General features: G+C 43.5%; 5 protein-coding genes and 2 pseudogenes across 11 annotated transcripts in view; 1 reads left to right on the plus strand and 6 right to left on the minus strand.

Annotated features, from left to right (window-relative positions):
• Positions 1-21820: 21820 nt before the first annotated feature.
• Positions 21821-29077, plus strand: LOC311104539 (transmembrane protein 98-like). 3 transcript variants are annotated; one of them, XM_084146403.1, is made up of 8 exons: positions 21821-21926; positions 24692-24934; positions 25272-25343; positions 25601-25732; positions 25930-25963; positions 26054-26169; positions 26267-26326; positions 26585-29077. In XM_084146403.1, the coding sequence occupies exons 2-8, from the start codon at positions 24804-24806 to the stop codon at positions 26784-26786; spliced, it is 747 nt and encodes a 248-aa protein (XP_084002529.1). In that variant the 5' UTR covers positions 21821-21926; positions 24692-24803; the 3' UTR covers positions 26787-29077. The 3 variants fall into 3 exon arrangements, with proteins under 3 accessions (XP_084002529.1, XP_084002531.1, XP_084002530.1); XM_084146404.1 differs by lacking the exon at positions 21821-21926 and adding an exon at positions 23836-23924; XM_084146405.1 differs by lacking the exon at positions 25272-25343 and having other exon boundaries at positions 21834-21926.
• A 7-nt stretch (positions 29078-29084) lies between these two features.
• On the minus strand, positions 29085-64127 carry LOC311104540 (supervillin-like; annotated as a pseudogene). The gene is made up of 31 exons (XR_014615793.1): positions 64053-64127; positions 53199-53890; positions 51363-51397; positions 49578-49639; positions 47779-47927; positions 46411-46642; positions 45360-45907; positions 45079-45187; positions 42904-42954; positions 42589-42651; positions 42333-42407; positions 42086-42242; positions 41747-41842; positions 41573-41653; positions 41197-41397; positions 40793-40965; positions 35824-35979; positions 35561-35697; positions 35153-35300; positions 34508-34653; positions 34096-34271; positions 33859-33997; positions 33037-33489; positions 32706-32808; positions 32384-32591; positions 32140-32273; positions 31497-31652; positions 30423-30566; positions 29990-30102; positions 29601-29756; positions 29085-29171 (listed from the first exon to the last, which is right to left on the minus strand). The product of XR_014615793.1 is annotated as a supervillin-like (transcript).
• Positions 64128-66851: 2724 nt separating this feature from the next.
• Positions 66852-68711, minus strand: cdk21 (cyclin-dependent kinase 21; the record flags this gene model as incomplete). The annotated part of the gene is made up of 6 exons (XM_084146339.1): positions 66852-67127; positions 67218-67350; positions 67482-67642; positions 67736-67987; positions 68187-68319; positions 68479-68711. 6 exons carry the CDS (start codon positions 68709-68711, stop codon positions 66921-66923), a joined length of 1119 nt encoding a protein of 372 aa, XP_084002465.1. The 3' UTR covers positions 66852-66920.
• Positions 68712-72142: 3431 nt separating this feature from the next.
• LOC311103876 (all-trans-retinol 13,14-reductase-like) lies at positions 72143-106633 on the minus strand (annotated as a pseudogene). Its single transcript, XR_014615794.1, has 12 exons — positions 106532-106633; positions 102704-102800; positions 80531-80713; positions 79566-79688; positions 79166-79353; positions 78957-79076; positions 76277-76415; positions 76083-76086; positions 74900-74978; positions 72868-73037; positions 72475-72634; positions 72143-72288 (listed from the first exon to the last, which is right to left on the minus strand). The product of XR_014615794.1 is annotated as an all-trans-retinol 13,14-reductase-like (transcript).
• Positions 106634-106751: 118 nt separating this feature from the next.
• LOC311103682 (uncharacterized protein) lies at positions 106752-116194 on the minus strand. Its single transcript, XM_084145297.1, has 8 exons — positions 114941-116194; positions 114585-114781; positions 114254-114453; positions 114013-114112; positions 113567-113929; positions 110513-110669; positions 109467-109594; positions 106752-109253 (listed from the first exon to the last, which is right to left on the minus strand). Exons 1-8 carry the CDS (start codon positions 115497-115499, stop codon positions 108882-108884), a joined length of 2076 nt encoding a protein of 691 aa, XP_084001423.1. The 5' UTR covers positions 115500-116194; the 3' UTR covers positions 106752-108881.
• Positions 116195-123292: 7098 nt separating this feature from the next.
• On the minus strand, positions 123293-135276 carry LOC311104489 (glycylpeptide N-tetradecanoyltransferase 1-like). 2 transcript variants are annotated; one of them, XM_084146340.1, is made up of 12 exons: positions 135153-135276; positions 131997-132105; positions 131598-131742; positions 127673-127791; positions 127393-127484; positions 127096-127212; positions 126734-126904; positions 126504-126612; positions 126175-126345; positions 125746-125913; positions 124892-125029; positions 123293-124511 (listed from the first exon to the last, which is right to left on the minus strand). In XM_084146340.1, the coding sequence occupies exons 1-12, from the start codon at positions 135260-135262 to the stop codon at positions 124491-124493; spliced, it is 1470 nt and encodes a 489-aa protein (XP_084002466.1). In that variant the 5' UTR covers positions 135263-135276; the 3' UTR covers positions 123293-124490. The 2 variants fall into 2 exon arrangements, with proteins under 2 accessions (XP_084002466.1, XP_084002467.1); XM_084146341.1 differs by having other exon boundaries at positions 132003-132105; positions 135153-135271.
• Positions 135277-135784: 508 nt separating this feature from the next.
• LOC311103309 (1-phosphatidylinositol 4,5-bisphosphate phosphodiesterase delta-3-A-like) overlaps positions 135785-144179 on the minus strand; it is a 45912-nt gene continuing 37517 nt past the window's right edge. For both annotated transcript variants that reach the window (XM_084144848.1, XM_084144849.1), the window contains 11 exons: positions 142758-142983; positions 141909-142110; positions 141609-141753; positions 141001-141153; positions 140603-140743; positions 140348-140501; positions 139994-140110; positions 139464-139642; positions 139105-139240; positions 138497-138646; positions 135785-138404 (listed from right to left, as the gene is read on the minus strand). In XM_084144848.1, coding sequence (XP_084000974.1) covers positions 138256-138404; positions 138497-138646; positions 139105-139240; positions 139464-139642; positions 139994-140110; positions 140348-140501; positions 140603-140743; positions 141001-141153; positions 141609-141753; positions 141909-142110; positions 142758-142983 — 1752 coding nt within the window. In that variant the 3' untranslated portion in view covers positions 135785-138255. The remainder of the gene's footprint in view (positions 138405-138496; positions 138647-139104; positions 139241-139463; positions 139643-139993; positions 140111-140347; positions 140502-140602; positions 140744-141000; positions 141154-141608; positions 141754-141908; positions 142111-142757; positions 142984-144179) is intronic.

Genomic DNA, 144179 nt, shown 5'->3' on the forward strand with positions numbered 1-144179 from the left:
CTCTTTGAGTATCGGATATTTTCTGTGTGTGTGTGTGTGTGTGTGTGTGTGTGTGTGTGTGTGTGTGTGTGTGTGTGTGTGTGTGTGTCACCAGCGTCAGAGAGCCAGTCAACATCACACTGTAGCATGGGCCATGCCATGCACTGCTCTGCTGAGCATACAATAGCAAACAAAGCAAGCTGCGTGGTCACATACAAACTGCCACTCTGATACAGTCAAACAAAACACATCTTTCCATCAGTCATTCTGAATACAAACTGTTGAACCCTAACAATAACAGACACACACACAGAGACCCTGCATTGTACCCACTTCATGCTGCTTCTGAAAACTCAATGATAAGAGTCAGCGATAGGGCACTGTTTGTGTGTCAACACTATTAGGTTGTTGTGGCTGAGTGGTTAAGGGGATGGACTATAAATCTATTGGGAACTTCCCGTGCAGGTTTGAGTCCTGCTGACAATGAAAGCTTATGATATTGTATCATGGATGTTTATAGTGTCTCAAAACTATTCCTGGGTGCTCTTCAATGTTGATTTTTAATCTAAAATATATATTTTCAATTGGTGTTATATTGTGGAGTGCCACTTTAATAAACACTATATTTCTGTTTTTTTAATAAAGTCTCAACTGAGCAGTATCCAATGTCTTCTTTGTGTTTTACTGTGTATTTATTTTGTACATAGTCCCTGCCATGAAGCTGATTCTCAACAGTCCTGTATTTACAGAGTAGCGAGACAAAGCTCTGACTAAAAGCTGAATTGGTCTGATTTTCAAGGACGCTACTGTGTCCTCTACTCTACTCATCCCCATCAGCTCCGTCTCAGTGTCGGGGAAAGCTTGCCCTGCGATTCCCACTCAGCCGCTTATGGAACGTAAAGCCATGTAATCCGGGAGGAGATGTAGGGATTGAAAAAGCCTGAGGGCACAGCTAGGAAAGTTCACACTAAATTCTCTCTTTTTCTCTTTTATTCTAGCAGAACGGAGAAAGCGCAGTTCTGAGAGCCAAAGCCAAGTGACTTTGAGGGTCGTTTTTCACAGAAAATGGGTTTTCTATAGACTTGACAGGCCAGACACATAATGATGCAAACAGAACTGGAAGCACATACACAGACCAAAACATCAAAGGAAAAATGATGTTCTGTCGTTCTTTTTATTTTTCTGGGGGTAGCAGAGTAACAACGAGAGGAGAGTAGGCCTTGTTCTTCTCATCAGCTCAGTAATCATCATCATCATTTGTAATTCCTTCCTTTCATCATTCCTGCTCTTCACAAGTCCTTTCACCCACAGCCCCACATAGTCATAGTACCTTACATCAAGACAAGACTCCCTCTCCTGTCCATTGCCATGTCAACGGAACAACAGATTCCAATGGGCAGCATTCTCATGGACCATTAGGTGCTTGTTATGGGCAGAGGGCTCAGATGGCGTTGTCATAGTATCTCGGTTTTCTCAGACAAGAAAGTACTAATAATTTGATAATTTGATATACAGTGGGGAAAACAAGTATTTGATACACTGCCGATTTTGCAGGTTTTCCTACTTACAAAGCATGTAGAGGTCTGTAAAAATCCAGAAAATCAAATTGTATGATTTTTAAGTAATTAATTTGCATTTTATTGCATGACATAAGTATTTGATCACCTACCAACCAGTAAGAATTCCGGCTCTCACAGACCTGTTAGTTTTTCTTTAAGAAGCCCTCCTGTTCTCCACTCATTACCTGTATTAACTGCACCTGTTTGAACTCGTTACCTGTATAAAAGACACCTGTCCACACACTCAATCAAACAGACTCCAACCTCTCCACAATGGCCAAGACCAGAGAGCTGTGTAAGGACATCAGGGATAAAATTGTAGACGTGCACAAGGCTGGGATGGGCAGCTTGGTGAGAAGGCAACAACTGTTGGCGCAATTATTAGAAAATGGAAGAAGTTCAAGATGACGGTCAATCACCCTCGGTCTGGGGCTCCATGCAAGATCTCACCTCGTGGGGCATCAATGATCATGAGGAATGTGAGGGCCCAGAACTACACGGCAGGACCTGGTCAATGACCTGAAGAGAGCTGGGACCACAGTCTCAAAGAAAGCCATTAGTAACACACTACGCCGTCATGGATTAAAATCCTGCAGCACACGCAAGGTCCTCCTGCTCAAGCCAGCGCATGTCCAGGCCCGTCTGAAGTTTGCCAATGACCATCTGGATGATCCAGAGGAGGAATGGGAGAAGGTCATGTGGTCTGATGAGACAAAAATAGAGCTTTTTGGTCTAAACTCCACTCGCCGTGTTTGGAGGAAGAAGAAGGATGAGTACAACCCCAAGAACACCATCCCAACCGTGAAGCTTGGAGGTGGAAACATCATTCTTTGGGGATGCTTTTCTGCAAAGGGGACAGGACGACTGCACCGTATTGAGGGGAGGATGGATGGGGCCATGTATCGCGAGATCTTGGCCAACAACCTCCTTCCCTCAGTAAAAGCATTGAAGATGGGTCGTGGCTGGGTCTTCCAGCATGACAATGACCCGAAACACACAGCCAGGGCAACTAAGGAGTGGCTCCGTAAGAAGCATCTCAAGGTCCTGGAGTGGCCTAGCCAGTCTCCAGACCTGAACCCAATAGAAAATCTTTGGAGGGAGCTGAAAGTCCGTATTGCCCAGCGACAGCCCCGAAACCTGAAGGATCTGGAGAAGGTCTGTATGGAGGAGTGGGCCAAAATCCCTATTGCAGTGTGTGCAAACCTGGTCAAGACATTTTACATTTACATTTTAGTCATTTAGCAGACGCTCTTATCCAGAGCGACTTACAGTTAGTGAATACATATTTTTTTATACTGGCCCCCCGTGGGAATCGAACCCACAACCCTGGCGTTGCAAACGCCATGCTCTATCAACTGAGCTATATCCCGGCCGGCCATTCCCTCCCCTACCCTGGACGACGCTGGGCCAATTGTGCGCCGCCCATGAGTCTCCCGGTCGCGGCCGGCTGCGACAGAGCCTGGATTCGAACCAGGATCTCTAGTGACACAGTTAGCACTGCGATGCAGTGCCTTAGACCACTGCGCCACTCAGGAACCACAAGACCTACAGGACCTACAGGAAACGTATGATCTCTGTAATTGCAAACAAAGGTTTCTGTACCAAATATTAAGTTCTGCTTTTCTGATGTATCAAATACTTATGTCATGCAATAAAATGCAAATTAATTACTTAAAAATCATACAATGTGATTTTCTGGATTTCTGTTTTAGATTCCGTCTCTCACACAGTTGAAGTGTACCTATGATAAAAATGATAGACCTCTAAATGCTTTGTAAGTAGGAAAACCTGCAAAATCGGCAGTGTATCAAATACTTGTTCTCCCCACTGTACTCAGATGACCGTTATTAGCATGTTTTAACCACTCCTATGTAAATGGTAGATTATCAGACACTCAAGAAGAAGGTCTGATTTAATTTTTACTGAAACAGGATACAAGTGGAAAATATAAAGATCCAGTCCATTTAAAAAATTGGAGGCCCCTTACACTACAAAAATTCTAGCAAAATGTATAGCGTATAGAATTAAAAAGGTATTGTCGGACATTATTAATTCTAATTAGACAGGTTTTTTACATGGACGATACATTGGAGATAATATAAGACAAGTGCTGGAAACAATAGAACACTATGAAAAATCTAGGAAACCAGGCCTGCTATTCATAGCAGACTTCGAAAAGGCATTTGATAAAGTACGACTGGGGTTTAAATATAAATGCCTGGAGCATTTCAATTTTGGAGAATCTCTTATAAATTGGGTTAAAATCATGTATAGTAACCCTAGATGTAAAATAGTAAATAATGGCTATTTCTCAGAAAGTTTTAAACTGTCAAGAGGAGTGAAACAAGGTTGTCCACTCTTGGCATATCTATTTATTATGGCCATCGAGATGTTAGCTATTAAAATCAGATCCAACAATAATATTAAGGGATTAGAAATCCAGGGCTTAAAAACAAAGGTGTCATTGTACGCTGATGATTCATGTTTTCTTTTAAATCCACAACTTGAATCCCTCCACAGCCTCATAAAGGATCTAGATACATTTTCTAACCTCTCTGGATTACAACCAAATTATGATAAATGTACTATATTACATATTGTATCACTAAAACATTTTTTTTTTACATTATCATGTAGTTTACCAATAAAATGGTCTGATGGTGATGTGGATATACTCGGAATACATATCCCAAATGAAATAAATGATCTCACTCCAATACATTTTAATAGAATGTTAGCAAAAATAGATAAGATCCTGTTACCATGGAAAGGTACATACCTGTCAATTTGTGGAAAAATCACCCTGATTAACTCTTTTGTATTATCCCAGTTTACCTATTTGCTTATGGTCTTGCCTAGCGAACAGTTTTTTTTAATTATATGAGAAAAAAATATTCCATTTGATTTGGAACGGCAAGCCAGACAAAATTAAAGGGGCCTATTTATATAATGAATATGAATTAGAAGGACAGAAATTATTAAATATTAAAGCATTAGACCTATCACTAAAAGCTTCAGTCATACAAAAGTGGAAGGGGGAAAAAGTAAGGAACTTGTCTGTCGGCCTTGCATTAAAGAACATCAATGGTTAAAGAAAACTGTGATAAATAAAAAAGTATACCAGTTTCATTTAAGGACCAAAGGATTGACAGCCGTCCCATATAGATTGCAAAATAGATGGGAAGAGATTTTTGACGTACCGATTCCATGGCATAGTGTTTATGAACTGATACGCAAAACGATGCCGGATTCAAAACTTAGAATTTTTCAATTTAAATTACTATATAAAATTCTTGCTACCTATAGAATGTTATTTATATGGGGATACAATCTTCCCAGCTCTGCAGATTTTGCTGCAAAGAGACAGAATCATTAGATAATTTGTTTTGGTACTGTCCATTTGTAGCTTGTTTTTGGACACAGGTCCAGGAATGGCTAAAGGATTGCAATATTTACCTGGAGCTAACCCTTCAGATAGCATTACTGGGTGATCTGAAAAGTCATACTCAATCGATCAATAATATAATAATCCTTTTAGCAAAAATGTTTATTTTCAATTTACAATCTGTAGAAACAATGAGAATAGAAAGGTTCAGAACTTATGTAAAACATCACAGTACAGTTGAAATATATATGGCAAATAGAAATCCAATATGGATGGTGGTAAGAGATAGATGGGTGGTGTTGAATGGAGTTGAAGGATGGGACTAATAACAACTAACAACAACTAATAACAACAAGATAACTAATAATGTAAGCATACTGTGTCCATAATAAGTATATAGGTTATAGGTTTAGAGCTTTTGTGAAAGAGCAGTTAGAAAGATATGGCATATAGAAGCAAACCGGATGGACATCATGAAAATGATCGGAGAGGTTGAGGAAGTTCAGGAGTAAAAACAAACAAAATAGAATTATTGTAAAATTGACTGTGTCCATAAAATTTATATACTATGTATAAACTGGAAGTAGAGGCCTAAGCATTGTTGTTCACTAGTTTACTCCAATTAGGGAAGCGGTAGTGGGGTTGGAAAGTAATAAAGGTAAATATATTTTAAAAAAAGGATATGTACAGTGGGGGAAAAAAGTATTTAGTCAGCCACCAATTGTGCAAGTTCTCCCACTTAAAAAGATGAGAGAGGCCTGTAATTTTCATCATAGGTACACGTCAACTATGACAGAAAAAATGAAAAAAAAAATCTCCTGAAAATCACATTGTAGGATTTTTTATGAATTTATTTGCAAATTATGGTGGAAAATAAGTATTTGGTCAATAACAAAAGTTTCTCAATACTTTGTTATATACCCTTTGTTGGCAATGACACAGGTCAAACGTTTTCTGTAAGTCTTCACAAGGTTTTCACACACTGTTGCTGGTATTTTGGCCCATTCCTCCATGCAGATCTCCTCTAGAGCAGTGATGTTTTGGGGCTGTCGCTGGGCAACACGAAATGCTTCTTACAAAGCCACACCTTCGTTGCCCGGGCGGTGTGTTTGGGATCATTGTCATGCTGAAAGACCCAGCCACGTTTCATCTTCAATGCCCTTGCTGATGGAAGGAGGTTTTCACTCAAAATCTCACGATATATGGCCCCATTCATTCTTTCCTTTACACGGATCAGTCGTCCTGGTCCCTTTGCAGAAAAACAGCCCCAAAGCATGATGTTTCCACCCCCATGCTTCACAGTAGGTATGGTGTTCTTTGGATGCAACTCAGCATTCTTTGTCCTCCAAACACGACGAGTTGAGTTTTTACCAAAAAGTTCTATTTTGGTTTCATCTGACCATATGACATTCTCCCAATCCTCTTCTGGATCATCCAAATGCACTTTAGCAAACTTCAGACGGGCCTGGACATGTACTGGCTTAAGCAAGGGGACACGTCTGGCACTGCAGGATTTGAGTCCCTAGCGGCGTAGTGTGTTACTGATGGTAGGCTTTGTTACTTTGGTCCCAGCTCTCTGCAGGTCATTCACTAGGTCCCCCCGTGTGGTTTTGCTCACCGTTCTTGTGATCATTTTGACCCCACGGGGTGAGATCTTGCGTGGAGCCCCAGATCGAGGGAGATTATCAGTGGTCTTGTATGTCTTCCATTTCCTAATAATTGCTCCCACAGTTGATTTCTTCAAACCAAGCTGCTTACCTATTGCAGATTCAGTCTTCCCAGCCTGGTGCAGGTCTACAATTTTGTTTCTGGTGTCCTTTGACAGCTCTTTGGTCTTGGCCATAGTGGAGTTTGGAGTGTGACTGTTTGAGGTTGTGGACAGGTGTCTTTTATACTGATAACAAGTTCAAACAGGTGCCATTAATACAGGTAACGAGTGGAGGACAGAGGAGCCTCTTAAAGAAGAAGTTACAGGTCTGTGAGAGCCTGAAATCTTGCTTGTTTGTAGGTGACCAAATACTTATTTTCCACCATAATTTGCAAATAAATTCATTAAAAATCCTACAATGTGATTTTCTGGAGAAAAAAAATCTCAATTTGTCTGTCATAGTTGACGTGTACCTATGATGAAAATTACAGGCCTCTCTCATTTTTAAGTGGGAGAACTTGCACAATTGGTGGCTGACTAAATACTTTTTTCCCCCACTGTATATGTGTATGTATATGCATGTGTATGTATATATATATATATATATATATATATATATATATATATATATATATATATATATATATATATATATATATATATGTATGTATGTACAGTTGAAGTCGGAAGTTTACATACAGTTAGGTTGGAGTCATTAAAACTCGTTTTTCAACCACTCCACAAATTTCTTGTTAACAAACTATAGTTTTGGAAAGTCGGTTAGGACATCTACTTTGTGCATGACACAAGTAATTTTTCCAACAATTGTTTACAGACAGATTATTTCACTTATAATTCACTGTATCACAATTCCAGTGGGTCAGAAGTTTACAAACACTAAGTTGACTGTGCCTTTAAACAGCTTGGAAAATTCCAGAAAATTATGTCATGGCTTTAGAAGCTTCTGATAGGCTAATTGACATCATTTGAGTCAATTGGAGGTGTACCTTTGGATGTATTTCAAGGCCTACCTTCAAACTCAGCATCATGAGGAAGGAAAATTATGTGGATACAGTGAGGGAAAAAAGTATTTGATCCCCTGCTGATTTTGTACGTTTGCCCACTGACAAAGACATTATCAGTCTATAATTTTAATGGTAGGTTTATTTGAACAGTGAGAGACAGAATAGCAACAACAAATCCAGAAAAACGCATGTCAAAAATTTTATAAATTGATTTGCATTTTAATGAGGGAAATAAGTATTTGATCCCCTCTCAATCAGAAAGATTTCTGGCTCCCAGGTGTCTTTTATACAGGTAACGAGCTGAGATTAGGAGCACACTCTTGAAGGGAGTGCTCCTAATCTCAGCTTGTTACCTGTATAAAAGACACCTGTCCACAGAAGCAATCAATCAGATTCCAAACTCTCCACCATGGCCAAGACCAAAGAGCTCTCCAAGGATGTCAGGGACAAGATTGTAGACCTACACAAGGCTGGAATGGGCTACAAGACCATCGCCAAGCAGCTTGGTGAGAAGGTGACAACAGTTGGTGCGATTATTCGCAAATGGAATAAACACAAAATAACTGTCAATCTCCCTCGGCCTGGGGCTCCATGCAAGATCTCACCTCGTGGAATTGCAATGATCATGAGAACGGTGAGGAATCAGCCCAGAACTACACGGGAGGATCTTGTCAATGATCTCAAGGCAGCTGGGACCATAGTCACCAAGAAAACAATTGTTAACACACTACGCCATGAAGGACTGAAATCCTGCAGCGCCCGCAAGGTCCCCCTGCTCAAGAAAGCACATATACAGGGCCGTCTGAAGTTTGCCAATGAACATCTGAATGATTCAGAGGAGAACTGGGTGAAAGTGTTGTGGTCAGATGAGACCAAAATTGAGCTCTTTGGCATCAACTCAACTCGCCGTGTTTGGAGGAGGAGGAATGCTGCCTATGACCCCAAGAACACCATCCCCACCGTCAAACATGGAGGTGGAAACATTATGCTTTGGGGGTGTTTTTCTGCTTAGGGGACAGGACAGCTTCACCGCATCAAAAGGACGATGGACGGTGCCATGTATCGTCAAATCTTGGGTGAGAACCTCCTTCCCTCGGCAAGGGCATTGAAAATGGGTCGTGAGTGGGTATTCCAGCATGACAATGACCCCAAACACAAGGCCAAGGCAACAAAGGAGTGGCTCAAGAAGAAGCACATTAAGGTCCTGGAGTGGCCTAGCCAGTCTCCAGACCTTAATCCCATAGAAAATCTGAACCTCAAAACCTTAATGACTTGGAGAAGATCTGGAAAGAGAAGTGGGACAAAATCCCTCCTGAGATGTGTGCAAACCTGGTGGCCAACAACAAGAAACGTCTGACCTCTGTGAATGCCAACAAGGGTTTTGCCACCAAGTACTAAGTCATGTTTTGCAGAGGGGTCAAATACTTATTTCCCTCATTAAAATGCAAATCATTTTATAACATTTTTGACATGCGTTTTTCTGGATTTTTTTGTTGTTATTCTGTCTCTCACTGTTCAAATAAACCTACCATTAAAATGATAGACTGATCATGTCTTTGTCAGTGGGCAAACGTACAAAATCAGCAGGGGATCAAATACTTTTTTCCCTCACTGTATATATATATATATATATATATATATATATATATATATATATATTTGCGAGAAGAAGAAAAACATATGGGGGATTGGAAGTGATGCAGACAATTACATTGATGGAAGTTACATTCTATCTGCAATATTAAAGCTGATCTACCCTCTCAGAAAAAAAAGTACTAATAGAAAAGGCAGGGAAGACAAAACCACTCAGAGTTTAGTACGGGAAACCCTGTCAAGGCACAGGCATGGGTAGACATATTTTATAATTGTAAAAATACCTCATTTGATGGCAATATGCAGAACACACACACAAGATGAGCATATTTCACAGATACCATAACACTGATCCACCATGGAGGCAATGATATTGATCAATATTGATCCCAATATTGTTTTGATGGATCAATCCTTCAACAGTCTCTCATTTAACTGCTTGGCTTATTAAAACACATAACAGATCATCTCTGAAGGAAAGGGATGACACCATAAAACTTTCAAAATCTATAAATGGGATAAATGAGGCTCTTCTGTACATACACATTTAGTAACACTTCAATCACAACCCTAAATAATGAGGATCTACAGTATAGTAACTCAGCATCCTCATCAATCACATAACAGTGGTTGGAACCTAAATTATTTTCCAATCGTTTCATTCTGAACAGAATAATTTTAAAAAATGTTTAGTTCCACTGTTCCGACAAGCAAAATAAAGTTCTGAACCGGTTCGAACCCCAAAAAAGGTTTATAGTTATTTCTGTTCCTTTTTTCACCTGTGAAATCAACAGTTTTTTACATTTAGCTCATTCAATTAGTTCACCAATCAGTGCAGATAGAGTAGGCAAACTAGTTGTTTAAATGCGTCATGGACAGACAAGTGTCACCTATGGCGCAAGATGCGACTGAAATTTTGCCGGTGGGGAGAGAGCGAGAGAGGGTTGAGGAGGAGGCTTGAAGTGCTGGGAATCTTGTTATGACATGCATGATATGAATTAGGTCCGCAGAATTATACCTAGGAGGAGCGGCTTCTATGTAGGAACTTTGAATGTCCTTTGAGCTAGCTAGCTAACAAGCTTGTGTGTGCAGAGCGACACCAGAATTAAAAACACTTCTTACCTTTTTGTAGTTAAATCCAACATGAAATGTGATAACTAGGCCAATAGTATCCTTAACTATCATTGAAAAAGTTAATCCATTCTTATCTAGCTAATTCAAAATCTCTCTCCCTATCTTCTGAATCAAGCTTGTAACGTCAGTACAGTAGCCTATGCTTCGGAGGCGGGAGGGGCAGGTAGCTTAAACATGCACAGGCAAGGTTAAGATACCCAGCTTGCAGTCAGACACTGGAATACGTTTCTGAGTGACAGAGTGAGGGCTTTGCATATGTGTTTTGTTGTGCGACTAGAAAAACAATACCTGGAATGTTATTAACGGTTCTGTTTTAGAACAGTGTGGATCACTTTCATTCCTTGAAAAATGTATTCATTTTCTGGTTTTCTGTTCTGTTCCCTGAACTGGTTCCAATCCCTGTTCCATAACAATCCAGTTCAATAAAGCAACACATGGGATGATATCATTAGTCCCACAGCTCCTGGCCACACCATCATCCCGGTTGACAGACCAGAAGGTGTATCTCTACGATAATTGGTCACTAACAAACCAACACATGCAAGTTCCGGGAGAACAGCGCCGGGAAGATGGCTGCCGTTTTACAGCCCTCTAACCAATTGTACTATTATGTGTGTTTTTCCGCGTTATTTGTAATTTATTTTGTACATAATGTTTCTGCCATCGTCTCTTATAACCAAAAAGAGCTTCTGGATATCAGGACAGCGATTACTCACCTCGCATTGGACGAAGATTTTTTCTTCAACGAGGCGGTCGCGAAGGATATCCTACAGACACCCGACAAGGCCCAGATCCCCGTCATTCGCGTGAGGAAGAGACGGAGATATCGCGGACGCAGATCCGGGTGCCTTGTAAGGATCCGACGGCGAGCGAGTAAACTGCCTCTCCCATCAATCCTACTAGCCAACGTTCAATCTTTTGAGAATAAAATGGACGAGTTAAGATTAAGGTTATCCTACCAACGGGACATTAAAAACTGTAATATCTTATGTTTCACGGAGTCGTGGCTGAACGACAACAATGATAACATTCAGCTAGCAGGCTATACGCTACATCGGCAGGACAGAACGTCTGACTCTGGTAAGACAAGGGGCGGCGGTCTGTGTATATTTGTAAACAACAGCTGGTGCACAAAATCAAATACTAAGGAAGTCTCGAGGTTTTGCTCGCCTGAGGTAGAGTATCTTATGATAAGCTGTAGACCACACTATTTACCAAGAGAGTTTTCATCTATATTTTTCATAGCTGTCTATTTACCACCACAAACCAATGCTGGCATTAAGATTGCTCTGAATGAGTTGTACAAGGCCATTAATCAACAGGAAAACGCTCATCCAGATGCAGCGCTCCTAGTGGCCGGGGACTTTAATGCAGGGAAACTTAAATCCGTTCTACCTAATTTCTACCAGCATGTTAAATGTGCAACCAGAGGGAAAAAAACTCTAGACCACCTTTACTCCACACACAGAGACGCATACAAAGCTCTCCCTCGCCCTCCATTTGGCAAATCTGACCATAACTCTATCCTCCTGATTCCTGCTTATAAGCAAAAACTGAAGCAGGAAGCACCAGTGATTCGGTTAATAAAAAAGTGGTCAGATGACGCAGATGCTAAGCTACAGGACTGTTTTGCTAGCACAGACTGGAACATGTTCCGGGATTCTTCAGACAGCATTGAGGAGTACACCACATCAGTCACTGGCTTCATCAATAAGTGCATCGATGATGTCGTCCCCACAGTGACCGTACGTACATACCCCAACCAGAAGCCATGGATTACAGGAAACATCCGCACTGAGCTAAAGGGTAGAGCTGCCGCTTTCAAGGAACGGGACTCTAACCCGGACGCTTATAAGAAATCCCGCTATGACCTCCGACGAACCATCAAACAGGCAAAGAGTCAATACAGGTCTAAGATTGAATCATACTACACTGGCTCTGACGCTCGTCGGATGTGGCAGGGCTTGAAAACTATTACAGACTACAAAGGGAAGCACAGCCGCGAGCTGCCCAGTGACACAAGCCTACCAGACGAGCTAAACCACTTCTATGCTCGCTTCGAGGCAAGCAACACTGAAGCATGCATGAGAGCACCAGCTGTTCCGGATGACTATGTGATCACGCTCTCCGTAGCCGATGTGAGTAAGACTTTTAAGCAGGTCAACATTCACAAGGCCGCAGGGCCAGACGGATTACCAGGACGTGTACTCCGAGCATGTGCTGACCAACTGGCAAGTGTCTTCACTGACATTTTCAACATGTCCCTGACTGAGTCTGTAATACCAACATGTTTCAAGCAGACCACCATAGTCCCCGTGCCCAAGAACTCTAAGATAACCTGCCTAAATGACTACCGACCCGTAGCACTGACGTCTGTAGCCATGAAGTGCTTTGAAAGACTGGTCATGGCTCACATCAACAGCATAATCCCAGAAACCCTAGACCCACTCCAATTTGCATACCGCCCCAACAGATCCACAGATGATGCAATCTCTATCGCACTCCACACTGCCCTTTCCCACCTGGACAAGAGGAACACCTACGTGAGAATGCTATTCATTGACTACAGCTCAGCATTCAACATCATAGTGCCCTCTAAGCTCATCACTAAGCTAAGGATCCTGGGACTAAACACCTCCCTCTGCAACTGGATCCTGGACTTCCTGACGGGCCGCCCCCAGGTGGTAAGGGTAGGTAACAACACATCTGCCACACTGATCCTCAACACGGGGGCCCCTCAGGGGTGCGTGCTCAGTCCCCTCCTGTACTCTCTGTTCACCCATGACTGCATGGCCAGGCACGACTCCAACACCATCATTAAGTTTGCCGACGACACAACAGTGGTAGGCCTGATCACCGACAACGATGAGACAGCCTATAGGGAGGAGGTCAGAGATCTGGCCGTGTGGTGCCAGGACAACAACCTCTCCCTCAACGTGACCAAGACAAAGGAGATGATTGTGGACTACAGGAAAAAAAAAAAAAAAGAGGACTGAGCACGCCCCCATTCTCATCGACGGGGCTGTAGTGGAACAGGTTGAGAGCTTCAAGTTCCTTGGTGTCCACATCACCAACGAACTATCATGGTCCAAACACACCAAGACAGTCGTGAAGAGGGCACGACAAAGCCTATTCCCCCTCAGGAGACTAAAAAGATTTGGCATGGGTCCTCAGATCCTCAAAAAATTCTACAGCTGCACCATCGACAGCATCCTGACTGGTTGCATCACCGCCTGGTATGGCAACTGCTTGGCCTCTGACCGCAAGGCACTACAGAGGGTAGTGCGTACGGCCCAGTACATCACTGGGGCAAAGCTCCCTGCCATTCAGGACCTCTATACCAGGCGGTGTCAGAGGAAGGCCCTCAAAATTGTCAAAGACTCCAGCCACCCTAGTCATAGACTGTTCTCTCTGCTACCGCACGGCAAGCGGTACCGGAGTGCCAAGTCTAGGTCCAAAAGACTTCTCAACAGCTTCTACCCCCAAGCCATAAGACTCCTGAACAGCTAATCATGGCTACCCGGACTATTTGCACTGCCCCCCCACCCCATCCTTTTTACGCTGCTGCTACTCTGTTAAGTATTTATGCATAGTCACTTTAACTCTACCCACATGTACATATTACCTCAACTACCTCAACTAGCCGGTGCCCCCGCACATTGACTCTGCAACGGTACCCTCCTGTATATATAGCCTCCCTACTGTCACTTTATTTTACTGTATATATAGCCTCCCTACTGTCACTTTATTTTACTTCTGCTCTTTTTTTCTCAACACTTTTTTTGTTGTTGTTTTATTCTTACTTTTTTTGTTTAAAATAAAGGCACTGTTGGTTAAGGGCTGTAAGTAAGCATTTCACTGTAATGTCTGCACCTGTTGTATTCGGCGCATGTGACCAATAAAATTTGATTTGATTTGATTTGAAGTTGACACTATTGTGATGTATTGTCAGTGATGAATGTTGCCCACCATTTGTGATTATGTTTGAAAACTCCAATAGATTAATTATTAGAGTGCTTTTGTGGTACCACAGCTACCCTACTCTTCAACCGCCGCCATCTGTTGAACCCCCACCCATACACAGGCTTTGTGTCCCAATGCAGGCAGACGCCGAGGACTACAGATGCCGGGAAAAGGGCTATGGAGATATTCTCAGCAGCAATTAGAGCCAGACCGATATATCAGTTCACCAATATTATCGGCCGACGTTGGCCTTTTAACGCTATATCTGTATCGGCCGATATTCAATAAATAGGATGAAAAAAGGGAATCTCATGCTTATCTGAACACTTGCGGCCATTCCCATGATGTGTCATTATTGTTACAATGTATGTAATCAACATTTGAAGCATAGTTATTGGACAACTGCTCTTTTGGATGACAATTAGGAGAATTCAGTGTGGGAAAATGACGGGAAAATATACACTACCTGTCAAAAGTTTGGACACACCTACTCATTCAAGGGTTTTTCTTTATGTTTTACTATTTTTTACATTGTAGAATAATAGTGAAGACATCAAAACTATGAAATAGCACATATGGAATCATGAGGTAAACAAAAAAGTGTTAAACAAATCTAAATATATTTTATATTTGAGATTCTTCAAATAGCCACCCTTTGCCTTGATGACAGCTTTGCACACTCTTGGCATTCTCTCAACCAGCTTCATGAGGTAGTCACCTGGAATACATTTCAATTAACAGGTCTGCCTTGTTAAAAGTTAATTTGTGGAATTTCTTTCCTTCATAATGCGTTTGAGTCAATCAGTTGTGTTGTGACAAGGTAGGGGGGTATACAGAAGATAACCCTATTTGGTAAAAGACTCAAATAAGCAAAGAGAAACGACAGTCCATCGTTACTTTAAGACATGAAGGTCAGACAATACGGAAAATGTCAAGAACTTTGAAAGTTTCTTCAAGTGCAGTCGCAAAAACCATCAAGCGCTATGATGAAACTGGCTCTCATGAGGACCGCCACAGGAAGACCCAGTTACCTCTGCTGCAGAGGATAAGTGCATTAGAGTTACCAGCCTCAGAAATTGCAGCCCAAATAAATGCTTCACAGAGTTCAAGTCACAGACACATCTCAACATCAACTGTTCAGAGGGGACTGTGTGAATCAGGCCTTCATGGTCGAATTGCTGCAAAGAAACCACTACTAAAGGACACCAAGAAGAAGAAGAGACCTGCTTGGGCCAAGAAACACGAGCAATGGACATTAGACAGGTGGAAATTTGTCCTTTGGTCTGGAGTCCAAATTTGAGATTTTTGGTTCCAACCGCAGTGTCTTTGTGAGACGCGGTGTGGGTGAACGGATGATCTCTGCATGTGTAGTTCCCACTGAAAAACATGGAGGAGGAGGTGTTATGGTGTGGGGGTGCTTTGCTGGTGACACTGTCTGTGATTTATTTAGAATTCAAGGCACACTTAACCAGCATGGCTACCATAGCATTCTGCAGCGATACGCCATCCCATCTGGTTTGGGCTTAGTGGGAATATCATTTGTTTATCAACAGGACAATGACCCAACAAACCTCCAGGCTGTGTAAGGGCTATTTTACCAAGAAGCAGAGTGATGGAGTGCTGCATCAGATGACCTGGCCTCCACAATCTCCTGACCTCAACCCAATTGAGATGGTTTGGGATGAGTCGGACGGCAGAGTGAAGGAAAAGCAGCCAACAAGTGCTCAGAATATGTGGGAACTCCTTCAAGACTGTTGGAAAAGCATTCCAGGTGAAGCTGGTTGAGAGTATGCCAAGAGTGTGCAAAGCTGTCATCAAGGCAAAGGGTGGCTATTTGAAGAATCTCAAATATAACATATATTTTAATTTGTTTAACACTTTTTTGGTTACTACATGATTCCATATGTGTTATTTCATAGTTTGATGTCTTCACTATTATTCTACAATGTAGAAAATAGTAAAAAATTAAGAAAAACCCTTGAATGAGTAGGTGTGTCCAAACTTTTGACTGGTACTGTATTTATATTAATATTTCTTACATTGAATAAATTAATGTGAACATTTGTATTTCCGAATCTAGACGTACTCCATAAGTTAGAGCACACTAGTATAATGTATAATGACACCAAGATGTTGTGAGTATCATGTACGGTTCACAGATCATAGGGTCTTACAGGAGGCATGCATACAGAGCATTTGGAAAGTATTCAGACCCCTTGACTTTTTCCACATTTTGTTATGTTACAGCCTTATTCTAAACTGGATTAAATTGTTTTTTCCCTCATCAATCTACACACAATACCCTTTAATGATAAAGAAAATAACGGTTTTTATAAATGTTTGCAAATGTATTAACAATAAAGAACTGAAATATCACATTTACATACGTTTTCAGACCCTTTACTCAGTACTTTGTTGAAGCACCTTTGGCAGCAATTACAGCCTTGAGTCTTCTTGGGTATGACACTACAAGCTTGGCACATGTGTATTTGGGGAGTTTCTCCCATTCTTCTCTGCAGATCCTCTCAAGTTCTGTCAGGTTGGATGGGGAGCGTTGCTGCACAGCTATTTTCAGGTCTCTCCAGAGATGTTCGATTGGGTTCAAGTCCGGGCTCTGGCTGGGCCACTCAAGGACATTCAGAGACTTGTCCCTAAGCCACTCCTGCTTTGTCTTGGCTGTGTGCTTAGGGTCGTTGTCCTGTTGGAAGGTGAACCTTCGCCCCAATCCGAAGTCCTGAGTGCTCTGGAGCAGGTTTTCATCAAGGATCTCTCTGTACTTTGCTCCGGTCATCTTTCCCTCGATCCTGACTAGTCTCCTAGTCCCTGCCGCTGAAAAACATCCCCACAGCATGATGCTGCCGCCACCATGCTTCACCATAGGGATGGTGCCAGGTTTCCTCCAGACGTGACGCTTGGCATTCAGGCCAAGGAGTTCAATCTTGGTTTCATCAGACCAGAGAATCTTGTTTCTCATGGTCTGAGAGTCCTTTAGGTGCATTTTGGCAAACTCCAAGCGGCCTGCCATGTGCCTTTTACTGAGGAGTGGCATCCGTCTGGCCACTCTACCATAAAGGCCTGATTGGTGGAGTGCTGTAGAGATGGTTGTCCTTCTGGAATATCTCCAGGATGATCAATGGAAACAGGATGCACCTAAGCTAAATTTTGAGTCTCATAGAAAAGGGTCTGAATACTTATGTAAATAAGGTATTTCTGGTTTTTATTTTTAATGAATTTGCCAAATATTCTAAAAACCTGTTTTCGCATTGTCATTATGGGAAGGTGTCTGAATACTTTCCGAATGCACTGTAGGTCTAAAAAGGGCCTAAATTGGCCACTTTCATCATGATTTTCAAAACAATGGTGATGCAAATGTAAAAAAACATTTCAAACCTCCCAATTAAGTTTCTATGTGAGAATTGCCAGAACAATCTGAGATACCAAAAATATATTCCGCTCCAGCTGGCATGGAATCGCCCTGCTCCTGTTACAGATGTGAAGCCTAACACACAACTATGTTACACTCCCGCTGAAAACACAAGGTGCTTCTATTGAACTAGTGTACCAAAACATGTTTTCATTGATTATTGTTCCTTTTGTGCCAGGGTCATTCAAGCTCAAACTACATATAATATGCTGGAATTGTAGTGTTCGCTTAACTACACACTCCTGCACAAGCTGCACTCCACAATAACACATTATTCTGATAGGAACAGTGGAGTAAACACTCTAACCAACCATAGCGTCTCTGCAAAGAGCACCCTACTTTATTGCGGGACACAGACATAACAGTGTAGCCTATTTTTACCTCCATCACTGCCATCTGGTGCACTGGTTACTGTCATTACACACTCGAGCAGGAGTAGCGCAGCAGCATTAGCAGAGAGACAACAAACCAAAGCAACCCATAGAGATCTAACACAAGGGGCTGTGTGTCTCTAATCCTCAGAGCCTATTCTGCAAGATCAAGGGGCCAGACCCTTTCAGTGGGGTTGTTACAGGGTTATAATATATAAATATATGCCAGATGGTTTTATCCAAAGCAAGTTACAGTCATGCGTGCATAGATTTCACGTAAGGGTGGTCCCGGGAATCGATCCAACTATCCTGGCATTGCAAGACTCATGCTCTACCACAGGGTTCCCCAACTGGCGGCCCACAGGCCAGTGATTTTATTAGCCCCTCCACCAAAGTTTTCTGTCCAAAAAATAAGAAATGTTATTTTATTTTTATTTTATTTTTTGGGGGGGTAGACTGTAAAAACACCAACAAATCAGATCTAAGTTATTTTAATTTAGGAAATCTGTTCCAAAGTATTCCCATGCATTATGGAGGGATATACAGTGGGGGAAAAAAGTATTTAGTCAGCCACCAATTGTGCAAGTTCTCCCACTTAAAAAGATGAGAGAGACCTGTAATTTTCATCATAGGTACACGTCAACTATGACAGACAAAATGAGAGAAAAAAATCCAGAAAATCACATTGTAGGATTTTTAATGAATTTATTTGCAAATTATGGTGGAAAATAAGTATTTGGTCAATAACAAAAGTTTCTCAATACTTTGTTATATACCCTTTGTTGGCAATGACACAGGTCAAATGTTTTCTGTAAGTCTTCACAAGGTTTTCACACACTGTTGCTGGTATTTTGGCCCATTCCTCCATGCAAATCTCCTCTAGAGCAGTGATGTTTTGGGGCTGTCGCTGGGCAACACAGACTTTCAACTCCCTCCAAAGATTTTCTATGGGGTTGAGATCTGGAGACTGGCTAGGCCACTCCAGGACCTTGAAATGCTTCTTACGAAGCCACTCCTTCGTTGTCCGGGCGGTGTGTTTGGGATCATTGTCATGCTGAAAGACCCAGCCACGTTTCATCTTCAATGCCCTTGCTGATGGAAGGAGGTTTTCACTAAAAATCTCACGATACATGGCCCCATTCATTCTTTCCTTTACACGGATCAGTCGTCCTGGTCCCTTTGCAGAAAAACAGCCCCAAAGCATGATGTTTCCACCTCCATGCTTCACATTAGGTATGGTGTTCTTTGGATGCAACTCAGCATTCTTTGTCCTCCAAACACGACGAGTTGAGTTTTTACCAAAAAGTTATATTTTGGTTTCATCTGACCATATGACATTCTCCCAATCCTCTTCTGGATCATCAAAATGCACTCTAGCAAACTTCAGACAGGCCTGGACATGTACTGGCTTAAGCAGGGGGACACGTCTGGCACTGCAGGATTTGAGTCCCTGGCGGCGTAGTGTGTTACTGATGGTAGGCTTTGTTACTTTGGTCCCAGCTCTCTGCAGGTCATTCACTAGGTCCCCCCGTGTGGTTCTGGGATTTTTTGTTCTTGTGATAATTTTGACCCCACGGGGTGAGATCTTGCGTGGAGCCCCAAATCGAGGGAGATTATCAGTGGTCTTGTATGTCTTCCATTTCCTAATAATTGCTCCCACAGTTGATTTCTTCAAACCAAGCTGCTTACCTATTGCAGATTCAGTCTTCCCAGCCTGGTGCAGGTCTAGAATTTTGTTTCTGTTATCCTTTGACAGCTCTTTGGTCTTGGCCATAGTGGAGTTTGGAGTGTGACTGTTTGAGGTTGTGGACAGGTGTCTTTTATACTGATAACAAGTTCAAATAGGTGCCATCAATACAGGTAATGAGTGGAGGACAGAGGAGCCTCTTAAAGAAGAAGTTACAGGTCTGTGAGAGCCAGAAATCTTGCTTGTTTGTAGGTGACCAAATACTTATTTTCCACCATAATTTGCAAATAAATTCATTAAAAATCCTACAATGTGATTTTCTGGATTTTTTTCCTCAATTTGTCTGTCATAGTTGACGTGTACCTATGATGAAAATTACAGGCCTCGCTCATCTTTTTAAGTGGGAGAACTTGCACAATTGGTGGCTGACTAAATACTTTTTTCCCCACTGTATGTGATTGTATACAAACGTAAGCAAGGTTTGAAATGATTAGATTTTTGTCAAATATTATATCGGCTTCTTGCTGTCAATTTGCAGTCTACAAATTATTTGTAATTATGTTCCAGCCCCCTGACCATCCGCTCAAGAAAAAAACGGCCCGTGGCTGAATCTAGTTGATGATCCCTGCTCTACCAACTGAGCTACAGAGGGTTATCTGACTCTGTTCATTACACTATCTTTCTTGGACTTTAGATGGTGTGGTCAAAAACCTGAGACTGGGGGGAGGGGGTACCAACTTGCATCGCCGTGGGAAGTAATTTGGGTCTGGGGGTGCTGTACATCTTCTCTCCAACGGGGTGGGGACTAATCTTTTTGCCCCTGCTGGTGCTGCAGATGATATTTCGGTCCACTAATACAGGACTATTAAAGGCCCAGTGCACTACTTTTGTGAAAAAATATGTTAAAACAATTTAATTAAATAAAAAGTATTATATATTTTTTTATTACGATTTTTCAGAGGTGCTGCAGCACCCTCAGCACCCCTACTTCCCGCGGCTATGCCAACATGATACCTGAAGGCAAGTGTTTGAAGGAGTCTTCACCCATTGAACTTATGGCTTGCATGTATTTGATTTCATAATTGATTCAGGGAGTGTGTAACCCTAGCCATAATGTTACGACTAGATTTACTGACATGCTCCCCTCCACTTAGCTAATGATTTTTCTTTTTTTTTTTTACAAAAAGCTTACCTTTCAGTCCTCCAAAAGATGTAGGCCTCCGAGATCTGATGGACGGGCACGCCATCTAGCGGGTATTTGAAGATCTGCTAAATGTTGAATTTTTTTATCAATGGCCTATATCGGAAATGTTTTTTTTTTAAACGTATGCATTCTAGAGTTATCAAAATGTTACCAAACAAATGAATGTTGTGATAATAATAATAATAATAGACCTATCTGCTGCTAATAGGCTGTATAGCGTATTAATTTGTCTTAAAAGTGAGGCCTAGTCCTGAAGGCCTATTGGTCAGAGCTACGTCAATAAAGTCAAAAAGGTAGGCTAACCCTACATTATAAACCTAATTATCTATCACCTCTGAAGGGACGGTGGGTTCGATAAGAGTCTGGTTACAATGAAGTTCCTTTCTATAGTTTAATCCGAATCCAAGTGAAGTTAGCCTGGCTGACGCGACTCACGTGAGTCTCCACTAAATACATTTGGGAAGGGTAGCCTTTTGTCAGAATAAAAGTCCCTAATATAAAGTATCAAGTAGATGTCACATAATATAAAGTCTCAGATATAAACGACATAAATTTCTGATTATAAACTTTTTTTTCTTATTACAAAACCGTGGCTACAGGAAGATTTACAGGTGAAATCTTGTGTATGTCTATAAACCCTGTATAGATAAACTAGGCCTATTTCATAGCCGGTTAGAAACAAAGTATTTCAGCAAGCAGACCATACATTCTTGTGCGCGCGTACCCATAATCCTTTGCTCGTGCACGTCACTGTTAATTTGAGTTCACTCTTGCAAAGTTTAGGCGAACTTCCATCACTGCTCACTCACCCACCGCCTGCTCAGTGCTGAGCCGTTCACGTATGGCCTGTGCGCGTTCCCGGTTTGGAGAGGTCCGTGCCATCTCCACTCGCCTAGGGGAAAAGTTGCTTTGTTCCTCAAAGCTATAACTCAAGAAAACGGACAAAATGTATAGGTAAGTCTATTATTCTCTAACACATTTATGATAGGTGTGTTTAGTTTTCTTTCCATATTCAGAATAGGATGATGCAAGTGTGAATTATATTGGGTTGGGGGGAATTAATTGAATACATTGTATTGCTCTATGAAATTTGTACTGTTCCTTGAGGAACAATAATGATTTGGGGGGGTTATTTGGGGTTCGCTGACCTAACAATTCTGCAAATATTGCAAATGCAGTTCTGATATGTAGGAAGTTCATAAACCACAACACAACTGGGAAACTTTGACTAGTGAACAGAAATATCTATTTATGTATCATTATTTATGTATTCATTTCAAACGTATTATTTCAAAGATTGGAGATGGTACATGAGGCTCTGTTGCTTTTTTTGCATAAATTTGTTCCATGAATCGATCTGTAGTTGGAAATTCAACTTGATTCAGTTAAATCTTTGACCTTTTTGAAGAGCTTGGTCTCTCATTGCAGATATTCCTCAAATGACTGGATGCACATCTTTATCACTATTCCATTATCAACATTGTTGGTGTAGTGAATTAGGGGGTGTGGGAACTGCAATCTGGGACAGAATGTGGCCCTTTGTGAGGGGGCACAGAGATGTTTACATTAAGCCTACAAAATGTATCCAGCTCTAGTCTACTGTGTCTCACTACATAAGAATCAAAGACGTTGACCACAATATTGTTGGAGTTGCATTAGGATCAAGTTGAGAAATGCCAGAGCATGCCCCCTGTGACCTAACTAAAGGGGTAAATTGACTAAATCAGTTTGATGATCAGTTTGAGGTTCCAGTGCAGGGATCATCAACTAGATTCAGCCGCGGGCCGATTCTTTATTGAGGTGGATGGTCAGGGGGCCAGAACATAACTACAAATAATTTGTAGACTGCAAATTGACCGCAAGAAGCCCAAACAGATATATTATTTGACTAAAATATAATCATTTCAAACCTTGCTTACATCTGTATACAATCACATATATTCCTCTATTATGCGTGGGAATACTTTGGAACAGATTTCTCAAATTAAAATCACTTGGAGCTGATTTGCTGGTCTTTTATGTCCAACAATAAAAAATGCAAAATAAATATATATTTTTGGGGTCAGAAAACTTGGGGGGCCAAATAAAATCACTCGGCCGCTAGTTGGGGAACCCTGTTCCTGTTCTAGTGGTTGTGGTTCCTTTATTATTGTAATCTCAGGAGTGATTCCAGAATATTCTTTGGTCAGATGGGTGAAGGATATATTAAACCATTTAGAGATTGAAGTACTACAATGTTACACATTACACACTATAGGCTGGTAGGGCTGGCCAGGTTAATGAATAGTGTTTGGCCCAATGGATCTGCCCACAATTACAGAATAAAACAGTCATCTGTCTATCAAATCATCTTTTTGCAATGGAAAAGTGTGGAGAAACCAGTCAAAACTCCACCCTGAGTGAGTGCCTCTGAAACCAACAGGCTTTAAAGTGACCGTTTGCCTTTGAACAGAAAATGAGTCAAAAATGCTTGATTGAAAGAGAGGGGCGAAATAACTGTATGATACAGCCAGTGTGCTGCAAATTAATCTGCTTAAAGAATTACAACATTCCAAATCAGAATCTCATATAATCATCTGGATCAAAATGTTGGTTGGGAATGTTGTAATTCGGTAATTCCGTTGCCCATAGAGACTGCACAAAAGCTGTGTTTCAAATGGTGTCTCGCCACTGTATGAGTGCCAACTCATTACAAAGCTATTATGCTGTACCAGAAGGAATTGTTGTATTTCTGCTCATGGCCTCTTATAGTAGCAGTGATACTCATAGACACACATTGGGCTCCCAGGTAAGGCAAGGCTAGGTTAATGAGTGACTAGCCTGGGCAGAGGACAGGTACTGTATGTTATGTAGTTTTGTTTGACACATCCTGTGTGAAAACTACTCACTGTGGTAAGACCATCAGAAGTACATTACAGATTCGCACAACTAGGACCTGAGACCCCCAAAAGGGTAAGCGGGTAGTCAACAGATATTGTTTCTTTTGAAAGGATATTGTTTCATTTGCTGTGTGTATATTTGGATCCTGAACAGCTAGTCATAAAGTATGTCAGATACCAAAAACACAACACTCACAGTACACAGTAAACAGCTCACATAACTCGGATAAAAAGCTTTTGAGAAACTCTCATTTGGATCTGAAATAGGTTATAAAGCATTCATATCATTTATCATGGGTTTCTTGTAGGATGTGGTTGCACCGAGTCAAAAAAGTGTGAAACATGCAATAATATGTTAATATCTTCCTATAATGTATGATTATATTATTTTATGTTGAGATTCAGATGTTATGATCAACTAACTGTGTTATATTAATGGACAGTATGTCCTCTGATACAGTAAACTGCATTGTTGGTTAAGGGCTTGGAAGTAAGCATTTCACTGTAAGGTCTACACCTGTTGTATTTTGCGCATGCGACAAATACAATTTGATTTGATTTGATCCGCAAAAACAAACACAAAGTTCAGATAAACATCTGAGTTTTGTGTGCTTTGGAGGTGTTTCATATTTAGGAGCCAAGTCACAGGGCATTTTCCCTGTGGTTTGTGAAGTAGGCTATATCTAACTACGTAGTTGCACATGGTTGAAATGGAAGTTGAAGTAGGTCGTTTTCAGATAGATTCTCAGCTAAATCGTCTTTAAGATGTAACCATACGTCTATAAATCAACTGTCTGTAACTACTAAACTACCAACCTATAATGACCAACTCCTCCACAGATGAGCGACCAGCCATAACCAGCAGGCCCAGACAACCAGAACCCTGGTCTGATCAGAACCCCTTTCTCTCCCCCTGTTTCCGACTACTGACGCCCTGGGACCTGCCGTCACCATGGAGACGGTGGTGATCGTGGCCATTGGGGTGCTGGCCACCATCTTCCTGGCCTCCTTCGTTGCCCTGGTGGTGGTGTGTCGACACCGCTACTGCCACCCCCACCACCTGTTGCACCACTTCAACTCCAAGTCAGTGCCCAGTAAACCTACTAGCTACATACAATACATCTGGGAGGAGGAGGGAGGGGAGGGAGAGAACAGTGGCATCTTGGGTCGTCAGGGGTTGAGCCTTACTCCTAGGCAGTGCCTAGTTTACCTAGCTAGCTTCATACATCTGGGAGGGGGAGGGAGGGGAGGGAGGGGAGAGTGGCATTTTGGATGGTTATGGGTAGGCCCCTGAGTTTGTCCAGACCAGGAAAACTCTTGGCCCTAGTGATGGGGTATGTGGCCTAGGTCCTACAGTACATTAGGTGGTGGTAAGGGGTCCTGGATATAGCTGATTCAACTGTATCCCACTCTTACCCAGGCCCAATGGACTGACCTGCTGGTTTGAAGCTATAAGTCTATGGATTGAACAGAGCGACTTCACAGCACTAAGGTCAACATGATACACAGGATTAATACTAAGTCAACATACAGGGGCAAAGTTCTAGAGCCAGTAATATCTCTTTGTCTCACTCTCTTGCTCTCTCGCTCTCTCTTTTCCTCGTGTTCCCTCTCTCTCTCATACACAAACACGCTTCTATTCAGTATACATTCCCTCCCTCTCACACATCTATTCAATACCCATTCCCTCCCTTTCTCTCTCTCACGCTCTCTTCCCTTCATCAGAACTTCTCCTCTCCTTCCCCACAGACCCAATGTTGACCTGATCGGTGCCATGGAGACCCAGAGTGAGCCGTCAGAGCTGGAGCTGGACGACGTGGTCATCACCAACCCTCACATCGAGGCCATCCTGGAGAACGAGGACTGGATCGAGGACGCCTCGTACGTCGGCCATGTGACACTGACATATGCCAGGAGTAGATCAGGCTAGCTTTTATAGCTATTCGTATAGCCTTCCATGGTTACAAGAGTATAACTTCAACATGATCATAACATCAAGTTAAAATAGGTGATACATCTCTGACATGATCATACAAAAATGAACCCTTATTTACAGCTTTTCTCTCTTTCTCTAACAGTGGCTTGGTTTCGCATTGTATCTCCATCTTAAAGGTAATGTCTACGTGCTGTACACCCTCCATGAATACATTGTTTTCATTATGATCTAACTCAATGATATTTACACACTCTCTCCTTTGGCAGATCTGCCACACCCTGACTGAAAAGCTGGTTGCCATGACAATGGGCTCAGGCACTAAGGTGAAAGCCCCAGCCAGCCTCAGTGACATCATCAATGTGGCTAAACGCATCAGTCCGAGGTAACTATCAGGTTATACAGTACTATCACATAACCCTTAAATTGGCTGACCGTCTGATGTCCTTCATGACCTCCCATCATCCTGTGTGTGTCTGTAGGGTGGATGACGTTGTGCGGTCTATGTACCCTCCACTGGACCCCATACTCCTGGATGCCAGGTACCTAATGAAGTTTGCTTTTGTTAGATAATATCATTTATAATGGTTTGAGGGGACAAAGATAGCTGGGCAAATAGACAATATAGACCATAGCTCTGCTGATGGAACTCATATGATAAGAGGTCTGACCTGACCAACAAAGTGACTATAGGTGGGGATGGTACAATATAACCCATGATAATCAGACAGACTTGTGTGTCAATGTTTCCCTGTCCAGTCTTGATGGAGAAATTGTCCTTGTCTATTCTGTCCCCTCAGGGCCACCGCCCTCCTCCTGTCAGTCAGTCACCTGGTGCTGGTGACCCGCAACGCCTGTCACATGTCTGGCAGTATGGACTGGATCGACCAATCACTGCACGCCGCCGAGGATCACATGGTGGTGCTGCGGGAGGCGGCGCTAGCGTCTGAACCAGAACGGAGTCTACCTGGAATAGACATGCAGAGAGAGCAGGCCATCTAGAACACACAGACACATACATACACACATAAGTCACTCTGGATAAGAGCATCTGCTAAATGACTAAAATGTAAATGTAATACACTCACACATTCACATAGACACTGGCAAGCATGGCACATACACTCCTTCTCTATACATTATACAAATAGACACATTAATGCACATCTCGTGCACATTCTCACACATACACAATGCTTGATAAACACATAATTAAAAAAACTCAACACATTCCCAAAACACACATTCCCAATGCTCTTTCCCGCTGCTCTTCTGTGCTGATTTACATACAGATGGGTTGCCAGATTGTAGAAAATAGCTGGGTTTAGAAACAGACGGGTTGCCAGATTATTATGCTCTTTTGCTCTTGATCCTTTCACTTTTACCATGTTTCTGGTTTTGTATATAGTTACGTATAACCATAATACATGTTATGATTATGATTTATATAGATTTTATGTTCCACACTCAGATTCAGATTGTATTGTAAGTAAGCGGAGAGATCATTGAGACAGGCTTGTGTGACGACTGGCCCCTTGATATTCATTCCTGTGTGTCTTCCCTCTCCCAGCGGTGAGCTGTAATCCGCTCCGTTAGGAGTGCACAGTCACATGGAAGCTTAAATTTAGTCAGCTAATCCATATGGGGAAAACCCTGGACACCCAATAGGACCAAAGGCCTAGGAAATACATGCACACCTACTCAGAGAAATACACTCTTACTTAGAGCAATACACTCTTACTCAGAGCAATACACTCTTACTCAGAGCAATACACTCTTACTCAGAGCAGTACACTCTTCCTTAGAGAAATACACTCTTACTCAGAGCAGTACACTCTTCCTTAGAGCAATACTCTTACTCAGAGCAGTGCACTCTTACTCAGAGCAGTACCCTCTTACTTAGAGCAATACGCTCTTACTCACAGCAATACATGCTTACTCAGAGAAATACACGCTTACTCAGAGAAATACACTCTTACTCAGAGCAATACATTCTTACTCAGAGCAATACACTGCTACTTAGAACCATGAATCAAGACAAGCCTCCCTACCAGCTGAAGGTGTAGGACGGCTTTATGCACGTCCGTGTTGGGTTTGTTGCGCGGATGAATGGTTGAATTGGCTGTTATTGTAAGGAAGGGTCAAATGTGTGTGTATGGGGGAAGGTTTCTTTGTTAGCTGTGTCAAATGAGGCGGAGGTGAATTTGCGTGCCTTGAGCTGACCGGTGGTATGATGTTATTGGAGCATGGCTACCTGCCTAATACTGTAGGTAGAACTGAAACCCAAGCGCTGTAATCACAGTATAACCCAGCTTTACACACATACTGGCCAGCCCTATCACAGCTCACAGAGCTGCGAACACTGCACCACACACTAGAGCTTACAGAGCAACTGTAACAGAGTTCACCTACTGCTAACCTAAGGGGCAACTGTACACAGTGACGCACACACTTACGCAAAGAGACAGCGTGGAGACCGTAAATACACACATTAGAGTTTATAGGCAAAACTATACTGTTAAACACACGGTCAAGCTTAGAGACAAATCAGGAGTTTTTTTTTCACTTTGTCTTTCTGAGAAGATATGCCTTTTGTGCCTTTTTCCTTCTTAGAATTCAAGCTCTGAAATTCAGCCTAAGAGAAGACTGCCAGTATAACTGAAGCCTGCAGCAGACAAGCAGAGCTCTGTGATGGAATGATATTGATTGAGATGAAACATGAAGAAAGTGGCCACTCCTTTATTTTCCTGGTTTCCGTTGTTTATTACAATTGATTGCTTTTGTACTCCTGTGTTTTCTCCTCCCCACCCACCGTTCGTTAGTGATGTTTCCCTCCTCTTTTACACCTTGCTTGTTTATCCTCTATTGATTTGTACAGGTAAATGAAAGTTTCATAGGAACATGTGTAATGCTGTTTCTTCTTCTTTTTAGTTAACATTTCTGAGGGAATCCATAGTCAGTAAGAAAACCACACACTCATGTAAGCTCTAGGAATAAGAAAATGGATCCAGTTGATTGATTGGGGATAAGGATGGTTGTCCTTCTGTTTGAAGGTATAGGCAGTCCTGTCTCTCTGCAAGCGAGAGCGATTGGCTGAGAACGAATAAGGCGCTAAAGCACCATACTTAAAGAAGACACACAGATTCAACTTAAAAACAGCTACTAAGAAAACACTGTACACAATTGTCATAACCTGACAAGAAAATATAATTCTCTTAAAAATAGAAAATACAAAAACATTTTCTCCTCAGGATATGTTGACATAAATAAAATGGGATCTTTTTGTGTTTGTTTAGGTTTTCAATAGAGTCCTTTGCTTTTTTTCAGGCTGATTTGTTCCCAGTTTGGGAGGGAGTCATACTCATCTCTCTTCATCTCCAAAATAGTCTGAAACATATAAACAAACAGACATTATTTCAGATACTGCAGAATACTGGAGAAAAGCAAGCATCCACTGGTCTTAGGGATGGACGTTTTGTGAAATATTTACATAGAAACCTACATATGTCACATTTTCTCTTAAACAATCTGTTTTTATCATCTCGAGACTACCACAAGAAGATATTTCCATTGGCCATATCACACCACAGCCATCATTAGGAGGTTAGTGGGGCACCCTAGTGGCTGTCAGGTGTAGCTGCACTCTGTTTTATATAATGTATATAATACTGTATATAACATTCAGCAGACAAATGTATCCAAAGCGTGTATACATTTCATACATTCCCCAGTGGGAATCAAACCCATTATCCTGACAATGTAAGGGTCATGCTCTACCAACTGAGCCACACAGGACTAGCGTGTTTGTGTGTCAACCTGGAAGTCGTGGTCGGAGAGGTAGATCTCCAGGCGATGGGGGTCCACTCCCTCTGGCAGAGGGGTCTGCAGCAGCTCCTCCAGGGGGTACTGGGTTTTAGTGAGCTGGGCCAGGGCGTCCTGCACCAAGGTCAGCTTGACCCGCCCCGCCTCCCCCTGGACAACATCATTCACAAGTCAGCATATCTAAATCTAAAACATACCTGACTGAAAGACAAATACTGTGGTGTTGCTATGACACAGCAGTGTTTACCCAACCAGATAATACTAATCTGTGTTTACTGCTGTTGTGAAGTTATTACCAATGATGCTGCTGATGTCTACAGACGCTATTATTGAGAATGATAATGATTATCATGAGGAGGATGAGTAGTCCTCTCTTCCTGTACCTGTGTGGTGGATGTGGGTCTCTTCTCCCAGCGAGGGAACACGTTGGTGAAGGTGAGGGGTTCTGCCCCGTCCTGGATGAGGTAAGCCTGAAGGGGGCGCCTCGGGTTCCTCTCTAAAACACAGCCAACACACCCCAAACCATCAGAGAACCACAGAACAACTTAACTCCTAACTACAGCATATCCCCAACACACTCCTGATAATGACCAACAACCATCTAAACCCCTCAGATTCAAATCTGGACAACGAAGCCAGTTCCACTGCTTTTATTATTAATTATTCCCCTCTAATCAAGGACTGATTTGGACCTAGGACACCAGGTGTGTGCAATTACCAGCAGTACTCTGGACCTCATAGGGTAAGATTGAAATACCCCTGATCTAAACAATCAACTCTTCTTTTAGCTGGCTTGCTTTGTCTACTTGCTGTCACCTTTGCAGTACTGGAGCACTGTCTGCATGGCACACCTCCTCTCGTTAGCCCAGCGGATGCAGTCAGAGCCAGCGGTCTCACTGTCCTCAGGCTCACCTGCCTGCCACAGATACAGCTCCATATGGTTGTCCAGCAGGAACAGGGCTGGAGAGGGATGAGAGAGAGAGAGAGAGAGAGAGAGAGAGAGAGAGAGAGAGAGAGAGAGAGAGAGAGAGAGAGAGAGAGAGAGAGAGAGAGAGAGAGAGAGAGAGATAGAGAGAGAGATAGAGAGAGAGAGAGAGAGAGTGAGTGAGTGAGTGAGTGAGTGAGTGAGTGAGTGAGTGAGTGAGTGAGTGAGTGAGTGAGTGAGTGAGTGAGTGAGTGAGTGAGTGAATGAGAGCGAGAGAGAAAGAGAGTGAGACAAAGAGAGAGTGAGTGAGTGAGTGAGTGAGTGAGTGAGTGAGTGAGTGAGTGAGTGAGTGAGTGAGTGAATGAGAGCAAGAGAGAAAGAGAGTGAGACAAAGAGAGAGTGAGTGAGTGAGTGAGTGAGAGGGGAGAGAGAGAGAGTGAGTGAGTGAGTGAGTGAGTGAGTGAGTGAGTGAGTGAGTGAGTGAGTGAGTGAGTGAGTGAGTGAGTGAGTGAGTGAGTGAGTGAGTGAATGAGAGCAAGAGAGAAAGAGAGTGAGACAAAGAGAGAGTGAGTGAGTGAGTGAGTGAGAGGGGAGAGAGAGAGAGCGAGAGAGAGCGAGAGAGAGAGAGAGGGAGACAAAGAGAGAGAGCGAGAGAGGACAGAGAAACAGTGAGAAAGGGAAAGAAAGAGGGGGATATTAGGGGTGAGTGTAATTTTTTATTTTAATGTAGTTCTGTCCTTGAGCTCTTCTTGTCTATTAATGTTCTGTATTATGTCATGTTTCATGTTTTGTGTGGACCCCAGGAAGAGTAGCTGCTGCTTTTGCAACAGCTAATGGGGATCCTAATAAAATACCCAAATATCAAATACCTCAAGTCCCTGTGATAACAATGGAAGTTGTGTTTATGAGTGCATGCGTGCAGGTGTGCATACATGTGTGAGTTTGGGCATTGAGCGGACACTCACCTGGCTGTGGCACAAAGTACAGGCTCTCCTGGACAAAGGGCATCGCCATGACAACCCCTGGTAACCTGGCCGGGCTCTGCAGCTCCTCCCCCTGGAAGGTTCCGGAACAGGTGCTCAGATGGAAGAGACGTGGCGTGAAGTTATACTTCCCTGGATCTGAGCGATAACAACCCACAGCATCGCATCACATCAACCTCTCAACCTTTCAGCACTCAGTCAAGTTCAGTTGGTGTATACCTTCTTACATTAGTCATCTGTGTGTCATTTAAAAATAAGACATTTGGGTTGGGATATCTGTTCAGGTTATTCTGAACTTTCAGGCGTTCCGTTAAATACAGTGCCGTGAAAAGTATTTGTCCCCTTTCTAATTTTAAGGGGGCAATTACTTTTTCACACAGGGGCATTGGGTGTTGCATAACAGTTTATTAAATACATTAAATAAGTATGTAATTGTTGTGTTACTTGTTCACTCAGGTTCCCTTTATCTAATATTAGGTTTTGGTTGAAGATCTGATAACATTCAGTATCAAAAATATGCAAAAGTAGAGAAAATTAGAAAGGGGGCAAATACTTTTTCATGGCACTGTATGTCTAGGTGTGTTTTGTTCAGGTATGAACAGGAGTTGAGAGGTGTGTTCAGTACCTTGTAACATGCAGTCATAGGCCTTCCTGTCCTGCTGCCCAATAGCGTTCCAGAACTCCACAGGCTCCGCCCCTTCCTCTACTTCCTGCACCCTCGCAGGGCTATCACTGCTGAGGCCCAGTTCAGGAGGGCACCTAACACACAGACAGCAGAAAGAACACATACCCACGTATTAATACTGTTTGTATTCCAACAAATAAATACATACAGAAGCACAAGCACACATCCATGAAGGGAGACTTACATCTGAGTGAGTCGCTCCACAGCCCTCTTGCCCGCCTCCCGGGAGCTGGCGTGGACCTTACGGCCGTGCCACAGGTAGAGCGCCCCCTGTTGACTGTTGAGCAGTATGAGAGAGCCTCGGGAGCGCAGGCCGCCACAGCTGCAGTCCACCTCCAACAGACTGGCCTCCTCAGGCAGCTCCCCACGCACACAGAACAGACGCCAGACCCCTACAGGACACAGAGAGAGTGCAGTTAGGAACACATATATACACAACACATAGACACATAACCAGACACACACACACCTAAATTAGAGGAGGTAAAGCCAAGGTAATATCCCACCTGTATTGTTGGTGGTGTCCGCTCGGCAACCTTTGTGGATGACCAGACCTCCCTGGAAGAGCTGAAGGAAACATGGAGGCTCCTGCCCCTGAGGCACCATCACCTTCAACAGGACAACAACAACACAGGTAGAAACATCAGTCAGAGAGCCTACTGTACACAACAACCAAAGGCATCCTTCCCAACAATAACACTGGTTTAAACTCAGGCCTCTGAAATGCTAGGCAGGTTTAACCATAGACATCCTATAATTTGTATGTTCTATATGTGATTCTATGGATTTAACTGAGGCTATGGGTGGTTTAAGAGTGTAGATGGAAGAACCACCCACCTGTGTTCCCTCATGACTCCTGAGTGCAGGCATGCCTCGCCCATTGATACTGGAGTGCTGGCCCTGCCAGATGAAGACGGCAGAGCACTCCCTCCCAGGCTCCCCGCTTTCATCCACTGGGCTGAGAGTATAGGTCCAGCGGACCAGGTATGTGTCTCCTTCATGCAGCTGCCCTGGGCTCTCCAGCTGGGCCTCGCTATCCTCAAACTCCTGAATGTGCCAGGTATCCACGGCAACAGTGCTCAGCTCCACCTGCCGCCCATCCTCCAGGGGTACGACCCCATGTCCCCTCTGAACGTCCACCCCCTCCAGGACTGTAGGGACCACCCCGTCCCCTGGCACCGCCACCCCCTGCCCTGCCACCAGCGCCTTGGCATCACACGCACACAGAGACACACACTCTAAATGCTGCTGGGGCAGGGGACTCTGCTGGGGCAACACTGGCATGGCAGTCTGCACAGAGAGACACAGTAGAGAGAGAAAGGTAGGAAGGGAGAGGAGAAATACAGTCTAAGAAGACCAGACATCTTTCTCACAGTCACTCTGAATCTGTACAGGATGGGTCCTATTTGGCTTTGAGTCATGTGTTTCACACATTGACTAGGTAATGGTACCTCATTATTATTATTTATAGCCTCATTATTATTATTTTATTGTTACTTTTTAAATTATTTAGTAAATATTTTCTTAACTGTTATTTTTCTTAAAACTTCATGTGGTTAAGGGCTTGTAAGTAAGCATTTCACTGTAAGGTCTACAGCTGTTGTATTCAGCGCATGTGACAAATAAAAATGGATTTGATTAGATTTGTCTCTAACTAACCTGTGCCTCCTCCACAACCATTGCAGCGGTATCCTCCTTATCTACAGCCCAGTCCAGAAACTTCTCCCTGAAGAGGGCTGTCTCATTGTGCTCAGAGACACAGCCAAACAGGGCCCAGTCGGGCCGTCTTTCACCTTGCCTGTACACAAATCACATACATAATGTATCAACGAATACAACAGCATGTATTTAAATTACATATTTTATTATGTAAGCGCCTGTGTGGTGTTTACGTACGGCTGTATGTTGGGGTTGCAGTGTGTGGGGTCCAGTGGGTTGACCCTACAGTTGCTGTAGTCGTAGGGACCACCCCACACCTGCTGGGCCAGCTGTACAGCCACACTCCTGTCGCCAGGGGCAACATCCTTCCCATGCCACAGGTACACCTCGCTGCCAAAGTCAAACACCAGTGCCTGGTAGAGAGACAGGGGAACAGACAGAGACAGAGAGAGAGGCAGAGAGAGACAACCATTCAGAGATCAGCTACTATCTGTAGTGTTGAAAACTGACAGGAATCACACAAAAGTTGATAGATAGCATACCAGTTTATAATCTTTATATTGAGTTAAAACCCATTGATATGTAGCACCAAGGCAGCAATGGCTGAGAAGCAACAGAGACACATATGGGGATCCAGGGAGGGACTGACCTCAGTGGATCCCAGTAGGGAGACAGTGGGGATGGCTGCCCAGGCCTGCTCATGGGGCACCAGTCTGTTCTCCACCAGCCTGTACAAACAGTTAGACTCCACCACCCCACTCTCATACAGCTCATCCTCCTCTGGGGCTCCCGCTCCTACAGTAAACACACACATATACAATCCCACATACAGTACACAAAGACAGATGCAAATGGTTACTTACTGGTTGCTTGCATACTTACCTACTTGGTTTACTGACTGACTGACTTAGTTTACTGACTGACTTACTCAGTCAGTCAGTCAGTAAACTAAGTCAGTCAGTCAGTCAGTAAACTAAGTCAGTCAGTCAGTAAAGTAAGTAATGAACTAAGTCAGTCAGTCAGTCAGTAAACTAAGTCAGTCAGTCAGTCAGTAAACTTAGTCAGTCAGTCAGTCAGTAAACTAAGTCAGTCAGTAAAGTAAGTAATTTAAAAAAATGACTGACTGACTGACTTAGTTTACTGACTGACTGACTTAGTTTACTTACTTACTGACTTACTTACCTAAAAGGGCGTTCTGGTTGTTTTAATAGGATTAGTACATAGTTTGTACAGTTCTTATGGTTTTGTCTACTAAGTGAGAGACAGAGTGGTTGGTGACTAGTTGTAGTCTGACCTCTGTATTGTGTCTTTCCTCCCAGAAGGTTCCAGAAGTCAGAGGCCAGGCTGTTGTCAGTATTGACCCCCTCCTCTAGGTGGATGACCTCACAGGCCCGGCAGCCCAGGTCTCCCTGGGTCTGGATCAACGATGCCAGCTCTGACGCCTGGACAGAGACAGCAGAAGGCAGGAAAACATCATCACCAGTAATAACTGACATTTATCAGTGGCTTCACATTGTGTTTAAATGTAGCGTGTAAAATGTACTTCAATGGCATTATTCAAAAGTCATACATGGTTTGAATTACAGATGAATAAGATGCCCAACAGGAATCAACCATGAACAATACAGGCCAGGGATCTAGTTAGTGGCCAAGGAATAGAGTCAGTATGTGATACAAATTGTGTGTAGTGTCCCAGTCGAACCTTGGCTTTCTCTGTGGCGTTGGCGAACTCTCCGCTCCAGAGGATGCAGTGAGAGGGTGTCACCAGCAGGTAGCAGTCTCCACTGTTCAGAGACCTGGCTGTGGGCTCCACCAGACGTACTTGCACATAATGCCAACCTGGCACCGTAGGAGACACACACACACATGTTGAATGGAGAGTTTGTATTCACACACACACATGCACACGCACACTCATAAACGCAATCATATGCACGCACACACACTTGCACGATCTGTACTTACCTTTGATGTGAATGAGCAGGAGGTTGCTGATGGGCAGGTTGTTGTTGTTTGTCACTGAGTCTGTGGAAGTGACATCACGCAGGTTGACGTTACTGAAGTCATCTGTACCGGCCAGACCTGCTAGAGCTGAATCAGCCATGTTGGAATTCTTGGCCACTGAGGACAGACATGGGACAGAGAGATCAGAGATGAGAAAGTCACAGTATATAAACGGTATATAAGCAGATTGAAAAAAAAAAGAGAAAGAGAGATAGAGACATTTTTTAAAACTTTTGGTCTTTCTTTAATGGTACATTCTCATTTCATCCCCCCCCCCCCCCCCCCCCCCTATAAAAAAAAAACAACATCCCCTATACAGCATACTCACCTTTCCCTCTACCCCACGATACAAAAACAACACCACACATCACAATAACCCAAACCTCACCACTTCTACAACCGTATATCCAGACCATCTTCCCCAGCTATACAGACATCCCCCCCCCAAACACACCATATCTCTTGAAACATCTCCACACTTTTTATCATTTTATAGAAGTCAAATTCTACCCTAAGGCACGCAGAGACAATCCCATTAAATAATAGTAAAGGGTCTGTTATCCCCCCACCTTTGACCCTGTTCCTCCTTGTTAGCCAAATAGCCAACTTTGCCTGAGCAAACAGAAAATTCAACAACACACATTTGGCCTTTTCCTTATTTGAATACCTGTACCCCATTATAAACATCCCAACAGTAAACTCCACCCCCAACCTCTCACACAGACATTCCAACAGAGACATTAAAGGCATTAACCTGGCGCACATAGAAAACACATGAATCACAGTTTCACTCATGACACAAAAAGGACACCCCTGTCCTTTCCACTGGAGGTCCCCTGACCTCTTTGCTACTGGGAGTTTGTAGAGCCCCCTCCATCTAAAACCCACCATACTCTCCGCCCCACATACTCCCTGCCACTGATGTGCCTTCACTCCTGTTAGGCTCCTAATGTTCCTTACCTTAATACAGAGGTTGTATACCACTTTACCTCCCACCCCTTCAAAATCCCCCAGGCTCGGAGTGTTAAAATCAAACAAGTCCTCCAAACCCCCTTGCCAGTCCCCAGTCTCTGCCGTCACGTGCAGTGGCGGAAATATTGGCAGCCACTCCCCATTTGGCCGCTCAAACACCCCCTTTACCGGCTCAGACAGTGCCTCCTGGACTTCCCCCAGGAATCTCTCCAGCAGCCTAAGAGATGTTAGTCCTGTTTGTTGTGCTAGGACTTCTGGGGTTTTCCACCCCTCCTCTCCCAGCCTTAGTAATCCCGCTGCCATCAGTCGCCTCTTCAGGGTGGCCAACTGAACCGATCTCAAAAGGATGGCTGGGTTGTGGAAGATAGGCTCCTCCCACACCCACAGCCTAGGCTCCACACCGCCGTCTCGTGTGGGCCTTAGTAGCTGCCAGGCCCTCAGCACCGCAGAGTAAAAATCAGAGAGACCTGCTGTACTCAGCCCCTCCAGCCTCATGAGGAATAGCTGCCGGTCCAACCCTAATCCGCCAGCTCTCCTCAGCAGCGTGCATGCTGGCTCCCTCCAGCCGACATCAGTATGGTACAGCAGTCTCTGCGCCGCCTTTAGTCGGAATGCAGCCACCCTGCTCTCCAGTTCCACCAGGCCCTGTCCTCCTTCATTTACGGACATATACAACACTGCCGCCCTCAGCCAGTGATGGCCCGACCAGAAAAAATCCACCAGCTTGCGTTGCAGGTCTGCGAGCAGACGTGGGGATTGAGGACAGCCAGTTTATGCCACAGGGACGATGCCACCAGGTTGTTGATTATCAGCACCCTCCCTCTACAGTGGGGGAAAAAAGTATTTAGTCAGCCACCAATTGTGCAAGTTCTCCCACTTAAAAAGATGAGAGAGGCCTGTAATTTTCATCATAGGTACACGTCAACTATGACAGACAAAATGAGAATTTTTTTCTCCAGAAAATCACATTGTAGGATTTTTAATGAATTTATTTGCAAATTATGGTGGAAAATAAGTATTTGGTCAATAACTAAATGTTCTCAATACTTTGTTATATACCCTTTGTTGGCAATGACACAGGTCAAACGTTTTCTGTAAGTCTTCACAAGGTTTTCACACACTGTTGCTGGTATTTTGGCCCATTCCTCCATGCAGATCTCCTCTAGAGCAGTGATGTTTTGGGGCTGTCGCTGGGCAACACGGACTTTCAACTCCCTCCAAAGATTTTCTATGGGGTTGAGATCTGGACACTGGCTAGGCCACTCCAGGACCTTGAAATGCTTCTTACGAAGCCACTCCTTCGTTGCCCGGGCGGTGTGTTTGGGATCATTGTCATGCTGAAAGACCCAGCCACATTTCATCTTCAATGCCCTTGCTGATGGAAGGAGGTTTTCACTCAAAATCTCACGATACATGGCCCCATTCATTCTTTCCTTTACACGGATCAGTCGTCCTGGTCCCTTTGCAGAAAAACAGCCCCAAAGCATGATGTTTCCACCCCCATGCTTCACAGTAGGTATGGTGTTCTTTGGATGCAACTCAGCATTCTTTGTCCTCCAAACACGACGAGTTGAGTTTTTACCAAAAAGTTCTATTTTGGTTTCATCTGACCATATGACATTCTCCCAATCCTCTTCTGGATCATCCAAATGCACTCTAGCAAACTTCAGACGGGCCTGGACATGTACTGGCTTAAGCAGGGGGACACGTCTGGCACTGCAGGATTTGAGTCCCTGGCGGCGTAGTGTGTTACTGATGGTAGGCTTTGTTACTTTGGTCCCAGCTCTCTGCAGGTCATTCACTAGGTCCCCCCGTGTGGTTCTGGGATTTTTGCTCACCGTTCTTGTGATCATTTTGACCCCACGGGGTGAGATCTTGCGTGGAGCCCCAGATCGAGGGAGATTATCAGTGGTCTTGTATGTCTTCCATTTCCTGATAATTGCTCCCACAGTTGATTTCTTCAAACCAAGCTGCTTACCTATTGCAGATTCAGTCTTCCCAGCCTGGTGCAGGTCTACAATTTTGTTTCTGGTGTCCTTTGACAGCTCTTTGGTCTTGGCCATAGTGGAGTTTGGAGTGTGACTGTTTGAGGTTGTGGACAGGTGTCTTTTATACTGATAACAAGTTCAAACAGGTGCCATTAATACAGGTAACGAGTGGAGGACAGAGGAGCCTCTTAAAGAATAAGTTACAGGTCTGTGAGAGCCAGAAATCTTGCTTGTTTGTAGGTGACCAAATACTTATTTTCCACCATAATTTGCAAATAAATTCATTAAAAATCCTACAATGTGATTTTCTGGATATTTTTTTCTCATTTTGTCTGTCACAGTTGACGTGTACCTATGATGAAAATTACAGGCCTCTCTCATCTTTTTAAGTGGGAGAACTTGCACAATTGGTGGCTGACTAAATACTTTTTTCCCCCACTGTATATGACACTTGGGACAGGAGCCACCTCCACCTGGCCAGTCTTGACACCACTGCCTGTGACAGCCCCTCCCAGTTCTTCCTGACCCACCGCTCCGAGCCCAGGTACACCCCCATGGCTCAGCACACTTGCCCCTTTCCACCAGAGCCCCCAATCAACTTCATTCAACACATCGCTATGCGTCTCCTGCAGAAACAACACCTGTACTTTTTTTTGTTTTACATATTCACCCAACACACTCCTCTTTCCCGCATCTCTGGCGCCATTAATATTAAGCGAGCCTACCCAAAGAGTCTCCATAAGAAGTGGGAGAAAAGCCAGCAAAGAAATAGACCAATAGCAAAGCTAAAAAATCCCCAGTGCCAGAAAGAAAACGTTAATCTAAACAGTGTCTGAAGGTAGACCTTTAAGTACGGTTGTGACCCACTTCCTCAACCATTTCCTGGGTGAGAGGACACCATGCCCCTCATTTTTCATAGCATGTTGTACTGATCTTACAAACTTTCCCGGATCGCAAAAAAAAGCCTCAAGATTAACTTTTTTCCCCTTAGTCTCATTCAGGAACCTTGACAGTTTCCTCACCGTGTACTTTGACCCCTCTGACTGACTGGATGTCAGCTCTGGACCCATTGAGGAGGAGTCTGAAAAGAAATCCTCCTCATCGTCTTCTTCCTCAGACTCATCTTTCTCCTCCTCATCTCCATCTCCCAACCTGACCACCTGCCCTTCCACTCTAGTCGGGACCTCCCCCCCAGCATCAGGCAAAGGTTCCTTGGTGCCTTTCACCACACCAGCCTCTGCCCTCCCACCTCCTTTCTTCTCCCCCTTTTTCCTCTTCCGCTTGACACCCTCCTCCACCCTTCTCCACCCCCCCAGTCACTTACCCTATCCCACTATACTCTCCTCATCCACTAGCATAACCTGACTAAGCCCAGCCTCATCTACACCACCATCCATGACATGACTAGACCCAGTCTCATCTACACCACCATCCATAACATGACTAGACCCAACCTCATCTACACCACCATCTATAGCATGACTGGACCCAGCCTCATCTACCCCACCATCTGTCGCATGACTAGGCCCAGCCTCTGCTGCCTGCGTCTCATGGCCCCCTGTATGTTGACCTCGCCAACCGCGAGCAGAACCTCCTCCACCTTAATTCCATTCTCATGAACACACCTGACTCCATGCCGTAACGACAGCGTCTCCTCCGCGCTAGGCTGTGAAGCCATCGCTCACACCACACCGTTCAAAATCCCAGGAAACTAAACTTCTGTCCTCTTCCCCCCTAACTTTGAAAAAGAAAAACAGTGGGTACCACTAAAACAAACAGTGCATGAACCCTCCACCATAGAAAAGAACAATGGAAAGAAAAGACCAAGGCAAGAATCAAGAAATAAGTTAGGACAGAGCCCTCCACACCAAACATTCAAACTCCAAAAAACTCCCAGCATGCACTGAGAGAGAGAGAGAGGGAGCAAGAGAGAGAGATATATCTCTCTGGTATATGTTAACATGACTCACTCATCTCCACTTGTATCCTGTTAGTGTTAACGGTACCCATGGTGACTCTCTCTCCCATGTAGTCCTGTCTGATGTCATCGCGGGCCGCCAGAGCACGCAGAGGGTTCCGGGAGCCCTGAGTCCTGCGGGATGGACGCACCGACCGCCTATGCTGTGCTACCTCTGATGTCAGCCTGCACACACACACACACACACACACACACACACACACACACACACACACACACACACACACACACACACACACACACAACACACACACACACACACACCACGAAGAGGCATTAAGAGACAAACACACACAATGAACACACTCAATCAATTAGATAGATACAAGAATACACGTAAACACATACACACAACCATACACACCTCCCCCCAAACACACACACACACAGACTCACATGGGGGTATTTGTCTGGCAGAGGGCACTCAGGTCCTGCTCTGGGTCAGTTCCAGTGGCAGCTCCAGCCCCAGCAGGGCGGGCAGAGGGTGAGGGGGGTGACACCTCCCTGTAGAAACCACCACACGTCTCCTGGTCATCGGGGTCATGACCTCCTTCACCCCCCTTGAGGTCACCTCCAGGGGCGTGTCCTGGGGAGCGGCTGGGGGAGGAGAGGGGGAAAACATGAGAGAAGTTACAGGTATTCCACTTCATTGGGATACTCAAAGCATCACTGAGCAAAACACAGGAAGTTAGACAATAGACACCAGTGGATAGACTTCCTCTCTTAATCTGAGGTTTGGACAAATCATCCTAGAATCGATAATAAGACGTACCATTCAGCCTGTCCACAAAGGAATCCAGTTTGTCCAGCTTTGTGTCCTCTTCCACCTCCATCCCAGGGTGACTGGAGATCTCTGTTTAGAGGAGAACCAGAGGTCAGGGAAGAGGATCTAAATCACAAACCAGACACACACATATTTTCTCTTTTGTAGATGTGGTAGTTTTACCTTCGTATGGGCATGCTGTGGCTGTGGCTCCTGTGGAGGGTCTCTTGGTGTGAGATGGAGGGGTCTCGTCTATGTCTGACACAGGGAACACCAAACCTGCAATGGGACAATCACACACAGGTCTGAGTGAGGGAAAGAGAGGGAGAGAGAAGGGGGAGAGAGAGAGAGAGAGAGAGAGAGAGAGAGAGAGAGAGAGAGAGAGAGAGAGAGAGAGAGAGAGAGAGAGAGAGAGAGAGAGAGAGAGAGAGAGAGAGAGAGAGAGAGAGAGAGAGAGGGAAAGAAAAGGAGAAAGATGAAGAGAAAGAGGGAAACAGATTCATTTAGAGAGAGAAACCTCACCTCTTTTCGCCATGCGTCCAGCCACAGTGTACTGGGCCGAGTCGTTGGCGACCCCTCTCCCTCTGGTCTTCCACTGCTCCTCACTCTCCTGTAGAGTTTTCATGCGATCAGCCACCGACGCCTGTGGCAGCTCCTCCACTTCTACTGGTCTAGCCTGCTGCATGGTCAGAGACAGGGATCAGTACCAGACAGTAACACCTACCAGTATGTGTGTGATTCTGTGATTGTGGGTTTGTGTGTGTGTCACCTTCTGTCTCCATTGGGGCTGAGAGCGGGTCTGGGTGGGAGAGGAGACCTCCTGGGCCTCATAGGAAGAAATGGTCTGAGGAGGGAGATAAAATAGGATACATGAAGGGGAACTACGCTAACACGTTTCACTGCAGTATCAACAGAACTCAAATCACAGCACTCAAACAAGTACATCGAAATGGAATATTGAGGGCAATGGCATGCAATGGACACACTTCACTCACACCTGAACGTGTGCTTGCACACACACTCACCTGATTGTAACACATGACATATTGAGGTGTACTGTTAGAATAGACAGAGGAAAAGACAGGGTCCTGGGAGGAGGAGAGGAGAGGAGAGGAGGAGGAGAGGAGAGGAGAGGAGGAGGAGAGGAGAGGAGGGAGATAAAGGAATAAGCCCAGGATTGAGTAAAACAGAATAGAATAGATATGATATGACTTGAACTTGCAGCATAGTCAACAAACCAGGGTCAAACGTTAGGTTGAAATAACCAAACACAGAGGTTTGTAGGCAATATGGTGAACTATGTAGGGAATAGGGTGCCACAGAGTCAGCACTCCGCTTACCCAGCACTGAGGGTTGACAGCTGGTGCATCATGGGAGATCTCACTGTCTTCCTACAGGGGGCAGCATGGGAGCATAGAGGGGGTGTGGTCAGCAAAGCCAAGAGAAAAAGAGGGTGAGAGGAGCGAGCGTAGCATAAAATGATACGGCAAACAGGAGAAAGAGAGGGTGAAGGGTAATGAGATCCATCTACAAGGGTATGGAGGTCTCTCCTTCACACACACACAGCACGGAGAACTGTCAACACTGTCCAGCTAAGGGTGCCTAATGGGGTCAAGAGGGTTTTCATGGAAGCCTCTCAGTCTATCTGTTAACATACCATGTCATTCTGAGCCATTCAGCCCATTACTGGGCATTAGCACCATTAGGAGCTGCACCCATATCTAAGTAATGCAAGGTAGCTCTCAGAGATTGAACACATACCACAGTAAGTTATAGGGCTGGTGTAGAGGTGGTATGATATTAAACACATACCATAGTAAGTTATAGGGCTGGTGTAGAGGTGGTATGATATTAAACACATACCACAGTAAGTTATAGGGCTGGTGTAGAGGTGGTATGATATTAAACACATACCATAGTAAGATATAGGGCTGGTGTAGAGGTGGTATGATATTAAACGCATACCATAGTAAGATATAGGGCTGGTGTAGAGGTGGTATAATATTAAACACATACCACAGTAAGATATAGGGCTGGTGTAGAGGTGGTATGATATTAAACACATACCACAGGAAGGTATATGGCTGGTGTAGAGGTGGTATGATATTAAACACATACCACAGTAAGATATAGGGCTGGTGTAGAGGTGGTATGATATTAAACACATACCACAGTAAGGTATAGGGCTGGTGTAGAGGTGGTATGATATTAAACACATACCACAGTAAGGTGTAGGGCTGGTGTAGAGGTGGTATGATATTAAACACATACCACAGTAAGGTATAGGGCTGGTGTAGAGGTGGTATAATATTAAACACATACCACAGTAAGATATAGGGCTGGTGTAGAGGTGGTATGATATTAAACACATACCACAGTAAGATATAGGGCTGGTGTAGAGGTGGTATGATATTAAACACATACAGTACCATAGTAAGATATAGGGCTGGTGTAGAGGTGGTATGATATTAAACACATACCATAGTAAGATATAGGGCTGGTGTAGAAGTGCTATGATGTTAGGATGCTCCTTTGTTTTCAGTGGAATGGCAAAACTCAAACTCTGATATTAAGCACTCAGCTTTCTGAACTAGCCTACACAACATATCTGTTCTACCTTCAAGAACAAAAAGGACAGCTAACTAACTCCTCCTACCTGGCCACGTACTATCCACCTTTGTACTTTTCACCTTTTTCAAAATAGATATACTATTTCGATATAATTTTTGGGCAGTGTGCGGACAGCATCCCCTCTTTTGAAATGCCTCCCAAATCCAGGCCAATCTCCCCTGTGATTTGTCCCCCTGGTGACCCTCATCCTCCCCTCTTTCCCTGACTGACAGGTTAAACTAAACCCACTGGTTCCAGGCAGCCACCCAGAGATTACAAGGGGAAGCCAGGGCCTTTTCTCTGGGCTGGGCTGGTGTGGAGTGTTACAGTGGGGCCAAGCCATAGTATCACAGACCCTGGGGCGGCAGGTAGCTTAGTGGGTAAGAGCGTTGTGCCAGTAACCGAAAGGTCGCTGGTTCTAATCCCCGAGCCGACTAGGTGAAAAATCTGTCGATGTGCCCTTAAGCAAGGCACTTAACCCTAATTGCTCCTGTAAGTCGCTCTGGATAAGAGCGTCTGCTAAATGACTAAAATGTAATGTAAAATGAGTAGGGATTGGCTGGGAGCCTCCTGTTGTGGCTCTATCTATCTATCTGACTGAGAAGGATGTGTCCACAGCTGTCCGCTGCTCTGCTTTCCAGGCTAAAACTGGATTTGCCTCATTGTGATTCTGAGCCTACATATTCAAGATGCTAAACACAAGTGCAGACCCAAATCAACTATAAACAGCCAATCAATTTGCTCCAAAACAAATGAGCTCAGTCAGTCTGAGATTTCCAGTGCAAATCAGTGATGTCAGCATCTATCCACTGCCCACCATTCCCAGTAGCTGACTGCTATGACTAAGGTGTGTATGTGTGTGTTTCAACTAAGGAGAGGTCCAGTAAGATGGCCGCTGGTCTTACCTTCCTCTGGTCCGCCAAGGTCACCTGGACGTGTTGTCTGGGAGGGGTGTCTCTCCTCATTAAGCTACCCCTCTCCTCCTCTTCCTCCTCCCTGGAAGCATCTGACAGCCTGCACAGAGACAGAGGGGAGGTCTAAGAAATAGTCATGCAAATTTCTATCTCGTGCGTATGCTCGCTCGCGCACACACACACACACACAGGGTCACAACGTTCCCTCAACGTTCACACACAAACACATAATTTAAAAGGCCTGTGTGTTGGCTCTTGTGTTAGTTGTGTACCTGTCTCTCCCAGAGGTGTTCACAGGGGGGTCCATCTGCCCTCTCTGTTCAGCCAGGGAAGGCCTCTCCTCCTGGGGGTGACCCTGCTCTGAGGATGGCCTGGCTGGGGCACACATGGCCACCGTCTCCCTCCTGTTCCTGTTCCTCTGTCTCCAGGGGGCAGAGGAGGCTGGTCTCTCTCTACGAGGCACGGGTACATTATCATGTCTCACTGCCCTCCTCTCCTCCACCCCGTTCCCTCTCTCCCTTCCTCCGTTCTGGTCCTGCTGTCTGTCCTCCCATACAATGTCTCTGTCTGGGTCCCATTCTGGTCCTGCAGAGGGGCTCTTCATCAGGATGCCTCTGATCTCTCCTGGCTCAGAGTCCCAGCGCTGCTGCAAGCCCTGCTGGGACGGGTCAGGTCCTGTGTTTGGCTCCACGTCGGCCTCGGGTCGAGTCTGGGCCTGATGCACCTCGAAGGGCCTCAGGTTGACGGACAGCTCCTGCTGCCGGTCGGAGAGGGTGGGGGACAGGCGCAGCGGGGGCAGCTGGATGGGGCCTTTCTGGAGCTGAGGGAGGACATAGAGAGGAGAATGTTGTCAGAGACATGGAGATGATCGATTCTACTCATCACAATAGTGTAAATTAGTATGAAAACTATAAAAAGAAGAGGTTACTACATATTTCTGAGTCATCATTTTGGACCTGTCTAATTTTAGTGTGAATTGGGCGCTAGTGTAGTGTTACCCTCTGGACAGTGGTATGGTCAATATTGGCTTGATACTGATCAATTAAAACTATTGATCAATCCAGTGCTCACAACAGTTAGAGGCACAGAGCGTGACATTTAATTTTGTGTACTTACTCACATACTCATGCTCACGTCAACATCCAGTATACACACACACACACACACACACACACACACTCGCACTCATACACACACTGAATCACCTGTGTCACAATCTACATTTCTCAGTTAAAGAAAGATACACACACACAATTGCCAATGTCATCTCTAATATTCTCTCTTCCATTCCTCTGAGGATGTCTTGGTCCCACACACACTCACCAGGCTGACCTCCTCCACAGTGATTGGCTGTGTGCGGTAGCGTGCCCCCTTCTGCCTGCGTCTCTCCGGGGGGGCATCAGGAGGGGCGTCCCCCTGGCTCCCTGGCAGGGACAGCTTGTTGAACAGAGCCAGCTTCTCACTCATAGTCAGCTTACTGTTCTCATCGTCCTCCACCGCCTCCGCCTCGGCCTGCACAGCCTTGGCCTCGCCTGACTCCGCTGGCTGGGGGGTGCTGCAGGGACATGGGGTAGATAGATAGGAGAAGAAGAGTGGTGAATGGAAGTCATGGATGAATAGTTAAAACAGAGAAACAGCCCTGTTAATTAAAATGTGTATTGACGGGAACTGTGGAACACAATGTGAGATATTTTTAATGCGTGGCAGTAAATTAGTGTTTTAGCCTCCTCTCTGACTGCTCCCTGTTCCAATTAGAGGCAGGAATCTCTCTGTCCAACTCAGTAAAGGACACATGTAGTTAGCCAGATGGGACGCCATTATGAGTGAACAAACCCTACCAGCTCTAGGTTTTCAATAGAAAACTGTGCAATATTAAACCTGTTAAATGTAATGGCAAAATGTAGATTTCTGCCTAAATAGACATACCCAAAAGTAATTATTTATCATGAGAGGGCCATAAACAATACTTAGTAATGCTTATACCGCAAGAAAGATTACAATCTCACCTTTCTGGTAAAAATAGTTATAAATTGCTGAGGAGTAGTCACTTTTCAGGACACAAGCTCAAGTATACAGTACAAATATGAAAATGTGAAATATTTTATATGATGTATTTTCTATTCAACAAAACTGTATAAGGCTTGAAATAACTTATATGCATTCTAAATATAGTACAATCAAGTTATAAAACGACTAACTATAAGATTTCGCCTTCATTATAATGGTGAAATACATATTTTTATGTTTAGTATTAGAAAAAGGTCTCTCTTGATTAAAACTTCTGCCCCCACCCTTCTGAACATCGCACAGGGCTCTAGCATGACTTCCTGAACTCGTTATGAAATGGCCTTTCATCTCATATTGTCCATCTATGACAAACATAAAGTGTTTTTTATTTAAAATCTATGAATTATTTTAGATTACTTTGATAACGTTGGCTTTAAATCGATATCCGAATGTGCTAGAGCGACGAACCTACAGAAACCGTATACCATAAACCGTTTCACAACTATAATCAGTTATGATCTCATGACCTGCCTTCCATGTGGATTCCACAACCCACTGGGCAAGGAATTTGAATGTGTGAGAGGCCAATGTTTTTTGCATACTGTCTGCCAACACGTCACTGCCCACAGATACAATATCTCCTTGTCCATTGACCATCGAGGTGTGACTCTTGACCCTGCTCACCTGGTGGCCACCACCATCTCCTCACAGGTGATTGGCTGAGTGAGTGAGCGGTGCTCGTTGCCGCGTCGTACTCTGCGTTCAGACGTGACGCTGCCAGAGCGAGGCTTCAGAAAGGAGGAGGCCTCAGGGGCTGCTGTCTTCTCTAGCTCCTGCAACAGAGAGAAAGAGGGAGAAGAGAGAAAGAAAGAGAGAGAGAAATAGTCATTCATAACATTTATGTTGATATTTGATACATAATATCTGACCATTACATGTTGCACAATAATACCTTTGCCACCGGTGTATAATAGACATTTAGATCAAACAGAGCATACAATGTCCTTATTGTGATCGAGATGTAGTTGTCCCTGATTGCACTGACTTTGCTCACAGCTGCTTGTTTGAAGAAGTGTACTTACTGTGATCAAGATGTGGTTGTCCCACTGGCTATCCTAAGTTGAATGCACCAATTTGTAAGTCGCTCTGGATAAGAACGTCTGCTAAATGACTTAAATGTAAATGTAAAATAATGGTTGAAATGACTGTCTCACTCTACTGAAAAAATAACAGGAGAAACGACAGAAATGTCCTCTCCTTTTTCATATCTTTCATTGAAACTCTCTCTCTTTCCTGGCATGTGAATGGAGGTGCATTACTATAGGCAGCGGAAGTGGGTCAGTTAGCTGGTGAATAAACCAGGGATCTGTAAGTTGCTGTGGGTAGCCTACGTAAGGAGGTAGAGGAGAGGGATAGAATGCCAGGTCTGCAGGTCACAGTGTAACCAGAGCTCCCTCAGTAGCGTACCATTACCTCTCTGGCCCTCCCCTCAATCCCCTCCCTCCTGGCCCTGCCTCCCTCCTCCACCAGCCAGCCTGACAGGAGCTAGCTATAGGCTAATTATAACCACCTGTTAATGGCTGTTCATGGCTTTATAGTCCCTTTATAACCACCTGGCTCCCCTGGGGGGGGGGGGGGGGGGGGGGCTGGTTGGTTGGTGGGGGGGGGGGCTGGTTGGTTGCTAATGTTTTGAATTTCAGTAAAGGTGGATCACTAGGATCCCATTTCAAAGTAAACACAGAGAAGGAAACCCATTAGCAGTCCTCCTGAGAAATGTTTGAACTATAGCCTGGGACTATAGCTAAATTAGATTGATTAACAAGACAGACTGCCAAAGGCTACATAAACAATAAAACATTGACCAATGGGAGTAAACTAAGAACAGCAGGGTCCATCTGCATGCACTCTGTGGTCTGGCTTCCTATATTACACTCTTTCTGCAGATGTAATTTAGGCACCATGTACCAATATATAGTACAGTACTATTATACAAGGCCCTGTCTGGATCAGAGAGCAGCACCTGTTTGGCCATTCATATTCCTCAACATTCGTTCGGCGTGTTCAGTTCTGCATGCTCAGCTCAGCCTGTTGGCTCATCATGTGTTGCTCCATGACTGTAAGGTGAGCAGTCTCTCTCTCTCTCTCTCTCTCTCTCTCTCTCTCTCTCTCTCTCTCTCTCTCTCTCTCTCTCTCTCTCTCTCTCTCTCTCTCTCTCTCTCTCTCTCTCTCTCTCTCTCTCTCTCTCTCTCTCTCTCTCTCTCTCTCTCTCTCTCTCTCTCTCTCTCTCTCTCTCTCTCTCTCTCTCTCTCTCAACATGGGCTCTGTTGTTTCTGTTGATGTGCAGTGGTGAGACATAAGCCCTGTGTAGCCCCCCTGGTCTCCATGGTGATGACCTTTTGTGGTCAGGTACAAGGGAACAGGAGCGGGGTCCTGGGAGGAGTTCCTGTTTCACAGCCAAGGCTGAGATAGATGGACGTGCTTACTTTAAACAGAGACATCTTGGCCGCCACACTCATCTTGGCTCTGTCGTCTGTCTTCACATCAGCTGGGGGGAAAATACATTACATTAAATATATACATAAAGTCAGGCAAACTGAGGTAAATGCATTAGAGGTAAGTACATACACACTCAAAGACACACCTTGTTAAAATGCAAAATGCCTGTCAGCCTGTCTGTGTCATCAGCAGGGATATCATTTTGGCATCATTGAGCCTGTCAAACACATTAACCCGAACCCTCTAAATAAAAATAGGCAAACAAAAAATTGAACAGCACCCCACTCACCTTATGATCATATAGCGAACTCACAGTCCCTGTCATACAGCAAAAACTGTTAACCTGCTTATAGTAGTCCAGAGAGGCTACCTGTCAGTCAAGCTGCGACACAATGAGATAGACAGATCTCTGTGACTGATCCATTCATGTGAGGCCATCGCCCTGCTTGTTGTCCTGCACCTGGCATTCACTACACTGTCACATGGCACCACCACCACTATCTCTCAGCTGGCACTGCTAGCTGGCTACTTCCTCTCACCTGGCCTGAACTTAATGACCACACAGCTCATCCTTTTGACCAGGCAGTTGGGCAGTTGGTCAGCATCGCTGATCGTGTGAGTGTCAACTGTCTCTGTTGTTTCTAACAATGCTCTCAATGGCTATGTAATCATGTATTTTAGGTGGACATACAAATGAATGTATGAGAGATAACTTATTGGACAGCTACTGTGTAGAAGTGGGGACAATTTTTATAGTGGCGGTAAGGAGCTTTTATGGCTCATAAATCCATCCCTACAGAGGAACTTCAACATTCTACCGTCACCCTGTGCCCATCTGGGTCTGGTGGACTGTTTAAAAATAAAAGCCCTTGATTTATTTTAATGTTCTGTTTATTATAGATGTTCTATAAAGGCAGCTCTGGAGCTGGGGTTGAGTGTAAGTAGAGGTCAGAGTATATTCATTAGGTTTACTGTTATAAACGTACTGTTATACAGTAACTATTAGTTGATATAGGTTTGTGCGTTTATATTATCGGTTGATTTTGAGTGAAAATAGAAAAAACTGTTATTCCTTCTGACCCGGTGTTGTCCGCCCCCTTTTCGTCTGTCTGTCTGTCTGTCTGTCTGTCTGTCTGTCTGTCTGTCTGTCTGTCTGTCTGTCTGTCTGTCTGTCTGTCTGTCTGTCTGTCTGTCTGTCTGTCTGTCTGTCTGTCTGTCTGTCTGTCTGTCTGTCTGTCTCTCAGCTACTGTGTGATGACAGAGCCTATCACAGCAGCCTGCTGAGCCATTTTATCACACGCTACTTGTAGAGACAAGTGCTGATCAGAGCTCTTTGCCACCTCCTATCTCTCATGTCGGCATTTCTGTGATAGAGAGAGAGGGGGGGAGAGAGAGAGAGAGAGAGAGAGGGGTGGGGGGAGAGTGAGAGGGGGGGAGAGAGAGAGAGCGAGAGAGAGAAAGAGAGAGAGCACCTGCTCTTCTTTGTCACTGTGTTAAACATTATCCCTGGCAAGCCACACAGCACTATGCCTGTGACCCCCCCCCTCTCTCTCTCTCTCTCTATTTCGCTCTCTCTCTCTCTCTGTTTCTCTCTCTCTCTCTCTGTGATCCTCTCTGTCCCTCTCTCTCTCTAGCTGTGTCTCTGTCCCTCCCTCCCCCCACTCAGTTAACACAGAGGCAGTACAGAGGCAGTCCAATAGGCCATGGATCAGCCGTTTGTGTGTGGCAAACAAAAACAGGCCATGTGACCCCAGGTGGGCGGGGTTCGTTACCTTTAGCGTTCTCCTCTTCCTCTGCTTCTAGCAGCCTGTGGGACAGAGAGAGAGAATCAACACAAGGTCATTGGCTGAAACATGCACACAAGACAAAAGATGAGAGGAGTTTGACCATGCTTATTCCTGCCTGGTATAATTCTCTCTTTTCACTCTCTCTCCATTGTCTGTGTGGGTTACTGTATCTCACACACAGGCCCAGGCTCCTGTGCCATATCTGCATGCTCAACATAGCAACACTGTTCATGTCATGGTTTTGGTATTAAGCGCCATTAACAGATGCAAACATACATGCAAATCATGCCTCTTGCCAGTGTACCAAGGGCAATTATTTCAATACATAACCACAAGGACCACCAGAAGAAATGCTCCTCTATGAGAGGACAGTAAATATCTGGAAAGCATTTACATGCATGGAAACCATTATCACACACTATCAAAACAACGCATCAGCAAAAAAACAACAACCCTGCAATGGCACAAAACACTGCAAACCTCTCCACCTGAAGAGTAACCAAACTACGGCAGAGTCTTCCAGATGAGCCCCAGGCTTGACCTGCATGCTCTGATATGATATGGTTGATACGGCGGGCCGCAGCACACAGTCCCTACCCGCCGCTCTCCTGCACCTCACAGGCTGTGATCGGCTGTGTCCTGAAGCGCTCGTTGGTTTTGCGGCCCCCGCCTGACACCCCAGGGAGGTAGCGACGGGTGCGCCGCCGTCCCCCCTCCGAGCACGGCTTTACAGCCAGGTCAAGGGAAGAGGCCGCAAGGCCACTGTCAGGGCTACTATTCCCAACCACAGAGGAACAGGGTGAGCATCAGGAGAGAAAGGGAGAGAGAGATAGTGAGAGACTGGAAGCAGTGGGACAACTCCCACTAACACACACTGTAGACGTATACAAACAGAGACAAATAGAAGATTTCACAAAGAGACTGACACCCACACATATTCAGAATAACAACACACACACAGGCCGTTTCATGCAGGAGACCCTACACTTTCTCAGGCTGTGTTACAGTTCCGGTCTGCTGCAGCAGGGCACTCCTCAGCTGGCCCACCGACACCCGCGTTTGCAGCTGGGCCGAGTCGGGTCCAGGGGGGCCTGGGGGAGCTAGGTGCTCCCCCCCACTCAACATGCCGGCAGAGCCAGAGGAACACTGCCTGTAGGCGGGGGAGGAGGGAGGTAGGTGGCGTAAGGAAAGTGGCAAACTACCACAACACTGCCAATTCCTAAAGAGCAACCTTGACAAAGTATTGTATCTCTTAAAGGAAAGGGAGTCCAGGTCAGTAGGGTATAAAACACACATGGAGGAATCAATGTGATCTCTGCTGTACTAGTACTGCACCCCGCTGGGAGCCAGGTTTAGCTCTCTCTGCTTGAATTAGCAACAAACGCCATAAAGCACAGGTGAACTCTGACAACTGTTTTACGGGGCTGAAAGGTCACATGAGAGAATGTTCACTGGAGAAGGAGCTTGGTGACTGAATGGGGGTTGTTTTAAGAGGTGGTTACACATAATAGGGTTGTTTCTATTCATCAATCTGTAGTTAAGGAACAGGGAAAAGGCCATTCTGTTGTAGCTGTTACTCTACGTGGCCTGATATTGTATAACACAACAATTCACTGATGGCCAGTAGGCATTACCTGCACACTTTCAGCATAACTAGGTTCAGTGGTCTGAGTCAGCATGTAGTGTGACATCATACACAGAAACAAAGGGAATTGTCAGTGTATGCAACCTGTCTGCTGCATCACTCTTTGTTCACTTGTGTTCCTGATGGGGTTGAGAAGGGTCTCCACTACTGATCGGCTACACATGGAAGGGACTCACCTTTGGAGGTATGTTGGGTCTGCAGAAGTGTCTGCCTCAAAGCCGTTGGAGACTCTCCGAGGTTCTGACTCCAGAGGGGTGCTGCTCTCCCAGTGGAGGCCCCTCCTGCCCCCCTCCAGCCCCCCTGCTCTGCCGTTCACCCCCCCAGAGAGGGTCCTGTCTGTGGAGGGAGGAGCACCGTCTGAGTTCATGAGAGTCCCATCCCTCCTCACCCACTTGGATGGGAGCTCCTCCATGTTGCCATAGCGTTCTTGCAGCTCCCGCCTCCTCTCGGCCTTGTAGCGGGCGATCCGCTCCGATCTGGGCTCCAAGGCGGGGTTCTCCATAGTGTCCATGCTGCCTGTAACTCTCCCTGTCTGTCCGTAAGTCAGAAGGTCTCAGTAGGTCTCCTTTAACAATGACCTGGGCATTGATGACTCAAACCTCAAGAGATTCCCTCCTACGTCACTTCTCAGCTATCAAACACCAAAGGATAAATGGAGGTTCAAAAACCAAATCCTCCTCCAGTAAGTTAGTGTGTGCTCTAATCAACTGCAAACACCAGTAAGATATTCTAAAGTGCTTCACCAATCATAAGGTCCAAAGTTGGCATGTGGAACCAATCAGCACCTCCGTTGTTGGCATTGGGAATGTCTTCTTCCAATCAGTAGACTGTCATACAGGCAAATCATTCCTTTGAGCTCATCGCACTGCTGAGACAGAGGGCGCAATAGAAAAATCAGATAACTGTGCAATCTCACTTTCACAATCAGTTAGCCACACATTCATTCCCTACCAGTTGAATAATTGATTGTTTGTTTCACATCCGTATGTTCTTCAGTAAGTTAATCACTACGACATAAACATACCACCAGCCTACAAGTGCACTATTAAATCAAATAACATGACGCTATGATGAAACAAAAAGCTAAAGAATTTACAGTAGCCAGAATTTACACAAGTCTCTCTCACACCCACATAGCATTGAACCCAAACAAACCATACCTAGTTAAAATGTCCCATATAAAATCAGCGTCATGCTTCATCTCATTTTATAGCAGCATGCCATCTGTAGACAACCAGCTACATTATAATTGCCCCCTCTTTTTCTTCCCATGTCGCCCGTCTCTCTCTCTTCTCTCTCTCTCTCTCCTCTTTCCTGCTGAAGCCCTGTAAGATGACCTGTTGTAGGCTGCTCTGCAAGGCAGGAATCTCCCCTTGCACTGAAACCCTATACCACCGCCAGCCAGCCATCCAGCCAGTCAGCTCCACTTCAGTCCTACAGTACGTGGCTGACTTTCTGAAGGTTTCCCCTCCAGTAGAATTCCACTGGTGATCATTAAGGTTGGACCAGATCAGTCCCTCTTGCTTCCAACGTTAGTTAGTGCTTCCTATGTTAGCGAGCTGAAAAGTTGGAGACATTGTCCGGCAAGTACTAAGTTCACTAACTAAACAAAAGATTACATTTACAAAGTAAATTATATCTCAATAGGCCTACCCAGAGATGGTATAGTTCGCTGGTTGTTCAAACCCAGTCATGGTTTATGTAAGCTACAGTATTCATTCTGATCCTCTACCAATAACATGGTACTTAACATGTCATTGGGAATGTACACTACAAGACCAAAAGTATGTGGACACCTGCTCGTCGAACATCTAATTCCAAAATCATGGGCATTAATATGGAATTGGTCCCCTCTCTGCTGCTATGACAGCCTCCACTCTTCTGGGAAGGCTTTCCACTAGATGTTTTAACATTGCTGCGTGGACTTGCTTCCATTCAGACACAAGAGTATTAGTGAGGTCAGGCACTGATGTTGGGCGATTAGGCCTGGCTCGCAGTCGTCCAATTCATCCCAAACGTGTTCAATGGGGTTGAGGTCAGGGCTCTGTGCAGGCCAGTCAAGTTCTTCCACACCGATCTCAACAAAACATTTCTGTATGGACCTCGCTTTGTGCACGGGGGCATAGTCATGCTGAAACAGGAGAGGGCCTTCCCCAAACTGTTGCCACAAAGTTGGAAGCACATAATTGTCTAGAATGTCATTGTACGCTGTAGCGTTAAGATTTCCCTTTAGTGGAACTAAGGGGCCTAGCCTGAACCATGAAAAACAGCCGTACAAGCCGAATCACGTGAAGCGTGATTCATCACTCCAGAGAACGCGTTTCCACTGCTCCAGAGTCCAATGGCGAAGAGCTTTACACCACTCCAGCCAACGCTTGCTATTGCGCATTGTGATCTTAGGCTTGTGTGCGGCTGCTCTGCCATGGAAACCCATTTCATGAAGCCCCCGACGAACAGTTCTTGTGCTGACGTTGCTTCCAGAGGCAGTTTGGAACTCGGTAGTGAGTGTTGCAACCGAGGACAAACGATTTTTACGCGCTACGCACTTCAGCACTCAGCGGTCCCGTTCTGTGAGCTTGTGTGGCCTACCATTTCGCTGTTGAGCCATTGTTGCTTATAGACGTTTCCACTTCACAATAACAGCACTTACAGCTGACTGGGGTGGCTTTAGCAGGGCAGAAATTTGACAAACTGACTTGTTGGAAAGGTGGCATCCTATGACGGTGCCACGTTGAAAGTCACTGAGCTCTTCAGTAAGGCCATTTTACTGCCAAAGTTTGTCTATGGAGATTGCATGGCTGTGTGCTCGATTTTGTACACCTGTCAGCAACAGCTGTGGCTGAAATAGCCGAATCCACTAATTTGAAGGGGTGTCCACATACTCTTGTATATACAGTGAGGGAAAAAAGTATTTGATCCCCTGCTGATTTTGTATGTTTGCCCACTGACAAAGATATGATCAATCTATAATTGTAATGGTAGGTTTATTTGAACAGTGAGAGACAGAATAACAACAAAATAATCCAGAAAAACGCTTGTCAAAAATGTTATAAATTGATTTGCATTTTAATGAGGGAAATAAGTATTTGACCCATCTGCAAAACATGACTTAGTACTTGGTGGCAAAACCCTTGTTGGCAATCACAGAGGTCAGACGTTTCTTGTAGTTGGCCACTAGGTTTGCACACATCTCAGGAGGGATTTTGTCCCACTCCTCTTTGCAGATCTTCTCCATGTCATTAAGGTTTCGAGCCTGAAGTTTGGCAACTCGAACCTTCAGCTCCCTCCACAGATTTTATATGGGATTAAGGTCTGGAGACTGGCTAGGCCACACCAGGACCTTAATGTGCTTCTTCTTGAGCCACTCCTTTGTTGCCTTGGCCGTGTGTTTTGGGTCATTGTCATGCTGGAATACCCATCCATGACCCATTTTCAATGCCCTGGCTGAGGGAAGGAGGTTCTCACCCAAGATTTGACGGTACATGGCCCCGTCCATCGTCCCTTTGATGCGGTGAAGTGGTCCTGTCCCCTTAGTAGAAAAACACCCCCAAAGCATAATGTTGCCACCTCCATGTTTGACGGTGGGGATGGTGTTCTTGGGGTCATAGGCAGCATTCCTCCTCCTCCAAACACGGCGAGTTGAGTTGATGCCAAAGAGCTCCATTTTGGTCTCATCTGACTACAGCACTTTCACCCAGTTCTCCTCTGAATCATTCAGATGTTCATTGACAAACTTCAGACGGGCCTGTATATGTGCTTTCTTGAGCAGGGGGACCTTGCGGGCGCTGCAGGATTTCAGTCCTTCACGGCGTAGTGTGTTACCAATTGTTTTCTTGGTGACTATGGACCCAGCTGCCTTGAGATCATTGACAAGATCCTACCGTCTAGTTCTGGGCTGATTCCTCACCGTTCTCATGATCATTGCAACTCCACGAGGTGAGATATTGCATGGAGCCCCAGGCCGAGGGAGATTGACAGTTATTTTGTGTTTCTTCCATTTGCGAATAATCGCACCAACTGTTGTCACCTTCTCACCAAGCTGCTTGGCGATGGTCTTGTAGCCCATTCCAGCCTTGTGTAGGTCTACTAACTTGCCCCTGACATCCTTGGAGAGCTCTTTGGTCTTGGCCATGGTGGAGAGTTTGGAATCTGATTGATTGCTTCTGTGGACAGGTGTCTTTTATACAGGTAACAAACTGAGATTAGGAGCACTCCCTTTAAGAGTGTGCTCCTAATCTCAGCTCGTTACCTGTATAAAAGACACCTGGGAGCCAGAAATCTTTCTGATTGAGAGGGGGTCAAATACTTATTTCCCTCATTAAAATGCAAATCAATTTCTAACATTTATGACATGCGTTTTTCAGGATTTTTTTGTTGTTATTCTGTCTCTCACTGTTCAAATAAACCTACCATTAAAATCATAGACTGATCATTTCTTTGTCAGTGGGCAAACACACAAAATCAGCAGGGGATCAAATACTTTTTTCCCTCACTGTATAGTGTATGTCCCTAGAAATGTCCCTGAGCAGGACTGTCCATACTCACTCATCTGACAGTCTAATTTCTCTCTCAACAAGCACACACATGCAAAACCTCCATCCTGGTTAGTAGGTTGTCTGGCTGTTTGAACACAAACAAGGATCTGAACCACTAACCATATATAAATAATGACATCAACACATTTGTATTCTCAATCAGTAGGGACTTGAGCCATTGGCTAGGCCGCCGAAAATTGGTGTGGGTGTGTGTGTGTCCTGAAATGGCTAAATGTTAGCGTCAGCATTCCTGTCCCTTTCCCCCCACAGCTGAAACACAATGGGGCCTATGGAACAATGAGCGGAGAGCCATGGGACTCATAGGACTTAGTACAGCAGAGGTACTGCAGGCCTAAAGGGCACTGTACTCTGTGGTCGTCTGTAACAGTCATGGTTTCACCATCACCATAAACAGATAAACACAGACATTGGTTACACTGTAGATACACCACTTGCTCTGGGAGTATTGGGAATGGTGTGAGACAGTGTCTTCCAGATTGCCATTGCAAGCTTATACAGTGGGGAGAACAAGTATTTGATACACTGCCGATTTTGCAGGTTTTCCTACTTACAAAGCATATAGAGGTCTGTAATTTTTATCATAGGTACACTTGTGAGAGAGGTACACAACTGTGAGAGACGGAATCTAAAACAAAAATCCAGAAAATCACATTGTATGATATTTAAGTAATTAATTTGCATTTTATTGCATGACATAAGTATTTGATCACCTACCAACCAGTAAGAATTCCGGCTCTCACAGACCTGTTAGTTTTTCTTTAAGAAGCCCTCCTGTTCTCCACTCATTACCTGTATTAACTGCACCTGTTCGAAGTTGTTACCTGTATAAAAGACACCTGTCCACACACTCAATCAAACAGACTCCAACCTCTCCACAATGGCCAAGACCAGAGAGCTGTGTAAGGACATCAGGGATACAATTGTAGACCTGCACAAGGCTGGGATGGGCTACAGGACAATAGGCAAGCAGCTTGGTGAGAAGGCAACAACTGTTGGCGCAATTATTAGAAAATAGAAGAAGTTCAAGATGACGGTCAATCACCCTCGGTCTGGGGCTCCATGCAAGATCTCACCTCGTGGGGCATCAATGATCATGAGGAAGGTGAGGGATCAGCCCAGAACTACACGGCAGGACCTGGTCAATGACCTGAAGAGAGCTGGGACCACAGTCTCAAAGAAAACCATTAGTAACACACTACGCCGTCATGGATTAAAATCCTGCAGCGCACGCAAGGTTCCCCTGCTCAAGCCAGCGCATGTCCAGGCCCGTCTGAAGTTTGCCAATGACCATCTGGATGATCCAGAGGAGGAATGGGAGAAGGTCATGTGGTCTGATGAGACAAAAATAGAGCTTTTGGTCTAAACTCCACTCGCCGTGTTTGGAGGAAGAAGAAGGATGAGTACAACCCCAAGAACACCATCCCAACCGTGAACCATGGAGGTGGAAACATCATTCTTTGGGGATGCTTTTCTGCAAAGGGGACAGGACGACTGCACCGTATTGAGGGGAGGATGGATGGGGCTATGTATCGCGAGATCTTGGCCAACAACCTCCTTCCCTCAGTAAGAGCATTGAAGATGGGTCGTGGCTGGGTCTTCCAGCATGACAACGACCCAAAACACACAGCCAGGGCAACTAAGGAGTGGCTCCGTAAGAAGCATCTCAAGGTCCTGGAGTGGCCTAGCCAGTCTCCAGACCTGAACCCAATAGAAAATCTGGAGAAGGTCTGTATGGAGGAGTGGGCCAAAATCCCTGCTGCAGTGTGTGCAAACCTGGTCAAGACCTACAGGAAACATATGATCTCTGTAATTGCAAACAAAGGTTTCTGTACCAAATATTAAGTTCTGCTTTTCTGATGTATCAAATACTTATGTCATGCAATAAAATGCAAATTAATTACTTAAAAATCATACAATGTGATTTTCTGGATTTTTGTTTTAGATTCCATCTCTCACAGTTGAAGTGTACCTATGATAAAAATTACAGACCTCTACATGCTTTGTAGGATGATAGCGGGGTGAAAACCTGCAAAATCGGCAGTGTATCAAATACTTGTTCTCCCCACTGTATGTAGAAGACATGATTGACTTTAAATTGATTTTGCAGTCACTCCTGTCTTTGACTACTACTCTCAGACAGTGTAAGGTAAGCGACTAACATAGAGCCAGGTGAATCTGCAAATCTGACGTTGCCACAGACGAAAGCAAAAGGCCATGCACCGAACGCTGAGCTGTCAGACACAATGATCCCCACGGGACATCAAGATCAGAAGGGCAAGTGTGTATGTGTGCTCATGTGTGTATGTGTGTGTGCTCATGTGTGTATGTGAGGTCAAGTTCAACACAACCACAAAATTGACTACCACAAGAATAGAGACAGTTTGGTTAGTATAGCCCTACCTTCTCAAGAGTAAGAGCGGGCAAGATGTGAAACGTCCCAATACCATGTAAGTGAGTGAGAGTAAGACAATGAAGACAGAGACAGAGAGTGTCCATCTTTGTGGCAGACCGGTGCAGAGGTAATGTGACAGGCTAGGCAGGGCTGGATTGGATTGGGCGAGAGAGGTTGGTTGCCATTGGAGCTCAGCATGGATCATCAGCCCCTAATCCAGTAACACTAGTTGACAAGCATGTTCTAAAGCACCCAGATGAACAGACTAGTTAGTACTCGCTAGGAATACACAGAGCAATGATACTGTATACACTATTTGCCAAGATAAAGTTGAATCAACTTGTACTAGAGAGGTTTTAATGAGGCAAAACGGAAGGTGAGTATCATATCTCCCCGCATGTCATTGTAAACAGAGCTGAGGTGAGGTAGTCACGGACACTATGTTTATGTGCCTCTTTCACCCTGGTCCCACGCTGATCCTGAGGACACACAGGGCATTGAGGAACTGCTATGAACAGCATTAATGTACACTACATATACAAAAGTATGTGGATACTCCTTCAAATTAGTGGATTCGGCTATTTCTGCCATACCCCTTGCTGACAGGTGTATAAAATTGAGCACCCAGCCATGCAATCTCCATAGACAAACATTGGTAGTAGAATGGCTTTACTGAAGAGCTCATTGACTTTCAACGTGGCACCGTCATAGGATGCCACCTTTCCAACAAGTCAGTTCGACAAATTTCTGCCCTGCTAGAGCTGCCCCGGTCAACTGTAAGTGCTGTTATTGTGAAGTGGAAATGTCTAGGAGCAACAATGGCTCAGCCGCGAAGTGGTAGGCCACACAAGCTCACAGAATGGGACCGGCGAGTGCTGAAGCGCGTAGCGCGTAAAAATCATCTGTCCTCAGTTGCAACACTCCCTACCAAGTTCCAAACTGCCTTTGGAAGCAATGTCAGCACAATAACGGTTCGTCGGGAGCTTCATGAAATGAGTTTCCATGGCCGAGCAGCCGCACAAAAGCCTCAGATCACCATGCGGAAAGCCAAGTGTTGGCTGGAGTGGTGTAAAGCTTGCCGCCATTGGACTCTGGAGCAGTGGAAACGCGTTCTCTGGAGTGATGAATCACGCTTCACCATCTGGCAGTCCGATGGACAAATCTGGGTTAGGCGGATTCCAGGAGAACGCTACCTGCCCGAATGCATAGTGCCAACTGTAAAGTTTGGTGGAGGAGGAATAATGGTCTGGGGCTGTTTTTCATGGTTCAGGCTAGGCCCCTTAGTTTCAGTGAAGGGAAATGTTAACTCTACAGCATACAATGACATTCTAGACGATTCTGTGCTTCCAACTTTGTGGCAACAGTTTGGGGAAGGCCCTTTCCTGTTTCAGCATGACAATGCCCCAGTGCACAAAGCGAGGTCCATACAGAAATGGTTTGTCGAGATCGGTGTGGAAGAACTTGACTGGCCTGCATGGAGCCCTGACCTCAACCCCATCGAACACCTTTGGGATGAATTGGAACGCCGACTGCGAGCCAGGCCTAATCGCCCAACATCAGTGCCCGACTTCACTAATGCTCTTGTGGCTGAATGGAAGCAAGTCCCTGCAGCAATCTTCCAACATCTAGTGGAAAGGCTCCCCAGAAGAGTGGAGGCTGTTATAGCAGCAAAAGGGGGACCAATTCCATATTAATGCCCATGATTTTGGAATTAGATGTTCCATGAGCAGGTGTCCAAATACTTTTGGTCATGTAGTGCAGGACAGTGGAGGCTCCTGAGGGGAGGACGGCTCATAATAATGGCTGGAATGGAGCGAATGTAATGGCATCAAACACATAGAAACCATGTGTTTGATACCATTCCACTTATACCGCTCAAGCCATTACAACAAGCCTGTCCTCCTCAATTAAGGTGCCACCAACCTCCTGTGATGTAGGAGGTATTACCTCACCGATTCAGAAGGGTTGGGTGAAATGCGGAAGACACATTTCGGTTGAATGCATTCAGTTGTGCAACTGACTAGGTATCCCCTTACCCTATATGTTTTTTTGGTTTAACAGAACTCAAAATGCCCACACAGTAGTCTATAATTATAAAAGGATTATTCATAGATAATGTCCATACTAAACCTTATAACTTCCAATACAAATGCAATGGACTTTTCCCAACCATGGGGTCTCTGATCTCACATCTTCCCCCATTGAAGTTAAAGGGGTGATATGTTACATCAGATGATGTCACGAAGTTCAGGACATGAGCAGACTGTGAAATCCAGATTAAAGAGACAGAGAGGAATTACACACGATTAGATGTGTTGCCCCCCACTAGGCAGCAGTGAAATGTAAGGGCAAATGAGCAGTGGCTTCCCATCCACTCCGCATGCTTCCCAGCTGAAACAGTTCTGAACAGTTTGTGCATATATTATGATTACTTTTTGTTCGTTCTGGTCTTCGGCAATGGTTTTTTCGGCTGTTTGTGCACATTACATTTTTTCTCAAGGCAAGCCGAAGTCGGTAGCCGAAGTCTACGCCCCTTCTTCGGTGATTTGTCAACAGAATGGATTATTCAATGAGGTGTTTGTTGTCATTCAATGAGAGACTAATCGTTTTCATGCACATTTTTTTCACTTGAGAAATACTGCACCAAACATCTTAGTTAGATGTAAAAAGATCTCCTCGGCAAAAAAATGTCAAAGTTAATGACAGATTTTTTGAGTTACCTTCGAATATTTTGAGGAAGTGTATACTGGCTACGGAGTCTCAAGATGGACAAACAGTACTACTGCTGCTTTTATTCTCGATTTTCAAGCGTTAGGCGAGCCGAACCGAAGCATACAGAAGGCTTAAGGGGTGTTACCTCTCTCTGTACCCATGTTCTGGATAATCACTGGACACAATGGACATGTGATGCAGGTGAGTTAGGGATATATTTAAACAGAGCCTTCTATTTACCATAAAAGGCTCTGGGTTTAAATAGCTCAGAATTCTGCTATCACTGGGGCAGTGGCAGAGTTTTGCAGAGCCTATACAAATACACTCTAATTGAGTTTAGAAATGATAACAACTGCAGCTTCTAGGACTTGTGTACACTAAGTAACATAATGCCTCTACAGCAGCTGTAGCTCTCCTCCGCCTCCGCCCCTCATACAGTAACCCACCCCCTGCCCCTGGAATGATATGACACATTAACAGTTGTTTACTGTGTGACATCCAAGTGTGAACAATTGGGAATATTTTGCTCCACCAATGCCAGATGGCATCCAAAAGATCTAGCCTAAATCACATGGTTTACATGTAAGTATCAATGATGACATGACATCACTGTCCCTTTCTGTACATATAGTTCAGTCCTAGTTGATATACCAGCCCACTCCAACATCCACCCTCTACATCAGCCACAATACAGTCAGTAGCTCACCACTTCAAGAATACACCATGGCAACAAACATCATTACCACCAAATATGTATCCAAGAATATGATCTCACAATATAGTATGAAAGACCTCAGATAATAAAACCACCACAATGATGACAAAACAAGACATGAGCCATGGCACAAATGAGAGCAATTTTCCTAAGCAAACAAGTCTCAAGTCAAATGTTTGGCAAGATAATGACATTAGGCCGACCAAGTCTCTCTGCAGTTTGATATTACAGATCTATTAACAGAGTATAATCACTATTTGATACCACATGTCAATAATTTTAAAAAACTGGGGGAAGACCTTGCAATGGGGACACAATTCCATATCAATAACTGACGCGTAATGGACACAATTCGAGGGTCTATTTTCCTTGCCATTCGTGCGCACTGGAGAGGTATTTCTAACTAACTGTGTAGCTATATGATTAATAGATCAAATTGGTCTTTAAATGCAAATTAATTAAATGAACCATGTCCTAAAATGTGTCAGTTTATTTGAGTCGAATCAGCTGTTGTAATCTAGTTGTGCCAAAAGCACACTAAAACTCACGGTGTCATTTACAATGAACGAAAAGCTAAACAATTCCCATTGTAAGTTGGCTTTCAACATGTTTTGTTTTAGAAGCCTACATAAAGGAATTTTTCTAGGGTACTTACATGTACTCGAATCGTAGGGGACCTGCTATGGTCGCTAACAACAGCAGGGACTGGGCATTTGTGCGCCGCTGCAACAGAGAGCGTGAAAGCTCATTTAGGGCGAGCGCAGAGCGCAGACTGTCCCTGATAAAATTATAACCCCCTCCCCTCGCCCGGGTGCTGGGGCATGCCACATGCAGGGGCCAAAGCTGGGAGAGCGATAGACAGCAACTGACAGAACCAGTAAAATGTCAGCACACTGTCAATAGTGCAGATAAAGTTAGCAGCATGGTCTTCTCTATCTTTGAAGTTATGATTGGATTTTTTTTATTTTATTTCTACAATGTCAAGTCTGGCCATTTCATGGATCAAGATACGCTTGAACAAAGATAACTTAAAACCTAAAGACACTTGTATTAATCCAAATATGACCCGGGAATAAAATTAACCTGTTTGAAAGTTATCACAAAATACTGCAAGGCAAACTAATTAAACTAATTTGAGAAGTACCCTACCACCTCTAAGTATAGAACACTGCCTCTAGTGCCCAAACAGGCACTTTGCCATTTCACTTAAAGATGGTCCGCGAAATGACGTCGCACAAGCAGCAATGCAAATATTGCAATGAGGAGATGCAAGATGAGCGAGATGGAAGACTTCGCTCTCGAACAGTCAAACTGTTTTTGGAATGCTGCACAGGTCGCGTCACACTCTTACAACGTGGTAGCCACGGGACCAAAACAGTGAAGTTTGGCATTGCGCTCCAAATTTCTTAGCTGTTGCTGAAATTGACCCACTATGCTGTTTACTTTGTGCATCTACGTCATATCACTGACTCTGCCTTTAAATTAACAGGGTACAAGGACCAGAATACATTGAAAGGGGGATCAGATCAGAGCTGGGTCAGAGGCCCTTGTACAAATTAGGCAACAAGTGAGAGGGAAGGATGCAGCACTGGCAGTTTCACATCTGAAAAGGCCAAAGACAAAACTTTTAAAATAACACGAAGTCACAGATAACTACTTAGAGTAATCTCTCCCGAAGTGAGAGTCTGTTCATACTCTAGCTTGGGCCATTACAGGTCTTGAACAATAAGAATATATCTGACCTTATAAACATCATTGCACTTGACCCTGTGTGGCCATACTAAGGTCAAAGGTCATGAAAGAAAGACACTGTGGCTTATAACCACTTAAGGTAATGGAGGTGGGATAACCTTATAGCCATGTCTCTCGTACAAAATAGTAAAACAGACATTTGGAAACATGATTTTGTGAAAATGTCTTCATTAAAATACATGTAAGATGAGGGTGAAATCAAACCAAGTCCAATAACAGTTAACAGGTGCTGCTCAATTGAATGAATGAAATGCAAACAGTAACAATGTCAAAAGTACTACTAATCAAATTAATTTACATTTGCCAAATTAAAACAAGATCACAGAATGTTCTCTGTCCTGAAAAAATGCCTCTTACATGGAAATTGCATCTCAAAACTTAAAGAAAATGTATGTTATGGCCAATAAAACAGATGTACAGGTATGACCTTTCTAAGTTTCTAAACGGAGAATAAATATGAAATAAAAAAGGGCCATAAAGAACCAAAGGTGCAGTTGGAACAATATAAAAACAATGCATTCACTTATATGCTCATACAGCAGTGTCATTGATTTACAGCAGCTTGAGATTAATAATATCACTTGTAACAACAGCAATATCCCTCAGTAATAAATTAACGCATACACATTATTAAAATTTTGTTATCCTGCAAAATGTTCTAGCAGCTTGTTTCTGCATTCTGACGGCCTGGTATCAAATACAGGGTGGAAATCAAATCAATCAACAATGCATTGTTTTTTTTTTAAGCTAGAGTCTTTAATTGAAACAATAACAAAGCGGTCTGTTTTGGTTAAAAGCTGAGATGGGCCTGGAGAAATGTAACCACTCTCAGATTCAAAGACAGAGCTATGGATGCATGGACTGACAATCTATGATATAAAAATGATAGTTTTTACCATGGTTTGAGGCTGTTTGTTTACATTTACATCGATTCCAAACATTGGAGTAAAACAAGCTTATATTTTGGTTTCTGATGGGGTACAACAGTTGAACAATGCTTATGAGGCATTTATAAGTTATATTCTTCAAGAATTAATGGGTAGATATCATTAATTTATAAGTCTAAAAAATGAATGTAGCAACTAAGGATTCTAGCTTTAAACTAATTGGACGTATTAAAGCAATATAATTGTTGTAATTTAAATGACTGTCAATACAACTTTCCTTTTCCCTCCACTTTGGGTTTTCATACCATACGAACCAGTTTCTACATCGCTTTATATAAATGTGTTTTTTCATAATACGAAACTAGTTTTCAGAAATGCATTTCAGATAAAATCAGTCGAGATTCGGATATTAATGTTGAACAAATGACCTTTAAAGGGGCAATCTGCAATGCTACATAAATGTTTTGACTTTTAAATTGATGACATATACCCATTGATTGTTGAAGAATATAACTTATAAATACCTAATTAGCTTAGTTCAACTGTCGTACCCCATCGGAGCCCAACAAATAAGCATGTTTGTAAATAACGTAATTGTAAACAAACACTATATAAAACATTTAAAACATGGTTAAAACTATAATTGTAATATCATGGATGGTCAGTCCTTGCATCCTGAGCTCCGTCTATGAATTTGAGATTGGTTACATTTCTCCATCCCCATCCCTCAGCTTTTTTACCAAAACAGTGGTAGGGTGCCCTCTTTATTGTTTGAACTGCAGATTTTCCTTTTAAATGTTTTCACTTACTTTTATTTCCATTCCAAAAATTCTACATTTCGATATAGGTACATTGGATCTCACGGCACGAGAACCCTCAGTGTTCTATAGGCTAGGTGAGAGGATTCCAAGGGAAATTAACCTCTGTCCCAGCTCTCCTCCCTTCTCTCCACATCCTGCCACGTTGTGAGTACTCAGGCGCACAACAGGAAAGGGTGGGAGAGGGCTCTGGAAGCTGAGATGCGATTGGTTGGGCTGAACTCTAGACATTGCTGCAGGCAGAGAGCAAGAGCGAGAGAGAGAGTGTGAGTGCTTTAAAAGTACAATAGAATTCAATGATTCATTAACTCTGAAAATGCCTTGTAATAGAAACATGATTCAAAATGTGTATATTGTACATACAAGGAGCAGGTTGTTCTCCTCCTGGCCCAGGTTGGGTAAGAGCTGGGTGCAGGGGTCACTGGGGCACCAGCTATGGGAGTACGAGATGGGGCTCTCCCTGGGCCAGTCCTCCTCGCTGGGCAAGCCAATCACCCTGTGGGACATGGGGCAGAGCACAGACACACCTCCAACAGAAGGCACTGGTAAAACACACATCATACATTATTCAAATGCTTATCATAAATTACTGATCAAATGTAGTGCACGGTAGAAGAAAAAACGTACTCAAAGATTTTCTGGAGCTGCTGAGCCTCAGTGTATCCACGGAACAATGGTCTCAAAAGGAAGAGTTCGGCAAAAATGCAGCCAGCGCTCCACATGTCCACGGAGGACATGTAACCAGAGTGGAGCAGCACCTCAGGGGCCCTGTACCACAGTGTCACCACCTGAAGAGAGAGAGAGGGAAGAGAGAGGAAGGGAGAGGGTGTGAGATGTTGGATAGGAAATATACTTTTTACTTTTATGCATAGTTCCTTCACCTTAGTTAGGCTGGGGGACAATGGCACTGTGACAATTGAACAGATAGTGCATTCAAAGGAGGATGTTCTACTCTGTAGACTTACACAGGGTGTAAGGGCAATGTGATAGGTGTAGATGCGCGCCAGCCCAAAGTCAGCGATCTTCACCTCTCCACGGCTACTGACCAGTACATTCTCCGGCTTCAGGTCACGGTGCACCAGCATGTTGGTGTGCAGGAAGTCCAGCCCCTGTAGCAGCTGCACCATCACATCCTGTACAGACAGGAAGCAGCATGACAGCATTGCTCAACCACTTTCTCTTGACTGTGGCTTATTCTGACAAGATATGAGGACATCTGGCATGAAAAGTTCAAAAGAGTGTACAGTAAAATGTTATACTAATTCTTAATGGAACGCTTTGGAGTCATTGAGTTTTTATCAGATGCAGATATGTAAGCGGGAGAGTTCACACTTTAATTTTGTCCAGACTCAGTCCGGTGCTGGGGACTGTGGTGAGGAATGTAGACAGGTCCTGGTCGATGTACTCAAACACCAGCGTCAGGTCCAAACTCCTGTTCTTCAGACCAGCAGATACATCCAACAACCTTTCAGTAAGATCAGCAATTAAGGTCAATCATTGTGAACCATAGTATGCCATTATAAAACACCATCAAACTGATTTTAACCCTAAAGATCATTATATATAATTCATAGGCTATGCAAACATGTTCAGATATCATTTAATAATAGAAAAATGAACTTACTTTACAATGTTGGGATGGTTGAAATACCCGATCTTACGCAAGAGCGCCACCTCCCGGATCATGAAAGCAGGAATCCCACTCTCCGTGTCTCCGGGTATGTTCAACTTCTTCACCGCTACGAGTCGCTGTTGATCGCGGACCTCTCTGGCCTTGTACACTTTGCCATATGCGCCTTCACCTATCTCTGCAAGTAGTTCATAATTCTGATGTTCATCGCACCCATTGACGTCCATGACCGGCTGATTTCGTAGCTGGATGCAACTAGGATGGAAGAGACCATGCGTAAATGCTTGTAAACAAGCTGTCAAGTAATAAACTGGACAGTGACGTGAACAACTGCTTCCACAAGCCGAGGCCTTTTCCTGGTAGCCAGAGGCCTATGACTGTTCATGTGGGGGGTCAAGAAGTTCACGAAACTTATTTAGCAAGCTAGCTAAATGAACTACTTATGCAAGAGTGAACTTAATTATGAAAGAGTTTAGTAAGCTTTACACAAGACAAAGATGTTATGCATTGCCACGACATAATAGCTAGCTGGCTAGCTAGCTAACTAAGTAGCCAGCAATCTTCCTCCAGCTCCACCTTGAAACCACTTAGGAACCACTTGCTAGCTAACCAAAAGAGAATCTCAAAGCTGCTTTGTGCAAGGTGCGGTTAGCTACACTTAGCTAGCTAATATTTAATGAATTGTGAAAGATTAACTTACGTTCTCACACCATAAACTGCAGATATGACATATATTTTTAAGATGGTTATAAATGATGGGACATCATTCTGGTACCGCCCCTAATTCTCCTCAACTAATCAGATCCCTCATCACCTCTGACAGATGTGGTCATGCAGAAGACCTCTGGGCACGTGCCATCCTCATGTGTTGCACATTATCAACATGTTCATAATAAATACACCACAGTTTATCCATGGGATGTTGATGAAAGAATGGTAAATGCATTTTGTGACTTTTGTCATAATAATCAAGCAATATGCCAGCCATGATAACAGTATCAACAGAATTACATTTACATTTTACTCATTTAGCAGAGCTCTTATCCAGAGCGACTTACAGTTAGTGAGTGCATACATTTTCATACTGGCCCCCGTGGGAAACGAACCCACAACCCTGGCGTTGCAATAGCCATGCTCTACCAACTGAGCTACAAGGAGGCTTAATTCTTGTAGGGATGATGATGACAGAAAGGTTGGGAAAAAAATATATTCAATCTGATGAATGAGTCCTTCATTATCACAGTTTGTGCTATTGTTACAAAGTCTCCCCATACATTTTGTCAAAGTTGCGTCAATTCAAATCTGGTATTAGGAACAAAAGAGGTCAACACGACTTCTAAGATATACTAGTTATTTTAATTAATGCAAAAACCTTCAATGGTAAATATGATGTTTCGTATATACGGGCTCTTTGAAACACCTCGCAGGGCACTTCAGAGAACTAAATCCATTGTTTCAGATTGTTCTTCAAATACTCTTACAGAGAGTTTCCCACCTCTCTGCTGGCCAATTGGAGTAGAGACTTGAGCGTGGTTTAGACTTACTCAGCCTATCCGTTGGCGTACCGGCTGTTCCCCGCCTCTTCTGTTACCAGGCATACGTTTATCATAACAACCTGTCATAGTGAGAAGAGCCAGCTCCCTTAGACACCATTCCTACGTCCAAGGAAGGTTCACAGATCACAAAGAACCAGTATATTCCAGTATCTGGAGACACAAATCCCTATCTCATCTTACCCCCTAAAACAGCTCTTCACATCAATCACAGCCTGCCAGGTGACACAACCTACATTAGCCCAGTCAATAATGCATTCTTTCTAAGTTAGTCATCCCATCAATTATGAAAATAATAAATCTCTCACAATTTACAGAGTGGAATAATTCATTTTTTCAATAATCAGCATGAATAATTTTTTTATTCAATGTGTAATAATGAGCAATGCACGTTATTCATTTGAAGCAAGGAGAGGGCATTAATACATACTTGCATCTGAGGGCCGCCCACCAAAACTCACAGACCAGGCAAGGAGGGCATTAATCAGAGGCAACAAAGAGACCAAAGATAACCCTGAAGGAGCTGCAAAGCTCCACAGCGGAGATTGGAGTATCTGTCCATAGGATCACTTTAAGCCATACACTCCACAAAGCTGGGCTTTACAGAAGAGTGGCCAGAAAAAAGCCATTGCTTAAAAAGAAAAATAAGCAAACACGTTTGGTGTTTGCCAAAAGGCATTTGGGAGACTCCCCAAACATATTGAAGAATGTACTCTGGTCAGATGAGACTAAAATTGAGCTTTTTGGCCATCAAGGAAAACGCTATGTCTGGCGCAAACCCAACACCTCTCATCACCGCGAGAACACCATCCCCACAGTGAAGCATGGTGGTGGCAGCATCATGCTGTGGGGATGTTTTTCCATCGGCAGGGACTGGGAAACTGGTCAGAATTGAAGGAATGATGGATGCCGCTAAATACAGGGAAATTCTTGAGGGAAACCTGTTTCAGTCTTCCAGAGATTTGAGACTGGGACAGAGGTTCACCTTCCAGCAGGACAATGACCCTAAGCATACTGCTAAAGCAACACTCGAGTGGTTTAAGGGGAAACATTTAAATGTCTCGGAATGGCCTAGTCAAAGCCCAGAGCTGAATCCAATTGAGAATCTGTGGTATGACATAAAGATTGCTGTACACCAGCGGAACCCATCCAACTTGAAGGAGCTGGGCAGTTTTGCCTTGAAGAATGGGCAAACATCCCAGTGGCTAGATGTGCCAAGCTTATAGAGACATACCCCAAGAGACTTGCAGCTGTAATTGCTGCAAAAGGTGGCTCTACAAAGTATTGACTTTGGGGTGGGGGGGTGGGGGGGGTGAATAGTTATGCACTTGCACGATCAAGTTCAGTTTTTTTGTCTTATTTCTTGTTTGTTTCACAATAAAAAAAATATTTTGCATCTTCAAAGTGGTAGGCATGTTGTGTAAATCAAATGATACAAACCCCAACATTTTTTATTCCAGGTTGTAAGGCAACAAAATAGGAAAGATGCCAAGGGGGGTGCATACTTTCGCAAGCCACTGTATCTGCACACTTGATTTATGAAAACACAATGAAAAAAGCTATCTATCCCTGGGCAATAATTTCCAAAGGTCGAACGGTTGTAAACTCAATTTACAGATCTGATGCTGAGAGCATCCACAGAAAGATTCCTAGACGTTCAGTGCTGTCTCATCTGTTCAAGCAGTCAAGACATAATGGTTTAAATATGGATATGGCTGCCTGTGAATTCAGGCATTCAGAGAAAACAACATATGGATTTGTATAGAAGACCACATTTTGTTTTCCCTTAACAGTGAGAGAGCAGAGATCTAGTTACACCCTCAAAACACACAGTAACACAGTGACCATCTTGAGGCATCTTTTCACTGTGTTGAATGTAGGACCAGAGTATGGTGCCTGTCCCTGGGCTTGTGTTATTGAACCTTTGGTAAGCTGGGTGGAGTAGGGTGAAGTTGCCCCTAGACGGTGATCTTGGGTCAGTTTAGCTTTCCCCCATTAATGTGGATTGGGGGAGGGGAAGTTTATCCTAGATCTGTACCTAGATCTGTACTAGGGGAAACTTCACCCGGAGCAACAATGGGTTGAGGGAGGTGGTCAGTAGTGTGTTACTCCAACTTCTTGGTGTCGACACGTTTGGTCTTCTTGGCCAGAGCGATGGCATCCAGGTGCAGGTTACGGTTGAGGATGACAGAACCGCAGGTGAGAGCCCCAGCCAGCGCACCAGCAAAGCCACACACAAACACATCCTGACCTGCACACAGAACACAGGAACATCAACACGCGGTAGAAACCAGAGCCGATATAGACCTTTAGTAATATTGAAGTCAAACTTATGACTTATCCAAGTGCTAAGACATTCGTTAGTCTATCAAAAACATAGACATATAGCTTCTCTATAACATATCCTTGGACCTGATCAGCTGTATAAGATACTGACCTGTGAGGTAGAGGTTCTTCAGGGGTGTCTGGGGCCTCACGGTGGCATTGCACTCAGCGCTGAAACGAGCAGTGCCATGGTCTGCTCCATAGATCTCCCCTTTAGGGGTTCCAATGTAGTGTGTGTTTGTTATGGGTGTTCCAGCCTCAATTAACTCAACCTAAAGACAGACAGACAGAGAGAGAGAGAGAGAGAGAGAGAGAAAAATGGGAGATGTATGCATTGTGAACAGGGTATCAATTACTTTCCATTGAGGTATCAAGTTACACCATTTGTCAAAATTGAAAGGAAACTTGTCTGTTACTAGTGCATCCACCATAGAGATCTTAGTTTCCTGGAAAAAGGAGTCTACCAGTGTACCAGAGTTTAGTATGAATGGGCTAAATGCTCTACCTTGTCCCTGGTAATCTTGGGGAAGACACTCATCACCACCTCCAGAATTGAGTCACAGAAGATCTGCTTCAGCTCCTTGTAATCAGTCCCTCTGTTGGTCACCTTGTCATCCTTCCACTCCTCAAACCACTCATAGTTAGCAAAGCTCACCAGACTCAGGGTGGACTTGCCTGTGATAAATGGGAAAACCAAATGGGTTGAAACATGTCTGTTCAGCCTTCATTCTGATGGCATCAGATAATGTAGCTATGTGTGCATTTCCAAGAATCTAAATTACAAAATGTTTTGGTATGGTGTAGATCAGAGACAAGCAGGCTTTGTTCAGGAACACATTGCAACACTAATGCATCAACATTGGACAGTCAATAGAATGGAACAAATCAACTTAACAGACTTTGAAAAGGCATTTGATAGCCTGGACAGAGCAACCATCTGGTACCTAATAGAAAACTACAGAATCCTGTTGTATGTTGTCTTTAGTATTTTGTCCTAACTGTTGTCTCGTCTGCGTTACCATGAAGTAATATTATTATTTTTTTAAACAAAAGACAGTCTTACATCATCAGGAATAAATCTAGAACTAGGCCTAACACCCAACACTGTAACCCTCAGGGGAAAAGAAAGACTGGTCAACCCAGAAACACCAGGCCGATATGGCGAGAGAAGCCTCAACTGGTACAACCTTGAAAAACTTCCCCCGAACTGAGTAAGATGTAGGACATTAGCCAATGGATTATGCTCCATATAGGAGCCAAGGGTTTAAATAAGTAAAGTATGTCATTGGATGATGCATTTCCAAGGATCAAAATAATTAAATAATTTAGTATGGTGAATATCAGTGCCAATACTAGTCTTGTTTCTGTACCTGGTGATCGTTACTGTAATAGCACAATCTTTGATGCACAAAGTAAAAGGTAGTGAAATACAGAATCACTATCACAGTCTCATGTACCATAGGTTATGTAATGTCACAGTAATACAGGTCTCTCTCAAGGTCCACACCACAAGACCTTACACAATGTCTGTCTATGTAACACACAGTGGCGGCTCCTGAAAAAATTCTCAGGAGGGGCAATTTTTCTGATGATTTAGGTGACCTACACACATTTTAAAAAAGATATGTCCAGCAACAACATGAAGACAGGGGCAGCATATAAGTCAATACCAGAAGCATTTATTGACTGATCTGGGGAGATGGATTCCAGTTTCTGTGACAGATTATAAATAATCTCTGATGCCTTTGTTATATTAGCTTTTGGTTGAATGTACTGTCGTAGTAAATATATAATGTTATAGCTTGGTCTGACTAAAATCTTGTGCATGACCCATTTTGTGTTGGGCGTTTGTTTTCAATCAATGCTGTTCCTATCCTATAACAATGGACAAAAGAGTCCTATCTTGTCAGCCTTGTCAGCAGGTGGCCAAGGACAACACCCACGCCATAGGTCTCTCAGTTCTTCCAACTCACGAGTTCTTGCTCTGAGGACACACACACACACACACACACACACACACACACACACACACACACATCATCACTGATAACACACACACACACACACATCATCACTGTTAAACACACACACACACACACACAAAAATCCCCTCTCTTTAGGCTGAACATTTGAAGACAGAGAACCCGACTCAGAGCCAATGCAACAGTGGAGGGGACCTCGCCCAACTCATCAGGACCAATCAGAAGATCAGAACTACTAGATTCAACCTACATCATTTATTGTATAAAATGTCTGCACACAATGTTTTCGGGGCTCTCTTCAGATAGCTCCCTAAGAGTTTGACGAACGAGTCCGTGCACGCGATTCCAGATATCTTTACCTCTGAATAAACTGCCTTTATTATACCATATCCACCCTGTCCAAAGTCTCTACTTGGTCTCAGTTCTCCAGTAAACTTGTGATTATCAACAGTACACAACGGTAACAAACAATTGGGGGAACTCACGGGGCAGATAGTAAGGTCGCAGTGACACAGAAAGCAGTTCAATGTCGGGGGTACAGAGTCGCTCTCTTACCAGGATCGATTTTCCCTGTGACTGTGTCAGATCGCGGTCCGCTCTGACCAGGGTGAAGCCGGCCGGCTCCACTTCTCTGTCCGGGACTCTGTCATCCAGCCAAGTCTCCCAGCTGTATTGGATTCCGCTGCCAGCAGCGTTTTCATTATTTAGTCCGTTCGTAGCGGGTATGTACACGATCAACAAGATCAGTCCAAAACCCACCACTGGAAATCCATGGTTGGCAGAATGTTTGTAAACTAAGTGTACAAATTAAAAACATAAAATAACGCCACTAAGTGTACAAATTAAAAACATAAGATAACGCCACACTGCAGGTCGCAACAGAGACGCTGCTAGCCGCTATTTTCTTAGTTACGTTCATGGTTACGTCACGTATGACGAAAGCGCGTAAGTGCAAGCCCACAGACACCCATAGAGATTGTATTGAAAGCTTTGAAATTTGAAAAAAATAGATTTTACATGGGAGTCTATGACAGACTTCTGGGCGATTTTCAACATGACTGAAATCGCCCCAAAAACGGGCGGGGCCATTTGAAGCACGACTTTAGCCTGATTTGACATTTAGTGGCAGTCAGATCAGATTAGAACACTGATAACTACTGTTGCCGTGATATAATTGATTAGAAAAAAAATCCCTTCCTTTTCCCGTTTGGCAGTGCGTCGCCCATATCGCCCTATTGAACACACCGCCCCTGGTAACACATCAGACATATCCACTGAGTATACAACCATTAACAACACCTGCTCTTTCCATGACATACTGTAGACTGACCAGGTGAAAGCTACGATCCCTTATTGAGGTAACTTGTTAAATCCACTTCAAATCAGTGTAGATGAAGGAGAGGAGACAGGTTAAAGAAGGGTTTTTATGTTGAGACAACTGAGACATGGATTGTATATGTGTGCTATTCAGAGGGTGAATGGGCAAGACAAAATAGTTAAGTGCCTTTGAACGGAGTATGGTAGTAGGTGCCAGGGGCAGCGGTTTGTGTCAAGAACTGCAACACTTCTGGGTTTTTCACACTCAACAGTTTCCCGTGTGTATCAAGAATGGTCCACCATCCAAAGGACATCCAACCAACTTGACATAACTTTAGGAAGCATTGGAGTCAACATGGGCCAGCATCCCTGTGGAATGCTTTCGACACCTTGTAGAGTCCATGCCCCGTCGAATTAAGACTGTTCTGAGGGCAAAAGAGGGGGGTGCAAATCAATATTAGGAAGGTGTTCCTAATGTTTGGTATACTCAGTGTATGTTAATAAGGACAAATTCTAAGGTGTTGAATTAAAAGAAATCGACAAGTCATTAGACAGTGGGGGCTATGGGGGCACGCCAAACATTTAGTGTTAAACAAAGAGAGAGGAAGGACCTACAGTTCATCCATGTTGTGCTCTGTGAAGATCCAGTAGTTGTCTGCTTTGAGGCCCAGCTCCTCCTTGGTTCCAGTCAGGCCCAGGAAGATGCTCAGACCTCCCGCCCCGTTTTTCATCATACCAAGCTGCTTCTGGATGGCTGCAGGGCATCTCAAGATCATACAACATTCATGACTAGTAGCGATGTGCATCTTTCCCTTTCAACACGATTCGTATCTACACTGAACAAAAATATAAATGCAACATGTAAAGTATTGGTCCCATGTTCCATGAGCTTTAATAAAAGATCCCAGAAATGTTCCATATGCACAGAAAGCTTATTGTTCTCAAATTGTGTACAAATGTGTTTACATCCCTGTTTGTGAGCATTTCTCATTTGCCAAGATAATCTATCCACCTGACAGGTGTGTAATATCAAGAAGCTGATTAAACAGCATGATCATTACTCAGGTGCACCTTGTGCTGGGGACAATAAAAGGCCACTCTAAAATGTGCAGTTTTGTCACACAGCACAATGCCACAGATGTCTCACGTGCCACAGATGTCCACCAGAGCTGTTGCCAGATAATTTAATGTTCATTTCGCACACCATAAGCCGCCTCAAATGTCGTTGTAGAGAATTTGGCTGTGCGTCTAACCGGCCTCACAACCACAGACCACGTGTAACCACACCAGCCCAGGACCTCCACATCCGGCTTCCTCACCTGCGGGATTGTCTGAGACCAGCCACCTGGACAGCTGATTAAACTGTGGGTTTGCACTACCGAAGAATTTCTGCACAAACTGTCAGAAAACATCTGAGGGAAGCTCATCTGCGTGCTTGTTGTCCTCACCAGGGTCTTGACCTGACTGCAGTTCGGCGTCGTCACCGACTTCAGTGGGCAAATGCTCGCCTTCAACGGGCCACTGTCATGCTGGAGAAGTGTGCACATGAATCCCGGTTTCAACTGTACCGGGCGAGCGGTTTGCGGATGTCAACGTTATGAACAGAGTGCCCCATGGTGGTGGTAGGCTTATGGTATGGGCAGGCATAAGCTACAGAGAATGAACACAATTGCATTTTATTGATTGCAATGTTAATGCACAGAGATACTGTGACGTGTTCCTGAGGCCCATTGTCCTGCCATTCATCTGCCACCATCACCTCATGTTTCAGCATGATATGATAATGCATGGCTCCATGTCGCAAGGATCTGTACACAATTCCTTGAAGCTGAAAATGTCACAGTTGTTCCATGGCCTGCACACTCACCAGACATGTCACCTATTGAGCATGTTTGGGATGCTCTGGATGGACGTGTACGACTGCGTGTTCAGTTCCCGCCAATATCAAGCAACTTCGCACAGCCATTGAGTGGGACAACATTTCACAGGCCACAATCAACAGCCTGATCAACTCTATGCGAAGTAGTTGCGCCGCATGAGGCAAATGGTGGTCACACCAGATACTGTGGTTTTCTGATCCACGCCCCTACTTTTTTTTAAAGGTATCTGTGACTAACAGATACATATCTATATTCCCAGTCATATGAAATCTATAGATTAGGGCCTAAGGAATTTATTTCAATTGACTGATTTCCTTATATGAACTGTAACTCAGTACATTTTTTGAAAATGTTGCATGCTGCATTTATATTTTTGTTCAGTGAAGATACATGGGCTTCGATACGATACGTTTTATTAGGAAACGATCTGGTGCGATTCTGTTTGATTAGAGGAACGAATCGATGCGGTTCGGTTCGATGCACTAACATTTGTTGCATAAACACATTCATCTTAAATTTAAATCTGCAGCTGATGGAGTTGTGTGTGTAAATGATGCCATAAAGGAAACTTGGCATCTACCACCCCACTATCAGTTAGGGGAGGGCAATGTTTCTCAAGCAAAACTACCCAAATTATTGCTGATGGTGAACCTGAACAATAAAATAAAATCTAACGCAAGCCCCGATCAGCGTGTAGCCTACCTATAGCCAGAGGAGAGTTGTGTCTCCGGCGGTAGCTTAAGCTACTTTTATTCTGGTAAAACTCAATTTTCAACAGCGCATAAAAAATAACCTAGCATATTACATTGGTTGTCACAACTAATAATGCCTAATATTGTGCAAGCCATTTTACAAACATTTGAAAGCTGAAAGTGATGCAGAGATGTGCCAGATCAGGAATAGGCCTACCTCTCAATGGTCAGCGTGCAAAGTTGCGAACGGCGTGCAGTTTAACTAAGCTACTGATATTGCCTGGGGTTGTTAGGCATCCAAAATGACTTGAAGATCAATGACTGTCAACATAATTCCATGCTTAGTTCGACACTGAAGGAGAGGACGCAGGTGTCACAAGAGGTATTTTCGGAAGGCAAAAAGAGAGTAATGTGAGCAACAAAAAATATTGTGAACCGGCGATTCGTAACATTTGAATCAATTTTCTGACCGATGCATGCTACATTTGGATCGGTTTGGGGTCCCAGGACCGATGCACTCATCTTAAACATTTGAACCAGGGACCGATGCATATTGCTGAATCGTTACATCCCTAATGATTAGGCATCACAAGGTCATAGAAACATTATGATTAGGAAACAACATTTAGACAACGCCATCGATACAAGTGTCAACTAACAATTCAGTCTTTTTAACACAGCCATCTTGAACATACTTTAACATACCTTAATACCCTCACCCACCTGGCATAGCCTGGTGTTCCTTGGGCAGCAGCTGCTGGTAGGTGTTGAAGATGCCGGTGTCGGAGATAACCATTGGAGCATGCACATGGATCTCCTCCTGACCTTTCATCACGCTCACACCTGAAACCATGGGAACCAGAGGTGGTCAAAACCATCTGTGTGATCAATCAATTCACCCGTCAACCAATCAATCAATCAGTCCAATTCACCAATAGCCTCCTTGTTGTCGTTGAACAGGATGCGGTTGACTGGGGCGCGGACGAGCACGGCCCCCCCGGCTTTCTCAACGATGGGGATCATGTGGTAGGCGATCTCACTGGCTCCTCCTATTGGGTACCAGGCGCCGGTCAGGTAGTGGCAGACCATCAGGAGAAGCTGGCATCCTTGGGTATATTACCTGTATTTACACACAACAAAATGGAGTCTTATTAAACCAAACACACTACAAAAAGAGATGCAATTAATTTGGTCCATGTGGAGAGATTATGTGTGTCCCAAATGGCACAAATTAGTGAACTACATAGGGAATAGGGTGCCCTTTTGGACGCATCCTATCATTTGAGATTGCTGTGGTTATGCTCTCCATTGTCAGGAACTACAGCAGCCTACCGTAAGTGCCAAAGATGTAGCTGAAGACGGCCCTGAGGTCGTTGTTCTCAGTCAGCTCATTGACCACCTCGGTCACACTGCGAGACGCCATGCGGAAGAAGAATGACAGACGATTGGCAAGGCCTGAAACTCTCAACCTCTACACGAGGTGAAGAAGAAGACAATGCACTAGACCTTATCATTTCAGTCTGCAGCTGGCATGTATAGTCGTCTAGGGAACTTTCACTAAAGACACGAGTTGGAAAGGACAATCCCTCTCCGACAACCGCTGGTACATCTGAAGTATCCATTTTAACCACCACTACGACCAGAAACTCTACCAAGGACATTGAGATCTCTGGTGGGCAAACCAGAGTCCTACATCATCAACTCAACTATCAAGGACAGCAACACGTAAATACATGTTGCATTTCTAATACGAATGAGCGATTATTAGGGTGCATAAATATTATGATTACTGTGAGCGTACATTCCAAAGTAACTGTGATAGTTTGAATCTCTGTCTCTCCCTTCCATTCTGACCCCTCCACTACCAAACCATTCATGCTAATGTTAGTCCAGTCCACTAGGGACCTGTTTTCATTGTATTACGTTAGTAATCAATAACCTATGTGTGTTTGTATTGTGTTATTATTTAGTTAGTAAATAAATAGTTATGCCAATTTGTGTATTGCTGATTCATCAGGTTAGGGTTCTTGCAGGTTCAAGGATTATGCGACGTTCAGAATGAGACTGATAAGAGGTAATTATTTGATAAGTGACTGTTATCGATATGTAACATATATCTTCTAAGAGTTTAATTCGGGAGATGGTCACTCGTTAAACAACTTATTCCGTGGTGCCCAAAATTCCTAATGAGTTAATTGTTACATGATTAATTTAATCGAGTGACAATTAAACATAGATAGTTGATTCGATAAATAACAGTCATACATTAAAGTAAGTCACGTCACGACAATTCTCACCGACGTCAAACTCAAAGCCTTTCTCTGTAAAGGTGTGGCAGCAGCCTCCGGCCCGATCATGCTGCTCCAGAACCAGGACCCGCTTTCCAACCTTAGCCAGCAGCACCGCCACCCCAAGACCACCAATTCCACTGCCAATGACAATGGCATCTAGGTTCTCAGGTACTTTACTGGCCAAGAAACCTGGTAGGGAAGAGTAATAACATAAAATTAACACAAATCAGAGATATTGCCTTATCTTCTTGCAGGAAATAAATAACATTGTGTTCCAGCAATATTATCCCCTGACCTGTACAAAGAGAGTCTATGGTACTGAAACAAATGTGAGTGTGTAGCAGCTATGAACATGAGATTGTGCAGGGTGGATGGCAGTTCAACAATGGGCTCAGTCATTAGTGCAGTATAGCAGCTGGTCAGTTTGGCGCAGTACTGTGTTTGACAATCAGTGAATTGTAGCCATGCAGCATATTGTACATCCGTATGTCAGCGGTTATAACAGACGAAACACACTGAACAAAAATATAAAACGCAAAATGTAAAGTTTTGGTCCCATGTTTTATGAGTTGAAATAAAAGATTCCAGAAATGTTCCATGTGCACAAAAAGCTTATTTCTCTCAACTGTTGTGCACAAATTTGTTTACATCCCTGTTAGTCAGCATTTCTCCTTTGCCAAGATAATCCATCCACTTGACAGGTGTGGCATATCAAGAATCTGATTAAACAGCATGATTATTACAATATAATAATACAATAAAAGGCCACTCTAAAATGTGCAGTTTTGTCACACAACGCCACTGATGTCTCAAGTTGAGGGAGTGTACAATTGACATGCTGACTGCAGGAATGTCCACCAGAGCTGTTGCCAGATAATTTAATGTTCATTTCACTACCATAAGCAACCTCCAATGTAGTTTTAGAGAATTTGTCAGTAAGTTCAACTGGCCTCACAACCGCAAACCACATATAACCTCACCAGCCCAGGACCTCCAAATCCGGCTTCTTCACCTGCAGGATCATCTGAGACCAGCCACCCGGACAGCTGATGAAACTGAGGAGTATTTCGGTCTGTAATAAGGCCCTTTTGTGGGGATGAAACTTATTCTGATTGGCAGGTCCTAGCTCCCCAGTGGGTGGGCTTGGCTCCCAAGTGGGTGGGCCTATGAACTGTAACTCAGTAAAATCTTTGCGTTTATATTTTTGTTCAGTATGGTTTCCTGGCCTGTTCTCATACTGCTCTTGCGAAACATGTGAATGACAGAGCAATAATTATGCAACGAAATCTAGCTTTCAGGACACAGACAAGGGTGATTACACAAATATTCCTAGCAAACAATATTTCGTGCATGCATTGGTGATTTGTCAAGCATTGTGTCCACGAGACTCACCCTGCTTCAGAACTTGTTTTTGTCCTTCTTTTCGGTGACCAGTGGTTTCAGCGGTTCACGAGTGTCGATATCAAAAGGATTTGGTCCCGATGTACGGAACACATATTTGTATATGAATGCAACTAGAGCAGCACAAAGTATTGCTATAGTGATCCACATTATAAAGAATTATCAGCGTGCCTTCTCACTTTTGCAAGTGCGCATCTGTGTGTGAACTAGGTCAGCCCAAATGCACTGCCCCCCATGCATGTTTAAATATGTGTTCGTCGAATGTCGGTTGTTTTCAGCCAAAGAACGTCAGGATTACTGAGTAGTGTGAAAAGACGACGCCTACAGGTCATACTCCCAGATTTCATATTAACTGAACATTAGCCTATACAAAGAACATATAATTTGGTTATGCATTACATAAATGTGTTGAAAGACAGTCGGACCTTCAAACGTTAATAGCCCACGTACGATTTGAGCTACATACCTCAGGTTAGGCTCTTTATGAAGGAAAAAAGGTGTACACCATTGCACAGGTCTTATTTTTCCGATTTCGACACGAATTTAACACCGCAACGGTGTAGGAGGCCTGGTGCACCCTCAATGCATGATCCAAATATTCAAATATCGATAGCTCTTCAACCACGTGACTTAGCAAACTCATTTCAATTGTCCAGTATTCCCTTCATAGAGAGGCATGTTGCACACCCTTTGGTTTTGCTCATGAATTATTATTATTTTTTTATGATTCCAATATAATGTTTTGTATCACATACAATTCAATAGCGCTTTGATCACATGACCTAGGCACCTCAAACCAACTTGGTATTGTTCAAAGGGGAGGGACACACATTGCACACCCTTTGGTTTTCTGAAAACTAATTTACTATTTAAATTTTAGACTTAGAATTTCAATTGCTACTTCATCTAATTGAGCAGCTGGATTGCAGTGGGAATGAAGCTTCCCAAGCCAGAGTTGTTCATTAATTTTGGTGTACATAATGTTTTTCAGACCAGGGTGAAGAAACCACACAAATTGTGAATTCAGTCCCCTGTTATTTGTGTTGCCTACTTCCTTGCCTGTGTGTCATACAGCCTATAAAGGGCTGACCCCAGAGTAACTACCTTCCTCAGCTTGATGTAGCAGACCAGATGTATGTGGCAATGAGCCATGTGTAATAGCTCCGCAGGATTGTGGGAACTACGTCGATGCGCCTCAGTCTCCATAGCAGGTAAGTGTAAAATGTACTGTGTTTTCAGTGAAGTTGAGGCTTCTGTCAGTAATAGTCCCTAAGTATTTGAAACTGTTGAAGCTCGCTACCTGTTCTCAATTGAGGGTCAGCTGAGGTAACGAAATCAGCCTTCCTTCTGAAGTCAAAGAGGACCTCCTTTGCTTTCTTCACACAGTGACTTGCAATGCTTCATACTTTTGTCTTTTTTTTGTCTTATTTGAATTATGTATGTATTTAATAGAAGGCATTGTTCATTATTAGTTATTACTTTATTCCATGCTTCCAGACACTATGCTGATGATCCTCCATTACCATGTCTACCTCCAGTTAAAAAAATAAAATGTTAAACTGGAAACCTGACTCAGTCATCTCCCCCTCTGTCCTAACTTATACCTCAAGTATGTAGCTTCTGTCATCCTTCAATAACTGTTTTGATAAATAAGGATGTTCATTGGCATCAAATAAGATTTTTTGGGACCACTAGAAAACAGTTGAAAACATGGGTTGAAAACATGGGACACATTTAGCAACACAACATTACAAACTTATGGAGTCTATGGAGTCAGACTAATAGAAGAGATGAACCCCAATGCCTTTCATATTCAAACTATGGAAGGACTTAAAAGCAAAATATACCAATAGAAAATCGCATTAAAATATTCAATTTAATTTAACAAAACACATTTGACAAATGTTGACAAATTACATAATTCAAGCAACACATCACAGGAACTGAATGGCAAACGAGAGTGGATTATGGTTGTACGCTCTTAGGTATAAAGGTGCTAAGTAGAACTTGTTCTCAACTGGCTTACCTGGTTAAATAAAGGTGAAATAAAATAAAAAATGTAAGAAAATAAAAAAGAACCATTGGGCCCGGTTTCCCAGACACAGATTAAGCCTAGTCCTAGACTAAAAAAGGATGTGAATGGAGATTCTCCATTGAAAAAGCTTCTTAGTTCTAGACAAGGCTCAATCTGTGTCCGGAAAACTGGCCCATAGTCTTCATATGCTTGTCTCCATAGGGGAACCACATTTGGTTATAGGTAGAACCCTTTGCAGAGGTACAACGAGAAATGTACAACAATATACAAGAATAAGATCAATCAACCAATCTATTTGCAAAATCACAGACATTGGAACTAACGTTTCTAAAAAATATAATAATGATGGGTGTGGTTTTGAGTGTTTTACTATACACCGAGTATAAATCACACTGAACACTGGGGTTATTTTCCACCGCTCAGTATTAATTAAACTTTTTACAGAGTGAATTTAAAACCTGAATCAACTGTAGAAATGTTCCATTGAAAAATAAACAACAGGTAACACTGGCTAATTTGCTCTGTACAAATAATCCCATGAAGGTACAGTTTAAAACATGTTCCCAACTTTCTTTTAAACGTATCACAGTAAATGGAAAGAGAGGGGCCTCATGACTATGTCAGTAAGAGCTGGGAGATGCCACATTAACTGAAGAGAGAGATTGGCAGAGAGAGAGAGGAGGGGTTCTGTAGAAAAGTCTCCAATTCTCTAATAACTACAAAGCACAGAACAATGTTTCTTAAAGTTACACAAGTCAAGTAATTTATCCAAACCTAAATAAGTGTTGATATTAGTTGGCAGGGGTCTTTACTTCAAAATGTGTGTTTTCATGTATTTCCAATACCTTTTCTGACTTTTCGGGAAGAAACAGACCACTTTTCCATATTTTTTTACCAGAAATAAAAAAAGTGTTTGCTTACTTCTAATTTTTACTGATGGCAAGTGGCTGAAATATGTATATATACAGTGGGGAGAACAAGTATTTGATACACTGCCGATTTTGCAGGTTTTCCTACTTACAAAGCATGTAGAGGTCTGTAATTTTTATCATAGGTACACTTCAACTGTGAGAGACGGAATCTAAAACAAAAATCCAGAAAATCACATTGTATGATTTTTAAGTAATTAATTTGCATTTTATTGCATGACATAAGTATTGATCACCTACCAACCAGTAAGAATTCCGGCTCTCACAGACCTGTTAGTTTTTCTTTAAGAAGCCCTCCTGTTCTCCACTCATTACCTGTATTAACTGCACCTGTTTGAACTCGTTACCTGTATAAAAGACACCTGTCCACACACTCAATCAAACAGACTCCAACCTCTCCACAATGGCCAAGACCAGAGAGCTGTGTAAGGACATCAGGGATAAAATTGTAGACCTGCACAAGGCTGGGATGGACAATGTATAAGGACAATAGGCAATCAGCTTGGTGAGAAGGCAACGACTGTTGGCGCAATTATTAGAAAATGGAAGAAGTTCAAGATGACGGTCAATCACCCTCGGTCTGGGGCTCCATGCAAGATCTCACCTCGTGGGGCATCAATGATCATGAGGAAGGTGAGGGAATAGCCCAGAACTACACGGCAGGACCTGGTCAATGACCTGAAGAGAGCTGGGACCACAGTCTCAAAGAAAACCATTAGTAACACACTACGCCGTCATGGATTAAAATCCTGCAGCGCACGCGAGGTCCCCCTGCTCAAGCCAGCGCATGTCCAGGCCCGTCTGAAGTTTGCCAATGACCATCTGGATGATCCAGAGGAGGAATGGGAGAAGGTCATGTGGTCTGATGAGACAAAAATAGAGCTTTTTGGTCTAAACTCCACTCGCCGTGTTTGGAGGAAGAAGAAGGATGAGTACAACCCCAAGAACACCATCCCAACCGTGAAGCATGGAGGTGGAAACATCATTCTTTCGGGATGCTTTTCTGCAAAGGGGACAGGACGACTGCACCGTATTGAGGGGAGGATGGATGGGGCCATGTATCGCGAGATCTTGGCCAACAACCTCCTTCCCTCAGTAAGAGCATTGAAGATGGGTCATGGCTGGGTCTTCCAGCATCACAACGACCAGAAACACACAGCCAGGGCAACTAAGGAGTGGCTCCGTAAGAAGCATCTCAAGGTCCTGGAGTGGCCTAGCCAGTCTCCAGACCTGAACCCAATAGAAAATCTTTGGAGAGAGCTGAAAGTCCGTATTGCCCAGCGACAGCCCCGAAACCTGAAGGATCTGGAGAAGGTCTGTATGGAGGAGTGGGCCAAAATCCCTGCAGCAGTGTGTGCAAACCTGGTCAAGACCTACAGGAAACGTATGATCTCTGTAATTGCAAACAAAGGTTTCTGTACCAAATATTAAGTTCTGCTTTTCTGATGTATCAAATACTTATGTCATGCAATAAAATGCAAATTATTTACTTAAAAATCATACAATGTGATTTTCTGGATTTTTGTTTTAGATTCCGTCTCTCACAGTTGAAGTGTACCTATGATAAAAAATACAGACCTCTACATGCTTTATAAGTAGGAAAACCTGCAAAATCGGCAGTGTATCAAATACTTGTTCTCCCCACTGTATATATATGACTTAATTTCACAAAAATAGACTCTTAGCTTTAATTTGACACCCAATTAGACATGCTCCTATGAACTTCACATGTTGGCGTTATTGGGTCATTTTACATGGAAATGTCCATATTGAATTCTGTATTACACTGCTGTAGTGGGCCATACATTTCTGCCTTCACAATGTTCATGGCTAGTACAGAGAGACATTTTATACACAGGTCTGCAGAGATGTTGAGTAGTCTTTCTCAAAATATCAAAAGTCACACTTCCAGTTCAGACTTTTGTTCCTTACATATTCTTCATTGGTCATCCCAGGCATGTCTGTGGGGGTGGTAGGACATGAAGATCAGGGGCAAGCCCTGAGGCTCCTGTAGTGCTTGCTGGTCAGAGTCTCTGGTCTAAGTCTTGTTGTGTTTATTGGAGGTCCGTACTAAGGCAGTGTCTTTCAGGGCTTTTGCAAATATCATGATTCCATTCTTGCTGGGGTGCACATGGTCATAAAAGTGGTGGGGCTGGATGTAATGATGGTAGAGTGAAACAGACTCGTCTCCTATCTTAATGTGGAATCTCTATTACTGCCACTTACCCAATCAAAGGTCTTGCTTCCGCCTGCCAAGGTTGTCATCCCACAATGAGAGCAAAAGTTTCCCACAGGTTCTATAGAATTGTATAATCACAATTGCATATTTAAAGTTTGTTTCCCCTGTTTCTCTGAAATATCTTATAATGCACCTTTATGACAAATACCCAACAACACACTTAAATTAGATTTCATTTAAAATGTAATACATAAGGAATTAGTACCTGAAGACTAGAGTTTCAGGATTGATTTCTTTCCCGCATTTGTATGGATGTTGTCAAGAACTTCTTTGGCCATCTGTTGATGGAGTACAGAATAACACCAAATCAACATAAATACTTTTTTCAGAATAGTATAGCGTTACCTGTTCCCATTAATCCTGTGTGATAAACGTATTCCTTATGCTGAAATAGTTTCATTGGAGCTAGCCAATGCGCTTTTGGTTTGGTCTATTGGTAACGTTGCAGCCTCAAACTTTGAATGCAAGACGGCCTGACAGGTCACAACAATGTAGAGGACGGATGTAGCGTACATTACAGGAGAAGGGCAAGACGTTCATACACAATGAAAAATCTGAAACTTTGGTGCCATGACTCAGAACCAGCATGAGCTCGCCAGCTGGGGTGGGTGTGATGTCTTACATTTTGTGAGGCTTGGGCAGCAGATTTGGAATCACTCTGTGTTAAACACTTCCTACACCCGGGCTGCCCAACCCTTTTCCTGGAGAGCAGCCTGCCTTTCGGTTTCTGTCCAACCCTAGTCTTGCACACAAAATTCTAATAATTAGCTGGTTGATAAACTGAAATCAGAACAGTTATAATTGGCCAATTACATCGCCAAAACCTACAGGAGGGTAGGTCTCTAGGAACAGGGACTGCACACTCCATCATGAAGACATCACAGCTAGTGGCATCTTTCTGTTTGGAAGAGACTGTTTCCTGCCGTCCATTTGATGTGCACCCAGCCTTCTTTACCCAGGCGATTTCTCCTCATCTTGAAGAAGGTTCTGTAGTGTACAACAATGTCAATGTCCACGTTTATTCACAATACTTTGCATGAAATCAAATATATAGGAAATCAGTACAATTAAAAGGCCAACTCAGTGGCCTTGTAGTTTGATTGTCCTGTGAGTGCCCTGACAATAGAAGGTCTACTAAGATATATGGTATTGTTTTAAGAAGGTCATACCAAGGATTATTTTTCTATTTGATTTTGAATTTTAAGACCCCTTGAAGTATCAAAAACAATTAATGCAAACAATTTGGATGGAAAATTGTATTTGGCCGTACTTCTATTAGCCCATAGAAAAGCATTGAATAACAGATAAATAACAGATAACGCATTGAATAACAGATTTTTGGCACTAAACAGTCTCCATATATACAGTGCATTCGGAAAGTATTCAGACCCCTTGACTTTTTCCACATTTTGTTACGTTTCCCTCCTCAATCTACACACAATACCCCATAATGACAAAGCAAAAACTGGTTTTTAGAATTTTTGCTAATTTATTAGAAGAAAAACAGAAATATCACATTTACATAAGTATTCAGACCCTTTACTCAGTACTTTGTTGAAGCACTTTTGGCAGCGATTACAGCCTCGAGTCGTATTGGGTATGACGCTACAAGTTTGGCACACCTGTATTTGGGGAGTTTCTCCCATTCTTCTCTGCAGATCATCTCAAGCTCTGTTAGGTTGGATGGGGAGCGTCGCTACACAGCTATTTTCAGGTCTCTCCAGAGATGTTAAATCGGGATCAAGTCCGGGCTCAGGCTCGGCCACCCAAGGACATTCAGAGACTTGTCCCGAAGCCACTCCTGCGTTGTCTTGGCTGTGTGCTTAGGGTCGTCGCTCCAGTCGGAGATCCTGAGCGCTCAGGAGAAGGTTTTCATCAACGATCTCTCTGTACTTTGCTCCGTTAATCTTTCCTGAAAAACAACCCCACAGCATGATGCTGCCACCACCATGCTTCACCTTAGGGATGGTGCCAGGTTTCCTCCAGACGTGACGCTTGGAATTCAGGCCAAAGAGTTCCATCTTGGTTTCATCAGACCAGAGAATCTGGTTTCTCATGGTCTGAGAGCCTTTAGGTGCCTTTTGGCAAACTCCAAGCGGGCTGTCATGTGCCTTTTACTGAGGAGTGGCTTCCGTCTGGCCACTCTACCATAAAGGCCTGATTGGTGGAGTGCTGCAGAGATGGTTGTCCTTCTGGAAGGTTCTCCCATCTCCACAGAGGAACTCTGGAGCGCTGCCAGAATGACCATCGGGTTCTTGGTCACCTCCCTGACTAAGGCCCTTCTCCCCCGGTTGCTCAGTTTGGCCGGACGGCCAGCTCTAGGAAGAGTCTTGGTGGTTCCAAACTTCTTCCATTTGAGAATGATGGAGGCTACTGTGTTCTTGGGGACCTTCAATGCTGCAGACATGTTTTGGTACCCTTCCCCAGATCTGTGCCTAGACACGATCCTGTCTGTCTCGGAGATCTACGGACAATTCCTTCGACCTCATGGCTTGGTTTTTGCTCTGACATGCACTGTCAACTGTGGGACATTATATAAACAGGTGTGTGCCTTTCCAAATCATGTCCAATTAATTGAATTTACTACAGGTGGACTCCAATCAAGTTGTAGAAACATCTCAAGGATGATCAATAGAAACAGGATGCACCTGAGCTCAATTTCAAGTCTCATAGCAAAGGGTCTGAATACTTATGTAAATAAGGTATTTCAGTTTCTTATTTTTAATACATTTGCTACAATTTCTAAAAACCTGTTTTCGCTTTGTCATTATGGGGTATTGTGTGTAGATTGATGAGGGGAAAAAATAATTTAATATATTTTAGAGTAAGGTTGTAACGTAACAAAATTTGGAAAAAGTCAATGGGTCTGAATACTTTCAGAATGTACTGTACTTATATCATGACCAAAACAGCAGAAATTAAGCCTAGAGGTTAATATTATTTTATCCTATGTCATGTCTGCTCCCTAAGGAATTAACTTTCCTCTAGTGTAAACTACATGTATTTAATCCTGAATGCATCCTGGTTTTAACAGACACATTGATTGACATCCGGGTTAAGCCTTGTTAATAGGCTACTCAATAGAGAGAAAGTTCAGTGATCAACTCAGACCTTATGTAAGCTATGCGAAAGCATTTCAGGAATGCTGATCTAGGATCTGTTCATATAATCTTAGTAATTCATATAAAAGGAATCATTAATCTAAAGGAAAAACTGATCATAGATCAGCACTCCTAATCTGCAAAGTTTAGTGGATATGGGCCCTGGTCTCATTTTCACATCTGACCAAATGTGAAATATGCTACCTCAAGTGTGTCATGCAGGACCAACAGCTAGCTAATCTATAATCACTGAATGAGTCCTGTGGACATCATTCACATCATCATAGGTACATATTACTTTTCCTTCACTGAGGCTTGGAAACAACATGGCTAACCCCCCTTTCAATCTCCCAGAAAAAATCCTAACTAATTATTTTAGAAACAACTTAAAAGGTTGAGTGTATGATGCCTGGCTGAGTCATACCAAAAACTGTAAAATTGGGACCCGATGACTTTCTGCTTGGCACTCAGCACTAACAAGATAGATTAGGTATAAAGCCCTGTGAAAGTCTGGGGTCCTGTCCATATAAAATTGAGGTGTACTTGTACAAAGAGGACATAGACTCTTGCTCCTCTGAGGCGTACTGCCATGTGCAAGCTGCATCGGCTCGCACAAGGGCTCCTACTTCCTAGCTTACACTACACAACATTGCGAGAATCTTCAAGCATGCCTGTGTTGGGGGAAAATGTGATGACTCTCTCACTAAACGTATTCTCCTTGTTCACAATGTCTGACAAAGATTGGCAGTCAGCTATATCAAACAATTAGCTGTCTGACCCCAAATGACTATTGTATACTGTTTACTATGTGACTATTGACTAATCTGTAACCACTCTCTCTTTCAATCAGGGCTGATGGGAACATGGTTTGTTTCAAAAGAGGACATGCTCTCATTATTTAATTGTTACTCCCTGACGAAGGCCATGATGCCGAAAAGTGTCCGTTTTTATCTGTTGGTTCTATTGAACATGCCATCACAAAAAAGGCTTTTTAAATTATTTACATGAAGATTGCCTTGGTCCCTTTTTTATGGATTTGAAGTTCTTACCACAAGTTTCCAGTGGTTCTCCAGATTAATGGCAGCATCGTACAAGTAAAGGTTTACCTGAATAAACCAATAATTAAAAAAATATATGAATATAGTACTGTTTACATCTGTAATTATTCATTGATAAAATAATTGAGAAGCTGATGTATTGTAAAACTCTAAATCTAGATAACTGATAAAAATGTATTATACAACAATAATTGACAATCTTCACGTATTACCTTTGACAGTGTCTGTTTCTTTGCTCATTCGAGCCATAGAGAATGGCATAGGTCACATAGTGGTTTATGTAATACAGGCCTTTCTTATTGCAGTCCTTCAGGTTAAGCAGTATGTAATGTTCGATGGTCTGAAAAAAAACAGTTACACATTACAACATTTTCAGTGTTATTTCTTAAAATTGTGACCACCACCAATTGTTATCACCAGTTGGATAACAATTGGTGGTGGTCTTTCAGGGCCTTTTCTTGGGGCTTGGCAGAATTTGGACTTGTATTTCAGTTTTGTGGGACAAACGGTTAAATATAGATATATAATCAGAAAATATGTAACAATGTAGTTAATTTCAATAATGTAGACTCTTACCCCTTTGTCAACACTACACAATACAAAACTTGTCATAGTTAATCTCGTTGACCACTATACTTTGTCGAAGTCTCATACCTTCCATGTCTGTCCTGTGATGTCCCCATCTTCAGCCTTCAACAAGGAGTCTTTGGAGTCCTTGCGGGAGGATGACAGCAGGGGTATCTTAAATGAATGTTAAAATGATTATACCCAACAATGTCAAAGACAACATAATGACATGATCTTTTATAAAACACAATATTTTTCTGTCAAAAAGTCATACCTGTACAGTTTGCTTTCTGTTCTCCTTGCCCACTGTTCCTCAGAGTGCTCTATGATATCACCTTTGAGTGGATTATCAAGCATTCTCTCTGGGAGACCATGCTGTATTATGTATTAATGCACTGTCAGTGAAGCATGCATTTTGCGAACGAAAGCACCAGGCCGAAGGAATCTTTGTTTGCGCAGTATGCTGTTCTTTACTATCCCAAACCGCTATTCTGCCACTGTTGGTTTCCCTGGTTATCATCCCCTGATTTTGTTGTAGGTCTTGCTGTAGGTCTGATGCATACCTACTAAGGTCCCCTAACAATATCCCACTCCAAAGGGGGAATATCTCCAGGTAGTCCTTCAACAGGACATCCAACAGCTCCGGACATAAATGTTTGTTCCTCTCGACTTCCTCAGCTTGTTCTGCTTCAATGTCATGCTTTGCGTTCTGTAGTGCCAAAGAGAACTCCTGGGTGAACGGTGACCTGGCAAAGATGGTATTTTCATAACTTGAGGCCACATAATCCATCAGGAAGGGTTTGAAAACGTCTGTCTCCTCATCTAGCACCTTGAATTTGCAGATGAGGTCTGTCAGCACCTTCAGACTTTTCGGCTCACTGGTTGTGGAGTCTTCAGCCAAGAAAACATGGCACATGTGAGTGAAGCACTCTCCAGGCTGGTGGTATTGAGGAGATGAGCAACACAGTGTGTCAAACTCCCTCAGGCCCTTGTCCTTTGTTGCGCTGCCAAAACCTCCAGAGACAGCCTTGATAATATTTCTGCTCACCTCATTCTGGACCACCCGATAAGCCTTCTCCAGGTAGTCACTTTTATTTTCTCTATTGAAGGCTAGAAGGACTCTCTGGATGAGGGCCAAACTGTAATCTGTTTCTACCGAGCGCACCCTGTGGGTAGTCGTCTTGCTGACTTCGTGCAGGGCCTGCATCATCCAAAACGCCAGGTCTGGTACTGCATGGTCATTGGTGACCATTTCGAACACTGGAAGGGGAGGCTTGTCTTTCCCTTCACCAGGCCATGTTAAACTATAATAAAGTTTTGGCTGCGAAGGGATGCGGCTTACCACTCCTCCAGTGGCATCCAGGTGCAGAATGACAGGCCGTCTTTGCCTGAGGTGATGCACAGCAATACCCAACCCTGTCTCGGTATACAGGTGAACACCAAAGGGATCCACTTGAACATGCTCTGATGAGATGACTTTCAAGACATCTTTCTTGAAGCTATGGCTGATATTTCCGGCCTTCAGCTCGAGCAATGGTGTCTTGTTCAGGTTGGCGTAATAAAAGTTACTTACTCCTTGAGTAAGACGTCTAGCTATTTTCCCTCTACTGTGGTAGCTTGCAGGCCGGGCGTTAACCTCACCTTTGAGGTGTTTCACTTCTCCTACACGGGTGACCTGTACAGCCACTGTCTTGTTTGTTTTCTAGTGCTGTATATTAACGAGATCAGTGGGGAGAACAAGTATTTGATACCCTGCCGATTTTGCAGGTTTTCCTACTTACAAAGCATGTAGAGGTCTGTAATTTTTATCATAGGTACCCTTCAACTGTGAGAGACGGAACCTAAAACAAAAATCCAGAAAATCACATTGTATGATCTTTAAGTAATTAATTAGCATTTTATTGCATGACATAAGTATTTGATACATCAGAAAAGCAGAACTTAAAATTACAGAGATCATACGTTTCCTGTAGGTCTTGACCAGGTTTGCACACACTGCAGCAGGGATTTTGGCCCACTCCTCCATACAGACCTTCTCCAGATCCTTCAGGTTTCGGGGCTGTCACTGGGCAATACGGACTTTCAGCTCCCTCCAAAGATTTTCTATTGGGTTCAGGTCTGGAGACTGGCTAGGCCACTCCAGGACCTTGAGATGCCTCTTACGGAGCCACTCCTTAGTTGCCCTGGCTGTGTGTTTCGGGTCGTTGTCATGCTGGAAGACCCAGCCACGACCCATCTTCAATGCTCTTACTGAGGGAAGGAGATTGTTGGCCAAGATCTCGCGATACATGGCCCCATCCATCCTCCCCTCAATACGGTGCAGTCGTCCTGTCCCCTTTGCAGAAAAGCATCCCCAAAGAATTGTTTCCACCTCCATGCTTCACGTTGGGATGGTGCTCTTGGGGTTGTACTCATCCTTCTTCTTCCTCCAAACACGGCGAGTGGAGTTTAGACCAAAAAGCTATATTTTTGTCTCATCAGACCACATGACCTTCTCCCATTCCTCCTCTGGATCATCCAGATGGTCAGTTCTTACATTTTCTAATAATTGCGCCAACAGTTGTTGCCTTCTCACCAAGCTGCTTGCCTATTGTCCTGTAGCCCATCCCAGCCTTGTGCAGGTCTACAATTGTATCCCTGATGTCCTTACACAGATCTCTGGTCTTGGCCATTGTGGAGAGGTTGGAGTCTGTTTGATTGAGTGTGTGGACAGGTGTCTTTTATACAGGTAACGAGTTCAAACAGGTGCAGTTAATACAGGTAATGAGTGGAGAAAAGGAGGGCTTCTTAAAGAAAAACTAACAGGTCTGTGAGAGCCGGAATTCTTACTGGTTGGTAGGTGATCAAATACTTATGTCATGCAATAAAATGCAGATTAATTACTTAAAAATCATACAATGTGATTTTCTGGATTTTTGTTTTAGATTCCGTCTCTCACAGTTGAAGTGTACCTATGATAAAAATTACAGACCTCTACATGCTTTGTAAGTAGGAAAACCTGCAAAAATCGGCAGTGTATCAAATACTTCAGTTCTCCCCACTGTATGTAGCTTGACAGCTTGTGAAGTAACAGACAGCCGTTACTTTGAGATATGGGCACAGCGTTTTCCTACAAGCTGGTACGTAAAAACAAGTGTACAACATCGAGAGTGTTTTGTAAACTCAGTGTAGAGCACATGTCCATGACTTCTGAAGTTTAGTTGTGCCAGACAGTGGTTTCATTTTGTTCCATTTTCTTTGTGGAATCTTAATAGTTATATATTTTTTGTTCTAGCCTTGTGTTCCTGTAGTCATTCCCCTTTTTCATCATGGAGCCATCAGGCTCGACATGGCATGTTTGGTCATGGTTCGAACCCCCTTCATCAGCAAACATTTTCTCCTCACTAGCGTCATCTCTCTCACAGGGGATGAACCCGCACAGGGGATGAACACGCACAGGGGAGTTTATTGACAGATTTACATTGGAAAATGATGGAATATGAAACAGTGAGTGCATGTGTGTGATTGTAGTATTAAATAAGAAATAAATGCATGTGTTAGCACACAGTAAATAACACGTAATGACAACGTAATGAAAACACAATGGTCATCTCCCAGGAATAAATCAATAGGAATAAGACTAACACAAAAAAATGCCTCCAACATAAAAATTGCACCTCAAAACTTAAAGAAAATGTATGTTATGGCCAATAAAACAGATGTACAGGTATCACCTTTACAAGTATCTAAACTGAGAATATATATATGAAATAAAAAAGGGCCATAAAGAACAAAAGGTGCAGTTGGAACAAGTAAGGGATAAACGTCAAAATTCAATACATTACGTAAGGGATAATCAACGAGGGGATATGCCTTCTATGGAAAATAATGAAGACAGTTTACTTTACTAGATAGCTACAGTAGTTGTCACAGTAACCAAAACAAACATACTTGCTAGTTTAGCTAACCAAACCATAATTCCTACCTTGCCATTATGAAAATCGAATTCAACAATGCCAATAATGTTTTCAATTCGACTTATGCTTTCAAAAGTAGCTCAAACATAGAACATACAGTGGGGGGAAAAAGTATTTAGTCAGCCACCAATTGTGCAAGTTCTCCCACTTAAAAAGATGAGAGAGGCCAGTAATTTTCATCATAGGTACATGTCAACTATGACAGACAAAATGAGAAGAAAAAAAATCCAGAAAATCACATTGTAGGATTTTTTATGAATTTATTTGCAAATTATGGTGGAAAATAAGTATTTGGTCAATAACAAAAGTTTCTCAATACTTTGTTATATACCCTTTGTTGGCAATGACACAGGTCAAACGTTTTCTGTAAGTCTTCACAAGGTTTTCACACACTGTTGCTGGTATTTTGGCCCATTCCTCCATGCAGATCTCCTCTAGAGCAGTGATGTTTTGGGGCTGTCGCTGGGCAACACGGACTTTCAACTCCCTCCAAAGATTTTCTATGGTGTTGAGATCTGGAGACTGGCTAGGCCACTCCAGGACCTTGAAATGCTTCTTACGAAGCCACTCCTTCATTGCCCGGGCGGTGTGTTTGGGATCATTGTCATGCTGAAAGACCCAGCCACGTTTCATATTCAATGCCCTTGCTGATGGAAGGAGGTTTTCACTCAAAATCTCACGATACATGGCCCCATTCATTCTTTCCTTTACACGGATCAGTCGTCCTGGTCCCTTTGCAGAAAAACAGCCCCAAAGCATGATGTTTCCACCCCCATGCTTCACAGTAGGTATGGTGTTATTTGGATGCAACTCAGCATTCTTTGTCCTCCAAACACGACGAGTTGAGTTTTTACCAAAAAGTTCTATTTTGGTTTCATCTGACTATATGACATTCTCCCAATCCTCTTCTGGATCATCCAAATGCACTCTAGCAAACTTCAGACGGGCCTGGACATGTACTGGCTTAAGCAGGGGGACACGTCTGGCACTGCAGGATTTGAGTCCCTGGCGGCGTAGTGTGTTACTGATGGTAGGCTTTGTTACTTTGGTCCCAGCTCTCTGCAGGTCATTCACTAGGTCCCCCCGTGTGGTTCTGGGATTTTTGCTCACCGTTCTTGTGATCATTTTGACCCCACTGGGTTAGATCTTGCGTGGAGCCCCAGATCGAGGGAGATTATCAGTGGTCTTGTATGTCTTCCATTTCTTAATAATTGCTCCCACAGTTGATTTCTTCAAACCAAGCTGCTTACCTGTTGCAGATTCAGTCTTCCCAGCCTGGTGCAGGTCTACAATTTTGTTTCTGGTGTCCTTTGACAGCTCTTTGGTCTTGGCCATAGTGGAGTTTGGAGTGTGACTGTTTGAGGTTGTGAACAGGTGTCTTTTATACTGATAACAAGTTCAAACAGGTGCCATTAATACAGGTAACGAGTGGAGGACAGAGGAGCCTCTTAAAGAAGAAGTTACAGGTCTGTGAGAGCCAGAAATCTTGCTTGTTTGTAGGTGACCAAATACTTATTTTCCAACATAATTTGCAAATAAATTCATTACAAATCCTACAATGTGATTTTCTGGATTTTTTTTTCTCAATGTCTGTCATAGTTGACGTGTACCTATTATGAAAATTACAGGCCTCTCTCATCAATGTTATAAATCGATGTGCATTTTAAATTAGGGAAATAAGTATTTGACCCCTCTGCAAAACATGACTTAGTACTTGGTGGCAAAACCCTTGTTGGCAATCAAAGATGTCAGACATTTCTTGTAGTTGGCCACCAGGTTTGCACACATCTCAGGAGGGATTTTGTCCCACTCCTCTTTGCAGATCTTCTCCAAATCATTAAGGTTTCGAGGCTGACGTTTGGCAACTCGAACCTTCAGCTCCCTCCACAGATTTTCTATGGGATTAAGGGCTGGAGACTGGCTAGGCCACTCCAGGACCTTAATATGCTTCTTCTTGAGCCACTCCTTTGTTGCCTTGGCCATGTGTTTTGGGTCATTGTCATGCTGGAATACCCATCCACGACCCATTTTCAATGCCCTGGCTGAGGGAAGGAGGTTCTCACCCAAGATTTGATGGTACATGGCCCCGTCCATCGTCCCTTTGATGCGGTGAAGTTGTCCTGTCCCCTTAGCAGAAAAACACCCCCAAAGCATAATGTTTCCACCTCCATGTTTGACGGTGGGGAGGGTGTTCTTGGGGTCATATGCAGCATTCCTCCTCCTCCAAACACGGCGAGTTGAGTTGATGCCAAAGAGCTCCATTTTGGTCTCATCTGACCACAACACTTTCACCCAGTTCTCCTCTGAGATCATTGACAAGATCCTCCCGTGTAGTTCTGGGCTGATTCCTCACCGTTCTCATGATCATTGCAACTCCACGAGGTGAGATCTTGCATGGAGCCCCAGGCCGAGGGAGATTGACAGTTATTTTGTGTTTCTTCCATTTGCGAATAATCGCACCAACTGTTGTCACCTTCTCACCAAGCTGCTTGGCGATGGTCTTGTAGCCCATTCCAGCCTTGTGTAGGTCTACAATCTAGTCCCTGACATCATTGGAGAGCTCTTTGGTCTTGGCCATGGTGGAGAGTTCGGAATCTGATTGATTGATTGCTTCTGTGGACAGGTGTCTTTTATACAGGTAACAAACTGAGATTAGGAGCACTCCCTTTAAGAGTGTGCTCTAATCTCAGCTTGTTACCTGTATAAAAGACACCTGGGAGCCAGAAATCTTTCTGACTGAAAGGGGGTCAAATACTTATTTCCCTCATTAAAATGCAAATCAATTTATAACATTTTTGACATGCGTTTTTCTGGATTTCTTTGTTGTTATTCTGTCTCTCACTGTTCAAATAAACCTACCATTACAATTATAGACTGGTCATTTCTTTGTCAGTGGGCAAACGTACAAAATCAGCAGGGGATCAAATACTTTTTTCCCCTCACTGTATACCATGTGTTATTTAAGCAATAAGGCCAGAGGGGTGTGGTATATGGCCAATATACCACGGTTAAGGGCTGTTCTTATGTACGACACAACGCGGAGTGCCTGGACATATTAGCCGTGGTATATTGGCCATATATCACAAACCCCCGAGATGCCTTATTGCTATTATAAACTGGTTACCGATGTAATTAGAGCAGTTAAAATGTATGTTTTGTCGTACCCGTGGTAAATGGTCTGATATACCATTCAGGGTTCAAACCACCCAGTTTATAAAGAAGAAGAATGCACGCTCTAGAATGCCCTTCAAGCCAATCAGAAACGAGTCTTCAACAATGCTATGGTATGAGGCAGGAGAGGTCCGCAATCAACAGCGACTCGCAGCGGTGAAGAAGTTGAACCTACCCGGAGAGTGTAATTCCTGCTTTCATGATCCGGGAGGTGGCTTCAAGTAAAATCTGGTATTTCAACCATCCGAACATAGTAAAGTAAGTTAATTTTTCTCTTATTAAATGATACAGTGGGGAGAACAAGTATTTGATACACTGCCGATTTTGCAGGTTTTCCTACTTACAAAGCATGTAGAGGTCTGTAATATTTATCATATGTACACTTCAACTGTGAGAGAAAATCCTGCAGCGCACGCAAGGTCCCCCTGCTCAAGCCAGCGCATGTCCAGGCCCGTCTGAAGTTTGCCAATGACCATCTGGATGATCCAGAGGAGGAATGGGAGAAGGTCATGTGGTCTGATGAGACAAAAATAGAGCTTTTTGGTCTAAACTCCACTCGCCGTGTTTGGAGGAAGAAGAAGGATGAGTACAACCCCAAGAACACCATCCCAACCGTGAAGCATTGAGGTGAAAACATCATTCTTTCGGGATGCTTTTCTGCAAAGGGGACAGGACGACTGCACCGTATTGAGGGGAGGATGGATGGGGCCATGTATCGCGAGATCTTGGCCAACAACCTCCTTCCCTCAGTAAGAGCATTGAAGATGGGTCGTGGCTGGGTCTTCCAGCATGACAACGACCCGAAACACACAGCCAGGGCAACTAAGGAGTGGCTCCTTAAGAAGCATCTCAAGGTCCTGGAGTGCCCTAGCCTGTCTCCAGACCTGAACCCAATAGAAAATCTTTGGAGGGAGCTGAAATTCCATATTGCCCAGCGACAGCCCCGAAACCTGAAGGATCTGGAGAAGGTCTGTATGGAGGAGTGGGCCAAAATCCCTGCTGCAGTGTGTGCAAACCTGGTCAAGACCTACAGGAAACATATGATCTCTAATTGCAAACAAAGGTTTATGTAACAAATAAAGTGGTTAACCCACTGGCTATAAGGTGAATGCACCAATTTGTAAGTCGCTCTGGATAAGAGCGTCTGCTAAATGACGTAAATGTAAATGTAAATATTAAGTTCTGCTTTTCTGATGTATCAAATACTTATGTCATGCAATAAAATGCTAATTAATTACTTACAAATCATACAATGTGATTTTCTGGATTTTTGTTTTAGATTCTGTCTCTCACAGTTGAAGTGTACCTATGATAAAAAATAAAGCATGTAGAGGTCTGTAAAAGTAGGAAAACCTGCAAAATCGGCAGTGTATCAAATACTTGTTCTCCCCACTGTATCTGAACATGTTTGCATAGCCTATGAATTATACATAATCATCTTTAGAGTTAAAATCAGTTTGATGGTGTTTTATAATGGCATACTATGGTGTCATGCCATTTCATTAGCAGAAATGGTTCACAATGATTGACCTTAATTGCTGATCTTACTGAAAGGTTGTTGGATGTATCTGCTGGTCTGAAGAACAGGAGTTTGGACCTGACGCTGGTGTTTGAGTACATCGACCAGGACCTGTCTACATTCCTCACCACAGTCCCCAGCACTGGACTGAGTCTGGACAAAATTAAGGTGTGAACTCTCCCGCTTACATATCTGCATCTGATAAAAACTCAATGACTCCAAAGCATTCCATTAAGAATTAGTATAACATTTTACTGTACACTATTTTGAACTTTTCATGCCAGATGTCCTCATATCTTGTCAGAATAAACCACAGTCAAGAGAAAGTGGTTGAGCAATGCTGTCATGCTGCTTCCTGTCTGTACAGGATGTGATGGTGCAGCTGCTACAGGGGATGGACTTCCTGCACACCAACGTGGGACGATCATTTGTTTTTCAACAGGACAATGACCCAACACACCTCCAGGTTGTGTAAGGACTAATTACCAAGAAGGAGAGTGATGGAGTGCTGCATCAGATGACCTGGCCTCCACAATCCCCCGACCTCAACCCAACTGAGATGGTTTGGGATGAGTCGGACGGCAGAGTGAAGGAAAAGCAGCCAACAAGTGCTCCCCATATGTGGGAACTCCTTCAAGACTATTGGAAAAGCATTCCAGGTGAAGCTGGTTGAGAGAATGTCAAGAGTGTCCAAAGCTGTCATCAAGGCAAAGGGTGGCTATTTGAAGAATCTCAAATATAAAATATATTTGATTTGTATAACACTTTTTTGGTTACTACATGATTCCATATGTGTTATTTCATAGTGTTGATGTATTCACTATTATTCTACAATGTAGAAAATACTACAAATAAAGAAAAACCCTTGAATGAGTAGGTGTCCAAACTTTTGACTGGTACTGTAGGTACGCAGAACTGCAAGCCACCATGCAGAACCCCATCACCATCAAAGTTGCCCATCCCTGGTTTATGCCAACAACAGAAATAGACTATGTTCATCGCCACTACCACATCCACCTCTGAGTAAAGGAAGGTGTAATATTCATGTGTGTCAGCATACCTCCCACGTTTAGTAAGGAAAGGTGAACTGATAGCTGCCTTCTAAGTAAGGAAAGGTAAACTGATAAGAGCCTTCTCACCCATGTTAAACTCAAAGCCTTTCTCTGTAAAGGTGTGGCAGCAGCCTCCAGCCCGATTATGCTGCTCCAGAACCAGGACCTGCTTCCCAACCTTAGCCAGCAGCACCGCCACCCCAAGAACACCAATTCCACGGCCAATGACAATGGCATCTAGTTTCTCAGGTACTTTACTGGCCAAGAAACCTGGTAGGGAAGAGTAATACAAATATACAATTAACACAGATATTGCCAGTTTTGGCTTTTTACAGGAAACAAATAACGCTGTGTTCCAGCAATATTATCCCCTGGCCTGTGCAAAGAGACCCTATAACCACGTTTCCGTCTAACCATTTCATGCGGATGAATTACCTGACCCATGAAAAAAAAGTATTTCATGGAAACATTAAAATGCCGGTACAATTTTATAGGCCTAAATGCCGACAGAATTTGTTCGTTCGACATGGTGGGATATTTTTGTGTCGGTAAAATTAATTACGCGATAAATTAATTATGTGCGCTGCGTAATCACGCACAACCTTCTATCCGCAAAAAGTCAGTTTGATGGAAACACGTCTGGTGGAAAAGTCGCATATTATTTTATGCAGATTTTTGAATATTCGCATGAAAATCTGTCGCAAATTGGATGAAAACCTGGCTAGTGGTTCTGAAACAAATGTGTGTGTAGCAGCGATAAACGTGATATAGTTCTGGGTGGATTGCAGTTCAACAATGGGCTCAGTCATGACTGCAGTACATGAGCCTTGTCCAACTTGTAACGCAGTATTGCATTGGACAATCAGTGAATTTGTAAATATTGTAAATCGGTATGTCAGCGGTTCTAACAGACGAAATAGTTGCCTGACCTGCTCTCCTCCTTCAAATGAATGCTCTTGCGATACATGTGAACGACAGAGCAATTTAATTACGCAACAAGATATGGCTTTCGAAACACACACACAGTGACACAGGACAAGGGTGCCAAAAAATTCTTACAAAATGTATATCTGTTTGGGCACATATTCCTAGGAAACTATATTTCGTGCATGCATTGGGGATCTGTCAAGCCTTGTGTCCAAGAGACTCACCCTGTTTCAGAACTTTGTTTTTCTCCTTCTTTTGGGTGACCTGTGGTTTAAGCGGCTCACGAGTGTCGATATCAAAAGGATTTGTATAGGAATGCAGCTAGAACCGGACAAATTATTGCTACAATGAACCACATTTTAAGAATGTTTATCAGCGCACCTTCTCACTTTTGCAAGTGGATACACACTTCCGTGTGCGAACAAGGTCTGCTGTGGTTCAGTGCCACTTGGAAGCCTCCCATGCATGACATGCAGCACATTTGTTCAATTAAAGCAGGGGCCGGATCAGGCCCGCAAACGGGTTTAATCCGGCCCGCGAGATGATTATTATTTATTTATTTTAATACAAAATAAATAAAATAAATAAATAAAAATTGTAAAGTATAAAAATGCGCTGCAATTTTTCAATAAAATAAACTGCTGTTCCAATTGCGTCCACTGGATGGCGCAATAGCAATTGTGTTAAGCAAGCAAACTGTTTATACCGGGGCAGAGCAAGTAGGTCAAGCACGTGCAGCCAATGAGCTACTTTGTTTTGCCCGCGATATTTATTACGGCTTCTACTTTTAACATTATGTGCTTTGGCACCCTCATTGCCCCAATATGTCTCTGTCAAAAAAGAGAAAAGTGGACGCAGAGTGTTCCAGGAAAAATGGTCATCCTATTTATTCATGGAATTGAATGGGAAAGCTGTATGTTTGGTGTGTTCAGAGCATGTTGCAGTGCTGAAAGAATATAACCTTCGTCGCCACTATGTGAGTCTTCATGCCGACAAATTTGACAACTTTCAAGGATAGCGGAGATGAGAGAAGGTGAATGAACTGTTGGCGGGTCTGAAGAAACAGCAGTCTGTGTTTACTCACAGCCGAGACATCAGTGACGCTGCAGTGAAAGCTAGCTACCTCATTGCTAATGAAATCGCAGTGGCTTCAAAACCATTTAGTGAGGGTGAATTTGTAAAAACATGCATGATGAAGGCAGCGGAGATTGTGTGCCCTGAAAAGCGGCAGGCTTTTGCAAATATCAGCCTGACAAGAAACACAGTTGCAGACAGGATTTCCGATCTTTCAGTGGATTTGGACAGCCAGTTGAAGCAAAAAGTAAAGTCATTTATTGCGTTTTCGGTTGCAATTGATGAAAGCACGGACATTACAGATGTTGCACAACTGGCAATTTTCATCCGCGGAGTTGATGACACATTGACCATCACCGAGGAGTTCGTGGAGTTGGTGCCGATGACAGATACAACGACAGCAGCTGATATTTTTACCGCACTCGTCGGCACGCTGGATAGGGTCGGAGTGGACTGGTCCCGCGCTGTCAGCCTGGCTACAGATGGTGCGCCCTCAATGATCGGGAAAAAAGCAGGCGTTGTGACAAAGTTCAGAGAGAAAGTGCAATCTGCAAATGGAGGACGTGATTTTTTGACTTTTCACTGTATTTTGCACCAGGAGGCTTTGTGTTGCAAGTCATTAAAGATGGATAACGTCATGAAGGTGGTCATCCAAACTGTTAATTTCATCCGATCCAGAAGCCTGAATCACCGTCAGTTTGACAGCCTTCTCAGAGAGAAAGACCACATCTATGGCCTGCCATACCACACTGAGGTAAAATGGTTAAGCCGAGGTGCTGTGCTGAGGTGTTTCTTTGATTTACGAGAAGAAATTGAACAGTTCATGGAAGAAAAGGGCAAACCAGTGTTAGAATTTCATTCCGCAGAATGGATGCAGGACCTTGCATTTATGGTGGATGTTACAGAGCACCTGAATAACTTGAACAAACAGCTGCAAGGGCGCAACAAAGTTGTCACGCAGTATTATGACAGCATACGTTCTTTCAAGTTGAAGCTGTCATTGTGGGAGACGCAACTTGCCGGTGGTGATGCAGCTCACTTCCCCTGTCTGAAAAATGTGTGCGCGACCCAACATGTGGCAGACATGAAGCGGTTCAAAGATAAAATAACTGGACTGTTACGGGAGTTTGAGCAACGCTTTCAGATTTATGTTTATATGTTTTTATGTTGATGTGCTATTGTTTTTAATTGTTTTTATTTTATTTTTATATTTAACCTATTCTTGACTCTGTGGTTCTTGCACTTGTTTGGGGAACAGGATTTCATTATTTTTATCTACATTTCTGCCTGAGAAATGACACCCTGATATAGTTCTGTGATCGGTGATATACTTCTGTGAATCACTGAGGCATTGTGTGTTTGTGTGTTCTTTGTCCTCAGAACTTTCAAATAACTTGAGGTGTTTTATGATTAATAGTGATGTTGTGCTTTTGGACACTGTCCTCAGGCTCCAGCTTTATGTTTATATGTTTTTATGTTGATGTGCTATTGTTTTTAATTGATTTTATTTTATTTGTATATTTAACCTATTCTTGACTCTGTGGTTCTTGCACTTGTTTGGGGAACAGGATTTCATTATTTTTATCTACATTTCTGCCTGAGAAATGACACCCTGATATAGTTCTGTGATCTGTGAAACAGTTCTGTTAATCACTGAGGCATTGTGTGTTTGTGTGTTCTTTTTCTTTAGAATTTTCAAATAAACTTGACGTGTTTTATGATTAATAGTGATGTTGTGCTTGTACTATTTTGGACACACTGTCCTCAGGCTCCAGCTTTATGTTGTATGTTGATCGTATTAAAACAAAGAAAACAATCTGAAGTTGTTGTTTTTAAGTTATATATACCATGATTTTTCCGGTCCGGCCCACTTGGGTATAGATTTTCCTCCATGTGGCCCCTGAGCTAAAATGAGTTTGACACCCCTGAATTAAAGTATTTGTTGTCGTATGTCCGTCGTTTTCAGCCAAAGAACATCAGGATTACTGAGTAGTGTAAAGACAATGCCCACAGTTGATACAAAACTCTGTGATCATTCGCCCAGATTTTATGAGGGGAAGGCGTAGTTTCCACCGGGTGAAAAGTGATTGCATTCCATTTGGAAGCGGGCTGCCTCCCGGGCATGAGCCGGCTGCACATAAAGCTCAGCTTTAGTCGAATTAACGTCAGAATTGACTTTTCGCAGCAGGTTAGAATTTACGTATTAGGTTATGATGATTAAGTTGAGGTTAGGAAAAGGGATCACTAAAAAGCAAAAAATATACTGAACAAAAATATAAACGCAACATTCAACGATTTTACTGCGTTAGAGTTCATATAAGGAAATGAGTCAATTTAAATAAATTCAGTAGTCCCTAATATATGGACTTCACATGACTGGGCAGGGGTGCAGCCATGGGTGGACCTGGGAGGGCATAGGCCCACCCACTTGGGAACCAGGCCCATCCACTAGGGAGCCAGGCCCATCCAATCAGAATTAGTTTTTCCCCACAAAAGGGCTTTATTACAGACAGAAATACTCCTCAGTTTCATCAGCTGTCCAGGTGGCTGGTCTCAGACGATCCCACAGGTGAAGAAGCCGGATGTTCACTAACAGGGATGTGCAAAAAAGTTGAGATAAATAAGCTTTTTGTGCATATGGAAAAATACTGCAATATTTTATTTCAGCTCATGAAACATGGGACCAATACCTTACACATTGAGTTTATATTTTTGTTCAGTATAAGTCGGCTCAAAAAAAAAAGTTACGTAGGTTAGCACGTGGCGTAATGAGTAGGATTCTGTTTTCACTTGCAAAAGTGATTGCTTTTGATAACGTTTTATCTGCCTTCCAAATGAAAACTAGTTTAACAATTCAAACATATTTTATGGAAAAGAGATGTATGTTTCTGAACGATGGATCATGCTGCCTTGTTGACAACATAAGGGAGTGGAGCAGATTGTTGTTCGATTTGAGCTGGGCACTCCTCCTCCCTCACCGGCTTCGCCTGGTCAAGTGATGGCCCATAGGCAGGTTCAACCTGGGCCATCAAATTCATAGACCGCTGCCACTGATTGAACACAGACTTCACAAAGAACATATCATTTGGTCATGCATTACATAAATGTGGTTATTACCATTATGTATTTCACCAGTATTTTACATATTAAAATATTGGACAATGAAAACATTCATATTTTTTATTTTTTTTTAAGTAAACCACATAACAGTATAATGAGCAACTTAAATACTAAAGCAATTGTGCAAAAAGGGAAAAGGTATCTCAAAGTACAAAATACAGTATCATTTCCCCGCACAGAAAATGTATACAAGATAAATGTAAATGTAAATGTATGTTAGTTTTATGAAAGTATTTGCATTGTCAATGAGTAATTCAGTGAATATACAGCTCTGGAAGAAATTAAGAGACCACTGCAAAAATATAAGTTTCTCTGGTTTTACTATTTATAGGTATGTGTTTGGGTGAAAATAACATTTTTGTTTTATTCTATAAACTACATTTCTCCCAAATTCCAAATAAAAATATTGTTATTTAAAGCATTTATTTGCAGAAAATGACAACTGGTCAAAATAACAAAAGAGATGCAGTGTTGTCAGACCTCAAATAATGCAAAGAAAATAAGTTCATGTTCATTTTTAAACAACACAATAGTAATGTTTTAACTTAGATTTTCAATCACAGCTTTCATGCGTCTTGGCATGCTCTCCACCAGTATTTCACATTGATGTTGGGTGACTTTATGCCACTCCTGACCTAAAAATTCAAGCAGCTCGGCTTTGTTTAATGGCTTGTGACCATCCATCTTCCTCTTGATCAGATTCCAGAAGTTTTCAATGGGGTTCAATACAGTCCTGTGTAACTCAGTTGGTAGAGCATGGCGCTTGCAACGCCAGGGTTGTGGGTTCGATTCCCACGGGGGGCCAGTATGAAAATGTATGCACTCACTAACTGTAAGTCGCTCTGGATAAGAGCGTCTGCTAAATGACATAAATGTAAATGTTCAGGTCTGGCGATTGGGCTGGCCATGACAGGGTCTTGATCTGGTGGTCCTCCATCCACACCTTGATTGACGTGGCATGGCTCATTGTCCTGCTGGAAAAACCAATCCTCAGAGTTGGGGAACAATGTCAGAGCAAAAGGAAGCACGTTTTCTTCCAGGACAACCTTGTACGTGGCTTGATTCATGCGTCCTTCACAATGACAAATCTGCCCGATTCCAGCATTGCTGAAGCATCCCCAGATCATAATAATAATAATAATAATCATCACCGATGATCATCACCGATCCTCCACCAAATTTCACAGTGGGTGCGAGACACTGTGGCTTGTAGGTCTCTCCAGGTCTCCGTCTAACCATTAGATGACCAGGTGTTGGGCAAAGCTGAAAATTGGACTCATCAGAGAAGATTACCTTACTCCAGTCTTCTACGGCCCAATCCTAATGGTCTTTTGCAAACCTCAGCCTGGCTCTTCTTTGCTTCTCATTGATGAAGGGCTTTTTTTCTAGCTTTGCACGACTTCAGCCCTGCCCCTAGGAGCCTGTTTCGAACTGTCCTCGCCGTGCACTTCACCCCAGCTGCCGTTTGCCATTCTTTTTGTAGGTCACTTGATGTCATCCTACGGTTGTTGAGTGACATTCGAATGAGTTGGCGGTCATCCCGGTCAGTAGAGTGTCGTTTTCGCCCTCTGCCAGTCTGTAGCTTTGTTGTCCCCAATGTCTGCTGCTTGACCTTGTTCTTATAAACCGCCGTCTTTGAAATTTTAAGGATGGAAGCAACCTGACGCTCACTGTATCCCTCTGCCAGTAAAGCAGAATTGAATCCTTCTTTTCCTCACTCCTTTTCAACACTTTTGGCATGGTCAATAGTTATTTTTTGATTAGTATTACTTTTGAGGTACTATTAGCACTGTTTTTGCCATCCAGCTGGTCCTATTGCAAGAGGATAGTGATGACCACAGCAGTGGATTTGATACTTTTCCTCGTTAAATAAGATTTGGTTAATGTGATCACCTAATCAGTACCTAATTCAGTAGAATGAGGTGTGCCTGTGTTGGAATTCAACAGACACTGGAATGGAATGGCTGTCATACATGTAGAGATGCTGATTTAAGAAAAATTTGCAGTGGTTTCTTAATTTTTTCCAGAGCACCATTGTGTTCCATCAGTATTGTTCAGTTCAGTCTGACATACTTTTTATTTTGGGGCAAATCCAGAACATAGTAAAGGATGTGTTCTGTAAAGGATGGCTAGAATAAAATAGGCCCCAAAAAACAGAAGGTAAGTCTGTGGGGCGAGTTCAATTCATGTGTAGACCTACGCCATCTGTCAGGAGGGCATGTGGAGCCGTGATAAAAGTTCAAGCACTTTTGACCCCTTGCCACTGGGGGAGTCATGGTTACCTTGTGGGGTCATCTCCAGCCCATACAGGTGCTCCAGGAAGCCATATAAGGAGGCTAGCTGATCTGGGTACCCCAGTTCAAACACACGCAGAAGCTTGAAAAGCTTGTCCAGTGCATTACTCAGGCCCTCCTGAGGCAGGGGGATTGCCATCCTATCAACAGGGAACACGATGCAAAGCTGCCGGCCAGGGGCCTCCAGGGGCCCCACGCTAACTATGTAGGGCTGAGCGTGGGAGACAGACTCTGGGCCCTCCAAGGAGGTAGGGTCACAGAATAAGGAGGACACCTTGGTATCCATCTGTAGAGGAACAAAGGAGGAAAGGTCTTTCAAGGAGATTTTTCTATTCATTTTTCTATCTTCATTGTTACCCTTCCTTCTAAAGTTGCCAACAATTTCCTTCTAAAATTCCCATAGTTCACAAATTGTTCATCTATATGGCAATGAGGAAATGTCTGGGTTTACTGCTCAGTCTGACCAGGAAGTATTTTTTTTAAATACTGTGTTGCTCACCGGTACAATGTCCACCAGATACCGAATGGCCTGCCTGACACTGCTCCTGGAGGGTAAGGAGGCTCTACTGGTGTTTGTTGGTGGTAGTACATAGATCAGGACCTTCAGCATAGTCAGGGTGTAGGAGTCTGCAGAGGAATCAGAGGGGAACAAATATGTGAAACTTGGCATTAAAAAAAAGAAAACGTAACACAGCAATCTACTCTCCAATTACACTACCACTGAGTAAATCATTCAGATTTTCAGTCAGTCTGTCAATGGTTGATTAGGAGGTTGACTGTAAAGTGTCTATTGCATGTATACTGAACAGATATAAACACAACATGCAAACAATTTCAAAGATCTTACTGAATTACAGTTCATATAAGGAACTAAGTCAATTGAAATGAACTCATTATGCCCTAATCTATGGATTAGGCCCAGACAATCAGCCAGGTCCAGACAATCAGAATGAGTTTTTCCCCACAAAGGACTTTAATACAGACAGAAATACTCCTCAGCCCCCCCCCCCCCCCCCAACTCCCCTCAGATGATCCCACAGTTGAAGAAGCCGGATGTGGAGGTCCTGTGCTGGCGTGGTTACACGTGGTCTGCGGTTGTGAGGCCGGTTTGGACGTACTGCCAAATTCTCTAAAACAACGTTGGAGGCAGCTTTTGGTAGAGGAATGAACATTCAATTCTCTGGCAACAGCTCTGGTAGACATTCCTGCAGTCAGCTCCCTCAAAACTTGAGACATCTGTGGCATTGTGTTATGTGACAAAACTGCACATTTTAAAGTTGCCTTTTATTGTCCCCAACACAAGGTGCACCTGTGTAATGATCATGCTGTTTAATCAGCTTCTTGATATGCCACACCTGTCAGGTGGATGGATTATCTTGGCAAAGGAGAAATGCTCACTAACAGGGATATAAACAAATTTGTGCACATAATTTGACAGAAATAAGCTTTTTGTGTGTATGGAAAATGTCTGGGATTTTTTTATTTCAGCTCATGAAACATGGGACCAACACTTTATATTGTCATTCAGTGTAGTTAACCTCTGACCTCCTTGCTGTGTGGCAGCCAGTTGGAGAAGTGCAGAGATGTCTGGGTGTTTCTCGCACTCTGCGATCTGGTACACCCTTGGCAACACGAACGATGACCACTGGGCCAGGAAGGAGTGGCCTTTACCTGGGAATATCCTCTCAAACTCCAGGTCAATCTGAACAAACAAACACCTTTCAGATCCCAATAATACACTTAGTCACCAATGGGTCGTTCCACCTCAAAAAATAGGATTTTTACACCCACTGACTCATTGTTCTGAAATCGTTTCTGTTGTTGGAAACGGATACAATTAGCATTCCTGCAACATTATTTTTTGAAGCTAATTGATTTCATCCAAATTGCCCATTTTAATTTATAGGATTCATATAATATTCAATAAATATAGTAACTAACATCTGATTTGGACCAAACGTTATTCTAACAATGACTTAGACATGAGGAATCCAAAGGAATAGTCAAAAGCCACCCACGACAATCCCACTCCAACAACGAGTATATAGTATCAGTTCTCTGTGTTTGACAAGTAGTATGGAGCTGCGGCTCAGAGTATTGTTTCTTCATCCTATGTAATGTGTTCTCAGTGAATTTGGTGATGTTTTTTCCCCTGTTCAGAGAAATGTGTCATTGAAGTTATGTTTACGTCCCATCCTATGTCCTGATATTACCAGGTTGACCACTAGATGGTGCTGTTCCGGCTATTAGTTTTTTTGTTTTGTTTAAAGATCCCCGCCCCCCAAACTCAATGTTAAAAGGGACAGTTCACCCAAATGATAAAATTTCATTGGTTTCCTTACCCTGTAAGCAGTCAATGGACAAGGTATGACAGCAACCCATGCTTTGGTTGTTGGCCACTGCTTCAAATGCTAACTTTATATAATTTGTGGCAAAAATCCAATTAATGTCAATGGTACCTATATTAGCATTTTCACACTTCATGTTCAAAATCAGCCTAAGGTATTTTATCATTTATTTTGTAACTCAATGATGTTACTTATACAGGTAAGTTTATTTTATTTTTATTTTATTTCACCTTTATTTAACCAGGTAAGCCAGTTGAGAACAAGTTCTCATTTACAACTGCGACCTGGCCAAGATAAAGCAAAGCAGTGCAATAAAAACAGCAACAGAGTTACATATGGGGTAAAAAAACATAAAGTCAAAAATACAACAGAGAAAATATATACAGTGTGTGCGAATGTAGTAAATTATGGAGGTAAGGCAATAAATAGGCTATAGTGCAAAATAATTACAATTTCGTATTAACACTGGAATGATAGATGTGCAAATAGAGATACTGGGGTGCAAATTAGCAAAATAAATAACAATATGGGGATGAGGTAGTTGGATGGGCTAATTACAGAATGGCTGTGTACAGGTGCAGTGATCGGTAAGCTGCTCTGACAGCTGACGCCTAAAGTTAATGAGGGAGATAAGAGTCTCCAGCTTCAGAGATTTTTGCAGTTCGTTCCAGTCATTAGCAGCAAAGAACTGGAAGGAATACAGGTAACTGCCAGAATAATGGAAACACTAGAGTAAATGAGGGATACAAAGTCTATTGAAAGCAGGTGCTTCCATACAGGCGTGGTTCCTGAGTTAATTAAGCAATTAACATCCCATCATGTTTAGGGTCATGTCTACAAATGCTGGGCAGGCCATTATTTTGGCTCCCATGGCTATGCCCCCATAGGATGACAATGCCCCCATCCACAGGGCACAAGTGGTCACTGAATGGTTTGATGAGCATGAAAACGATGTAAACCATATGCCATGGCCATCTCAGTCACCAGATCTCAACCCAATTGAACACTTATGGGAGATTCTGGAGCGGTGCCTGAGACAGCGTTTTCCACCACCATTAACAAAACACAAAATTATGGAATTTCTTGTGGAAGAATGGTTAGACAGTATGAAAATGTATGCACTCACTAACTGTAAGTCGCTCTGGATAAGAGCGTCTGCTAAATGACTAAAATGTCAAATGTAAATTTTTTTGTTGCATACCTCCAATAGAGTTCCAGACACTTGTAAAATCTATGCCAAGGTGCATTGAAGCTGTTCTGGCTCATGGTGTCCCAATGCCCTATTAAGACACTTTATGTTGGTATTTCCTTTATTTTGGCAATTACCTGTAGATGATTTGAATATGAAGCACATAAATGCTAATATAGGTACCACTGACTTGCATTGGATTTGTGCCACAAATGCTGAAAAGTTAGCAATTGAAACATTTGCCAGGTAAACAAAACTAAACAATGGGTTGCTGTCATACCTTGTCCATAGACTGCTTACAGGGTAAGGAAACCAATGTGTCATTTTTGTAATTTGGGTGAACTATCCCTTTAACATTGAGGGGGGGGGTTATCACCTAATAGCAGGAACAGCACCATCTAGTGGTCAGAAGCTGATACTATCAGGATGTAGGATGGGACACAAACATAACAACTTCAATTACTAATTTCTCTGAACAGGTGGGAGGGGGGGACACACCAAATTCACTGAGAACACATTACATAGGATGAAGAAAGCCGCAGTTCCATACTACTCGTCAGCCATAGAGAACTGATTCTGTATACTCTGTTGGGATGGTATTGGTGTGGGGTGTGGGGGGTCCGTGGGTGGCTTTTGACCATTTATTTGATTCCTCATACAGTATCTTACTCATTGTTAGAAAAAAGTTTGGTTCAAATCGGATGTTCGGTACTATAGTTATTGAATATTATATCCATCCTATAAATTAAAAGGGACAATTTGGGTGCAATCAATTAGCTTAATTTCTCAGATCATATTATATTTAATCACAATAATGTTGCAGGAATGCTAATTTTATCGGTTTCTAACTTCAGAAACAATTTCATAATTTGAGATGGTCGGTGTCATAGCTGGCTGAAATTACATGGAATGACCCTAATACAAGTCTATCTGTGGCCTTTCTAGACTATGGTCGGTGTCATAGCTGGCTGAAATTACATGGAATGACCCTAATACAAGTCTATCTGTGGCCTTTCTAGACTAGTGAGCATCCGTAGCTTTCTCCATGAAGACTGGACTCACCGTGGCGGGTACGTCAAGAAAACATGGGTACTCGGCCAACACAGCCCTCATACTAGGCCGTGTGTTGCTGATCCACCTCCTGCGTGCGTTGAATGTGAGGTCCATAGCACCGTGGATGGCAGGCAGGTTCCTGGTCAGGGGCCTGGTTCTCTTCATCAGTTCCACCCACCTCTGGGTCTCCTCGCTGGACTGGCTCTCCAGGAGCCCAAGCCCCGATCTAGGCCCAGGGGGGTCCGCCAGGCCTGGCTCTGGCCGACGCCTCTTCAGCACATACTTCTTCTTGTGGTCTTCAAGGGTGCGTCGAGAGTTTCGCAGGCGCGTCTCAATGTAACCCGTACGGGACAAAGGGTCGTACAAGTGTTCCTACACAGGGAGAGAAAATGATCGTCTATTCAGTAACTGAGAATCATGTGAATCCTACACTACTAATAAATGTACTAACGCACTATGCCATTGATGCCAGCAGAGGGTGCACAGAGCCTGAGTCCTGGGAAGAGCTCCACTATGAGCTCTGCCAACATGGTCTTCTGAGCAGAGGTAGGGTAGCTGCAGACAAGGACAGGAGATTAAATGTCAGAAACACTCACAAAACATTTAGTCTAAATATAAGAGAAAAATCTCTGATCTCTCAGTCCCTTCCCTTCCCTTCCCTTCTCATCCCAAACACACATACAATCAGCTCCTCACAATCCAAACTCCTCCACGATGAAGGACACAGAGAACTTGATGAGCTTCCTGCGGGACAGCTCACACAGACAGCCCTCCCTCTCGTACTCCCGGACCACCTCAGGACACAGCTGCTCCAGCCACAGGCGCAGGCGACCTACAAAGTCCTGTGGACCAGCCTCCACCGGCTCTAGCCCAAACTCACCAGCCTCCACACCACTCTGAGAATGACAGGTTTAGATAAGATAAGGATTGAGGTTCACATTATATGCCAGTGAACATTTAGTGCCTAATATTGTTTATGAAATTGCGAGGTCGGAGTTCGAGGACTGAGTAGATGTGCTTTACTCACATTGGCATGATGAGGCAGAGGCAGCGCAAGGGCCTCCTCAGCCATGCAGCATCTCTCTATCTCAGGTCGCTCTGTTTTGATGTTGGCTGGGCTGAAGCAGGGGTGCAATGCGTCCTGGGGCTTTGCAGCCATCTCTCCCTCCAGGGGCACAGCCACTGTCCTCAGGTCTCCTTCATGCAGCCTGTGGTCATCTACAACTGAACATTAGCAGAGAGGAGACAATGAGGAAGAGCATGAGAGGTAGCCTAGTAAGCCGCCTGATCTCGTGAGTTTACATGAATGGTTCTCACTAAAGCTTTCTTTTCTCTGTAAAACTACATCACAGCCATCTTTCACTACATTGAGTCAGGACTTACAGTGTGTGGTACCGTCCTCATCAATAAGGGCCATGTCTTCATTGTGCTCCGTCTTGTACACTCTGTTCATCAGCTCCCACTCCTCTGGGATCCCCATGCCCTGACCCTCCTCAAAGTCCACCATCACTGGCCCAGCCGACACAAGGTCAAACGGGTCAGGCAGTCCAGCACAGTCCTCCACCACCTCCAGGGGATGGGGCTCCACGGTGGTCCTTTGTGATGCTTGGGTGGTCGAGCAAGCGGTCTGACCCATTGGATTCTTAGTGTTGCCGCGCCCACCACCACCACTACCCCTTGGTCCTGTGTTACAGAATGCCCCTGAAGACCCAGCCTGCACCCTCCAGTCACCCCCGCTGGGAGCCTCTAACCTCTGCTTCAGTCCCAGGGTGTCCTGGTCCCCCTGGGGCACTGAGGAGAGTCCCTGCTGCTGGTCCCCTTGGAGTCCGGTTAACAGACGCACAGTCTCACACAGCACAGACTCCACTGCTGTACGCACTGCCTCCTCAATGGCCCCGCCCAGTCTGTCCCTCAGGAAGCTGATGGACAACTGGACATCCATCTTGGCACAGCTCTACCTGGCTGTCTCTGTGACTTTAGACACCAACCACAGGTTAGGGCTCTATGGGATGGTATGTAGCTAGTCTATTAAAAACCCTACCAAAACTGGGTATTGTCAAAGATTTTCTAGTATAAGTTATTGCTTCATCTCTTCCTCTCTGATCATTGATATGACCACAACATCTCTAAGCCTCTCTCACTTGGAGCTTCAACCAGAGATACACACTGAGTAATATTAATTTTACTAAGAACAATCATATTAGCTACTTACCCTAAAACTACAGCTATCTTGGCAGCTCAAAAAACAATGTCAACATAGCTAGCTAAGCTGGATCACTAACTAGTACTACCATATTAGGCAGAATACACATTTCGGTTGAATACATTCAGTTGTGCAACTAACTAGGCATCCCCTTTCCCATTGTTGTTCCCATTATTATTGCTAGCAACAAAAATTGCTCGCTAGCTTGCTAATCATTTCCTGCAAGCTATCTCTGGAAATGAACAGATTAATTCAACTAGTTAACGTCACCAACATTTCACTGCAAATTATTGAAACAATATTTGAGTCTACGCGGGATTGGGACTTTAACCCAAAGCTACAGTGCGTAAAACATTAATATATACATTTTGACGCATTGTAGCTGGCCAGCTATCGATTCTAGTTAGCTATCGTCCCCTAAATAAAACGTCATCAGCAAGAGGTAACAAGCGTCATAGAAGAGAACGGTGTGAAGCCAGTCAGTGTTCAGAGATTTGACTGTAATTATTCAGCAGTATTAGTGCCAATGATCGAGCCAAATGAATTGTTCATATTGAAATAGGTGAAGTCATAAATTACACAGAACATTTGCCTGGACACTGCAGAGAGGAAATGTCATTAAGATAATTGTTTCCCCAGACTCGATCCCTTTGCTTTTAATTGATTAATATAAAAAGTTAATACCTCTGACCAGCCCCCTGACAGGGTTGAAAGAGTTGACAAAATACACTGAACAAAAATATAAACGCAACATGTAAAGTGTTGGTCCCATGTTTCATGAGCTGAAATAAAAGAACCCACACATTTTCAATAAGCATAAAATGCTTATTTCTCTCAAATGTTGTACACAAATTTGTTTACATCCCTGTTAGTGAGCATTTCACCTTTGCCAAGATAATCCATCCACCTGACAGGTGTGGCATGTCAAGAAGCTGATTATACAGCATGATCATTACACAGGTGCACCTTGTGCTGGGGACAATAAAAGGCCACTCTAAAATGTGCAGTTTTGTCACACCACACAATGCCACAGATGTCTCAAGTGGTGAGGGAACGTGCAATTGGCATGCTGACTGCAGGAATGTCCACCAGATCTGTTGGCAGAGAATTGAATGTTAATTTCTCTACTATAAGCTGCCCACAACGTCGTTTTAGAGAACTTGGCAGTATGGCCAACCGGCCTCACAACCACAGACCACATGCATGGCGTTGTGTGGGCGAGCGGTTTTCTGATGTCAACGTTGTGAACAGAGTGCCCCATGGTGGCAGTGGGGTTATGGTATGGGCAGGCATAAGCTACGGATAACGAACACAATTGCATTTTATCAATGTCAATTTGAATGCACAGAGATACCGTGACGAGATCCTGAGACTCATTGTTGTGCCATTCAGCCGCAGCCATCACCTCATGTTTCAGCATGATAATGCACGGCCTCATGTCACAAGGTCCTGTACACAATTCCTGGAAGCATGCATACTCACCAGACATGTCACCCATTGAGCATGTTTGGGATGCTCTGGATCGACGTGTACGACCGCGTGTTCCAGTTCCCGTCAATATCCAGCAACTTCGCAAAGCCATTAAAGAGGAGTGGGACAACATTCCACAGGCCACAATCAACAGCCTGATCAACTCTATGCGAAGGAGATGTGTCGCGCTGCATGAGGCAAATGGTGGTCACACCAGATACTGACTGGTTTTCTGATCCACGCCCTTACCCTATTATTAATTTTTTTAGGTATCTGTGATCAACAGAAGCATATCTGTATTCCCAGTCATGTGAAATCCATAGATTAGGGCCAAATGAATTTATTTCAATTGACTGATTTCCTTATATGAACTGTAACTCAGTAAAATCTTTGAAATTACTTACGATCGGTGGATCACTAAGGGAGTGTGATCCACCCAGATCCACGTACACTCTCTCTATGAATCAGTGAGACCAATCCAGTGAAGTGAAGAGCCACCGATGCTGCCAAACCTCTCTGCAAGAAAGTTATTGGAAAACAATAGTATGCTCAAGAGCTGAAGAGGTTTAAATATTTCCTTACCCCAGGACACTACAACAGGTGACTATCCCAGTAAAATAAAGAAAAATGAGTACTCTGTGTCTGCAAAGATCTTTGTTTTAAGATTATCTATTTTAGACTGTACCTGTTCCTTCTCGCTGTTGATGATGACCAGTTCTCCTTCCAGAGCCTGACAGAGCCCCCTTCTGGCTCCTCAAGTCGTGCTCTCCTCAGAGAAGGTGTAGAAACCTCAAACTCGACTCTGGACCTCGAAGCCAGTCCCACTGCGTTTTTTCATGAATGCCCTCTAACAGCTTTGCACACTCTTGGCATTCTCTCAACCAGCTTCATGAGGTAGTCACCTGGAATGCATTTCAATTAACAGGTGTGCCTTGTTAAAAGTGAATTTGTGGAATTTATTTCCTTCTTAATGTGTTTAAGCCAATCAGTTGTGTTGTGACAAGGTAGGGGTGGTATACAGAAGATAGCCCTATTTGGTAAAAGACCAAGTCCATATGGCAAGAACAGCTCAAATAAGCAAAGAGAAACGACAGTCGATCATTACTTTAAGTCATGAAGGTCAGTCAATCCGGAAAATTTCAAGAAAGTTCTTTCAAGTGCAGTCCTTCAAGCGCTATGATGAAACTGGCTCTCACGAGGACCGCCACAGGAAAGGAAGACCCAGAGTTACCTCTGCTGCAGAGAATAAGGTCATTAGAGTTAACTGCACCTCAGATTGCAGCCCAAATAAATGCTTCACAGAGTTCAAGTAACAGACACATCTCAACATCAACTGTTCAGAGGACACTGCGTTAAATCAGGCCTTCATGGTTGAATTGCTGCAATGAAACCACTACTAAAAGACACCAATAAGAAGAAGAGACTTGCTTGAATGACTACCAACCCGTAGCACTCACATCTGTAGCCATGAAGTGCTTTGAAAGGCTGGTCATGGCTCACATCAACACCATTATCCCAGAAACCCTAGACCCACTCCAATTTGCATACCGCCCCAACAAATCCACAGATGATGCAATCTCTATTGCACTCCACACTGGCCTTTCCCACCTGGACAAGAGGAACACCTACGTGAGAATGCTGTTCATTGACTACAGCTCAGCATTCAACACCATAGTGCCCTCAAAGCTCATCACTAAGCTAAGGATCCTGGGACTAAACACCTCCCTCTGCAACTGGATCCTGGACTTCCTGACAGGCCGCCCCCAGGTGGTAAGGGTAGGTAACAACACATCTGCCACGCTGATCCCTAACACGAGGGCCCCTCAGGGGTGCGTGCTCAGTCCCCTCCTGTACTCCCTGTTCACCCATGACTGCATGGCCAGGCACGACTCCAACACCATCATTAAAAGTTTGCTGACGACACAACAGTGGTAGGCCTGATCACCGACAACGATGAGACAGCCTATAGGGAGGAGGTCAGAGACCTGGCCGTGTGGTGCCAGGATAACAACATCTCCCTCAACGTGATCAAGACAAAGGAGATGATTGTGGACTACAGGGAAAAAAAGAGGACTGAGCACGCCCCCATTCTCATCGACGGGGCTGTAGGTTGAGAGCTTCAAGTTCCTTGGTGTCCACATCACCAACAAACTATCATGGTCCAAACACACCAAGACAGTCGTGAAGAGGGCACGACAAAGCCTATTCCCCCTCAGGAGACTGAAAAGATTTGGCATGGGTCCTCAGATCCTCAAAAAGTTATACAGCTGCACCATTGAGAGCATCCTGACTGGTTGCATCACCGCCTGGTATGGCAACTGCTCGGCATCTGACCGCAAGGCACTACAGAGGGTACTGCGTACGGCCTAGTACATCACTGGGGCCGAGCTTCCTGCCATCCAGGACCTCTATACCAGGCGGTGTCAGAGGAAGGCCCTCAAAATTGTCAGACTCCAGCCACCCTAGTCATAGACTGTTCTCTCTGCTACCGCACGGCAAGCGGTACCGGAGCGCCAAATATAGGTCCAAAAGGCTTCTCAACAGCTTCTACCCCCAAGCCATAAGACTCCTGAACAACTAATCATGGCTACCCAGACTATTTGCACTGCCCCCCCCCCCCACCCCCTCTTTTACAATGTAGAAAATAGTAAAAAATAAAGAAAAACCCTTGAATGAGTAGGTGTGTCCAAACTTTTGACTGGTACTGTATATATCTGGTCAACTCTTACACATTTGATATTTGTTCAATTTCAACAGATAATCTGAAACAACCAAAGAGAGAAAAATAGAAAGGTTGAAAAGGCCATAACATAACCTACCTGCATAGTAATATAAAGTCTCAAAGGTCCTTCTTTATGCAGGTTATCTTGATCTAATCATATCTTCAAGTTGCCAAACCAGTCTTATCTGAGAGCTGCAGGTTCAGTTTAATCTCAATCCTAAACCGATGATTTTCAAAAAGCTAGTGGTATAGTTGTCTGGGAACCATTCTCAGTAAGAACCTAAAACAGACGTCACAGTGGGTAAGGTAGTGATGAAAATAACATGTGGCATAGCAAGGAGACCAGTTACACTACCAGTCAAAAGTTTGGACACACCTACTCATTCAAGGGTTAATCTTTATTTTTACATTGTAGAATAATAGTGAAGACATCAAAACTATGAAATAACACAGAAGGAATCATGTAGTAACCATAAAAGTGTTAAACAAATCAAAATATTTGAGATTCTTCAAATAGCCACCCTTTGCCTTGATGACAGCTTTGCACACTCATGGCATTCTCTCAACCAGCTTCATGAGGTAGTCACCTGGAATGCATTTCAATTAACAGGTGTGCCTTCTTAAAAGTGAATTTGTGGAATTTCTTTCCTTCTTAATGCGTTTGAGCCTATCAGTTGTATTGTGACAAGGTAGGGGGGGTATACAGAAGATAGCCCTATTTGATAAAATACCAAGTTCATATTATGGCAAGAACAGCTCAAATAAGCAAAGAGAAACAACAGTCCGTCATTACTTTAAGACATGAAGGTCAGTCAATCAGGAAAATGTCAAGAACTTTGAAAGTTTCTTCAAGTGAAGTCGCAAAAACCATCAAGCGCTATGATGAAACTGGCTCTCATGAGGACCGCCACAGAAATGGAAGACCCAGAGTTACCTCTACTGCAGAGGATAAGTTCATTAGAGTTATCAGCCTCAGAAATTGCAGCCCAAATAAATGAGTTCAAGTCACAGACACATCTCAACATGAACTGTTCAGAGGGGACTATGTGAATCAGGCCTTCATGGTCGAATTGCTGCAAATAAACCACTACTAAAGGACACCAATAAGAAGAGACCTGCTTGGGCCAAGAAACACGAGCAATGGACATTAGTCCGGTGGAAATGTGTCCTTTGGTCTGGAGTCCAAATTGGGAGATTTCTGGTTCCAACCGCCGTGTCTTTGTGAGACGCAGTGTGGGTGAACGGATGATCTCCGCACGTGTATTTCCCACCGTAAAGCATGGAGGAGGTGTTATGGTGTGGAGATGCTTTGCTGGTGACACTGTCTGTGATTTATTTAGAATTCAAGGCACACTTAACCAGCATGGCTACCACAGCATTCTGCAGCAATATGCTATCTCATCTGTTTTGGGTTTAATGGGACAATCATTTGTTTTTCAACAGGACATTGACCCAACACACCTCCAGGCTGTGTAAGGGCTATTTTACCAAGAAGGAGAGTGATGGAGTGCTGCATCAGATGACCTGGCCTCCACAATCCCCCGACCTCAACCCAATTGAGATGGTTTGGGATGAGTCGGATGGCAGAGTGAAGGAAAAGCAGCCAACAAGTGCTCAACATATGTGGGACCTCCTTCAAGACTGTTGGAAAAGCATTCCAGGTGAAGCTGGTTGAGAGAATGCTAAGAGTTCTGTCATCAAGGCAAAGGTAGGCTATTTGAATAATCTCAAATATAAAATATATTTTGATTTGTTTAACACTTTTTTGGTTACTACATGATTCCATGTGCTATTTCATAGTTTTGATGTCTTCACTATTATTCTGCAATATAGAAAATAGTAAAAATAAATTAAAACCCTTGAATGAGTAGGTGTGTCCAAACTTTTGACTGGTACTGTATAGTATATACAAGTTGGCCTCACAAGCTATTAATACACAAAGAACGTTAACAAAGAATCTGTAGTTTTAGCGATTGACTTGGGTGTATACTGCAGTGTCACCACATTGCAAAAGGCCACCGTTTACTGAATAAATGAAGATAGGTGGCCAAGTCTTTAAGTCAGAGGAAAGTAGGAACATAGAGGTGGAATTGGAGTATGTAGTGCCTTAAATATCTTATATTTCCATGAGAGGTAAATTAGATTATATTTGTGCATGACACTAAGGATACAGTTCTGTTTTGTTGAGCAAATATACACAAACAAAAATATAAACACAACATGTAAAGTGTGCTGTTTCATGAGCTGAAATAAAAGATCCCAGAAATGTTCCATACGCACAAAAAGCTTATTTCTCTCAAATGTTGTGCTCAAATTTGTTTACATCCCTGTTAGTGAGCATTTCTCTTTTGCCAAGATAATCCATCCACCTGACAGGTGTTGCATAACAAGACGCTGGATTAAACAGCATGATCATTACACAGGTGCACCTTGTGCTGGGGACAATAAAAAGCCACTCTAAAATGTGCAGTTTTATCACACAACGCCACAGATGTCTCAAGTTGAGGGAGCGTGTTGCTCTACCATAAGCCTCCTCCAATGTAGTTTTAGAGAATTTGGCAGTACGTCCAACTGGCCTCACAACCGCAGACCACGTGTATAGTGTCGTGTGGGCGAACAGTTTGCTGATGTCAACGTTGTGAACAGAGTACCCCATGGTGGGGGTGGGGTTATGGTATGGGCTGGGCTGGCATAAGCTACGGACAACGAACACAAATGCATTTTATCGATGGGAATTTGAATGCACAAAAATACCATGATGAGATCCTGAGGCCCTTTAAAATAATTTTTTTTTAAGGTATCTGTGACCAACAGATGCATATCTGTATTTCCACTAATGTGAAATCCATAGATTAGGGCCTAATTAATTGATTTCAATTGACTGATTTCCTCATATGAACTGAAATTGTTGCATGTTGCGTTTATATTTTTGTTCAGTATACATCCATTTTGGGCACTGGTGCAGTCATTAGAAAGATGATTGTAGTCTGAAACCATTTGAGCCAACTCAAAGCAGTTGGCCAAAAACAACATCCCTAAATTTAATAAAGGGGGATGTTTAAACCCACTTCCCATTTTCTGTTAAATTCCTTTGAAAGTTATAACCTTTATGTCTGCACTAAAATAGCAAACTCAAACCAAATGGTTCACAGGAAATTATTTACAGAACAAGAATACAAGTATAACAAGAATCCAAATGAATTGTTTTGACTGATTTCGGTGTCACACCACTTAAGTAGAATTTGACCACCAAGGGGTGACGGGTAATGCAGAACTAACCCAGTGATCCTCATGATAAACTAAAGGATAGAGATCACCTGAGAGAAACCATTGCAAAACCTCACAGCAACTTCTCTTTTATTCTGCACAAAAATTCCCCTGCATCTTCACATTTGTTTTCCTGCATCATAAAACCATGAGACCCATTTTTCCATTCGGTTTGCATCCCATCCAACACTCTACATAAAAACAAAAAGTTTACTTGGGTGTTATCCAGCCCCCCTCCCTGGCCCAGGTCCCCAAATATTTGACAGTTTCGGTTCTCGATTTCAGAGGTGTTATACCCACAAACAGTATCCAGTCCCTTCCGTGCCCCCTCTCAGCAGCCCCCACCCCAACCATTCCCCCTCCAGATATCTGCTCTCCCGGCCGCAACTTTTAAAAAACAGTCCGAACTACTCCACATTGTTACGTTCTTGGTGATGACAGCTGTTCCATTTAACAGTAACCGTTGTATTTTCTTCTGAGCAGGGCTTCTGAAAGGGTCACGGCAGTTAGTACAGATGGGACAAAAAATATATATTTAAAAAAAGATGAAGGACAAAAGCCCTCATTTACACCTCAGTCAGCTGTGTACAGAGTGAACTCTAGAATGCCTACAGTGAGGAAGATTGAGGGGTTGATAGTAAATCTGCAGGTTCAAGCCTCAGTCGCGAGAAGAAATAACATTGACAGAAGCCCTTGTGTCCACTTTGGATATGAATTACCTTATCTTTTTTTGTTTAGTTCTTCCTTTTTAAATGTTTTTGATTGTTTAGATTTCTCTCTAAAACTTTACTACTTTGGGGATGATGAGATTTGTTTTGCAAAAGCGTGTCGCACACATGAAGGAAAATAAAATGTTAGCGTCTAGTGAGTATGTGTTAGGAAAATTATACTGTCATGTTTGTCTTACTGTACATGTATGTTGTGTAGTTACACGTGTGTGTGTGTGTTATATGGTGAATTGTGCAGTGTGTGTATATGATATCTGGTACAATCATTACAGACTTCAATTGTTATATGGGATGGTAACTACAATGGCTTAAGGTCCATGTGATGGGAGGGAGAGAGAGAGTGTGGAGAAGGACCAACTCCCCCGACTCCCTGCCTGGCAGCGGTAGTGCAGGTCAAAGTTCAAAGGTCAAAAAGTAAAAATGGGCGGTGGGTTCTCTTTCCTGAAGCAGGAAGTCCATCGGTCCATCTGTCAGGTGGTCAGTGCATTGTGTGGTCTCCTGGCCTAACTGTGACACTCAGTGGGGGTGGGGTGAAGAGGGGTGTCACTGTAGTACCAAGCCAACCTGTGAACCACAGAAAAGGGAAGCTTATGATAGTTTCACCAGAAGTTCAAATGAGAACACACATGATGACATCTGTGAAGCCTGTATACTTCTTTGCCTGGCTTAACTGCGATAACAAGATAATCAAGTCAACAGTTCCCTCTCTCTCATAACACTTCCTACTTTTGTACCAGAAAAAAAACATATTTAGCTCTTAGTGGTGCATATCTCCATAGGCATGATCTAATGACCCATTGGTTTACAGTACAGTCTAGGTAACACAAAACACTGTTTCATTATCATCATATTACCATGGATAATTGATATCATTGTGAAAGAGTCATCACTCTAGGAACTGACTGAACTATCAGTAAATATGAACTATGGGCATCATGACGCACCTTCTCTGACCCCATGCTAGGACACTTCCAATTGTACAGATAATACTGTAGATTCCCGTCTCCGATGCCAAACTTCAGCTTCTCCAGGAAAGTCTTATTCTCCATCAGGTCCAGTGCATTGAAAACGTCAAACCCTTTCTGGATATTGACAATAGATATGGATGAGAGGGGGATACGGAGAGAGATGGGGGATACGGAGAGAGATGGGGGAGAGGGATTGAGTTAGATAAAGGTGAATTATACACTGAGGACACAAAACATTAAGAACTTCTGCTCTTTCCATGACAGACTGACCAGGTGAAAGCTATGATCCCTTATTGATGTCCCTTGTTAAATCAACTTCAGTGTAGATGAAGGGAAGGAGACAGGTTAAAGAAGGATTTTTAAGCCTTGAGACAATTCAGACATGGATTGTGTATGTGTGCCATTCAGAGGGTGAATGGGCAAGACAAAAGATTTAAGGGCCTTTGAACGGGGTATGGTAGTAGGTAACAAGCGCACCGGTTTGTGTCAAGAACTGCAATGCTGCTGGGTTTTTCCACACTCAACAGTTTCCCGTGTGTATCAAGCATAGTCCACCACCCAAAGGACATCCAACCAACTTGACACAACTTTGGGAAGTATTGGAGTCAACATGGGCCAGCATCCCTGTGGAACGCTTTTGACACCTTGTAGAGTCCATGCCCCGACAAATTGAGGCTGTTCTGAGGGGAAAAAAGGGGGGTTGCAACTCAATATTAGGAAGGTGTTCCTAATGTTTGGTATACTCAGTGTAAACAGTAAGTATTTGACCTGGTACCCAAATCCATCTCCCATTTGACCTCAAGCCGTCTGACCCAGGAGGACCAACTCACCGACTTGGCCAGAATGAGTGCGTCAGACATCAGGTCCAGCAGGGTGGTGGTGGTGTGCACATTGTAGAAGGAGTAGGCTGCCTTGAGGCTGCGGTGCACTGGATGGTTCATGATAGTAGAGGGGAGCGTGTAGAAGCTCAGGAAGTCTGTCACCTTGCCTCCAGACGTCTGCCACAGGGAGAGAAGACACATCCTCCAACATAAGTCACCAACTTAAAAAATTCACTCCATTTTAGATGTGTGAAATTAAGGTGAACAATGTTGTCTAGAGGTAGATGCCTCCGCCAGTGAAGCGTCTACAGAGGGTATCTGGATAGGTGTCCATATATGGTCATGTCTAATGGTCTACTAAGTGTATATCATATACTAGGTGTAATGTGTAATGTTATAGGTGTCTACGGTAGTGTACGTTTTAACAATGCTACTGACCACGACCAGGTAGGTGTCGATGATGTTCTCCTGGGGCAGCAGCCAGTGCTCCACCTCCTCTGGGCTCATGACGGGGGCCAGGTGGAACTGGCTCAGGTACTCCAGGAGCAGGCGATGCACAGCCGGAACATCCTTCCTGGTCATCGGCCGCAAGCCAGACGTCTTTGGGGCCTGGAGAGAAGGAGATGGAAGGTTATGGTAATCCTTTTCAAATGGAGAGTTTTATGTCAACACAATAGACATTTCAAATAGAGGCATCAGGTGATGGGTGAGTGGTTGGGTGTTGTGCAGAGGACAGCCTCTAGATGGCGCTTTGCTCACTGACTCACATCAGGCAGACGGTACAGCTTCATGGTGCGTTGCATAGTCATGTTCCGGCTCAGGTGAGAGAACTTCACCTCGATCAGCTTACGTGGGTTCAGAGAGCGATGCCAGTACCTATACAGGTAACAGATTTTATAACCACTTTTCACTTTGTTTTTGTGTTTGAGAAAATATGAATTTGGTTGGATGGATCTATGTGTGGTGTGGTTGGTGGGTGTGCCTCTCAGTGACCCACCTGCAGGTGCCCACAGGTTTGGGCAGTACCACGCCAGCGGTGTAGACAGCCTGGAAGATGCCCTTCAGGTTGACCCGTCTGGTGATCTCTCGGATCAGGACTGGCGCTACCCGCTTGGAGCGCAGCTTCTTGTGGACGCACAGGAAGTTGATCTCCACCATCTTCTTCTTTCTAAATGACAAAAATAGTGAGTAAGGCCTCCTCTTAACGTCTGACTTCTTACAGCAAATTAACACAGGAAAGGATATAATCAAGGAGCAAATTAATATTACATTCCTATTGTTAGCTATATTATTTAAAATACTACAGTGTATGGGAGTAATAAAAGCGTGTGAACAAGATCATGATGCATATTCACTGACTGGTCATAGATACGGATGTTGGCAGGGATGGCACTGATGAAGCCCACCAGCTTCTGGTTGGAGTTCACCCTCACCCCACAGTGCCACTGGGGCAGCCAGCCGGGGGGGCGCAGAGCCCTGAGGGAGAGAGGCATTACAGTTACAGGTCAGTTCCCAACTATGATAGAAAACATGAGGGCCAAGAGTTTTCCGGGTCAGAAAAAACTCCTGTCTTTAAAGATAACACATCTAACATAAGAGATCTCTATTGAAAGAGATTGTTACATAAATGAGACTAGCTGAGTAATAATGAGTTACCAGAGCAGGAACTCTGGGGAGTAGTCGAAGCGGAACATGTTGTCATCATCCTCCACGTAGTTCTCATTGAGCAGAGTGTACAGCTCCTTCAGCTAAAAGGAGGAAGGGTGAGAGACTGAGCCATGGGAAAAGCCACGACTGAAAGGGTTAAATTAAGTAGGGTAACGTGGGGTGAGCTGATGGAATAACCAGAACCAAAGGGAAGTATTTTGATTGCCATCACTATATTGTTTTGGGACACTCAGTCTGGGGTGGAGGGGTTGTAGAAGCTCCTCCTCACCACAGCGGCGTTGCCCAGATCCAGGGCGTCCCACGTGAAGCCTGAAGGAAGGCTGTAGGGCTCCACCCGGATGTTGTCTTTGTCAGGCTCGATGGAACCATGCGATGTCACCATCTCCCCTAAGGTAAACAACAAAACGCAATGTAAGAGGATATTAGCAATCTGTATATTCAATGTAAATATACAAAGCATAACATGATAGGAGGTTTAATCCAAAAACAGGGAGCCCAATTGGACTGCTCATATCAAAATCTCCTCAGGTCACTACTACTTTTTGTATGAAAAAAATCATAGGCCTATGAAAAGGCTTGTCTAAATTAAATAATTTATGTGACATTGCTACACAGAGAGTATTTATTTTAGAAACAAATCTTAGGCATATTTTCACAATGAAAAAGCTTTTTCTAAATGTAATTATCTACACTGAACAAAAATATAAACACAATATGCAAAGTGTTGGTCCCATGTTTCATGAGCTGAAATAAAAGATCCCAGAAATGTTCCATATGCACAAAATGCTTCTCTCTCAAATGTTGTGCACAAATATGTTTATATCCCTGTTAATGAGCATTTGCCAAGATAATCCATCCATCTGACAGGTGTGGCATATCAAGAAGCTGATTAAACAGCATGATCATTACACATGTGCACCTTGTGCTGGGGACCATAAAAGGCCACTAAAATGTGCAGTTTTGTTACACAAGACAATGCTACAGATGTCTCAAGTTTTGAGGGACTGTGCAATGGGCATGCTAACTGCAGGAATGTCCACCAGAGCTGTTGCCAGAGAATTTAATGTTAATTTCTCTACCATTCTATAAAACATAGTTTTAGAGAATTTAGCAGTATGTCCAACCGGCCTCACAACCACAGACCACGTGTAACCACACCAGCCCAGGATCTCCACATCTGGCTTCTTCACCTGCGGGATCGTCTGAGACCAGCCACCCAGACAGCTGATGAAACTGTGGGTTTGAACAAACAAATAATTTCTGAAAAACTGTCAGAAACCGTCTCAGGGAAGCTCATCTGCGTGCTCGTTGTCCTCACCAGGGACTTCACCTGACTGCATTTCGGCGTCGTAACCGACTTCAGTGGGCAAATGCTCACCTTCGATGGCCACTGGCACGCTGGAGAAGTGTGCTCTTCACGGATGAATCCTGGTTTCAACTGTACCAGGTAGAAGGCGTGTATGGCGTCGTGTGGGTGAGCAATTTGCTGATGTCAACGTTGTGAACAGAGTGCCCCATTGTGGCAGTGGGATTATGGTATGACAACGAACAATTGCATTTTTGCGATGGCAATTTCAATGCACAGAGATACCGTGACGAGATCCCATTGTCGTGCCATTCAGCCGCCGCCATCCTCTCATGTTTCAGCATGACAATGCACGGCCCCATGTCACAAGGGCGGCAGGTAGCTTAGTGGTTAAGAGCGTTGTGCCAGTAACCGAAAGGTTGCTGGTTCTAATCCCCGAGCCGACTAGGTGAAAAATCTGTCGATGTGCCCTTGAGCAAGGCACTTAACCCTAATTGCTCATGTAAGTCGCTCTGGATAAGAGCGTCTGCTAAATGACTAAAATGTAAAATGTAAGGATCTGTACACAATTCCTGGAAGCTGAAAATGTCCCAATTCTTCCATGGTCTGCATACTCACCAGACATGTCACCCATTGAGCTTGTTTGGGATGCTCTGGATCGACGTGTACGACAGCGTGTTCCAGTTCCTGCCAATATCCAGCCATTGAAGAGGAGTGGGACAACATTCCACAGGCCACAATCAACAGCCTGATCTCTATGCGAAGGAGATGTGTCACACCAGATACTGACTGGTTTTCTGATCCACGCCCATACTGTTTTTTTTCTTCTCAAATATCTGTGACCAACAGATGTATATCTGTATTCCCAGTCATGTGAAATCCATAGATTAGGGCCTAATGAATTTATTTCAATTTACTGATTTCCTTGTATGAACTGTAACTTGGGAAAATCGTTGAAATTGTTGCGTTTATATATATTTTTCAGTGTATGTGACATTGCTACACACAAGGATATACCATGACATTTGAAATTCGTAATTCAATAAAACAAACTTTTTAATGTTGTTTTTATGACGTGCGCCCCATAAAAACACAACGTAGCCTATACAGGTTTCACGTTTTTTTGTTATTATTGTCAGCCAATCAACATGGCACTACAGCCAGTGGCTCCATGTGTAGCAAGCAACGTGGGAGAGCTCTAATCAATACAAAATAGAATTAAAATTACGGAATTAAGTTAGCTAACTGAGAAGGAGAAGGCTACACCGAGCAATCATCAGGTAGGCTATTGTTTAATCGGAATGTTGGAAACAAGGATGGGAAGCGCAGCAAAATAGCCTCAATTAGCCTAGGTAGCTAGCTAACAGTAAGCTGGCTAACATAGCTAGCTTCTTTACATCAAATTGATGCAGTCAAGACAGGCACTACCAGATGGGACGATAGACAAACTTGTAGATGCCATAGGTTGTCTAACTAGGGCGAGTGTGTATGGGTACTGTCTCTCTCCATCCTGTGTCAAACACACCGACCCCTGACTATCCCATGCACTGCTGCAAGCAAGCGGAGCGGCACCTCTCTCCCATGTCATGCAGGCTGCGAAGCAAGCCAGTTCCCAAGTTTAAATGTTTATTTTTTATTTTTACATACAGTATTTCGTCTATCCGGATAAATGTCATGACATTATTCGAATAGTGAAATTCTTCAAATGCCCATCCCTAGTCACTAGGGATTAATCTTTTCCCGAAAATCTACCAAGTTTCAATACCGGGAATAATTCATATTTATCCTGAGAGTCCCGGGAAATACTGCAAAAATTGGAAGTGCCCATTTAAAGCATTTAAAACCAAAATATGGTCACTAAGGGTTCTCCCAAAATAAGACTGTTGCTGCGCCACTATGTAAAGATATCACAGCAAGTTAACTGATATTTAGTAATGATAGAGTAACTTTGATCGCCAATGACACTGTTGTGAATTGCGAAACTGGCCGTTCATAAATTCAGAACGTTATTATGTTCCTGTGATCATGTGAGACAGGAGTCAGGATTTGGGGTTTCAGTGGGATTGGGAGATAGGACCATATAAGGCTATTACGTGAGTCAATAGATCAATAATACACTTGATTTAGGCTTCATTATTGCAAGCTAAATGTTTCTGATCAGTGATAGATGAGCAAACTAATATATGAGCTACTTCCACTTGTCCAGACAGAGATCAATTAACCAAATATACAGAGAGATTCACAGGCTTTTGGTCAGGAGTAGAACAGGCTACTACAAAGTGAAGAGCAAAATCCACTTGTATAACTAAAGTGAGTTTTTCTGCACTTTTCTAGGCACAATGACAGTTTCCTCGTCTCTTCACTCCGCTGCCGCCCGCCTCCACTGTGTTGTTCTCAACACCAGTTTAAATCAATATAGGCTACTGTTTTCTAGAAATCTGGCATTTTGGGGGGTTTCTGTGATGTGGACCAGGGCTCGGGGTTTCAGCTCACTGGGCTTGGGTCAGACCGGGATCACATTTTCAGTTCTGATAAGAACTCTAAACTGCATTCGGGTCTTGTATGCAATCCCGGCAGTGTCAATTATGTGAAGTAAATGCACTAGGTTCAAGGCTTCCATGTGACAACCTGTTTGGATTATGTGCCATTTTATTTTTTGCCAATCTGCTGCTGCACAAGTTGTGTATTTTGTGGAATTGCATTAGTGCGATATTGGGGGGGAAATTTTGTAATTTCCCAGGGTTCTGCATTTAATTTTTTCGGGAAATGTGAAGAGTGGTCCCGGGACATTCCCGGGATCCCAGTTACCTGTGCTTATCCCTACTAGTCACTACAGTAAGGTTGTGAGGTTGGGGAGACATTTCTGTACCCCTGCCAAATGTCATACCTAGCTTTGGGACGGGCTGTGTATCCCAGAACTGGTAGCTGCGTCGGCTTGCCTCCTCCATGGTTTTGGCAGGGCCCTGGCCTACAGAGAACAGTTCAATGGCCTTTTGGATCTCCTGCAGTTTATCAGCAGGCAGAGAGTTCACCTGTGTAGAGCGAGAAAGAGAGAGATTAATGTAGAGTTGAAAAGGAAAGTAATTGCCAAATGCAAACAATGTCTGCACAGACACTTAAAAACACACCCACTAATCTCCATTCAGTTTTGTAGAGGCTGTTTTCAAAAGTTACAGAACAATAAGTAAATGTCGGTCTTTCTAGCGCTCATCTCTCAAACAAACAAACACAAAGCAAAAACATTTGCCCCCACACTCACTCATGTAGCCTACACACATGTACATACATCTACCTTGGCTAGCGGATCCTCCTCTGTAGGTTCTTTATTAGCCCCAGACTTCTTCTTCTTCTTTTTCTTCTTCTTGGCACTGCCGTCATCTCCCTGGCCCTTGTCACTACCATAGGACAAAAAAATATGTAACTATAAGACTTTCCATAGGCCAGGAGAGTGCCACAACTGTTTCAGTCCTCTTCATTACCAACCTAGAATACCCAGTATCTTATAAGATAGGATGGCAACAAGCATGTGGTGACCTTTTGTCCCAAATACAGATCATTTACAGTTTATCCCCAAGCTAGTTTAAGTTGGAGTTATTCCTCCATCCCCTGATCACCAAGGACTCTAGAAGAGCCCCCACCCCCACCCTGAGGCCCATTTCCTGGGCGGGACAGGGAGACAGCAGCATACTTACAAGAACAGGGGATAATCCCATTATCGTCCGAGAGGGGAGTGAGGCTAGGGACAGGCCTGTATTTGTAACACCAGGACAGACGGTGAATCACATGACCCCCCCCTGGGGGGAGTGTGTGGCTATGTGTGTCTGTACGTGTGTGTATGAGGGACGTTAAGGGGACACTGACAGGCACAATAGAGGACCAAGCATTCAATGGCTTATTCGACAGGCTTCTATTCCAGCAGTCGAACCTAACTACCATCCAGAACCATTCACCCTTAATTGCCCGGACACACAGATCAGTGTGTGTGTGTTGACTGGCTCTATGATTTTAACACTGGATCAGGCAGCACACCTTTCAGAGTGAATATTCAGTGTGACAGAAGAGAGAAGGGGAGGAAACATTAAGGAAATGTATCCCCAAGAATAAATAGGTCTCCATAGGAAAAAGAGGTGGTCATCTTGTGGTTGGTTGAGAGTGACTATTTTCATTAGCCAGCTACCATAGAGCCAAGTTAATCACCAATTTATAATAGCAGCTTTTCATTTAGCTAACTAGCTATCAAATGAAATATTCATGTTAACTTATTTAGCTACCTAGCAGGGTTCCAGATGCTCGCATACACGCTGGCATCATCAAGCCACACAAGGGCTGTAATCCACACCCAGTTTAAATTGGTTGTTGTTGATTGCTGGCAGAACAAATATAGCTTCAATGCAACCAAGAGAATTTTGACAATGTTTGCATTCCAGCTAAACAAATAGCAAGATAGCTACATGGTACTATATGGTAAGTTCAACCTGGCAAATTACAGAAGGAATGTTAGGAGCAGTTACTTTCATTTTCTCCTGGCAAAATAAAGCTAATTGATTAAACATGTCAGGCTGCATAGACCTTGACAGAGAAAACATACAGTAACTTCATTAGCGAGCAATGCGTAGATATTGAAGATGTTGGCAAGCCAAGCAACACTAGACTTGCATATGTTGCTCTAATTTTTCATTCAGCATGCATTGGCTCCATGTTCCTGGACACAAGACTAGTGTTGTTTGGCTTGCCAGCATCTTCAATATCTAGGCATAGTTCGCTCGCTCGCTAATGAAGCTATGTTCGCATATGTAGCGAATATCTACCTAGCTACAGGAGGTCAAATCATGAAGTCTGTGATCTTCAGGTCAGAAAGTCAGAGCTCTAGAAAGATGCCTGCATTTCCGACTTGGAATTCCGAGTTGGATGACCGTTCAAAGTGATTTTTCCCATTCGGAGCTCATCCCCCCCCGAGTTCCCAGTTGTCTTGAATACACTGAAGTCAGAGATTTCCGAGCTCCCAGTTGTTTTGAATGTGGCATCAAGTGTATCACTCATGTCAGACATCACTGATGCCGGGCAGCTGACACCTAGCTAACTTGATTGTTCCAAATATGCAGTGCTTTTTGGACCTCATAACTTTTTGGGGAAAAAGTATATATATTTTTTTGTGTGTGTGTATTCTATCAGAAAAATGACATGTTTGACTTTCAGAAAAATATTTTGTTAGGCGCATAATCCTAACAGGGTGTAACCATACTGGAGCCCAAATTAGCGATAGCTCTGTGAGTGAGCAAGATTGAGCTAGTATAATGTGAACACTAACAAGATTTTAACTTCTCTATCAAATATATTTCAGCATTTAGAAATGTGGTTAATTTTCTCTATAATTTAGCCTAATATGGTGGACATTTATGAGTGGGACATACAGACTAACAACATGAAACATGGAAAAAATAGATTAAAATGAGTGTTTATATTTTTGTACCTTTGTACCACTGTTTTCCCACCAAATAAATGATGCAATCTCCTTAATGTGGTGTCATTTTAGAAAGTGGTTGTTTTCTTAAATGGAGATTTACAACAAACTAACAGGGTGGAAAGTGATAAGGGACACATAGAAAATCTGAAATAATAAATACAATAATCATGTAGAAAACGTTATTGAATTTAACTACGGCTATAAAATAATGAAGATTATTATTATTATTATTATTATTATTATTATTAAGGTAAAGGACAGCTGACCTTATTTTTAAAGCCTTCTGGAATCCACATGTTATGCTAAATAAGAAGTGACATTTCCTGGAGACAGAAAAGGAACCGCACGCATGCAACGCTAAAGTAATTAGCACCTATCATGCTGGTGTTGCTGTGCTGAAAAGGAAGACAGACGACGAATCATTATTTACCCTAATATGTTGATTGTTTTTGACAGACAGTGTCACAAGTTCGGGAGTCAACTAACAAGTCAACGTCGTATAAAGGCATAGCTGGCTAGCTAGTTAGCTAACGTTATTAGTTTCGCATTTGACTTAAGACGTCGTATTTAACATTTGGACGCTGTTCTCTATTCTACATCCATGTGTTCCAGTTTAATATTGTACTACACTCTGATTTGTGTTGGTCTTCACCGCATAATTGTATTTAATTGATCATAATATGGTTCAATTTCTTGTACAGTGACCAATGGTAGTTAGCTATGCCTCGCGATGATAGCAAAAGGAGGAACGTCATGAAACCCCGCCCATAACAGGAAAATAACCTATTTAGATCCAATCAGAGCGAAAAGCAGGCAATCAGTAAACCGTTATCACCAATCATGCAAAAGAAAGTGGGAGGGATTAGTTCAATTGGGTTTGCTCAAGCCCAGCTGAGTATAGCTTGCACCGTATCTTTGAAACGAGCGCAGGAGCATGACACATTTTATATCATGCTAAAAATAAGTGTGCACCCTTACCCATCATCAAAGTGATGCTCGTCATTTTCGCAATCACTGCAATGTCCATGGTCTTCTTCTACCTCCTCTTCTTTCTCCGGCTTCGGTGCTGTCTCATTCTCATCCGCCATCTTTAACCAGGAAGTGAAGAACCACCGCGTGCATTCAACGCCTCAAAACAACCTGCGATACTATTGGCCGACTGTTGTGGTGCATTCTGGTTCTTGTAGTTATTCATGTGACAGGTTGTGATATTGAAATAACAACACTTTCGAAGCAGGCAAATGGATGCATAAGGTTACATAAGGTACATGTCCCTAAACAGGATTGCGCCTCAGTTGTCTATTAAACAATGTCACATAGTTGTGACTCACCCAATGATTTATATATACACTAGTTGACCGACAGGGGGCGATGTTTTGAAGCCACCGCGCCTCCATCTTGGCAGCGTTGCAAAACATATTTTGGAAGCTATAGAAATGCATTTAAATAATGTCTACATTTGTTTTTGCAAGGTTTATTCTATTACAGACACCTTAATGCATACTTTAAAATTACATTATGTGAGCTAAAAATAAAAAAATGAAACAATTTAATAAAAACATTTTCCTTAAAGAATCGTTTTTACAAAGTATTAATGTTACTGTCCCCACTACAAAAACAAAAATACTTAAATACATGTAATTTGGTCCTTACATTTTTTTATTGAAATACTGTAGAATTCCATTCATTCCTATGGACTCACCTCTGTTGATATGTGCCAACCATAGACCGCATGGGGGCGCCAACAAATCTTGTCACCTGACCTGGGTATGATCATATGATGCATTGATTTCTGTCTTTTGATTTCGCATTACTCATACAACATTTGGATAAGTGAAAAGAGTAAAACTTACAAATGGGGGTTTAATCATCTACACTGATATTAAATGAGTTGTGATAGTTTGATGTTCTCCAATGAATCCACCACTACAGACTGACTAGACGTTTATACTACTAATTTATATGGCAGAAGGAGGCCCCCTGTGTGTGTTGTGTGTCAGTATGTTGTGCATACTTCCTCCTACTTCACTTCACTTCCCTAAAAAATAAATCTGTTTTCTCACACAGACACCATTCAAGCACAAATACATTTAAATAGTATGCCAGAATTGAAAATACAGAAGGGCACAATGGGGTTAAAATAGTTTTTATAAAAACTGAACATGCTCTCTTGGCTTTCACACTTACTGTTAAAATAATATTCCTCTCTTCTCATTCAGTACAATACAAACCAGTTTGTGAGATTAATGAAGCAGACAGCCAAATAAATACTGTACTAATGTCACTTACTATACTAATGTCAATGAGAATATTGCCCCTGAAGCGCAGGGAAATTATTATTTTCTATAGCACTATAAAGACACACTATCTTCAAAGTTTGGATTGAAATGCTTTTGGTTGTTAAATGGAGACCTTTCAGATCTGGTGGCTGGATTTAACACTGGCCCATATGAATCTGATGCCCACTGTGGGCAGCCCACAGATATAAGTCACAACAAAGTACACAATGAAAGAGACACAGGTAAACAGGCACGTATATACTGTCTTAGCAACTACAATAGATAATACTAACAGCTCTTTCCATTGAAATAAGGCAGGCACGTGCAAATACAGTATTTTAAACCGTCAAAACCATTTGCTGGTTTTCAAAATTAAAGTGACTTTGAATTAAAATTTAGATGACCAGACGAAATAATACAAATAATAAAGTCCAGCAACAATACATTCTACTAGTGCATTATGTATTACTTCATCGAAATGAAAACTGACCTGGGAAATTCATGAAAGCTAATACTTCAATTATACGTATACAATATAATCATGGTTAATTGCATTAGTCTCGGTTTGACCCTCTGTGACTTTGATGCTGTTTTTACATTTACATTTACATTTTAGTCATTTAGCAGACGCTCTTATCCAGAGTGACTTACAGTTAGTGAATACATATTATTTTTTAAATACTGGCCCCCCGTGGGAATCGAACCCACAACCCTGGCGTTGCAAACACCATGCTCTGTCAACTGAGCTACATCCCTGCCGGCCATTCCCTCCCCTACCCTGGACGACGCTGGGCCAATTGTGCGCCGCCCATTTTATTAAGCTAAAGGAAGTTAGTGTCAGAGAAAGTACATACAGTATGCAAAGGAATTCATTTTACTGAGAGAATTAGAATACTGTAACTACATTAGAATATACCATTTTACAACAATGTTAAATATAATCTAAAAACTTCTATCAGCAATTGCACACTGAAAGAAGTGTGTTTCATAAATTGCAACAAACACAATTTGTTGCAAACACATTACAAAAACATTAATGTATAAATTATGTCACTAAGGTTAAGGCGTTCATTCAGTATTTTGGACTGTGTCATGCCAGGTGTGACAGACCAATACCACAACACCTAGCTAGACATCATTGACCGATAAAATTTAGTCATATAACACTATCGTTGTCCTGGAAAAAGGTGCTCAACTACAAGTCTTTCCCTGATAAAACGCTTTTATAAGTTACAAACATAATATTCTGTAATAGTAAAAAAGTAATAATAATTGATTGGATTTATATCGCGCTTTTCTACCAACTGAGGTACTCAAAGAGCTTTAAATATGTAAAGAATGTTGGGAAACGTCTTAATGATCTGCTCCAGGGACTCCAGGACACAGACATGGCTTTGAGTGAAATAAAAACTCTATCGGCTTCATAATAAGCAGACGGCTGCCAGGTAGAGTTCTGGTGTAAAACAGGTCAGCACCAGAGTCATGTCTCTATGGAAACAGACACGAACACTCTGAATGCACTGACGACAGAGTACAGAATACTCTCACAACAGCAACAGCCAACACTATTCGGCAAGACTTCCATCCAGGTTTGACTGAGGAGGACTGATGTCTTCCCCTCTGTAGCCAGGGAGCCTTATAGGTCCTGCCAACTCTAAATTGGGTGTATGAGATGAGCACTGGGACATAGGCAGGCAGCAGCTTGTCCTTTTCACCCCAATTAGGGAGACTTTCCCCTCCCCAAGATGAAATAAGCATGACGCTTCTCAGATAAGTGTGGCACTAGTTCAGGTAGATGGGGGTCATGCTTTGCCCTTACTCTTGGCCAAGGCCATGCGCTCGGACACAGTCTTGATGGGGACCCCCTTACGGGACACCTTGACATGGATGAACAGGGTGGAAGGAGAGAGGCTGGAGCCATCTGCCTTCAGCAAGTGGACATGGCGGTAACCTAGAGAAAAATAGAGTCACTGGTGTCAGTGTCACACACAGACACACTATCTCCACAAACACCCCTACAATACAGAGACAGTCTCCTAGTACCTGTGCGGAGGCTGGTGAAGGGCAAGGTGTACTGGCCCACAAAGTCGTTCTTGGCTTTGTGGTCATGGTCTTCCACTACAAAGCGTACCAGGGCCAGTTCAGGGACCTGCAGCTGGAAGCTCAAAGTGCTGTCCCAGCGTGGGTTAAAACCTGCAGGGGGCATAGGAGAGCTGTCAGACACTGCCATCCACCACCATTCACAGCCTGAAACTACTCCACTGACCGGGATAATGGAGCTCTATACGAGAAGTATCATTTTCTGGTACTCGCATGTCTCAGAATAACTGCATTGAGCAAAGATAATGGAGTAGCTGGGGTATCTATCATGTTTCATCATCATTATGGTAAAGATAAATATGGGAGTGCGGAATAATGTTCCTGATCAATTTTCTGTCTGGAATAGTGCCGTGGGTGGTGGGAGTCATACAGGTGCCCTGGAATACTTATGTTCATTCATGGTAAAATGTCAAATGTTCCTAGTACTATTATGCTCTTCTAATTATATTTCTAATATGGTTCATTTGTGAACTCAAGGGTGTATACAACCCTTGTTATCCATTTCTTTAAGGGGAGTATAATAGATGTGCACTAGATGAGTGGAAGGTTACCATTGTTGTCGATTCGGTGGGTTTTGTCTCTGGAATTATCAATGGCCACCCCGTGAATTTCCACCCACACCAGCGGGTCCACAATGGAGTTGGGCTTGTCTGTGTTGATCTTAGGAAGCTGCTGTGCTGATATTATCTGAACACAAAATCCCCCTAATTACTTTTTGTGACTTTGTATATAAAATTCTAGTATGAAAATTATTCAAATGATTTTACAAAATGACTAATAAGGTGAAGTAGTTTACTACCTTGGTCTGTTTCCATACCACTGCTAACTAAAATGTGCACTACTATTCCAACAAGGCAGTTACCACATATACACCACCACAACAGAATCTGATTCTCAGCAGGTTTCTCACCCGTATGGTGAGCTGTGTGGGGATGTGACCTGGCCCGCCTCCTGTGATCTCTGGGTTGAAGTTGGAGCTGGGGCTGCACAGGAAGCTGGGTTTGAGGATGTATCCACAGCGGCCGTTAGGCAGGAAGCGGCCCTGGTTCAGATCCATCTGCTCCCCTGGAGTCTGGAAATTCAGAGCCACTGCAGAGAGAGAAAGAGAGATAGAGAGAGGGAGAGGGAGAGAGAGAGGACAGACAGGAGTGTGAAAAGAGACAACAACAACATACCGCAACACATGAACAACAGAACACACTTTACCAGGAAGCAATGTGAGGTTAGTTATTATGACAAGAGGAGTGAGGAATAGGAGGCTCATACCAAACATTTGCAATGCTCTCAGAGGAGGCCCAATGTAAAATAGCTTTCCATCTCCAGGGACTTCCAGGCTAGATAATGTTAAATAAATGAGCCACTTGTACCAACTCCTTCCTCCATCCCACCCTCCACCTCCCACCCCCCACCTCCCACCCCCCTCCAGCCCAGAGTGCTAACCCATCGAGCAGCCGCCGTTCCACATATCCTGGGGGTCGTAGTTGGAGGACTGGAGCCGCTGCCCGGAGGGGTAGATCCGGCTCAGCTGCCTGCTGTTGTGTCTGACAAACAGCTTTCCTGGAAGGTGATGAGAGGAGTGGGTAAGAGATCCATCACAATACCTCAAACGCAAATAAAAAGACAGACACACACACAAATATGCACAACAACATGATGCACAAATGCACCTGTGTATACAAGGACTTTCTCTACAACTACAGTGCCAGTAAGAACTATGAGTCATTATAGGATCTCAACAGCAACTGATTCACAGAAAACTGTTCTGTTCGAGTTATGTCTTCCAAAGCCCCTTGCCTGTGTCCTTGATGTGTTTGAGGGCGTCATTCTCATTGAAGGATGACAATTCATCGGGTGTTTTCTGGGCGGAGTGTTGGAACCCGCGGAAGGGGACACTTCGACAGTACACCACCAGTTCAGACAGTTCTGGGCTCAGCTTAGATGAGACCGCCTGAGCCAGCAACACAGAGTGCACATGAGAAATATGTTCCTAATCAATTTCTGTAGACTTACAGTGCCGTCTCAGTCACATGAAAGGTAAATGTGTAGCACCTTGGCAGGGTCCTTTTTGTCCTTTTTGTTGCTGCTTGATGCCTCGTCGTCCGAGCTGGTATCAAAGCTGCTGGTCTTCCCCAGCTGGCTCAGGTGATGAACATCCTTCTTCCCCTTCACCAGGATATGACCCCTCAGCTCCTGCAGAGGCAAGACAAAGATGCTTCAAAACACTGAAAAGCATATGTTAACATTCCTGTTAATATTCCACAATCGTTCCGTAAACATGCGAGGGATGGGAGAGAGAGCAGAAAAGGACAACAGGTTTCTTAGACAGAAGGGGACAGGGGTGAGTAGAGAGCTGGGGACAGGGGTGAGTAGAGAGCTGGGGACAAGGGTGAGTAGAGAGCTGGGGACAGGGGTGAGTAGAGAGCTGGGGACAGGGGTGTGTGTCGTACCTCAGGAGAGGGCAGGTCCTTCAGAGGCTGGTTGTTGAGGGGCTTGGTGAGCAGCCTCTCGCCCAGGATGGTGCGCAGGTGTCGGGCCATGACCGCCTGCTGCTCAACCGTACAGTGGTTCTCAAGGGACAGGATCAGGGGGTACGGGGAGGCCTACGGGAAAAAACAAGGGTTGGTTCATAAGAGGCCACTCATTCAAATGTAAGAGAAACCATAAGCTCCTTAGGTAATAAGCCAGGGTGTATTCTGGACTACACTGAGGCCAAGAAGCTGTTGGACAGCCTATAGTCTTATTAGACTCTGAGCCAAGATATTGACTGTAGCTTGAACTGAACGTCAGCAGAGGCAGAAAGTTAACAGTCTAGATGTGTTTTCTTCCATTGGCCTGCTGCTATTTACTTGTTAACTCTATTTTGTTTAGATGAGGAATACTTTGCTTTCCATAAAGAGTCACATATGGGCATGTTGGTTAAGGTGAAACATTTGGCCTCCCTATAAACCACACAACCATCTGTCCACCATCCCCCCAACCCACTAAGATAGTCTTACAGGCCAGGTGTGCTCACTCATTATTTATTTACTTTTCATTAAAAAATTAATTTGCTCACCTTGAAGGCATACTGGGCGATGGTCTCGATTACCTCTTTGAAGGGCACTTTAGAAGTAAGGGTGTGTCCATGATAGATGACAGGCTCTCCTTTGTCCCCGTCCCAACAATCCAGTTCCACACAGCGACAGCCCTGGTTCAGAGCTCTGGTTCACACAGTGCATATTCTTAGGGTGTGTGTGTGTGTGTTTGTGGGTATGCCCGTGTGCATGCATATGCGTGTGTGCATGTGTGTTTATGTGTGTGTGTCTATGAGCATTCATATGTGTGTTTGTGTGTGTGCATGTGTGTGTATTCAAACCTGATGTATGGCTCGGCACTGCTGGCACTGGTGACCTGATCCTTGGTGAGGTAGGTGTTGTGTGAGGATGAGATGAAATAGTGGGCCAGGGGTCTGGTCATGTCCTGGTGCACCCTGGCGTGGTCAGGGTTAAACACATCGTTCTCCAGGGACAGCATGTACATGGTGAAGCCATTCTGAGTCATGAATTGGTTCTTCTGGGCTGCAGGGAGGAGTGGCACATTACATTTTTTTACATTTTTAGTCATTTAGCAGACGCTCTTATTCAGAGCGACTTACAGTTAGTGAATACATTTTTTATTTATTTATATATATTTATTTATTTTATACTGGCCCCCCATGGGAATCGAACCCACAAACCTGGCGTTGCAAACGCCATGCTCTATCAACTGAGCTACATCCCTGCCGGCCATTCCCTCCCCTACCCTGGACGACGCTGGGCCAATTGTGCGCCGCCCATGAGTCTCCCGGTCGCGGCCGGCTGCGACAGAGCCTGGATTCGAACCAGGATCTCTAGTGGCACAGTTAGCATATCAAATCATATACCTTTTGTGAGGATTATGAACAGGCATAGACAGGTATAGACATGCTCGTATGATTGTGGAAACATAAAGTCAGGTGCAGAACTGGCCCTGAATTTGCAGCAATTAAATATGTAAAATATAAATACATACAACATTCAGATAAATAAAAGCACAGTGAATGTAAGGAATGCAGTATGAAAAAAGTATGAAAATGTATGCACTCACTACTGTAAGTCACTCTAGATAAGAGCGTCTGCTAAATGACTAAAATGTAAAGTTATAAAAATCCATGGCTAAAATGATGTTCAGTGTTTCTTCGGCCTACCCCAGTCATTGAGCTCGTAGGTGCGGATGAGGCTCTGAGCGTGGATCAGTGATGCGTCCTCCCCCTGGTCTCCCAGGAAGTCTCTCAGCTCAGCGGTGGACAGAACACAGCCGTTACCAGAGTAGTGTCTGAACACCGCGTCCAGCTCTGGCCGCCTCATCAGCTCCCTGCAGAACTCCTCGATCTCTACGTGGTCCAGACGGCCGTCACACGACCGGTCAGCTTTCTGAGAGGGACGGATGGACAGACAGAGGACAGACAGAGGGAAATGAGGGACAGACAGAGGAGAGGGAGGGACAAAGAGACAGACAGATGGGCGAATGGACAGACGGACAGACAGAGAGACTTTGGTTAGGGCTGATCTGATTAAAATACTTTCACATACACAACCCCTCCACACATTTTCAAAGGGGTTCCCTAAAAACAGCGGGCTGGATCAAAGTTAATATCTTCAATTCTTATAGGTGAGCCATGTTTATATTATCAAATCTATGGGGGTGCACTGATTTGTTATGGAAGTGCCCAGCTACCCTGTCCACTCCCATAATTCATACCATATAGACAAACATACACTCCACACATTACTGCACTGCACACTGTTGGTTTGATATTCAGTCTCTGAGGAGAGGGCTGGGCAGGGTTGGAGAAGGAGATCACATGGTGAAGGAAGGAGCAGGAAAACAACTTGACATTAACAGAGAGGAGAGCTGAGAGACTTAGCTAGCAGTAATCCTTAACTATGGAGAAATGACTGGCTGCCTGATAATTTGAGAAGGGGAGAGGGGAAGAATGGGAGAGAGGGGAAGAAGAGGAGAGAGGGGAAGAAGAGGAGAGAGGGGAAGAAGAGGAGAGAGGGGAAGAAGTGGAGAGGGGGAGAAGGAACGAGAGGGGAAGAAGGAGAGAGGGGGAGAAGGAACGAGAGGGGAAGAAGGGGAGAGAGGGGAAGAAGGGGAGAGAGGGGAAGAAGGGGATAGAGGGGAAGAAGGGGGAAGAAGGAGAGAGGGGAAGAATGGGAGAGAGGGGAAGAAGGGAAGAGAGGGGAAGAAGGGAAGAGAGGGGAAGAAGGGAAGAGAGGGGGAGAAGAAGAGAGGGGGAGAAGAAGAGAGGGGGAGAAGAAGAGAGGGGGAGAAGAAGAGAGGGGGAGAAGGGAAGAAGGGGGAATAAGAGGAGAGAGGGGAATAAGAGGAGAGAGGGGAAGAAGGGGGAAGAAGGAGAGAGGGGAAGAATGGGAGAGAGGGGAAGAAGGGAAGAAGTGGAGAGGGGGGAAGAAGGAGAGAGGGGAGAAGGAGAGAGGGGGAGAAGGAGAGAGGGGGAGAAGGAGAGAGGGGGAGAAGGGACGAGAGGGGAAGAAGGGGAGAGAAGGGAAGAAGAGGAGAGAGGGGGGAAGAAGGAGAGAGGGGGAGAAGGGAAGAGAGGGGGAGA

The sequence above is a fragment of the Coregonus lavaretus genome, assembly GCF_964263955.1.
Source record: "Coregonus lavaretus genome assembly, chromosome: 28".
In the NCBI taxonomy this organism is placed as follows: Eukaryota; Metazoa; Chordata; class Actinopteri; order Salmoniformes; family Salmonidae; genus Coregonus; species Coregonus lavaretus.

Coding starts and splice junctions, on each gene's coding strand:
- LOC311104539 (XM_084146403.1), top strand. CDS start 24,804: ATGGAGACGGTGGTGATCGTGGCCATTGGGGTGCTGGCCACCATCTTC. Junction 24,935..25,271: donor TTGCACCACTTCAACTCCAA/GTCAGTGCCCAG, acceptor ACTCTTACCCAG/GCCCAATGGACTGACCTGCT. Junction 25,964..26,053: donor ATTGTATCTCCATCTTAAAG/GTAATGTCTACG, acceptor CTCCTTTGGCAG/ATCTGCCACACCCTGACTGA.
- LOC311103682 (XM_084145297.1), bottom strand. CDS start 115,499: ATGGATGTCCAGTTGTCCATCAGCTTCCTGAGGGACAGACTGGGCGGG. Junction 114,454..114,584: donor CTCTGCCTCATCATGCCAAT/GTGAGTAAAGCA, acceptor TGTCATTCTCAG/AGTGGTGTGGAGGCTGGTGA. Junction 113,930..114,012: donor CTGCTGGCATCAATGGCATA/GTGCGTTAGTAC, acceptor CTCCCTGTGTAG/GAACACTTGTACGACCCTTT.
- LOC311104489 (XM_084146340.1), bottom strand. CDS start 135,262: ATGGCGGATGAGAATGAGACAGCACCGAAGCCGGAGAAAGAAGAGGAG. Junction 132,106..135,152: donor GAGCATCACTTTGATGATGG/GTAAGGGTGCAC, acceptor GTCCTATGGTAG/TGACAAGGGCCAGGGAGATG. Junction 127,213..127,392: donor TCCCCAGAGTTCCTGCTCTG/GTAACTCATTAT, acceptor TCTCTCCCTCAG/GGCTCTGCGCCCCCCCGGCT.